The sequence below is a fragment of the Rhineura floridana genome, chromosome 2 (genome assembly GCF_030035675.1).
Source record: "Rhineura floridana isolate rRhiFlo1 chromosome 2, rRhiFlo1.hap2, whole genome shotgun sequence".
Lineage (NCBI taxonomy): Eukaryota > Metazoa > Chordata > Lepidosauria > Squamata > Rhineuridae > Rhineura > Rhineura floridana.
The window spans coordinates 43800133-43944311 of record NC_084481.1 but is presented as its reverse complement, the minus strand read 5'-3'; the positions used below and the strand labels follow the sequence as shown (position 1 = coordinate 43944311).

Genomic DNA, 144179 nt, shown 5'->3' with positions numbered 1-144179 from the left:
ATATACAGATCACATTACAATAATCAGTACAGGCGGTTCCCATAGAGCAAATGATGGTGGCCAGGTTCCTGTCCTTAAGGAGGGGGTGCAAATGGCTCATTGGTGTTTTTTTTTAGCTGGTAAAAGGCACTCTTGGTCACCATCAGAGAAACCAAGAGCACTGCTGGGTCTAGAAACACTTCCAGACAATGCACAGCTCCTGCAATGGAAATATGACCCCCATCAGCAACAGGAAGGCCTCCCACCATCAACACCTGTTTTGTCAGGATTCCGCTTGAATTTGTTCCCTCTCACGCAGACACCTCTTTTGAAGCTGTTGCTCATGGACCAGATGAAAAAGATGCATAGTGCTAGGTGTCATAGGAATTTGTCTTATTACCAGGCCAGACCATTTGTCCATCCAGCCCAGTTTTGTCAGTTCTGACTAGCAGTGGCTCTTTGGTGGAGGTTTTCCACATCACCAGCGACTTGATCCTTTTAATTGAAGAGACCAGGGATTGAACCTGGGACCTTCTGCTTGAAAGCATGCACCCTATCACCATGCTAAGGTCTTCCTCCAAGTAATCTAGACACAGAGGACCAAGCTTTACACACTAATGAAGGATCTCTTCCAGTGGCTGCATATAGATGCTTAAAACAACTGGGGATGTGATGGATCAGTATGGCACTCCCCAAGCTAATTCCCAAGGAGTGAGCAGCAGTCATCCAATAATACCCTCTCTGACATCAACCATCAAATATTACCCCATTTATTTGTTTATTTTCACATTAGCTCTATATTATCCCTATTTTACAGAAGGCTGTTCTGCATGTGTATATGTATCTATCTGCATCTATCCCTCTGTTTGTCTGCATCAGGTCAGGAGTGAGGAACCTGCGGCCCTCCAGATGTTGTAGGACTCCAACTCCCATCAGCCCTGGCCAACATGGTCAAAGATGATGGGAGGTTTTAGTCCAGCAGCATCTAGAAGGCCATAGGTTCCCCAGCCCTGATCTACATAGAAGGAGAGAGAGGGAGAGATCAGAGTTAATGAAAGCATCACAATGTCTTCTAGTTGCAGAACTTGGAATCAAAGACGAGTTTTGCCATGTCCTGCCTCAGGATCCTGAGGATTATTTCATGTAATGTTCTCTAAACAGCAGAGAACATTATAACATACAAATAAACCTATATACTTAAGAGGTATTGTTATGCAAATAGTAAAAAAACCCTTCTGATTTTAAAAAAAAATTTGCTGTGATTCAGACAAAAGAGAAGTCGGATGTTTTGTTCTTTTATAAAATTGCTTTTGAGCAAAAGAAAAGGGGGGGACTAAGGGAAAGTGACTCACTTATGTAGGTCAAATGTGCAAAGCACAGTCTAAAGAGAATATTTATGGCTGGGCTGGAAATAGAGAAAAATGGAATAGTTGGAACAACAAGCTTTTTTATACAGCACAGCGGACAGAATCTCCTCTGAGCTGAGAAAGGGTTTGGGGAAGAAAGAGAGAAAAGAGGCTGGCAATGTTTTGTTCTATAGAAGAGCCTTTGTGGGAGAAGCTGCTGTGGAAAATGTGTGTGGCTCCATCAACATCATGAGCTGAAAAGCAAACCTCTACTAGCTAGGATGGTCCCAGCTGTGCAAAAGCTGCTCTATCAGTGGAGCACTTAGAGGCCATCTACCATGGGTACCTGTTTGCCACCCAGGAGGTAAAAGTGGAGCTGTTCAATAAAAAACCACCTGCATCCCCCACATCTTGTATTCTTGTTCTCATCGACCAGACCCCCCCATCCCACATTTTAATGTAATTGGGGATGGAATTGGAGTGGTATATTAGCTCCATTATATTCCATACCTTATACGTATATCAGAAGTGAGCTGGAATTTCATATTGGCTCAAAACCCAATTATGTTCCTTCATAATAAGAGGGATACCTGAATAGTATCATTATTTGAACTAAGGCACATACTGGCAAATTTAGGTTGTGCAATTAAAGGTGATCTGGTGCCCTTGCTCAACAAACCCATTCCTTCCCCTCCAAATCTGATAAGAAAAGTGATGGGAAAATGAAATGGAAAGTGTGGGATAACACTTCCTTGGTGCCACATCATATAACCTCCCCATAAAAAAATAAGAGTGAATGGTCCATAAGTCACCAAGATCATCTAACCTCCATGCAAACTTTGTGCAAAGAAATCAGGATGATACTCAATAATCAGGCCATCTCAAAGTTACCAATGTTTCCATCAAAGTAAGCCGTCATATCCAATGCAGTAGATCACCACAATGTTTTGGGCACAACGCACGTATTTTCTATTTATCTGGTATTTGAACATCTTTAAAACGTCACGGGGTGAATTCACTTTTAAATGGCTATTGCCCTTCCTTTGCCAGATTGGACTCTTTTTCAGTGTTTCTTTATTTGTTTTAAAAAAAACACCCTGACTTGCTTGACAATTCAAGCTGCAGCTTAATTAGCTAGACAAGCCTTACATATTAATACACAAAAATTGCTAGCTCACATTTCTTGACTTGCTTACCTGACTACCTGGCAGTACTTATTTGCTAAAGGCAAGTAGCTATTTATAAATTATAATCACTGTTGAATCTAGAAAAAGGACTGAAGGCCCCTGATATAGCATCTTACTGATGGTAAGTCAGCTGCCTTGAGCTCCTGAGAGGAAGGCAGGATCTAAATACAGTACAGTAGGGCCCCGCTTTACAGCGCTTCGCTTTACAGCATTCCGCTAATACAGCGGTTGTGAATTGTAGAAAGGCCCCGCTTTACAGCGCTTGTTCCGCTTTTACGGTGGTTTTTTGCCACCGGGTGCCATTTTGGTCAATGTAAGTCAATGGGATCCGCTTTACAGCGGTTTTCGCTTTACAGCGGGGGTCCGGAACATAACCCGCTGTATGAGCGGGGCCCTACTGTAAATAAATTTATACAGCTGCATTATTCATATTAACTAGCGGCTCAATTTTATTTTATCTTTCTCTATCAGGCCCTCTGTGGTCCTTCAGATGTCCCATCAGCCCCAGTCAGCATGCTCTTCTTCCAAAAAGCTTAGGTTATACATAAAGTACATGGGATTATTTTATCCTTACAACAAGTGATCCCAGGCTATGGTCTGAAGGCACATGAGACCAGCACCCTGAAGTTACGCATGGTCAGGTCGGGTCAGTGCCTGGATGGGAGACTGCTTGGGAACCATATGTGAGCCGCCTTGGGTTTCTACCATGAAAAGAAAGGCGGGGTATAAATGTAATAAATAAAATAAGTGAGGCAAGTTAAGATGAGAGATGGTAAATTGCTAGAGGTTACCCGCTGAGTTTCATGGTTAGCAGGGTTGTGAACACAGGTCTTGTCTAAGAGTGGAATCCTATACACGTTTACCTTGGAAGTAGACCAGCTTCTGAGTAGACTTGTGTAGGACTGCTCTGCAGTACCCTAGCTACTGTGCTGGCTTTCAGCTCAGCCAAACAACATTTTAATCTCAAAAGAGACAGAAAAGCTGTTCAAAGGAATAGAGACACTGTAGTGCAATATAAGTAAGGACATAACTACATGTGTTTTTTCTGGACTTAGGCTTTGGCCCCTTAGTATTGCAAAAGATGTCACTTTTGTCCTTGATATCTCAAGTGGTGAGGCGAAAACATCAAAAGCAAAATGTGAAGGTAATCATTTCCTCTGCATAGGCCTGTTTGATGGTACACACAGTGTATTATTTATTACATTTTAATCCAGCATTTTCTCCATGGAGGTTGGGGCACCATATTCCCACAAGAATCTTGGGAGGGGAGTTAGGATGAGGGAGAGTAACTGGTCCAAAATCACACAGTAAGCTTTATGACCTAGCAGGGATTTGAACTCAGATCTCCCCAGTTTAAGTTTATCCACTACACCAGTAATAGATGGACTTCAGGCTTGTGGGCCTTGACATTCACCAGCCAGAGCAAGGTGCAAAATAGTGGCAGGGTGGAGTCAGATGAAAAATGGTGACCCAAGGGGCAGAGCTGATGGCCCACTGTAACACATGACCAATATTACTGGGATAACCTGAAAAGCAAAGTACAGTACACGTCTCCATCTCAGTTACCACAGATCATTGGGGATTCTAACTGCATGGGGTCACTTATGCATCACCAAGAAAGTGGATGAAAATGGCACAGATTTGCCTAAAATTTGAACACGCTAATTTATATGACTAGATGCAAATTTAGAAATAATTGCTATTAATTTAAATAGACATCATAGTGAGCAGGTGACCTATGTCCAGATACATCAGTGGGCAACTTTGAGGCCCCTTTGACACCCCTTTGACACTCCTAGCTCATAGAAGTGTCAACTTGGACTATACAGTCCTTCAGATGACTCCATCAAATCGTCAAACAGAGGACTGTCCTCTGTAAAGTAGGACACCTTAATTAAGTAGGACATGACCACCTTAATTCTAACAGCCTAACTTGAAAGAAGAAAGAAAAAGCCCTGATAAACAATTAGGAGTCTGATAAAGCCCTGTTAAACAATTAGGAGTCAAAAACTCTTTCTCACCTGCTGCAGGTCTATTAGTAGATCCCAATCTACCTTCTGCCGCTTCACTAGATTCAATGTAGAGCATCACTCCTCTTCTGTGTAGTGAAGTAGGGCCTAGTGCTAGAGCTATATGTTCTTTCTCAGCTACATATCAAACTGCCAGGCAGATTCCAGGCTGAATCTTTATCACTAAGCACTGTGAGCCATACGATGGCAAGATCTTTTACAAAGTACTCACATATGCCATACTCCTGTTCCTGGGTGTTTTACTTATCCTTGCATTTTACATTATTGTTTTCATTCAGTTGGTTCTCTAACAGTTGTGTCTGTAGCACACCAGTGACTGATACAGAGAAGAGTTTCTGGCACACAAGGATTTTGCAGTCATTTCCCCCCTCCTTTCACACAGCACAGCAGATATGACTATTTGCAGGCAAGCTCCCTGTTAGCAGATCTGCTACAGTGACTGCTCTGCCCTCATCCACAGTCTGTCAGACAGAACTGAGATAGCTTCAGTTTCCAATCAAGTTCAGTTCCTGATCAGATTAGCCCATTTAAACATGAGAATGGGAAACAACAAAACACACTAAAGATAGAGATAAATGGCTTGGCTGATTGAATGAAGCAGAAATCAGGGATTCAAATGAAAACCTGGTGTATGCCTCTGGAGATGTAGGAGATTCAGGAAGTGATAGCATGATTTTCTCTATCTTTGGGGGCAGGAACTACTCTATGTATTCACTGGTTTCTGGTGCTGCTGTACTCCACCTTTGCTACTTTCTCCTGTACCCTATTTAGAGATGCAGTTAGGTAATTTTAGGGCATGTCCTGTTAGGGTTGCCAGGTTCAGGGCTGGGCATGGCAACCAAGAGGTCTTCTGTATCTTTAAAAGTTGTGCAGGGGGAAGGGATAATAGAATAGGGTTGCCAGGTTCTTGGCCTGATCCTGTATCTTTAGGGGAAGAGAAAGTCAGCCAAGTGCAGGTGTTCTTGCAACTTTGTAATGAGAAAAACCACAAGGTGGAATTCTCCCTTCTCCCTGCACAACTTTTAAAGAAATAGAAGACCTCTTGGTTGCCAGGCCCAGCCTCCAAGAGGTCTTCTGTACCTTTAAAAGTTGTGCAGGGGGAAGGGATAATTCCACCTTGTGGTTTTTCCCATTATAGTGTTGCAAGAACACCTGCACTTCTCTGACTTTCCCTTCTCCTAAAGATACAGGATCAGTCTCAGGCCCTGAACCTGGCAACCCTATGTCCACTCCATAATTAAAAGCAACTGTTATACCATTTTAATAGTCATAGCTTCATCCAAAGAATCCTGGGAATGAATCCCTCTAATAACAAATATGTTTGGGAATTCAGTGCCTATGTATTTGAGGACTACATAAAGTTATTGCAGAAGAGAACTGATATATTTCTCTTCCTTCCTCAACTTCTATGTTTCTGATCTTTTGACACATTCCCTGTGACCATCAAAGCAACCTGGGTGTTCCCAGAAATAGGCATGGGGGAAAAATTCAATTTCACTTGTATTTATAGCAGAATCTATCACATTCACACTTTCTAAATCAACATGAGAACCGAAACACAGTCACCCTTTGAACTTTGCATTATCCATATTTTGCAATGCAGTTCTTCAACTAAAGAATGTTTACAAAATTGTACATATTAGGGGAAAGTGTGCATAAAAATGAATATATTTGTGAAAATAACATACAAAAAATTCAGGATAAATTGCTTGCAAAATGTGTACATTTGTCAAAGCTACATACAAAAATGTGTTGTTTAGGAGAACACACTACAATGATGAAGAATCTTCATGAGGATTTTTAAAAATAAGTAAATAAATTGCAAATTGTTGCAGAAATATAGAGAGCTAAATTTAAGATTGGAAAACTGAGAGAAGCAAAACTGGCAGATCCTTCCATCCCTACTTGGAAGTTGTATAAATGCTATACTGTAGTGTTATTGTAGAATTGTATTTGAGAGGGGACGAGCAAATTCTGAATCCAATGCATGTCTTCTTTCCAAAATAGATGCATGGCTTATCATCATCACCATCATCATCAAATTTTATTGTACTAGCCATTGGCCCTGACAACATTAAAACACACTCTGATATATGCAATAAAATAAAAGTGGATAATACATAACACTAAAATATGTCATTAATCTTAGTGTCCTGAGACTGTCCTTGCCTTGTGAAAGTACAGCGGTAAATGGTTTGGAGGCCATGTTCTTTTAAACTATGTCTATCTTTTTAATCATATTTATGTTGCTGATCAAGCTATATTGATAATGTTTTGCTGCTGTCATTAAGGGAAAATTAATTTTACTTTAAACATAATATGAATTAAATAGAGAAAAGACTCTTAAGCAGGTCTTTAGAGATTATTGTTCTATTAGTAAATCTGTATGTTCACTTTCCCATTTCCTGTTCAGCTGGATATATCTCCCATACAAATATCCTTTCTATAACTACCCTCCTCCTCAAATAACGATGGTCATAGATGGGTCTTGCATGGAGTAAATGAATGAATTCCAGCTACACTTTTAAGCGCTTATATTGTAAAGCATTCTAGATCAGAACTCTACAGAGCAGCAGTGATGTAGAAAGATGCTCCCTGTGGGGTGGTCCCATCTGGCTGTGGTACATGTGTGAATACCAGAGTCACATGGGTGAAGCCAACTGAGTACACCTTTCATACCCAATTGTCCATCTCCCTTCCAGAAAGACTCATATAGCTGGTCTGAATATAGTGTGGGTCTGGAAGCAGTCCCCATGCCTTTATGGGTATAGTATATGTGTGAATACCTGAATCATGTAGATGGAGCCAGCTGCATAGGCCTATTATATCAAGTCATCGCTTCCTTCCCCCAAAGACCCACGTAATTGGTCACAGAGGTGTAGTTCCATACTATGTAGCCATCAAGGATCATACAATGGGAAAAGGCTCTAATTTTGCTGAAGGGATCTTCATAGCATATCAAAAGCCAAACTATGCTGAGTTCTCTGAGTGTGCTACATGCAGTCCTGCATGTGTCTCAGTGCATGTCACCTGCAGTGGGAAGTCAACACACAGACTGCCTCTAAAATGGCTGCCATTTGTCAGGAAAGGTCATGAGATACAGTGAGAATAGACTGTGAGAAAATCTAACAGAAGGGAAACTCTGAGGAAAGTTTGGCCATATAAACACTCCACTGTACTGTAAATCCTTTCCCCATTCCCGCTGTCAAAATGGACTATTTTTCGTCTTGTCTAACAACAGTGTGTCTCCTTCACTCAGAGTGCAATGGTTACATCTACTGCCTCCTCTCATTTCCTAAGCATGAGGCCAAATAAGGCCTCCCTTATCTCAAGAGCATCAGATGTTGGCCACTCAGCTTATTTTGGAAGGAAAGCCCTGTAAGTTTCATGTCTCACTGGTTTAGCAGAAGTTGCAAATATCATGTTTTTCATCAGATTTCCTTATTTCCCTCATTTTAGGAGATGAAAGATCTTCTTCCTGTTCCCAGTGTTGTTTTATTCTGCCTGAATATTCTATTTTTTAACACTTAATGTTGATCGTCTGAACAAGACGGGGTATCTGATGGATGAATACAAGCATACTCATTGACTAATATATTGTTTCACATGTACGCAAGAAATCATCAGTACAGCGTTTTTCAAATCAGCACAGATCGTTTTGGAAGAACCTGAGTTCTGAATGTACAATTATATGATTGCTAATTCTGTGGAGATCTGTTTTAATTAATGTCAATGTTCTGGATATCATATGGGTTATCTATATTATTTATTTGAAAATATACAATAAAATGTGGGGGTAAAGAGTTGGTTTTAAGTCAGAAGTATCTGAAAGTATTAGGGATTGTAGCACAGTAATAGAGCATCTGTTTTGCATGCAGTAGATCCCAGCTTCAGTCCTTGGTGTCAAGCTGGGAATGTCCCCTGCTTGAAACCCTGGAGTGCCGCTGCCAAACAGTGTAGACAATACTGAGCTAGATGAACCAAATGGTCTGATTTGGTATAACGCAGCTTCCTATGTTCCTAAAGAATACAGAGCAAGGCATAGGCCAAGACCTGTCAAGTATACTACTTATGCACTATTGCAAGCACCTTCTGTGCATAGCTTAATTCATGTTCAGCATATATTGTGCAATATTCTGGATCTCTTATGATTATATGTCATATATTATGCATACCTTCCAGGTAAACGTTTGCTCTCCATGTCTTACACTGTGGTTTGGTTAGCTAGAATTTCAGCCTCCTCACCTGTCCCAAAAAAGCATCCAAACAACTTTAGATTTCTACATTCTCTTAGAAGGTTTTCTTGAGATGTCATCAGACTGTTTTCAAGTGTCTGGATTACCTTGGCACTGTCTGGCATTCCTCTGGATTTGTGATGTTGTGCTCCTCAACAATGATCATAAAATCATAAAATCATAGAATAGTAGAGTTGGAAGGGGCCTATAAGGCCATCATGTCCAACCCCCTGCTCAATGATGTGGGGTGGGGTGTAAAAACCCCCAAAATGCTAAAATTGATCTTAACTGTGATTTGTGTATTCACTTCTGTGCTTTGAATACATTAAATGAACTGAGAGGAAAGTTGTTTACCATGAAATATACAGAAATAGATGAGGCACTGGGTGGCTAAGCTAACAATTTACCATTATTTATTAACTGCAACGTCCTGATTTTCCTCAAAGGAGCTCAGTGTGATGTACATGGTTCATCCATTTCACCCTCACAACAACACTGCGAGGTAGGTTAGGCTAAGAGAAAATGCTGACCCCAAGGTCATCTAGTGATCTTTATGGCTACATGGACATTTTAACTTGGGTCTCACCAGGTCCACTCCAGCACTCTAACCACCATACCACACTGGCTCCACACCATGTGTTCAGCACTGGAAGACATACCACAGTGTGCAGCCATGTGAGGGAGGGCTGAGTATCTGTGATGTCTGTACACATGGCAAGGTGAGATTGACCACATCTGTACTTTTCTGATTGGTAGTACAGATGTGGTAAAACTGGTTGCTACATATTATTACCACCCCCCCAATGAAATAACGAGTATAGTATTGTACATTTGCAAACAGCCACTATGTGCTAAGTAGTTATAGACTTCTTCTGCATTGTGGCCTTGTTCACTTGCATAGGACGTGTGGCAATACTGTTCTTAAAGCAGTGATGTGACCCTCCAGTTGTTGTGGGACTCCAACTCCCCTCAGTCCCAGGCAGCATGGTAAATGATCAGAGATGATAGGAGATGGAGTCCAACAACATCTGGAGGGCTAGGTTCCCCATCACAGTGGGGAGGAGAGCCTGGCTAGGAGTCCAGAGTCTGTGAGTTCAAATCTCCACTCGTGTCTCCTGGGTGTCAAGGGCCAGCTAAAGATCACCCCACAGTGAGTGGCTCAGGGGTTACGTGCCCTGTCACCTGTGCAGTGGTGGGCAAGCTGCGTAGTCCCAAGGAGCCCAGTTGCCCCTCAGCTGGCAAGTTTCAGACAAAGGAAGGGGCTGGCCTGTGCAGCTGTGGCAATCTGAGCAGGCCCTAGCCAGCTGAGGAGGACTAGCCTCAGAGGGAGGCAATGGTAAACCCCCTCTGAATACCGCTTTCCATGAACGGGTCACCATAAGTCGGGATCGACTTGAAGGCAGTCCATTTCCATTTCCACCTTGTGATTACATAAGGTACAAGGTAGCCATAAGTCGGGATCAACTTGAAGGCAGTGCATTTCCATTTCCATCCAACTAAGTCATACTCAGGGTAGGCCCACCAAAATCAATGGACTTATGTTAATCAGCTGTATTGATTTTAATAAGTTTAGACTGAGTACGATACAACCTTAAGTACTTCTGCAAGACACCTGATTTCTGTTTATGGTGTGGGCTGTCTAGGGCTGGGCTACTGTGTAGAATTTGGAAGGACTTTAGACCAGTTGGCCTGTGGTTCCTTCCTCTCTGTTTTGTTTTGTTTATATTTTAACAGTCTTCATATTGTTTGGGAAAAAATGCTCTTGTATCTCTCTAGTTCTGTCATTATTATTCATATGCAATGATTCCTAAGCAAGTTGCTTTTCTAGATTAGTAAGATTCTCTTAATTTTCCGTCCTTCAATGAACATTAAGTGCTGTCTAACCTTTCCCCGTAACAACTGGGATAGATCGGAGATGGGGTGATGGTGCTTCTCCTTACTGGCCAACCCCATATTGCATAAGGGTTCTCCCGACAATAATTACAGTAGGCTTGTGTCTACATAACGACCCTCCTGCTGCCACACACTAGTCTATCTAGCTGTAAGAGGGAGTTTCTGAGCCCTGAGGTCTATTCCCCAAGACCCCCTTTCCGTGTCTTACACTGTGCTTTGGTTAGCTAGAATTTCTAGCTAGAAGCTCTAAGAAAACGAAGCAAAGAGAGAAGCATTGTATTTACTCTGCCAAAGCTCGAAAGTCTTACAGAATGGTGTGAACTAGCATCAGGACACAAAAATGTAGCTTTCTATGCAGTCCTTGCACACGGGGAAACATCTTAGTGAGAAATTGCTCAGGATTGCCTTTAAAAACTAGGGATGGGGGAGAAAATCAATTCATATTTCAAACTGAATCAGTCAAATTTGCACTTTCCGGAACAATATGAGATCCGAAACACAGCTATCCTTCGAAATTCACACTTATATGAATGTTGCAATGTAGTTCGCCAATCAAAGTTTGCAAAAATGCCTACATTAGGGGAAAGTATTCATAAAAATAAATATATGAGTGAAAGTAACATACAAAAATGCATTATATGATCAGATAATTACTTGCAACAAGATGTACATTAGTCAAAACTGCCTACAAAAATGTAGGAGAAATTTGCGCTAAAATGCTGGAGAATTTTCATGAAGTTTTTTTTTTAATCTGAAATTGCTACAGAAATGTGGAGAACTGAATTTAAGATTGGAAAATGAGAAACTAAGAAAATGGAAATTGACAGATATTTTCTTTCCAATTAAAAACCAATGAAGCCAAATGTCAAAATATAAAGCATTTTGAGGGGTACGGGGAGGGGAGGAGAAAAAAAGAAGGGAAACAAAAGACAACAATCATATCCACACAGACTTGTAAGTAAAATCAGTAAAACTAATCTAACTTAGTTTGTTACATATTGCCTGCTTGATTAGTGTTGAGTTTTGCCATGCAGGCATGTGCAGAGTTCCTTGCAGAAGAGAGGCTCTGAGAGGAAGCATCTTTGGACTGCTGTTCAGTTATCCCCAGGAAGACAAAGACTCAGAGTAAAGCTCACATATCTGTGGTAATCTGAGATCTGTAAAACGGCCTCCTTTGTAAGATGAATTGATGTTTGGCACAATGGCAAGACAAGTTTAATATCTGAAGTCAGTGATCTCTGAGACCAATCAGAAAATTACTCAGACACTACTTCCACCTCCCTAATGATTCTGAACTTGCATTACAAAAAGCCTGGGGGCTTCAGACCACTTGAGCCATTCTTTAGATGGGCTTAGCTGGAGGATGCATATTCAGTGGCAATACAGTGGGTAGCTGTCCATTCAAGGTTTAACTGCAGAGGGCAAGAATCCCAGATGCTGTAACTGGCACTGTGGAGCTACATCAGAGTTTGTCACCCTAACAATTTAATATGGCAGAGAACCACACAATAGTGGGTGTCCTTCCACAAACAAATACTTCATGGTTCCTTTCCTTGTTGTGTTTCTATTTTCCCTATAGACCACGAGTTAGCACAAATATAACAGGGCTGACTCCAGCTTTCAGGGGGATTTAGAGGGTGGCCTCTCTCCCCTATTGGTGGGCCGTGGTGGGTTTCCTTGACAGCAGTGCCAGGCAGCAGTGCTCCCATCAGTCCTGGGTGCAGTGGCGGCCGGTGGCTCCATGTCAGTGGGTCAGTGGAATCCGCTCTGGGTTTTATTTATTTATTTATTTATTTATTTATTTCATATATTTGCATCAGAGCTTTGAAGGAGCTGTCCAAGGTGCATCAGGAAATGCTCCTTGAATGTTTGGACTGAAACCTGGAGCGGATTCCGCTGACCTACTGACATGGAGCCGCCAGCTACCACTCTCTCGGTGGCTGGGCATGTGTCACTATTTTAATTCCCAACAATGCTTTGGCGTGGGACTACATTGGGAAATTAAAATGAGAGCTAGAAGTGCTGCTTGGAGCACTGGGCTTGGGGGAAAAGAATTAAGGGGGACTCCAGGGCAGGTATCAGCAGTTGACCCTCCCAGGATGATGGGGCCTCATAAGGGCTGACGCTGGCCCTTCACCATCACTTCCAATGGTTACAGGCCCAAGAACAAAGGCCGTCTATCTCTTTTCCAACCTCACTTCTCAGCAACTCTCTCCACATCTCTTCTTGTCAATTGGTCCACCTAACTCCATATCTTTCCTTGCAATCCATGGCTATGGACTCCTTTGTCTCTTTCTCACTGGGCTCCTTCACTTGTAGCCTGTGGCTGTAAGACAGAAAGGCAGCACACAGCCCTGGAACAGGAGGGGTGGTACCACAGAGCCACCCTCCTGACCCTGGTGTTGCTGCTGCTGCTTACTTGGGTGGTGCAGGAGCGGTGCAGGGTGGTGGCAAGGTTGGGATTTGTGCGGGTACACCAGATTGGGTACATGGTGCACCTGCACAGTCCCTTCCTTGCCGAGTCCTTGCACCATCCAGCATTGACGCCAGGATCAGGAGGGAAGCACCAAGGCACCACCCCATCACACGTGCCACTCCTGACACACACACAAACAGCACCTTGTGTTTATGCTCAGTTTCAGTTCACTTTCTTGAACAGGCTGGGAGGCCCCTGAGGCTTAAAGGGACAGTTTTATTTATTTATGTACTTAACATATTTATTTATTGCATTTATATCCCACCTTTCCCCCAAGGAGCTCAAGGTGCTGTACATGCTTCTCCCCTACTCCATTTTATCCTCACAACAACCCTGTGAGGTAGGTAAGGTTGAGAGACAGTGACTGGCCCAAAGACACCCAGTGAGCTTCATGGCTGAATGGGGATTTGAACCCTGATCTTCCAGGTCCCAGTCTAACCCTCTAACTACTACACCACACTGGCTCTTTCTCTGCTACCACTTTCTATGATGGGTGCCTTGTTGTCTCAGAATTGCAATAAATATCACAGCATCCTCTTTAATCCAATCAGTTGGAAAAAGGGGACATTTGCCTGCAATCAGATTTATCACCTACATGTCAGTAGAGTTCTTCTTTTTTTGCTTTGTGAATGTCCTAGACAGACATTTAATCAGAAATTTCAGTTTTCTGTGTCCAAGATTATGTTGTAGTTCAGTGCAATTAAAGCAAATCTAATCTTCAAATAGGTCTTAATCCGAGATAAACCCAGCATTAGAACATGAAGAGGTAATTCTTTGCTTTTCAGAGAGCAATAATAAATGCATAAATATTAAAGGCAAACTATATGGAGTCAAATACATCAGACCTCTAAACTGCTTAGCAGGATCATGTTGTATGGTCTACATGGAATTAGAAGAAATACAGCTAGTTTTTCATTCTGTGGGAGGAATGGGATGCTATTTAAAATGCTATGGTGGTGATTCTTAATAGTTCTTGTCTAGTGAAGCAAAATTATTCTAAAGAGCTCTCATCACTCATATATGTTATTATCTTGTGGCTGTATTAAAGCAGAATCATTTGTTATTTGTAGTTTTGAGGAAGCAATAGGGGGGAGAAGTAATGTCATTTGGCTACTTGCTACTGTTTATTGAAGCAAACCAGGATCAAACCGTTGTTCCTGATCATGGCTTATTCACAGATCATAATTTAAACTAACCACAGTTGTCCTTGCCAGATGTAATGCCAAACCAAGGTTAGTTTAAACATGGAAGTTGCTGCTTCCAATCTCCTCCTCCCAGTCCCACATGAGGAGCAGAAGGGAGTGGGGAACTCAAGAACCTGAAGCTCACCTAGGCCTGCTCCCGTCTGAATCAGGCATTTGTGTTCATTAACACAGGAACAAAGAGAAATCACTACTGGCTTCCGTCACAATTGGTTGTCTAAGTGTTAGCACACCAATTACTAGTGGCAACAAACTCTACATGTTCTTGAATTCAAATGCTACAGGCATAATGCATGAAGAGATAGGAAGCATAGGAAGCTGCCTTATACTGGGTCAGGCCCTTGGTCTATTAGCTGAGTACTGTCTGCACTGACTGACAGCGGCCCTCCAGGGATCAGACAGGAGGTTCTCCCGGCCCTATCTGGAGACGCCAGGGATTGAACCTGGGACCTTCTGCACACAAAGCAGATGCTCTGCCACTGAGTTACAGCCCCCTCCCAAAGCTAGCCTGAAAACACTCCCACACCTTAACTGCCACATATGCAAACGTACAGGAGTTTAGAGGGGCTGGTCAACTCTCTGCAGGGCTCGCGTAAGTGGAACTGCACATGGTGTCCTTCCTCTCCCACTCCCCCAGTCAATGTGCATGGTGCTCAAGGATGGCCAAGATGTTTTGGCATCTGAGACAGAAAATCACACAAGAGCCTCTCCCTGGGAGTAGAAATATTCTGATAATAAATAAACAGTAACAATTTGCTGCCCTTTCATGCAATTTTGCCAACATTCAAGATCAGCTGTCTCTAGGAAAGATGCATACCTGACCCAAAGGAGCTGTGGGGGATAAATTTCATTTCTAACCCCAGTTGCTTTGATCTTGTGCACTTGCAAACTGCATTGTGAAAATGCCTAAGAACAATTAGCATTCCAGATTTGGCTTGGTAAGGCCTCTCTTTAAAACTGTTCCCTTTATTTTGTATATTGGTCATCTCAGTGGAGTAGCTAAGGTCAATACTGTTGCTTTGCAGCAAAGCTAGAATGATTATGTCCATCCCCAATACAGTATGTTGGCAGACTCTAGACTGATGAGATAAAAATGCATGCGCATCCCCGCAAAATTATATTGTTCCACTGACTTATTGTAACCTTCCTGAAAATAAAAAAAGGATCAAATCTGTTCCTAGCATCTTTCGTATATCTTTGTCTCTATTTAGTCTGCTATTGAAAAACTGGTTTGTTTCCTTGGAAAAGCAGTATCCCACTCCAGAAGAGATTCTGGAAAATGTATCTCCACCTAACATTTGCACATGACTTGATAGCTGCATCATCAGCCACGAGCTCTAACCTCCAGGCTTAGTTCTGCAAACATTGGTCTGATCCAGCAGGGCTATCCTTCTGTTCCTTTCACATGTTTCCATGTTTTCCTATAAAGGTCCTTCTACATAGCTACTATTGGTTGGATTAAGATCTGGTGTAAATTAACAAAGCTGGTGAAACAAATGAGGATTTCGGTGTTAGTTCTGACTAATGTTTGTCTTAAAACCCTTCTTTATAGTGTAATCTCTACTCCATTGTGCCACTGATTTCAATGGAACTTTCTCCCACTATAGGATACAGGACCACAGGCTTAACCTGTCCTCATGGAAACTGTGGCCTTGCTTTGGAAATTCTGCAGCTTCCTTTCACATCCCGTTGGTTCCCAGTCGAAAAGGATCTGAGACAGGGGTGTATTTTATCACCCTATTTGTTTAATCTATACACAGAACATATCATACGGAAAGCGGGATTGGACCAAGATGAAGGAGGTGTGAAAACCGGAGGGAGAAATATTAATAATTTAAGATATGCAGACAATACCAAATGACAAGTAATTGGGTGTTAGAATAACAACTATCACTAGAAGCTAAAATGATGAAACTGAGGTTATCATACTTTGGACACATAATGAGAAGACATGATTCACTAGAAAAGACAATAATGCTGGGAAAACAGAAGGGAGTAGAAAAAGAGGAAGGTCAAACAAGAGATGGATTGATTCCATAAAGGAAGCCACAGACCTGAACTTACAACATCTGAACAGGGTGGTTCATGACAGATGCTACTGAAGGTCACTGATTCATAGGGTCGCCATAAGTCGTAATCGACGTGAAGGCACATAACAACAACAACAATAACCCAGTAACATGCTTTACAGCAAAATTCTGTGTATAGCTACTTCGAAATATGTGCTACTGAGCTCACTAGGATTTATTTCCAGGTAAGTATGTTTAGGATTGCAGCCTTATGCCACACATTGCTTTCCACAAACAAGGTGGTTAAAGCGCAGGAAAAACACGTTGTTTTCTTTTCATCTGGTATATTCTTAAGAGAGAAACTTCCCATATGCCTGTATTAATTAGTACTTTATTTGGGATGATTTGATCTGAAGTGTCCTCCCAATTGTTTACACTGGTTAAAACTGCCAGACTTTTTGATTTTATTCAGACAAAAAAGATAACATCTACACAGACATGTTGTACAAATATCTAATTCATCGAAAAAGTAAACTAGAGGGCTGATAAATAAAAATAAATAAAAACAATAACAGAGAGTAAAGGATAAATGACTAAATATGTATTTGCTATTCCAAAACATGATAAATAAAATCCATTTTCCAAAAACCTACTTATTTTCAAACACCTATTTGTCTGGTGTTAATAGTCTCTTATACAACACCAAAAATTTTTTTATACATGCTTTAGGAGAGTGAGGTGTGTGTTATCTTGTTTGTTTGTTTGTTTATTTATTTATTTATTTATTTATTTATTGCGCTTGTATACCGCCCCATAGCCAAAGCTCTCTGGGCGGTTTACAGCAATCAAAAACATTAAAACAAATATACAATTTAAAACACATATTTTAAAAACAATTTAAAACACAATTTTAAAATCAATTTAAAACACAATTTTAAAATTTAAAACAATATAAAAACAATTTAATTTTGTTTTGTTTTCATGTATATTAATGTCTGTGTTTGTGATGCTTTAAAGTGTTTTTAGTGCTTTTGTTTGCCACCCTGGGCTCCTGCTGGGAGGAAGGGCGGGATATAAATCAAATAATAAATAAATAAATAAATAAAATGAGTGTTTCTCCTGTGTGAAGGGAAAACTAATCTATAAGCAATGTTAAGGGGTAACCAATCTGTTTTTGAGTAATCTCATCAACTCCCCTAAAGGGCTAATACTCTTAAAGTGAAAGACTCACTCGTGTTTATGAGTAGAACTGGAATTTCGAAATATACAGAATGGAGGTAATAAGCACAACCTGAGCACACTGTACCATGGACACAACAAACAGCTGAAAGTTTCTGAGGCCAGATCAGCAGGGAAGTCTCACCCATTTTAAGAACATAAGAAGACCCTGCGGGATCAGACCAGAGGCTCATCTAGTCCAGCATCCTGTTCTCACGGTGGCCAACCACATTCCTATGGGAAGCCTGCAAGCAGGACCTGAATGAAACAGCATCCTCGTCACTTGTGATTCCCAACAACTGGTATTCATTTTCTTAGAAACCCAGCCTACTTGTGTGGCAGCACAGACACATCACAGAGGTCCTGTGCTTTAGTCCTGGCTGTATTATTGTGCCTCCATAACTGCCTTCCCTTCCTCCAAGTCACTTATGAAAAAAGTTCCAGCTGCATCACATGCCTTATTTTTCAGCAACAAAAGACAACTGGAGGGGTAAGTGGTGGTTGTTTTTCCTAAAGAGATATTTGATATGCATTTTACTCTCCGCTCCCCGTCCCACTCTGGATCTTGCATGTGCAGAAGTGACTTCTGATTTTTTGCATATCTGGAAAAACAAAGTGATGTGAACTACTAACGCGCAAATCTCACCCACAATTAGAAATGTACACTAAACACAAATCTGACCATGAAAGAGATCTGTGCATCACCAGAAGCATGTATTGCAATTTCTTCAGTTACATAGAGGAAAATAATGATTCCTGACTATTAAAAGAAAGAAAGCAAATTAATCCAAATAATGGCCCTATGTTGTTCTGGTGGCCACACAGTTGTTAGGAGGACTCAGACCTAGCAAGCTTTTTCAATAGGAAACAGAGTGTAGGCCCATCTCATTCAGCATACGCACAGTTGCGATGTAGAGGAATTCTGCAAGGCAGGGTATAGTAAGTAATCCATTTGCAAACAGTTCATTTGCTTTATAAATCTGTTGAAGTTCCTATACGTCAACTAGGGCTTTACACACATAGCACTGAAAGTGCTGTACCCCAAACATTGCTTAGCATACACACATAAACACACACACTTTCTTAGCATTCCCCACTCCAAACTTTCTGTGGAACTTACATGGGATTTGCAAACAAGTCACACCTAAACAAATGGAACTGACAGAGGAATTGAATTAGATGGATTGCACCTTAAACTTGTGTTTACATGCAATACTTTTTGTTTAGACTTAACAAACATTTCCATTCCTTTCAGCAAGGGCCTTACAAGAGATAGATAGGCCAAACAGGAGATGGATTGATTCCATAAAGGAAGCCACAGACCTGAACTTACAAGATCTGAACAGGGTGCTTTATAAGAGATGCTATTGGAGGCTGCTGATTCATGGGGTCACCATAAGTCGTAATTGACTTGCAGGCATGTAACAATAACAACTAGTAAGGAGTTCCTAATCCCATCGCCACTACCCTGAATTAGGATGGCCATTTACATATTGCCAAAAAAAGAGGGAGAGCCCGTGTGGCGTATTGGTTAGAGTGTTGGACTACAAGACCTGGGAGACCAGAGTTCGAATCTCCACACAGCCATGAAGCTCACTGGGTGACCTTGGGTCAGTCACTGCCTCTCAGCCTCAGAGGAAGGCAATGGTAAAACCACCTCTGTATACTGCTTACCATGAAAACCCTATTCATAGGGTTGGGATAAGTCACAATCAGCTTGAAGGCAGTCCATTTCCATTTTCAAAAAAAGAGGAAATGCATCATCAAAACAAAGGAAAACAAAAGAGGTCAGAGATTTGCATAAAATTTGTGCATGTTAATTTGTGTATTTTGATGCAATTTTGAAAGAATTACTATAATTTAAATAGAAATGCTATACATCTCACTATAGGGGGGAAGGGATTGTGACCAGCTGACCTGTGTGCTCAGTCTGCAATTCATTCAGGTGCTAACTGTTGATAGCCCCCTCCTCCTGCTCTCCTTTCTTAGGGGTACTTTTAACCCAGGCTTGGACAAGAGATCCCTTCAAATAGAGGACCATCCTGTGTAAAGTAGGGCACGTGGCCAACCTAAATGGTCATGAGACTGAAACATAGTTTCCCCCCAATTTTCACTATAGTGTCATTTGGCATGAGCCCAAGTCCTTCTTGAATTGAAAGGAGTGTATGTAAATTTTCAAGGGTGTGTGTGAAAGGATGAGCCCTCTCATCCTTCACCATCTCTGAACCCCTGACATCATCCCATTTCAATTCCTAGTGGAAACATTGGCTACAAAGACTTATAAAGTTGGTCATTTAATGGAGGGAAGCAATGTCTGAACCTTCTGAGAACAACCAGCCTGTAGCATCACGTTTCATCAATCTATCCGCCCTCTGGCATAGATGAGAGAAAGGATCCTCTTCCAAGAAGAACTAGCAAGGGAACTCAGTCTCTAGTTCTGCCAACTATGAAATGGAAAATAGATTCAAAATGTGAGCTGCAACTTACCCTTCCATATACAGTTCCCTCCAAATATAGTGTGTTGACACAGAAGTTTGTTTCTTTCCACTCAAAAATTCCATATTTTTGAAGCATTAGCCATGTCCAAAAATTAAATTAGTCAAGGCTTCTTGCTGCAAAACCCTACTCCACCTACTTCTCTGGCAAGGGAGAGTTTAACAGCAAATCGAGAGGTCTGAAAACTGGAAAAGATTATTATCAAACTAAAAAGGAAAAAAAATCTGATATGTACCTTAATTTAAAAACATGCTGGAGCACAGAGAACACGTTTGCAAAGTGAGTGCTGCCTTTAAAGTATCTACCAGGGCTGGCCTTTGCACTGAGCAACAAGAAGCAGTTGCTTTTGGGAGAAGATTCCAGAGAGGGCAACATATTCCTGTCCCTAATCTCCTCTGTGTGTGTGTCAGTGAAGAAACAAATGAGCAAAAGAAGGATATAATCTTTGATCAAGTCAAGTGACCTGTAGTTTAATTCAGGGATAGGGGACCAGTGGCTCTCCTGATGTTGTTGGACTACAACTCCCATCATCCCTAACCACTGGCCATGGTGGTTGGGGCTGATGAGAGCTGGAGTCCAAATATGTCTGGAAGGCCACATTTTTGTCATCTTTGGTTTAACTACTGACCCATTCAATATTTATTTTGTTAGTATGTTCGTTTATAATGCAATGCCTCTATTGAGCATCAAGCAAGCAGACTGACACTTTGTACATGTGTTCAGGACACAATTCTACATTTCCTATTCAAATGCCAGCTCCATCCCGTTACAAAGGAGAGAGAGAAATGCAAAACAATTTTCAGTTCCATATATCCAGGAGTGTAGTCTTCCAGAGTTTCAGGGGGTCTTACACCCCTTACTTTTTTGGCAGCCAGGTCCCAGCATTCAAGCAATATCTCTAACAATGAGAAACGACAATGAAATGGTGACAGTGATAGAGCAGCAGAAAGCAGTATTCAGCCTGGCCAGATTATTCTACAATTTTAGAAGGTTGTATAATCTTAGAAGGGGTAGTGGCTGTGAGGGGGAGTGGCTGTGACTATTACGAAGGGACCCTGCACGTCTGAATGTGACACTACGCTACTGTGGATGTCCCTTGAAGACTGACAGCATAATCCCATGCATGTCTACTAGAAGTTATTCTTTGAGTTCAGTGGGATTTACAGGTTAGTGGGTATAGGATGGTAGCGTGAGATAGCAGCATAAAAGCTGGTGTGCATGTTCAGGATGCCATTATGTGTTTTAAGTTCAAACCCCAGCTTAACCTCTGCTGATTTTCAAGGGAACCAGGAAAAATATAAAACTCATCAGATCCTGGGTTGTATTTGATGTAGTGCTAAGCAGATTGCTCTGTCAGTAAATTCTCTGTTTGAAATTTAGACCCAAGCCTGACTCCTGCATCTGTTTTCTAAAATGATGGGAAAGATGCAAAATAGATTGCAGATTTCCCCATACCTTGACATAACACTACCTCGAACTGGAACTTTTTTGGAAAGTGTAATACAGGTCATATACAAAATATGATATATTCCAATTCTAGCACACACTCCAGTGCACGTGCAGGACCACAGTTCTCAATGTGATTTAATTTCTGGGATTCTCTTCCCAGGGAGCTCTGAGAATTGTAGCTCTGAGGGCCATAGGGGGACTCCTAGCAACTCTCAGCACCCTTAACATACTACAGTCCCCAGGATTCTTTGGGGGAAGCTGTGACTGTTTAAAGTGGTATGATACTGCTTTAAATGTATAGTCAGATGGGGTTAAAGAGCACCTTAAGCCTCTAAGAACAGGGCATAGCCACATACAAAAAGTTTACCCTTCTCCCACAGTCACCACAGATAGCTGTTTAAAACTGAAGGCAGAGCCAGCCTGTGGCATTTTGCTGCCTGAGGCAAAGGACAAGATGGTGTTCCCTCTCATTCCATGCACCAAGATGTTGACCAGTCTGGCAGCTGAATCTTATTTCAACACTGAAGATGGGACAGCAGTCTCCACTGCATCTAAGGCCACATCCACACCAGACATATATTCCCCTTTAAACAGTCATGGCTTCCCCACAGGAATCCTGGGAAGTGTAGCTTGTGAAGGGTGCTGAGAGTTGTTAGGAGACTGTTATTCCCCTCACAGTACTCTAATTCCCAGAATTCTCTGGGACGAGGGGTTCAGTATTAAACCACTCTGGCCACTGGAGCTCTATCAGAGGAACAGGAGTCTCCTAATAACACTCGGCACCCTTCACAAACTATATGTCCTATGATTCTTTGTGGGAAGCATGACTGTTTAAAGTGGAATAAATGTCTGGTGTGGATGTGGCCTAAGAGCAGTGGGCTTGCTTAGATAGCACACACATAGATCTGTGCTCCAGCACTTCACTGCCACTTCCTGTCCCCCACCACATCTTCCACTCAGGTGACTGCCTCACTCTGCCTAATGGTAAGGCCACCCCTCACTGAAGGTACCGGGGTGTGTGTGTTACCTCTTTATGCCATGATGATGTCTCTTTTGTAGACTTCTTATGACATGGCGATCTCTCTTGTGTGGACCCATGTAGCTGTAACATGTTTCCTCTCATTCCAAGAATAAAATGTCTCAAAAGAAACCCAGTTGACCCCTATAAGGCCTTCAAGACACTTTCCCATTGTTAAGCTGTGGAAACACCCACTTTTTTGTCTTTAGTCTTTCATTATCATTGCCCAACAAGAGCAACAACAACACCGTACCGTCACAGCTTCCTTCCGTTTGAACAGTGTAAAGAAAAACTGGGTGCAGGATGGTTTCGGAAGGGGAAAAATCACAAATAGAAACCTTTCATTTACCTGTGTGAGTATAGCCCAGGCTAATGCCTGTGGAATCATCAAAAGCAGAATCAAAACTAGAGGGAAAGTTTTTCTCAAAAGCATCAAAAGAATTTTGTTTAAGCACTTCCCCGCCCCTTAGGGAAGCCAAATAAAGGTTCCCAAACGTTTAATAAAATTGTCAGGCAAATGACAAAGCAAATGTTACATGCAGGAAACAACTGCTTCCCTTCTCTCCTTTTTTGGGTACTTATATAAACAGCAGTGACTGTCACATAAGGCAAAGGGTTCTCCCCTTTATAGCGTTTTGAGTGTTTATCTTATGCCAGCCAGAATAAACACTACCACCACTTCCCTTTCATTTTCTTCTGAAACAGTTTATCTACTAGGAGCAGTGTAAATAGGGAAGAGAATAATTTATAAACTATATGAGACATGTATGTAAAATAGCTCTCAAGAACAAACTAAATAACAGTTAGGATGTTTACAAGAACAATTTGTTCCCTGGTTTACAGTGCAGAAACTGAGGACGCCATATTAACTTTACAGTGGCTTGTTCCATTCTCACAGATGCAATAGTATTCCAGAATCCAGGACAACTTCCTCCTGGTTTTCAGCACTTGTCATCTGGATAGCTGGAAGACAAGTAGGCTTGTGATCATGGCCATTAGATTGGCTCATCTAGACGCCAAGTGAATGGAAGTGAAGACAGGGATCCCTTGGTTCCCCCATATAGGACAGGTCACATACCTGTGCATCACATGAGGAAAATTGGTGTGGAAGGGATTCTGAATGCACTGTCTTGATACTGAGCAATTACCAAAGAAGGAAATTTGCATGAGGTTTAGATGATGAAGATAATATATTTCATTTATGAATCACTTCCTATTATGTATCTTAAAGCAATTTCGCAATGCAATATAAACACATACTGTATAAAACAATTGCCTATATAAAGGCAGTTTAAACAACTACATATATATAAAAAATTGAAATCCAATGCAGATGCCAACTGGATGTCTGAGACTCTTTATTGGAGAGATCGTTAATGTACTGGGCCATATGTAGTAGAATTGTGATGTTGTTAAAAAACACCTTTTGGATTAAAGGTTTTATGGTGAAACTCCAACTGTCAGTAAGCAAAGACACGTAGCTTGTGATGGTCCATAAGAAAAAGTTGGTCATTCAGAAAAAGTCAAAAAATCACAGTTGGCCAATACTTTTATTAGGGTCAACCAAAATGTCACAAAATTGTGGCAAGCTTTCACATTCTCTCCACCTCTTTGTTAGGCAAGATGTTACACAAATCTCATCCCGATCTTTTGTAATATCTTGGCTGATGAAGAGTTCAAATTGACTGAACAAATATATCATTTTTGTATGCTTGTTTATTCTGTGGAGATCCATCTAAACTGATTTGGTTAGAAAACATATATTGCATTTTTCTTCATTGGTTTTACGTGTTTATTTTGTTTGGTTTACTTATTTTAATTCTTGAGCGGGTGGGGAAATAACAAAAATATTTTTTAAAGAAAAAAACTAAGCTTTGTTGTTCTGCACAGTGTTGAAATTGGTTCTCTATTTTTGTAACTCAAGTCAGACAAGAACATTCAAGCTTTTAATGAGTAAACGTCTAGTTCTCTTTTTTAAAAAAGAGAAAGTGAAGGCTGCTCTAGAATTATAAATAAAGGGACATGGTGAGATTCTAAATGGTCTGTGGGCAGATCCTTTCCCTGGCCTTTTCCACTCCTGCAGCTTTAACAGCAGCCTAAGACAATGGGTTGTGTCCAATTAAGGCTGTATACACACCATACGTTTAAAACACATTTCCCCAAGAAAAGAATTGTGGGAGTTGTTGTTAACCCCACACAGAGCTACAATTCTCAGCACACTGCAGTTCCCAGAGTTCTTTGGGTAGGAAAGCGTGCTTTAGTGCTTTAAATGTATGGTATGTAAATGCAGCCCAAAAGTCATATTCATACTAATACTGAAATACCAATGTATTTAAGTACTTTACACCCATTGATCTCAATGAGTTTACTTTCAGTATGATTTAGTCAGATACAACCCAAAGGAATTATGCAGGAGAAGCTCTTGCTGGCATAGAGATAAGTGGAGATGAGAAAATGTCTGTTTTTTAAGAACACACAAAAAACCAGACCAAAGGCTGTTGCAGTCCATCATCCTGTTTCTCACAGCATCCAACCAGATGCCTCCGGGAACCCCACAGGCAGGACATGAGGACAATAGCCCTCTCATGCTGTTGTTCCCCAGCAACTAGTATTCAGAAGTATACCTGGAGGTAGTATGTACTCACCATGACTACTAGCCACTCAAAGCATCCTCCATGAATTTGTCTAAGCCTTTTTAAAAAGCCATCTAAGCTAGTAACTATCTTTACATCTTAAAGCAGTGAGATTCCGCCTGTCTTGCATCTCCCACTATTAAAAGCAGAGCTTGGAAAAGTTACTTTTTTGAACTACGACTCCCATCAGCCCCAGCCAGCATGGCCACTGGATTGGGCTGATGGGAGTTGTAGTTCAAAAAAGTAACTTTTCCAAGCTCTGTAATTACAGAAAAACCAATAAAACAGTATGATAAGAACAGAGATGCTACATAAAAACCATTAGGACAGCATTGTAAAAACAGGGTCCAATCTTATGGGTCGGAGACAGCCTGGGCAAAAAGGGATGGCTTTGCAAGATGTCTGAAGCAGCTGGTAGACGGTGGTTCACGTATAGCAGAGGGAAGGGCGTTCCACCTTCACAAAACTTCCATTCCCAGAGTTCTTTGGGAAGCCATGGTAGTTAAGTAAATATAATAAATGGGTTTATTTGTGGTATTGAGAGCCAGTGTGGTGTAGTGTAGTAGTTAAGGTGCTAGACTACAACCTGGGAGACCAGGGTTTGAATCCCCACACAGCCATGAAGCTCACTGGATGACCTTGGGCCAGTCACTGCCTCACAGCCTCAGAGGGAGGCAAAGGTAAAAACCCCTCTGAATACCGCTTACCATGAAAACCCTATTCATAGGGTCGCTATAAGTTGGGATCGACTTGAAGGCAGTCCATTTCCGTTTGTGGTATCAGGGCTAGGGATTAAGAATGCCCGGAGCCCACCATTACTAGGCTTCCCTGGGACAATCCAAGACAGTTAACCTGGTGGTGTCTGTCAAATCATTTAAATTTTTAGACAGTAAATGAAGAACTGTCTCTTGAAGAACAACTCTGCCTCATTTATTCTGCCTGCAGGGTGTGGAGCTTTAAATGAAAAACAAACAAGCAAACAATCCTGTCCAAATATACAGGATGACCTCCAGGAGTGCTAGACTGTGTAAGAGTTGCAGAGTAGGTTTGTATCTCGCCATAAGGAAGACAGATGTGCCTCTAAGCTTAAACTGGATCCTTTCCTTAAGAACATTGACCATTACTTGGCTACAGCAAGAAGTAAGGTAGACGGGAGGGGGGAACTCAACTCACAACACAGGAAGACCACTTAACTTTGTACATTAATCCTTTAGTGGCTTTCTCTCTCCCAGTACAGTGGGTATTAAGTAAATACTGTTGCTTTTCCCAACAGTAATGAGAAACCGCCACTACCCAAACAAGAACCTTGAGCCCTGGTCCGCTCTTCCCACCACTGCCTCTCTTACACTTGCAAAGATGTAACCTCGGAAGAGGATTTATATACCTGATGTTTCCAATGCATCCTACCTTGAGTTTTCCATGGTGTAATTCCCACCCCTCTTCTCACTTTGTATGTAACCTTGTGCTTTGGGAACTGTGATATGTACCATTCTTGCACAGCCAACACCAACAATGCTAACAGAAAAATCAGACATTCCAGTGACCACTGCAAAGAATAATAGCATTACAGTCTTAGAAGGCATCTTAGAGGTCACCTAGTCCAACCCCCTGATCAGTACATGATCTGCAATGCAAGATACAACTATTCCCATACTGCACCGCTTAAATGTGTTCACCAAAGGAGAAACAGCTCTTAAGGATCCTCTAGATGTCCTTTTTATTGCACATTTATGATTGTTTGTGTTCATGATGGTACAGGGCAGTGATATTCTGCTTACAATACTCTTTGCACCTGCAAAATTTTGGGGAAGACATACTGCTTCTTTTCCAATCAGTGTATGTCTTGTAATTTCCCGTTGAAACCCTATATATATCACAAATGTCTGGGTTTATTTTTTGTCCTGCTTTTTTGTGCTATAGTGCAAGAATGCCCCTCTGGGTGGCCATAATGTGGTAACATCACAGAACAACTAATAAAGCGGAATGATGTGTGAACTGTCCAGTAATGCACTATTATTGCATCAATGACATGTTGCAGAATACACCTGCAAAAAAACCCAAAATGCAGTCTGGAGGGACCCTTAGCGTTAGGAAGAATCCCCTTATAGGCCCCTCTGGACTTAGAGAAGTACGCCTGGTGTCAAGACCCACAATCAGAGGCTGTAATCAGTGGAGGAAGAATCACCTAGCTCTGCCACTCTGTTCTTTGTTTTTGAGCACTGTCCTGACCTAGGCTGTAAACACATGAGTCGCCAAAACACAGCGTTTCCATTAGCCACACCTGGAAGGGGAATGGGTGGATCTGCCGATCAGTTGTGAAATCTCTGTAAAGCTGGATTTAAAAAAACCAAACGCACTCAAGCTGCTCCCATTAGGTTTTACAGTAAAAAGGGACGGGATTTGACTTGTGTTGTGTGCCTCAGTTTTCAGAAGAGAGAGATAGAGATGCACTGGAACCAGCAGAACAGTGAGTATGTTTCTACACCTAGATCCCTAGTTCTGTCTCTCCTCCACCCCAGAAAGAACTTGCATGTCATACTGTTGTAACTAGCTGTTACTGCTGTCCACCAAAATCGCTCACACATGCAACCACATTTCTCAGAACAAAGTTGTTAGTAATTTAAGAAATCAAACATTAAAAAACACCATGCTCAAACTTGAAACAACTATAACAAAGCTGTCAACAAAGTGTTGTCAAAAATAGATTCCACTTCATTAGAACCAGAAAATCAGGCAGGAAATAAGTTTAAATCCAAATGGAAAACCACTTCCAGTGCTGTGCTTACTCAGGAAGTTTGGGATTAGATCTTTATGAAAGGCCCAGAAGCTTCTTCCTTTGTTAAAGTTAGGGTCAATAAACTATGTAAAACAAAAAACAAAAAAACTCAATATACTTGCTGGCAATGTGGTAACTCAGGAGCTGATTTTTACTTATTTAATCAAATTGATAACTAGTTATGATATTCCTTAATGATCTGAAATGAATGCTGATGAAAGTTAAAGAGGAAAGTACAAAAGCAGGACTATAGTTGAACGTCAGAAAAGACTACAATAATGACAACAGAAGATTTATGTAACTTTAAAGTTGACAATGAGGACATTGAACTTGTCAAGGATTATCAATACCTTGGTGCAGTCCTTAACCAAAATGGAGACAATAGTCAAGAAATCAGAAGAAGGCTAGGAGTGGGGAGGGCAATTATGAGAGAACTAGAAAAGGTCCTCAAATGCAAAGATGTATCACTGGACACTAAAATCAGGATCATTCAGACCATGGTATTTCCAATCTCTATGTATGGATGTGAAAGCTGGAGAGTGAAAAAGGAGGATAAGAGAAAAATCAACTCATTTGAAATGCGGTGTTCGAGGAGAGCTTTGCACATACCATGGACTGCAAAAAAGACAAATAATTGGGTGTTAGAACAAATTAAAGCAGAACTGTCACTAGAAGCTAAAATGATGAAACTGAGGTTGTCATACTTTGGACACATCATGAGAAGACATGATTCACTAGAAAAGACAATAATGCTGGGAAAAACAGAAGGGAGTAGAAAAAGAGGAAGACCAAACAAGAGATGAATTGATTCCACAAAGGAAGCCACAGACCTGAACTTACAAGATCTGAACAGGGTGGTTCACAACAGATGCTGCTGGAGGTCGCTGATTCGTAGGGTCGCCATAAGTCGTAGTCGACTTGAAGGCACATAACAACAACAAGATATGTGGATAACACAATTTAAAAGGAGCAGCAGGCTTGAATGTGGAAGCTCTTAACTGGAAAATGTGGATGGCCTCAAAATGGCATATGAGACTGGAAAATGGGTATAAAAAATTGGAAATGTGCAATTGACAGAAATTGTTCAAATAATGGGAAAGTGAAGGAAAACACAAATGTTTAATGTTGGTTGCTATTTATTAATTCTGCAATTAACAATATTATTTAGGTATAAATAAAAAGTGTATCATATTGTAATCTGTTTTCCATTTTCCTCAATTTTAAGTTCATGATTCTTTAAAGTTGTCTGTGTATATCATACTATTTTGTTTGTTTGTTTGACAGATGTATAAATGTTTGAAATTCACTGTTCTGCAGTATGTCATAATGATGCACATATTATTTGAAATATCCTACATTTAAAAGATTGAAAATGTAATTGGTAGAAGACTTATATGTACAATGATTTTTATTTGATTATTTCTTAATTAGATCTTTGTCAAAGGATAAACTTTCAGGTAATTAACATCCCTATGTCTACTCAGTGAACACACAAGAGGAGCAGTCAGTGTCTGAAAGGGGTTTTGATGACCTGAAGTTGAATGTGTGAATTACTTAAGTGTTAAGTGTTACCTTTGAGGCAAGGCAAATTGACAACAAAGTTTCCTCTGTGGGGTTTTAGTCCGTGGAACACCGAATGATGTAGCCATCCAGTGATAAACATGTATGTGATTGTGAACCAGTCATGCTATCTCTCCACTAAGCCATGGTTTTGCCCTCTGTATTCTATGCATCTTTCTACTCTCAAAGTCTTTGGGCCTGAGCCTAGTACAATTGTGAAAGTGGGTTACATATTTTGCCAGAACTTCCATAATGTTTTGCCAGTGCTTACATCGAAGGTAAGTAATCAATGTGGGCAAAATCCATTGTTTGATATCTAGAATGTTCTGATGGTTCTCTGTATTCATGCCTACTTTCAGTGTTCCTCTGTTGTAATGTAATTAACCACTGAACTAATAATTTGTCTTCTAGCATCAGTTCATTTGCATGTTTTAAATCTCAGTGGGGCTTTTATTTTTCAGGAGATATTTCATGTGCAACACTACATTAGACCATTATGCTATGAAGATGGGCTTTTGAAATTATTATTATTATCACCTTACATCAAAGCCTCAAGGTGACTTACAATATCAACAACCAATACACTTCAATAACTACCAAATAAATATAAGAAATGTAAAAACGCAACAATGTGCAGAGTGACTGTGAGTTTCATCATTGGTTAGGTTTTCAGCACTGTGGTTTACAAATGTGTTGATTACAACGAATTAAAGCAGAAATTGGGTGTTGTCAGAACTTCTTTATAAGAATATCTGTTTTATTGTTTCAGAAAATGCTTTGCATTTGCTATTTACATATAAGCGTCGCCTGGTAACAGCCAAGGGAAAAGTTAAAAAGAAAATGACAGACTACTATTGCCTGCTGTTTATAACAGAGTTCTGTGGTGTGGCGTTTCAGTACTGATTTCTAAATTAAAGATAACACTTTTAAAAGTTTTCTTAACTCATGTAGATGAAATATTACATTGTTGTTCTTATGTGCCTTGAAGTCGATTACGACTTATGGTGACCCTATGAATCAGCAACCACCAATAGCATCTATTATAAACCACCCTGTTCAGATCTTGCAAGTTCAGGTCTGTGGCTTCCTTTATGGAATCAATCCATCTTTTGTTTGGTCTTCCTCTTTTTCTACGCCTTTCTGTTTTTCCCAGCATTATTGTCTTTTCTAATGAATCGTATCTTCTCATGATGTGTCCAAGGTATGATAACCTCAGTTTCATCATTTTAGCTTCCAGTGATAGTTCTGGTTTAATTTGTTCTAACACTCTATTATTTGTCTTTTTCACAGTCCATGGTATCTGCAAAGTTCTCCTCCAACACAAATGAGTTGATTTTTCTCTTATCTGCTTTTTTCACTTTCACGTCCATACATAGAGACTGGGAACACCATGATCTGAATGATCTTGACTTTAGTGTGCAGTGATACATCTTTGCATTTGAGGGCCTTTTCTAGTTCTCTCATAGCTGCCCTCCCCAGTCCTAGCCTTCTTCTGATTTCTTGACTATTGTCGCCATTTTGATTAATGACTGTGCCAAGGTATTGATAATCCTTGACAAGTTCAGTGTCCTCATTGTCAACTTTCAAGTTACATAAATCTTCTGTTGTCATTATGTTAGTCTTCTTGACGTTCAGCTGTAGTCCTGCTTTTGTGCTTTCTTCTTTAACTTTCATCAGCATTCATTTCAAATCATTACTGGTTTCTGCTAGTAGTATGGTATTGTCTGCATATCTTAAATTGATCTCTCTCTCTCTCCAATTTTCACACAGATCTATAAGATTTTAGGATTTCCACCCATCCCACAACCCCCTCTCCCCACTGATGAGGTCAAATAAATGAATGACACCATAAAAATGCCCAGGCGTCTATTTATTTATTTTTATTTATTATTAAATTTCTATACCGCCCCATAGCCGAAACTCTCTGTAAGAGCTACCATGTAAGCCCAAAATACAGGAGAAACAAAAAAGGAGGACACAGTATAATGATCAGTGACTTAAATCTGGTATAACAGAGAAGCATTAACTCCAGACAAAGCTGCTCTCCAGTAAGCTGAATGACGTACAGCATTAGGCTAGTATTCAGTGTGGAACTAACAATGGAATAATAAGGTTTTCATATCAGTAAACCAACTCGAACACTCTGAGCTTAATCTTTGCTATATCTTTAACCCATTCCTGCTAGAACTGCAGCTCTAATTGGGAGGACCCTACAAGAAGTGGGAGACTATCTACACAGTGCCCCTGCTGCCCCCATGGACTTCTGTTCCTTATAATGAAGCTTACACAAGCTCTGCTGAAGCTAATGAAGGGTACAAAACACCATTGTGCCTGATGAATTGCTCCCATAGGGTTTCAGGTTACCTGGTTGGATATCAGCCAAAGTGTATTTCCATTTTAAGCAGGTGGTCTATAAATAAGACATTCTGTTTTTGTTTAAAATTGTATTAGTATGCTTATTAGTAACAACAACAATTTTTGCCTTTCCTGTTTGGGGAGGATAAAAGATTTTATAGCTTTTACAGAAACTACAAGAACAAGACAACAAGAAATACAAGCCCAAATAGTCCTCTCTCCACTGAGGGACCACTTATCATTACCTCCAGGCAGCTTAAGATGCAAATCTCCATTTCTTAAAAAGGAAAGGAGTCCTTTATTCCATTCTCAGTCTTTTGTCAGGAGCATCTCTCATGATGTCCATGAGTCACTGGTTGCCTTCTTCCACAGCCCTGTCTCCTCATAAGTGTGATAAAACAACACTAGATTTCTTGAAAATCATCCTGATGATTTTGATTTGTGTTTCCTGTGCAGGTAACTTATCTAATAGAGCTATTTGCAAGACTTATCCAAGGAGAAGTTACCTTTTTCTTGCAACTGACTTACAATTGATTTTCTTGTCGCTACCACACACACAAAAATAAAAGAATTAAATTCTTATGTAACAAGTTCCTAGTTTCATTGTGAAATAATGAAAGTAAAGCTATGCTAGGGTCACATGGGACCACTTACGTGATTAGATACTGCCAACCGAAATCCCTTTACTATTTAACATCTTCGCCACATAGAGAGTAGGAGCTTGGTTCTTGGCATCCTGTCCAGCATTGCGGACTGACATCTCCAAAAGCCCAGCTCATAATTTGGGGGTTAAATACTACATAATTATCCATTTTAAGATATTCTCCCTGATCTTAGTCAAAATAGACCTTAGAAGCTTAAACTTTCACATAGTGAGTTTCATATCTTTCATCACTCCTTTTATATCAATAGAATTCCCTAGAAGATCTCTATGAGTTTTTTTTTTTTACTTGGAAATCAAATTCTTGATTTATTTAGAGGGATACTCAGCATCTGGGACCTTTGATTCCAGAAGGATGATTATCCTACTGGAAACCCATTCACCAGTAGGATTATTACCCTCTAGAGCAGCCTTTCCCAACCAGTGTGCCTCCAGATGTTGTTGGACCACAATTCCCATCTTTCCTGACCATTGGCAATGCTGGCTGAGGCTGATGGGAGTTGTGGTCCAACAACATCTGGAGGCACACTGGTTGGGAAAGGCTGCCCTAGAGCAGGGTTTATTCTAAGCTTTCTTTTCTCCTGCACAAGCAGTCAGCACACTGCCCACCCTCAGACTAGTTAAGCAATAACACACTATTAGCAGGGTTTTTTTTAGTGACAGTATTCACCAGTATGGAGTACCTGCACCTCTTTTTTTGCTGCCTATGCCAGCCACTTTATCCTAGCACCACAGTACTTGTATCAATATAGGAGTACTGGCACCTCAATTTTTTTTACCAAAAAAGCACTGACTAATAGTATAAGGTGATGAAGATTTGAAAGGAACCAGTATTCATCCTCATTTTTTATTTCTTTTTATCTTTTTTCTTGTCTATTTCTTTTATAGAAATTACCTAGCTCCTTATTAATTTTCATATGCTCAATGGCACAAAAACATATTTCACACTGCACAGTTTTTGACACTGCACAAAATTTGTCTAACTGCACATTAGAATAAACCTTGCTCCGGATGTAAAGGTCCTGGCTGCTATTCCTTGGAATAGTCTGAACATTTGAATTTGATTTCCTACCCCCTTTCTGTTTCTCATGTGGTCATTGTACTCAAATGATGTCTGGGCAGCCCATTTAAAATGCGTGGTCAACCCCGCTATCTCAGCTTGCAGTAGCTGAAACACCTCTTCCCACTCCAGGGAAGCTCTTGCCTAAGCAACTTTGGTTGGTTGACTACTCTGTCATCAAGTCTCCACCTTCCTTGAACACTGTCATTTCTTTTGTTGGGATTGTTGCAGGGCCATTGGCCCCCACTAGACTTAGTACCAATGAGGTTTCTTGCACTTTGAAGTTAGAATTCCAGGCTTCTTTCTTTAAGCCCCTAGGATCACTGTTATCACCCCTGTCTGAGCCTTAATAATTTTTCATTCTATCTTTTTGTGTTAACACTGTTCATTTTTTATATTTTGTCACATAGACCAGAGAACAGGTTCAGGCCACTATCTTCAATGATGATGTCGACACCTCTTTAATAAATTATAGAAACAGCGGTTGCTGATGATAACCAGGCATATTCCTTTCAAAGCATATAGAAGTGCTGTAGACTAAGTCTAACCCTTGGTCTGTTATGTTATGCCCATAAATGACATAACCAGCAGTTTGAAGCAGATGGTGGAAAGAAAGGCACAGTATAAACTTATATTCAAACCTATGAAGCACATGGTTTATTTCCTATATGGAAAACAGAAAAATCATTTGAATACGTAAAGAAAGTTTGTGTTTCAGGAGACAGCCTATCATTCTGCCATGTAAAAAAGAAATGTAACAGCTTAGCTGAAGTCCTATACACAGTTGTCTGAGAGTAAGGCTGACTCCACATGTGCTACTTAAAACACTTTTGAGCCTCTCTTCAGCTGTCGGTGTACATGCATGAAAGACACAAATGCACTTTTAAATGTGCTTGAATCCATTTTACAAATCAATTGATGGTCATGCAGGAAGGTGGATTTACAAAAGTATCCAACCTTCATGCATTTCTTGTGTTACCTGTGAAAAGTTGTGTGTTTCTATCTAAAGTGCATTTTTAGTCATTCACCTACAATTTTCCCCATTGAGTTGTACACATTTGAGAATGGAATTTTCACATTTTAAAAAGTTGCTTATTTTTGTTGTTGCAATTTTTCAGTTAAGAAAATGGTGCAAGCATAATATAGAAATACTGTAAACTGGACATTGCTGTTCTGATTTACAGGTTATGTCGTCTCGTTGTGCAGCATAAAAGTGTTATAGCATAAATGTGCAGCAGGCCATGTAGTTTCCTTGTGCAGCATAAATGAAGACACCAAGTAGATTCAACACATTTCCTCCCTGTACCTCAGTTTCTCTTTGATCACTGTTAACAAATGCCCAACACTCTCACTCAATTCATCCTAATTTTCCATGACTAGGGTCTCTGGTGAAACTGTACTGTCAGGGGGCAGAATTTGTTGCCAACTGTTTTCATTTTTCTTCAAAAAAAAAAAGTACGTATACCAGTATTTGAGAACATAGGATCGAATCCAGTTGGTGCTGTTGCACTCACAGGAGGCCTTTTGACCCATACAACTTTCCACCTGGTTCTGAAGAGTCTCTCTGGAGCTAGTTTTCATGGTGTGCTGGGGCTGCAGGAGGAATGGGGTGAGGATTGGCAAATTTTGCCTTCCCCCTTCTTCCATTAGTGAAGATTGTAGCACAGGGCTGCCCTATGGCCACTTCTCCCTTCAAGATTGCCCATTCCCTTCCCCCCCATCCTTGCTTCATCCTTTAGCCCCTGGGCTATGTGACTGCCTTGTGAGTGGCTGGTTAACTGACACCTGTCAATCAGGACCCACCTGGATCATAACCTTTAAAGTTGGATTGTGGTTCACAGCCCTTTGCTCCTTAACTGTCCTTCTGTTCTTCCATCTAACCATCAACACTGCTGTGTTATGCATGAGGAAACCAGAAGCCTGTTTGTAAGTAGCTGCTTTAGGCCAGATAGATGTGAAAGAGAACATTCTATTTTGATTTTCTTACGGTACTGTTCTGCTTGTTCCCTTTGTCCTCCTGTCTTTTTATCCTAAATACACTTCATAACATTGACTGTGAGGTTTGTGTATATATTTCTCCGACACACAAAAGGGAATTTTCCCATTCCATGCCTAGGTTGACTTGGCTCATGCTATGTATATAAGTGTATGCATATAAGTACAAAGAAGTACAAAGAAAAGCAAGCTTGTTTGGGCTCTGGGAAAGGCTGCATAGATTGGATGTGCTCTCTGTCTCCCCTCATAAGTATTTGCCTTAGATCCCCAGAAACTGCTCCTTCCTAGGGGCAGAGGGAACCTAACGGAGAGTGGTGGCAGCTTACCTGAGAGCCACTGGCATGACTGTTCAACTCAGACTGGTAGTTATGGAAAGAAGAAGGGGGAAAAGTCATTTCCTCCTTCCACTGGATTAAAAACCCTTCCACGAGCACAAAGGCACCAACTGGGTTGCAACCCTACTACTATTTTAATTTAAAAAACAAAAAAAGCCTCTAGGACCATTTATCATTTTCATCTAAGTTCAGAGAGAGGTTTCTCTGAAATTGACAAGAATTCCACACTGCCCCCCCCTCAAGTCAATTTCATGGAGACCAAAGCCGGAAGAGAGCAAAGGCAATGGTGGTGGAGCATGGCAGGTAATGAAGATCTGTGGAGGGTTAGTTTGTTTTAGCAACCACATCAAATTCAAGTCTAGCCACGCATAAGGCAGTGTGGGCCAGCAAGTGGGTGAGTATCTTCTCCTGCACAAGTTGGAGGGGTATGGTGACTGTAAAGCAGGAAGCGCATAAGGTTGCAAACAAAAGGAATGCACATTAACTGACGCAAGCAGGGGAGGATTCCTGAGTGATAATTAAAGCATTTGAATGTGTGCTTTTGGCCTTCACCTGCATAAGCCCAAATGTGCTGACTGCATGCGGTTTGCAGATCTGGCTGGCTGTGACTCAGTGAAAGTTAATCCATTTGATATTAAAAGACTGCTGGTTCATGACACTAGGGGTAGTGTTTGTTTCATTAGGAATTATTGCTTAACTCTCATTATGTTATCTTCCGCCCACACAGGACTACATAATATATACCCAGGAGGAGCGGTGAAAATGCCTCACCTAAAAGCCACCTGAGGGTATGTATCTTCTTCAGCTCTGCATGTGGAGGCAGAGCACACCAAAATATTTAGGTGTTGGTTCACTGTAGTCATGATGAAGAAATGTCTTTAAGCAGGAAGGAAACTTCTGGCTGCCATTTCACTAAAATTCATGGATTCAATAAATTATAGCAACTGGCTTGTTTTGCCTCTGCCTATAGCTAAAAATGACTATCACAAAGATTTCTACAGTCTCCATGAGTTCTGTTAGGGATAAATTGAAACCCCCAGTGCCTGTAAAACTATAATTCACTTGTCTTACCTAAACCAGCTTGGGCTTCATGGGAAATAGAACCAAAGTGGCCTTTATATGACTCTTGATATAAAATGTCGGTTTATTTCCTGGTGACCTGACCCTTACCTACATTCCAGTGGCTCGCATAATAAAAGCCGGTTTAAGCTGGAAACTTCCCTACTATGCATTTCTGTATCACATTTATGCTTATGGCCTTGCTTATTGTTACAAACGCGCCTTGCATAGAAATGTCAAACGCTATTCCAATGCCCCTCATATCCTTGACTTGTAATACTCCTTTGATATGTAAGCAGAGTAATATCATGTCTGTCTCCAGTTTAGGGGGCGCCCGGTTGCAGCTGGGCCTCCCCTCCATAGTTGCCTTTGTCTGTTCCTGCATAGTGCTTATCTCAAGGACATGCGAAATATGCAGACATAGAGTCTAAGAGATAGTCTTGATGTTTCTACTTTGTCCTTCCCCCTGTACCCCTTTACCTCCTTACATATGCCCCAAAGCTATGACAGTTGGCAATTGCTTCTTTTGTATCTTATGACGTGAACCCGATATTGTAAACTTCGGGGTAAGCCTATATAAACCATTGAACACCAATAAACGAGGTTCCCATGCTGGCCTGCTTCGGCTTGTAAGTATTGGGTCCCCTTTGCAAAGGTTTTTGTCTCGTGTTACTTGATCTCTGATAGTGGGTTCATTTGCACTCAACTCCGCACTCTTCCCGGGTGTAATAAGCGAGTTGGGGTTGACAGGGCGACTTGCGTGTTGGGTTTGGACCTAACAGTTCTATGTTACACCTGTTGGAGGAACAAATGAATGCACAGGTCTTATATTTCTTGATCCATTTCACAGACACATGGATGTAAATGGTTGCATACACACCATCCATTTAAAGCACATGACTTCTTCCAAAGAATCCTGGGAACTGTAATTCGTTAAGGGTGATGGGAATTGTAGCTCTGTGAGGGGTAAACTACAATTACCAGGATTCTTTGAGGAAGCCAGTGTATGGTGCATGAGCAGGATAGTTCTGGAATTGCTTTCATTATTTGCCAGGTATCTCCAACTCTCATTAGTGCCATCTAGCATGGGAAGATGGGAACCCTAGTTCAACAGCATCTAGAGGGTCACAGGTTCCCTCATCATTTTTATGAAAGAAAGCTGCAATATATATTAACTGTGGGCTGTTAGTCTAACTGAAAAAAAACTCCATGATGTGTTCAAGATTCTGAGAACACTGAACAGAAAAGAAGGCTAATATGTGCTATGTGCACATCATACATTTAAAGCAATCTTTCCCAACCTTTGGGTCTCCAGATATTGCTGAACTACAATCCCCATAATTCCTGACCATTGGCCATGTTGGCTGGAGCTGATAGAAGTTGTAATCCAACAACATCTGGGGACCCAAAGGTTGGAGAAGGCTGATTTAAAGCACATGACTTCTCCCAAGTTTGTCAAGGGTACTAGGAACTGTAGCTCTATGAGGTGTAATCTACAATTCCCATGATTCTTTTGGGGAAATAATGTGCTTTAAATGTCCAAATTTTGACAAACATTTGTCAAGAAATATGGAAAACTAAACAATGGCCCACAGACTGGAAGCGTTCAATATACATCCCAATTCCAAAGAAAGGGGATCCCAGGGAATGCAGTAATTATCGAACTATTGCCTTAATATCCCATGCAAGTAAAGTAATGCTCAAGATTCTACAACAAAGGCTCTTGCCATATATGGAGTTAGAAATGCCAGATGTCCAAGCTGGACTTAGAAAGGGAAGAGGCACCAGAGATCATATCGCAAACATACGTTGGATAATGGAATGGACCAACGAATTTCAGAAGAAAATCACCCTGTGCTTTATAGATTACAGCAAAGCCTTTGACTGTGTAGATCATGAAAAACTATGGAATGTTTTAAAAGAAATGGGGGTGCCACAGCATCTGATTGTCCTGATGCGCAACCTATACTCTGGACAAGAGGCTACTGTAAGGCCAGAATATGAAGAAACCAATTGGTTCCCAATTAGAAAGGGTGTGACAGTGGTGTATTTTATCACCCTATTTGTTGAATCTATGCACAGAACATATCATACAGAAAGCAGGATTAGACCAAGATGAAGGAGATGTAAAAACTGGAGGGAGAAATATCAATAATTTAAAATACGCAGATGATACCATTCTACCAGCAGAAACCAGTAACGATTTGAAATGAATGCTCATGAAAATTAAAGAGGAAAGCACAAAAGAAGGACTACAGCTGAACGTCAAAAGGACTAAAGTAATGACAACAGAAGATTTATGTAACTTTGCAGTTGACAATGAGGACATTGATATTGTCAAGGATTATCAATACTTTGGCACAGTCCTTAACCAAAATGGAGACAATAGTCAAGAAATCAGAAGAAGGCTAGGGCTGGGGAGGGCAGCTATGAGAGAACTAGAAAAGGTCCTCAAATGTATCACTGAACACCAAAGTCAGGATCATTCAGACCATGGTATTCCCAATCTCTACGTATGGATGTGAAAGTTGGACAGTGAAAAAAGCAGAGAAGAGAAAAATCAACTCATTTGAAATGTGGTGTTGGAGGAGAGCTTTGCGGATACCACGGACTGCGAAAAAGACAAATAATTAGGTGTTAGAACAAATTAAACCAGAACTATCATTAGAAGCTAAAATGATGAAACTGAGGTTATCATACTTTGGACACATCATGAGAAGACATGATTCACTAGAAAAGACAATAATGCTGGGAAAAACAGAAGGAAGTAGAAAAGAGGAAGGCCAAACAAGAGATGGATTGATTTCATAAAGGAAGCCACAGACCTGAACTTACAAAATCTGAACAGGGTGGTTTACAACAGATGCTATTGGATGTCACTGATTTATAGGGTCACCATGAGTCGTAATCGACTTGAAGGCCCACAACAACAACAAAAATGTATGGTATGTATGCAGCCATAGAGTCTGTTCAAACAAGTTGTTACTTGTAACAAAAATATTATTTTTAACATTCAGATTTAGAGATGGGGAGATAGAACCTATGAAAAGAAGTTCATCTGGGAACATTACAACTGATGATAAGAACTTACTTTGATAAGATTTGTTCCAAAACTATTAGGATTATCTTTCTGTTCCATATAGAGCTTTCTAGGTTTTGTCAAAAAGGCCAATGGGGCAATAGCTTGGTGAGCAGAAATATGGAGGAACAGTAAAAGAATCAAATCACTGCAAACAATCATGTATTAATTGCTTCTTGTAAAACAATGGCTTTCCTGGATGGGTCACTCCCCCCCCCCCAATCTTTTGTGAGACCTGTGCATCAATAATTAATGGTTGCTTTGTTGTTTCTTTGGCTCTGATGGTTAAACTAGTGAATCACGTGAAGTCAGTGAAGCTAGCTCAACTATTCCTATTGTCTGCCCAGATCCCATGAAACCTCTTGTGCCAAACTGATTAGATTTACTGTTCACTTGCTAAGCTTGTCTGTTCGTGGCAGCATAATGCAATCAGGCTTTTTAAAGAGTGAAACGGGATCTCCGCAGAGAAACGGGGGAGCTCCCTTACAAAGTATGTGTCTGTGTGTTCCTCTCTAGCCCTTTCCCCTTTCATTCAGGAATGGTTAGAGGCTAACATTAAAAAAACAAACCCTCATACACTTCCCGTCTGCCATGTCTCTTTATTTGGCAAAGTCCTGTGCCCTGAAAGAAAAAGCTTCTAGCATAAAATAGTGAATGAGCATTGCTTGGCAGGGGGCAAGAGTGGAAATAAGCCCGTTATAAGGGAGAAAAGAAATGAAAAAGCCAGCATTCCTACACAATAGTTTTTTTTTTGTAAAACCCTACCCCTAGGCCCCAATCCTGAAAGATTTAGGGAAGTGAATCTTTTTAAGTAGCTCCATGGGCTAGAGTAAAGCCACTTTTAGTGAAGAAATTTACGCATAAATGGAAGCCCTTTTGATCTTAAAAGTTGGGTACACAATAGCTCCAGCAACGTTTAAGATATAATGGTGGAAAACTTAAACCCATAGAGAAAAGTATGTTTTCTCAAAGCAAGTGTCCCTATAAAGGTCCTGATTCTTTGTGTATTTATGTAAGTTGTCACTGATACACGCAATATTTTGGTAAGATACAAGAGAATGAGTGACCTAGTTCCTTCATTTGGGGGAATTGGGCACTTTTTTCTGTTTGCACTTGAAAGCCATTTCCCACGTTAGAAGACTTAAAGTGTACACCTAAAAATGTAAACTGTTAATGACATAAATTAATAATAGGCAAGCGCCTTTGTTGTGCTGTTTTTGGCACCCACTAAACACTTTTTCACGTAGGCAAGCCAACTCAGACATGTAATTTTATTCTGTGTATTTGTTTTGTTATGGAGTGAGAAATGCCAGATGTCCAAGCTGGATTTAGAAAGGGAAGAGGCACCACAGAGGCAAACATACGTTGGATAATGGAATGGACCAATGAATTTCAGAAGAAAATCATCCTGTGCTTTATAGATTACAGCAAAGCCTTTGACTGTGTAGATCATGGAAAACTATGGAATGCTTTAAAAGAAATGGGGGTGCCACAGCATGATTGTCCTGATGCACAACCTATACTCTGGACAAGAGGCTACTGTAAGGACAGAATATGGAGAAACTGATTGGTTCCCAATTGGAAAGGGTGTGAGACAGGGGTGTATTTTATCACCCTATATATTTAATCTATACGCAGAACATATCATACAGAAAGTGGGATTGGACCAAGATGAAGGAGGTGTGAAAATTGGAGGGAGAAATATCAATAATTTAAGATATGCAGACAATACCATACTACTAGCAGAAACCAGTAATGATTTGAAAAGAATGCTGATGAAGTTAAAGAAGAAAGCACAAAAGCAGGACTACAGTTGAACATCAAGGCTAAAGTAATGACAACAGAAGATTTATGTAACTTTAAAGTTGACAATGAGGACATTGAACTTGTCAAGGATTATCAATACCCTGGCACAAGTAATTAACCAAAATGGTCAATAGTGAAGAAATCAGAAGAAGGCTAGGACTGTGGAGGGCAGCTATGAGAGAACTAGAAAAGGTCCTCAAATGCAAAGATGTATCACTGGACACCAAAGTCAGGATCATTCAGACCATGGTATTCCGGATTTCTATGTATGGATGTGAAAGTTGGACAGTGAAAAAAGCAGATAAGAGAAAAATCAACTCATTTGAAATGTGGTGTTGGAGGAGAGCTTTCCAGACACGATGGACTGCAAAAAAGACAAATAATTAGGTGTTAGAACAATTTTTTTGTGTAGGCAAGCCAATCCAGACGTGTAATTTTATTCTGTATATTTGTTTTAAACCTGTTAATTTTCTGCATATTTTGATAATTTTATTATGTCTATTTGTTATTAAAGTCTGTTGACTTTTGTTGGTAGTTTCTTATGAATATTTTATATTATTTTATATTATGGGATCCTTTTAGTGGAATGGCGGGATATAAATTTAACTAATTAATTAACACCACCAATAATGTATGTAAACCACTTTATCATCATCATCATCATCATTATTAATAATAGTTTTGTTTGTTATTGTTGCTGTTATTAACAACAACAATTTATATCCCACCCTTCCTCCCAGGAGCCCAAGACAGCAAAGAAAAACACGAAAAAAAATCTTAAAAACAGACTTTAAAATATATTAAAAATCTTTAAAAACATAATAAAACAAAATATCTTTAAAAACATCTTTTTTAAAAAAAGTTAAAACCATCTTAAAAAACAGTTCCAACACAGATGCAGACTGGGATAAGGTCTCTACTTAAAAGACTTGTTGAAAGAGGAAGGTCTTCAATAGGCGCCAAAAAGATAACAGAGATGGCGCCTGTCTAATATTTAAGGGGAGGGAATTCCAAAGGGTAGGTGCCACTACACTAAAGGTCACTTCCTATGTTGTGCGGAATGGACCTCCTGATAAGATGGTATCTGCAGGAGGCCCTCATCTGCAGAGCGCAGTGATCAACTGGGTATATAAGGGGTAAGGCGATCCTGGTCCCAAGCTGTATAGGACTTTGTACACCAAAACCAGAACCTTGAATTTGCCCCGGTAGCTAATGGGCAGCCAGTGCAATTCTTTCAGCAGTGGGGTGACATGTTGGCAATACCCTGCCCCAGTGAGCAGACATGCCGCTGCATTTTGCATCACTTGCAGCTTCTGGGCCAACCTCAAGGACAGCCCCAAATAGAACACATTATAGTAATCCAGCCTGGAGGTCACCAGGGCGTGGTCAACAGTGGTCAGGTTATCCCGGTCCAGAAATGGCTGCAACTGTCTTACCAGCCGAAGCTGGTGAAAGGCACTCCTACCCACTGTGGTCACTTGGGCCTCAAGTGACTTAAGAGGGTTTTTTTAAATTAAGTGATACAGAAATAAAAATACATATTCGGACACATGTATGTCATACAGATACACTCATCAGGGAGCCATGAATGGTTGCAGCAGCTCCCCAATTAGGTATACATACATACATACACACGCACGCACACACACAAAATCTAGTTGGCCGACAAGGGGGAGAGCAACCATGGCTTCCTTGTTAATATTGACATACGAATATTGAAACATTGTTGATATATTCATTCCGGCTGAATGTTATCAGATCCCTTTGCGGTCTTCCTGTCTCCAGCACAAACTCCCTGTCTGTACTTTAAAATGTCCTTGCTTCAAGTCTTGCCCCTCCTTTCTCATGATATCCCAGCCTGCAGCCTTTGCTCCTTCACCTCTACTCTCTTTAGCCAGCTGAAGGTTTCCTGTTCCCTTAAATCAAGACTGAGGAATTTTGGGCCCGGGGGCCAAATGCAGCCTTCCAGGCCTCTGTCTCTGGCCCTTGGAACTGTTTTCAGGCCGCGCTCCTTACTGGCCCTGCTACACACCCTGATTGTTTCTGCCTGGCTGGAATCCATCCTTGAACTCTGATAGTGCGTCTTGCTTGCCTGGACGTAGGAGTGTGTGAGTATGTGCAGAAAGTAGCCTATGGCATGAAGGTAAGAGTCATACCTGTTGTTCCACCCATTTTTGCTTCTGCACCCCCACTGCCATATGGCCCCCGGAAGGTTGCCCAGAAATGAATGTGGCCCTCAGGATGAAAAAGATTCCCCATCCTCACTTTCAACGGTCCCACCCATTCTCCCTTACCGCCCCCTGTGCGCATAGTGCCACACCATCTTTCTCACTTCCTTCCAATCCCTCCTCATAGCCCACCTTTTCCATAATCCCGATTGTAACCAAGTTTAAAGTATGCATAACGGCTACTCTCCTTCCTTCTGTCACCAGCCCTGCTCCACACTCTCCAGGTGCTTTTGTTGGGCTGGAAGGTGGCCTTGAACACTGATGGTGCCTCTCACTTGCCTGGATGGAGGACGGAGAGGCAAGCGCATAGAAACCTCGGACTTTTGCATGGCAAGAAGGCAGCCGACTTGACAAGGAGTCACATCTGCCGCTCTGCCTCCTTTTAGTCTCTGCGCCCGCAGAGGGTTGCCCATGAGGTAATGTGGCCCTTGACTTGACAGAGGCCCCCTACTGCACCGCACCCCACCCAAAAGTGAACGTGTTTGAGGCACAGTCACCTGTGTCACATTGTTGGACGTTTCTGGGCTCTGAGTATCATCTGTGCTTCCATGGAAATTCCAATCCGAAGTCACAGCATCTTGCCTCTATATTTAGCTTTCATTTTATTTCTGTTATTTCCTTAGTTAGTACGTTAAGAATAAGGAGAGGAAGAGAGGGAGGGCAACTCTTTGGCCTTTCTGGAAACTATGGTCTATGACAATAATCCTCAAGCTAAATCAGCAATTCGAGAGCCCATTCATTTCAATGGGCTAATGCAGGGAGCAAGCCTTTGAAAGTTTATCCATGTGTATCCAATGCAATCCATCTTCTGGGCACTCAAATTCTACCCATCTCTGTTAAGATAAATACAGACCATTTAAATAAATAAGATATTGGGGGGAGGGAGAATAAGAAAACTGAATATGTGTGCTTCCAAAGTTTATATTGTTGTGAGTTGAACTGTCTTGATTTACTTTGACTGGATCTATCACTATGGTTTCAGTGTTGCTTGATGGGGGCTGGTGTTTTGACTAAAAAATCTTCATATTCCTTAATGGCTTGGTTCTCCAAGATTCTAGACAGCCATCTTTCCCAGTGCAATTTCCATCTGGGAATTGAACCTTCTGAATGCAAACTCCCACTAAGCTACAGACCCTGCCCTCAAGTCACCATTTCTATTTCTGTAGCCCTAAATCCACATCTTAGATGCTAGTCCTTCCTAGAGATAATTAACAGTATATATAGCACCATGAAATAGTCCTAAACTTTAAAAAGCGTAGAAACATCCTAGATATAATTATTGTGCAGTACAATACCACAGTATTTTCTACAGATCCTCTCAAACAGATCTCAAAAATGGATCACCAACGATCTTGGATATAATGGAAACATTGAGAGGTTCACATAGGATGCGTCTGAATTCTTAAATCCACATATGTATAAGTGGATGTATTGGTATTGTCAGTGAAGTTGTTCCTTACAATCCTGTGCTGAAATATACATTTTGAGCTATGCTTCATAGTGGCGATTTCAAAAGATTATTATCTTCCAAACATTCTTCACATATAACTCCACTGCACCAGCTGACAGAGCTCTTTGCATTCTGGTAACTAATGGCAACTATGCAGAGGTTTTGCTTACACAGGGAAATGAAGCAGTTGTCTGGTACAAACAGCTTGGGCCTTCATTTACCAAAATGCTCTGAATACATGCTTGAAGTGCTGACTCAGTCCTTTAGCGGCTCTACTTCAGGAGTTGATGCGTCCTAGTACTCTGTTGCTCCTTCTGCCATTCGCATACAAGGATGAGAAAGAAATGAATGGAGCTCAGCACACTTTAAATAAAAAAAAATTTTGGTTTTTTTAAACCGAGAATGAATTGTAACTTGAATTGTCCACGGCCTGGAGAAACAAGCAATGAAGAACGAATACCTAACATGTATACTTCATTTCAGATATTTTATATTAAGAAATGCCCATCATTATGATGTGAGGAACTGAGAGGAGACTGGAGGATATGTGATGCTGCCTTATACCAAGCTACGTCATTGGTCCATTGAGATCAGTATTATCTACACTAGCCTCCCCCAAGCTGGTGTCCTGTTGATGTTGTTGGACTCCAACTCTCCTCATCCCTAACCAGAATGAACAGAAAGACTCCACTGCTTACAGATTTCAAAAATATGAAGCAGTATAGAAATGCTTTTAAATACAATAAATAAATTGTTTAAGTCACTACAATCCAGTGGAAGCTCCTACTGGAGCCAGGGATGGGGAAGCAATTTTCCCAATTCCCTCCCCCCCCACACACAAAAAAATCCTTGGCTATTCCAGAGGGTCCCCCAACACTTTGGAGCAGATTTTCAGTGGGCAGAAGGGGCTGCAGAGAAAAGGACGAATTGCCCCCAATCACCTCTCCATTCCACCTGTAGCAGCATCCAATTATAGCACAGTTCTGCGACAGTCAAGTCTGAATTCAACCCATAGAGAACAAAAGCAAATTGGATTTTAACAGCGCTTTAGAAAGCTGGATTGCCAAGTTGTAACTATCAACACTGAGGACAAATCTACCAAAACCTTTGCTAAATCATAAACAATGGTGAAAGATTTGGCCACTGCAGGTAGGCTTAAAGAAACAGAAGGGTCTCATAGCTAGACTTGCACCATTGCCTGGTTCAGCAAGTTCTGACTAAGAGCTGGGTTGGGGAAAATTAGGTAGAAATAGACAGTACAATTATGTGTCCATGTGCAAACAGTAAATGAAGGGTTTCCAGTCAATTAGGAGGAAAGAGTACAGGAGTGCATCAGCAGAGAACAGAATGAATAAAGAGTAGTGATGGAAAATTATATTGGTAGAACCTGCCCCAGTGTAGAAACATTCCTAGCTGCTGCTAGGTGCACAGAAACATAGGGAACTGCTTTATACTGAGTCAGACCAATGGTTCATCTAGCTCAGTATTGTCTATGCTAACTGGCAGTGGCTCTCCAGATTTTTAGGAAAGAGTTTCTCCCAGCCTTACCTGGAGATGCCAGGATTGAACTTGGGACCTTCTGCATTGCAATGTAGTTTCTCTATCACTAAGCCATGGCCCATCCTCAAAGTTCTATTGACTGCTGTCGTTGTTCAAAGATATCCTTTCCAGGCCAACCTAGAAGGCTAGAGAAGTAACCACCAGAATTGTTTGTGTACAAAGTCCTAAATGGCCTTGGGCCAGGTTACTTGGATTGCCTTGTCCCTTATACAACAGCCATAGTTTCCACTAAAAAGAAAAAAAAAAGGCTTTCAGCATAGTGGCACCAGCATTTTAGAATACATTCCCCACCAATTGAAATCGGACAAGCATACGATTTTGATGTTCTTTTGTTTGCTGAAAATGCTTTTGTTCCATCAAGCATTTTTAGAGAATTAATTCTATTTATTGTTGGTCACTTGATTCTGTATTTTATGTTTTTATAATGTTTTAATTATTTTTGGGTTCAATTTGGTGTACACCCCATAATATTTTATTATGAACAGGCAATGTATAAATACCCTTACAAAGAGAGAAAATAATTAAAGAATGGAATCTGTATTAAAATATATGATTTCAAGTATAAATATGATGAAATTAATCAGTGTTGTGGTTGTACGTCGCCTAGAGTGGCTGTTAACTCGGCCAGATAGGCGACTCAGAAATAAAATTTTATTATTATTATTATTGTACTTCGACAACTGCCACTAACTTTGAAGCTCATTGCAACAGGCTTGTAAATAGTCATAAGCTAGTGGTTTCTGAGAAGCAAGGATATCCTCCCGGTCAACAAGCATCATTTTTTTTGTAAATTGGGAAAGATTCTATTTTCCCCTCCCAGTTCCATAGGCCATTGATGTGGTACAGATGGCTAATAGGTTGTATTATAGTATGTGGGCTAGTCATTTTCTTGTTGGCAACTGTTATACAGGTATATGGTTAGATTTTTTTTTAAAAAAACTTGTGAATTAACTTTTAGAGGATAATTGACTGGATTGTGTTACATTATTTAAAAGTTGCATGTTTTACATCACATTGGCTCAGAACCTGCTTCTCTGGTTACTTACAGAGGGGCAATATTCACCAACTACCCCTCCTTCACAGCCACACCAATCCCAAGGGTTCTCCCCACCCCCAAAGAGCAGATTTTCAGGAGGCACAGGGGTGCTCGTGGGAAGGGGGAGGCTCAAAAGCTCCATTCTGCGGATTTGAACTCTAGTCCATTCAAAGAACAAAAGTTAGGATCCAAGCCAGCATTTATGAGGCTTCATGGGTAAATATACATCAGGAGCAATCTGTCGAGCATTGTTACTGTGGAGCATCCATTCCTGTCAAAGACACTTATATGCAAATATGATGCTTATACACAATTTGGAAGATGTACAGTGTAAAGGGAACCAACTTCATGGCACTGGGCAGATCTCATAGAATGCCATGATGGCTACAGGACTCCCGTCCATAATTTGAATGGCACTTAAAAAGATGGACTGCCAATTTGCAATTACCAACATTCAGAACAAACCTGTCAATTTTACAGGTTCTTGTGGTAAAATACATTTATTGTAATTTAGGTTAGATTTTTTTTTTTTTTGGTTTATGAACTTGTTTCACCTGCTGCCTAAAAGATACACAGCTGTGTGTTCACATACACTAGCAAATTATACACTGCACTTCAGGCCAAATAAATGTGCAGATTTGTTTTTTTTTTTGTCCCTGTGACAGATGAAGACTTTAGTAATGAAAGAGACCATTCTTAAAGTGTCTCCAGAAGGCAGATTGGAGTGCCTCATTTGGCTCCAGCTCCCCATCCACCTTTCCCCCCTTTTTTAAAAGGAACATTTCAGCTTCAACCCTATCATTAGGCAAAGAATTGTTACATCGATGAGGAGAGTGTTGCTGGCACTGTTGCAGCTCAATATGTAGGCCCAGCAGGTCCACATGTTGTAGGGAGTTTGGCAGAGAACCAGTATGCTGTTAATAAACAGGCAGCTGAAAATTCAGCAGTGGCAGAGCACATGTGAGCTGAAAAGACTCACAGCTTACATCTTGCTGAGGGACCAGCCTTGGCAGCAATGCCTTCTTCAGAAACATATTAATTACTTTACATCCTGCCATTTCTACCTCAAAGCAGCTCATGATAAAAATAACAAAATGACATAAAGTACAATAAACCATTGCAACCAGGTAACTGCAACTATCTAACCTTGGCCCTAATCAATTTTTAAGTCTCTGTTCCCTATTGATCATTACCCGAATTCTACCGCAAAGGCCAAGTTAGATCTGGCATTCAGGTCTTGCAATTACAGCAGATTGGGAGGTCTTAACAGAAGAAACTTGCTTCCCCAAAAGGTCAGACTTTTTACAGTAAGGAAAGTGATGGAGAAATGCACTGGAAAGTGTGCTTTGATGCATCATCATCTAAGTTCTCTGCAAACAAATTGGAATGAATGCTCACTAAATAGCCGATGTCATCTAATATCCCTGCAAATAAATCAGGATGAATGGTCAATAAATAAGTTGTCTGGAAGCATCCCTTGTTGCCACTCATCAAATGCTGAGAAATGTTGAGAAATCAAATGATGTACATGGATGTGTAAACCAACTCTTTGTGTGCATGTGCATTGGGTGTGTGTGACACAAATTACCTTTCTAGTATAGACTGGGAAAAATAAAGCTGGCTATTGCTTATTTATTTTTTGCAAAAAAAATTATTTAACCACTAACAAATAGAATTACAATCAAGAAAAAAACAGCAATCCACTCAAACAGAATAACTTCTTATAATAAATAGATTATATGGATGCACATCGTCTTGAAATTTGTAGTCCCAATAGATCAAAAAGACGATCCAGCATTCCATAAACCAATTTGTCTGTCCATATTGCTGTTCCCTGTAATACGTCAACTATAATGTAACAATATTCCAAATCTTCTCAAACCACTTATAGATAGGGCGTGGTGTTTTTTGCTTCCAGACTTGCAGTATTTATTCTAGCAGCAACCAAAAGATTTAGAATAATCTCTAAGTCATCTTCAGGAACAATGTATTTTAGATAACTTAGTAACAATATTTTAGAATTATTTGGTAGAGAATAACCAGTTATATTTTGCATTATCTCACGGATCTGGTTTCAATATATGTGAATCTTTGGACAACTCCAAAATATGTGCAAAAGGTCAGCATTACACCCATTACATCTCCAGCATCTATCCTGAACATCTCTGTAGATTTTGCTGAGTCTGTAAGGTGTTAGATACCTTTAGTACATGATTTTATAATAATTTTCTTTTAGGTCAACTGATGTTCATTTAATTGAACATTGCTCCAAATCCGCTTCCAATCTTCCAGAGATATACCCTGTTGAAGATCTCTATTCCACGTTCTGATATAATTCACAGGAATTTCCTCTGAGTTCAGTATTATCACACAGAGTTTAGCGATTAACCTTTTTTCATTTTCTGATAACTTTTCTTTTAGATTCTGATCTTATTTCTCTAAATTTTCTAATTAGGCTTATAATAGCTTCTCTAGTCTGAAAGATTGAAAAAGCCACTAATTTAGAAATCTCAACATAGGATTTCACCACATTACCATTCATTACTTTCGATATTTCATCCATTTCCCATTGATACCATAATGTCAAGGTCTCCTAACATCCCCTGTGTATATGACAAACATTCATTATAAAAGGGACATGTATGGGATGATAAGCCTGGAGAAAATGTTCCTCTTAAACCAAATATATAACCCAGTAATTACTGATGGGATCAGTTCTGTTATTTCTTCCTTATTACTTATATATTAAATTTACTAAATTTATATGGCCACCTGTAACACAAGTTCTCTGGGGGGCCTCACAGAACAAAAGCAACAATTAAGGGTATCTGTTGTGCGCAGTGCACACCAGTGTTATACTGATTTGTCCTATGGCAAACACATCAATTGCAAATGAGTCATCCTTAAATGCACACATTTAAATACACACATACATACAATCAGAGAGCTGCAGTTATGTGTATACAACAGGAGTACTTAAGAAACCACCATTTACGGTGGTTGTTTCAGAAGACACTAGTGCGACCCTCACACAGCCAAAGCAAGCACAATTGCAATGTAAAGTAGTCCCAAGTGGCCAGATATTGAAGGGGTCGGATACATATTGTCCTGGCTCCCACCAACAGAATCAGATGTGGGACTCTCGGCTTGGTTATTGCCAAAGGCTTTAATCCACAGGTTAGCACACAACTTGAACATAGGTCAGTGTAAAGCATACAATATCTAACATCACTACAAGGTACAAAGTGGCATGGATACTCAAGTGAAGGCATTGTTGCAATACTTGACATGTCCCCTGAATCCTCTTAAATAAAGGGCGGGGCAGGCACAGCTACTTTTGCGGAGTTTTTCTCTTGGCTTGGGACTGGGCAAGCAGGCCAGCACTCCTATGAGTAGGCTGGCTAACAGGCTCAGTCTGTTTGCACATGCGCACCTGATGGCATGTCTGTGGTGATGGGAGTGGGGATGCCTTTGCTAGCTCCTCCTCCAGCCCTGCCTTTGACATTTCTTTCTGGTTTTAAGGTGGGCCTGCCACAGGAGACAGGTTCAACAGCTAGTTGGCTGCTGAGGGCAGTAGTTGTGGAGACCCCCATGTCCACGTCAGCAGACACTTCGGCGGAGGGGTTGTCAAAACGTAGAGCACTGGGCTCTTCCCCAACACCCATCCACAGCGCGCAGACCACTGGATCCCTCCCCTGGATCCCAAACCTCCTCCTCACACCAGCCCTGCCAAGAGTTGTCCACAGGACTCATGATGAATAAAGTGTAAAGACAATGGTCCTTAAAACATCCATGCGTATCTGGATGTCAGGGAGACACTGCTGAATCAAGGCTCCTAGGTGCATGTACATGGATGTATAAGGTCATATGCCTATCATTCACACACCTTAGGTGTTTGCTGCAGGAAATGTCAGCATAACACTGGCGTGCCTATTGCAAAGAAGAAAAATGGAGCTACACAGAATTTTATGTTGGTTTAGGGTTTTTGGTTTGGCACAGAAGAATGGAATGTGTGGAAGGCCAGAAGAAAAGGAGCTCTCTCATGGGGACATATTATGGCCTAGCTCTCACAGACAACCAATGTGCTGGAGGCGTTAGAATGTCAGTCAAGGTATGGGAAAATGCACGTTCAAATATCCACTTACTCATGAAGTTCTCCCAGTTGTCTTGGGCTAGATGGTATCGCTCAAATGACCATACAGGTTTTTTGTGAGATTAAAAGGGTGTGGCTGGGGGAGGTAAAAGATACATGGTGCCCCAAGCTCCTTGGAAGAGTGGGACAAATAAATAAAAATATTATTATATAATACTATATAAATAGGCACTACATATCCTCCCATACAGGCTAGCCCAGGAGTTGCCAATCTTTTTGGACCAGTGGGCACATTGGGAATTTTGAGAAAGTGGCATAGGCTCCAGTCACAAAATGGCTGCCAATGGAGGTGTGGCATAAGGGCTGCCACAGCTGAACGAGTAGAAAAAGAGACAGAACTACAAAATGATGCAGGCATGCCCCCTCATCAGTGTGTGTGTGTGGAAGACACAATAATGTTTATTTGGCAATGGCACCATTTATCTCCCAACCCTCCTTGATGGCCACCAACCTGGATAGCTTTAAAAGGGGTTTAGAGGAAGATAAGGCTAGGTATTACCTCCACTGATGGAGGCAGTATACTACTCTATACCAGTTGATGGAAAGCACAAATGGAGAAAATGCTGTTGCTCTTCTAATGTTAAGGAGCTCAGTAAGGAAAACATGGTCCCTTCCCTCATTTTACCCTCGCAACAACCATGTGAGGCAGGTTAGTCAGAGATAGTGACAGACAACCTGTTTATTGAACATTTATGCTGATTTGTTTGTACAAAGTTTACAGGGAAGGTAGAAAAAACCAACTACTTCTTGAGCATTCACCCTGATTTGTTTATGGGGATGTTATCATTGGTGATCACTCATGGTCGAGTAAGATTGTCTTCCAAGATAAAGTCTTTAACAGTGGGTCCGTAAGCGACTGTGGAGGCCAATCCTAGATCCACACAGCCTCCCACAGTGAGGACATAGTTTTCCAGATGAGAGACGGTTGCAATGAGGATTTGTATGAATGCCTTCCGCTTGGCTCGTTTGTCCCTTTCACTCTGTATTCGTGCTTCGTCAAAGTCCATAGCACCTTTGATAATAGCCGACCTCCATTTGCGATGCTCATGGGCCAAGACTTCCCAGTTCTCGATGTTTTTTTTAGATTATTTTAAAGAACATCTTTAGACCTCTTTTGCTGCCCACCAATATTCCATTTTCCATCCTTAAGTTGGGAGTAAAGTAGCTGCTTTGGAAGACGGTGATCAGGCATTTGAACACATGGCCGGTCCAGCGAAGTTGATGTTGGAGGATCATTGTTTCAACACTGGTGGTCTTTGCTTCTTCCAATACACTAACATTAGTTCGTCTACCTTCCCAAGTAATTTGCAGAATTTTCTGGAGGCGGTGTTGGTGGAATCTTTCAAGTTGGGAGTGGCGTTTATAGATGATCCATGTTTCACAGGCATACAGTAAGGTCGGCAGTGCAATGGCTTTGTACATTGTATCAAGCAATCATTACCCCACACTTTCCAGTTACTTTCCTTATAGCAATAAAATAAAATAAAAATAAATCCTGCTTAGTGGGGGAAATGGGTTTGTTGCTCAAGACCACCAGGTCAACTTTAATTGCACAACCTGTTTTTTCTTGTATGCGATTGAATCCCACCAGAAAATAGCAAGTTTGGAAGTGCCCTCATTCTCTGTTGCCTTAGGCTACAGACCACCTATTGGGACTAAGTTACAAGTAGAATGAACGTTAGGAGAAACTTCTTGATGGTAAAAGTGGTTTGACAATGGAATAAATTACTTAGGGAGGGAGGCTCTCTCTTGCTGGAGGTTGTCAAGCAGAGCCACCTGTTGCTGTTGGGGATTGTTTAGCTCTGGCTTTGCTACCTCCAGCAGACGATGCTGAAGTTGGTTCCTAGTTCCCAGTTCCTTATTTGCGTGAAAGTTCAATCACTAACAAAGAAGAAAAGTTGACAGCTACAGCAACGTCAAGCCAAATTTAACATGCCCCTGAATCCCAAAATATATAATGGGGTACCCTCTATGATATATCACTGTAATCAGGAGACTCTCCCCGTCAAGACTGACAATACATTTATACAATCAAAATCATCAGGATCCTGATATTATCATAAATACATAATGATGTCATAAAATCATAAAAAATAAGTAACTGGGGGTACACGCCCCAAAATCTGCTCTGGGCCAGGACAAATCATATACGAGATGCCACTGCGTCCCATCCGGCCCAGAGCTTCTGCTGGGCGCAGGGCGCATGCGGGGGCATCTATGAAAAATCAAAATGGACAAAAACACACAGAAAAAAATAAGTAACTGGGGGTACACACCCCAAAATCTGCTCTGGGCCAGGACAAATCATATACCCCAGGAAAGGGGAGGGTATCCCCTACGAGATGCCACTGTGTCCCGCCTGGCCCAGAGCTTCTGCTGGGCGCAGGGCACATGGGAGGGCATCTATGCAAAATCAAACTGGACAAAAACACACAGGAAAAAATAGTTTGTTCACATGCTGCAAGAATGGATTTCTTCAGTTTAGAACATAAGAACATAAGAAGAGCCTGCTGGATCAGGCCAGTGGCCCATCTAGTCCAGCATCCTGTTCTCACAGTGGCCAACCAGGTGCCTGGGGGAAGCCCACATGCAGGACCCGAGTGCAAGAACACTCTCCCCTCCTGAGGCTTCCGGCAACTGGTTTTCAGAAGCATGCTGCCTCTGACTAGGGTGGCAGAACACAGCCATCATGGCTAGTAGCCATTGATAGCCCTGTCCTCCATGAATTTGTCTAATCTTCTTTTAAAGCCGTCCAAGCTGGTGGCCATTACTGCATCTTGTGGGAGCAAATTCCATAGTTTAACTATGCGCTGAGTAAAGAAGTACTTCCTTTTGTCTGTCCTGAATCTTCCAGTTTAATCCAGTGTTCCTCAACATTTTCAGGGAGTTCCGTAGGTAGATGTTTCTTGAGAGTTGTTTGAAAGGAAGCTCACTTAATAGGATCTTGAAGGGCGTGGATGTTCATTTTACACCTTGGTTTTCTTCCTTGGACCTACGTTGAGGAACAATATTAATGGCCATAGTGGATCGAATTAGTCAGTGATCTGTCCAGCAGTCATCAGCACTCGTCATGGCCCTGGTGAGGAGTACATCACAATGATCTCTGGCAAGGACAATTACGTAATCCAGGAGATGCCAGTGCTTCAACCGAGGGTGCTTCCATGATGTTTTAAATTTATCTTTCTGGCAAAAGAGTGTGTTTGTGATAACAACCACATTTAGTCAGAAGTAGAATTTTATTCAGGCTGCTATTGCCAACTCCTTCTTTCCCAATAGTTTCTGGCCATAAATCAAAATCACGCCCAACTCTTGCATTGAAATCGCCCATGAGAATAATTTTGTCCTCCTTAGGTATCTCTGATAAGATAGTGTCCAGCTGGGTATAAAAATTTTCCTTGATGTCTTCATCAGCATCTAATGTTGGTGCATAAGCACTTAAAATAGTTGCCTGCTGGCTTTTGGCAAGTTTTAATCGGAGAGTTGAGAGTCGTTCATTAATGCCAGTGGGAACTTCTGACAAGAGCTTCACAAGATCATTTTTAATAGCAAAGCCTACTCCATGTATTTGTCGTTCTTGTTCAGGCAGTCCTTTCCAGAAGAAGGTATAACCTCCTTTTTCTTCCTTCAATTGTCCCTCTCCTGCTCTTCGAGTTTCTTGGAGTGCTGCTATGCCAATATCAAAACGTCTCAACTCCCTTGCAATGATGGCAGTCCTGCATTCATCTGTATTGTCCAGCAATGTCCGTATATTCCACGTTCCAAAGTTCATTTGTCTTTTGCAACCACTAAGTGGTGACCCCATGGGACTCAGTGATCCAGTCAGGGAGAGATATGAGGCAGACTATATTTAGGGCACCTTTTCTAGCACCTTCCCCATAAGGGGTGAGCAGAGTGGATCCTGAATAGGAATGCTCAGTCGTGGATACAGCTGCCGAACAACTCAACTGCCTCGGTCCTTGAGCCAGGACGACTGAGTCTGTATCCACTGCCCATGTGCCGGTCCATGACTAGTAGCTTCCGGATTTCACAGTCCTGCCCCCGTTGCCATTCGCCGATCGCCATGGGACTTTTGGTTTGGTTTGGTTGGAAGACGCCTGTGCGTGAATTTGTTTTATGTGGGGAGATTGGTGCATGATGATCAACACACAATCTTGACAGAAAAAGGCTTTGATCCAGTGGCATGGATACCACGACGATTGAAAGTCTTTTATCTGCTGCAGCCTTCACCCACCTGCACAGCCATTGTAAATACACATTGTTATTCTCCGCCTGTTCTGCCGTTGAGGACTTTCTTGGATCGTTCTTTGTCTGGTTCCTCTCCCTTGACCTTACCGCTATGGGTGACCCTGCTGGGAGTACATGACTCCCGACGGCATAGCTCACAGGGTTCATTGGAACACACAAGCCCACTCACCACTGCAAGGTGACGATCCATACACATATTCATGCAGGACAGGGTCTTCTGCAAGATGGCATTGGTTCCAACCCAGGTCAGAGCTTTTTGTTCAGTTATGGCTCAGACAAGGTCATTTATCATTTCTGATTTTAGAGTGTTTTTAACTCTATTTAATTATGCATTTTATAACTTTTGTGATCCGCCCGAAACGTTTTAGTTAACTGCAGGGAATAAATCTAAACACACCAACAACATTAATTTATGTATCAGAAGAATAGCCAAAATCTATCGGAAACATTATAAGGAACTTGGATGCCCATTCCAAAATATGATTTGGGGCACCACAAATCATAGTTCCACACATCAGGGATACTGTCTTCTATTAGATGCCGTCCATGCATAGTTTAGAGTCTCATCTATGAAATTACATCTTTATGCTTCTTGAGTGAATCGTTGTCTCGTGATCCGGCCAAGTTTCCATCTGTCATGGCACCAGATAACATAGAGTCATACTTTGAGAAGAATTGTTGTGCATTTGATTTATTATATCTCTAAATAAATTACTACACATATATATTATATTTCTCCAACAGGTAACAACCAAGTATACAAATGAACATATAAACAAGTGCAGACTTAATTTTTTAAAAAAGAAAGAAATAAGGAAGTCATATTTATCAGAACTGGTAAAACAGAAAAAAACATTTTTCTTAGAAATATATTAGAACATTTTTGCAGTTTACAAAATCAACACCATTTCACATGGGCTGGAATTAAACAATTTCACCCATTCGAAATAATCTCCTGGTTTTCAAACATCTCTGAAATAGTAGTAGATTTAGAAGAGCACCTTCTAAACTGCACATTGCACATCATCATTATTGTTTGGTCCTTTATAGCCTCATTGCTACAATATGACTTGGAGTACTATTTATTTATTATTTATTATTTATTTAATTGCATTTCTAAACCGCCCTATAGCTAACAGCTCCCAGGGCAGTGTACAACACGATAAAACCACAATATTTAAAATACAAGCAAGTGTGTATTAAATATAAAACATATTTAAAAACAGAGTAAAAGAAAATAAACATAAGATTAAATTAAAATAAAAAGCTTAAAATGCCTGGGTGAAGAGGTGGGTTTTACCTGGCGCCGAAAAGATGACAGAGAAGGCGCCAGGCGTATCTCATCTGGGAGGGCATTCCATAATTCAGGGGCCACCACTGAAAAGGCCCTAGATCTTGTTACTGTTCTCCGGGCCTCTGTATGAGTTGGGACCCGGAGAAGGGCCTTAGACGTCGAGCGGAGTGAACGGGTAGGAACATAGCGAGAGAGGCGTTCCATCAGATATTGCGGTCCAGTGCCGTTAAGGGCTTTATAGGTAAGGACCAACACTTTGAATCTGGCCCGGAAACGTATTGGAAGCCAGTGCAGTTGGGCCAGAATAGGTGTTATGTGGTCGAATTTCTTCGTCCCAGTAAGAACTCTGGCCGCGGCATTCTGCACTAGCTGAAGTTTCCGAATCGTTTTCAAAGGTAACCCTACGTAGAGAGCATTACAGTAATCCAGTCTAGAGGTTACCAGAGCGTGGATAACTGAGGCTAGGTTCTCCCTGTCCAGATAGGGTCGTAGTTGGGCTACCAGCCGAAGCTGGTAGAACGCATTTCGTGCCACTGAGGCTACTTGGGCCTCGAGTGACAGAAGCGGATCTAATAAGATCCCCAAACTACGGACCTGTTCCTTTAGGGGGAGTGTAACCCCATCTAGGGCAGGTCTGACATCAACCATCTGAGCAGAGGGCCCCCCGACCAACAGCATCTCAGTCTTGTCAGGATTGAGTTTCAGTTTGTTAGCTCTCATCCAGTCCATTATCGTGGCCAGGCAGCGGTTCAGTACAGCAACAGCCTCACCTGAAGAAGATGAGAAGGAGAAATAGAGCTGCGTATCATCAGCATATTGCTGGAAGCGCACTCCAAAACACCTGATGACGTCGCCCAGCGGCTTCATATAGATATTAAAAAGCATGGGGGACAGAACGGAGCCCTGTGGGACCCTATATTGTAGCACCCAGGGACTCGAGTAATGTTCCCCAAGCATCACCCTCTGGAGACGATTCCCAAGATAGGAGCACAGCCACTGCCAAGCAGTGCCTCCAACTCCTAAATCCGCAAGTCGCCCCAGAAGGATACCATGGTCGATGGTATCAAAAGCCGCCGAGAGATCAAGGAGGACCAACAGAGTTACACTCCCTCTGTCTTTCTCCTGACAGAGGTCATCATACAGGGCGACCAAGGCTGTTTCTGTACCAAACCCCGGCCGAAAGCCGGATTGAAATGGATCCACATAATCAGTTTCATCCAAAAGGGCCTGGAGTTGGCGAGCGACCACGTGCTCTAGGACCTTGCCCAGAAATGGAACATTTGCTATTTTTCTTTGTGAAGTCTTGGAACAACTCATCCGTTGCACAAATATCACCACATTTGCCCAGGGTGGCAAAAAAGTGATACCCCCCCAAGTCTTTTAAAAACATCTTAAAAACAAAAGATCTTTACAAGATCAAATACATAACATTGAAAAACACCTTTTGAAAATTACAAAACATTGTTGAAAACATCTTAAATATAATTCCAATACAGACGCACACTGGGACAAGGTCTCTCCTTAAAAGGGTTGTTGAAAGATGGGATTTTCTTATGTTTAATTTTTGTATCGGTCTTCCCTCTTACTCACCTTGTTACAGCTCAAATATTATTATTTTACAAAGCCATTGGTATTGGCGAGAGAAGGAAACGGGGCAGGTTAAACAACAATTTCTTGAAGATGTAATTTCATAGCTGACACTCAAAAGCATTCATGGATGGCATGTCAGAGAAGACACTCTCCCAGCTGCAATGAAGTATGTTTTATGGTGCCCCAAACCATCTTTTGTGATGGGCACCTCATTTCCTTATTCTTTTCCTGTACATATTAGCTATATTTTCTAATACATATATGCCCTTGTCTGTGCCATACAGATACAAGAAATTCTGAATTGGGTGGGAACCCTCTCCAGAATGCATGGGTGTATGACCTGCAGTGCCCAAAGCATGTTTGATGGTGGAAACCCAGTTCCTCATGTATTTTCTACATAGCTTGATTATTGTTGTTGTGCATAGATGTCAATACCTGTTCCGTATGACCACAAACCATGCCAGGCAGGATGCAGTAGCATCTCGCGGAGGACACTATTCACTTTGCTCAAGTGAATGATTTTTCATAGCCCACAGAAGATTTTGTAGTGGTCACCCCAAATTATATCTTTTTCCCTATTTACTCTTCATTATTTTAGCTGGGAAAGACATGCATCTCATAGAGTACACCATCTTTTTTCCTGGGGTATATGATTTGTCTTGGCCCAGAGCAGAGTTTGGCATGGGCACCCCCAGTTACTTATTTTTTCCTGCACATTTTTCTCTGGTTTGGTTTTGCATAGATGCCCTCATCTGTGCCCTCTGCCTAGCAAAAGCTCTGGGCCAGGCAGGACGCAGTGGCATTCCGTAGGGGTCACTCTCCCCTTTCCTGGGGTATATGATTTGTCCTGGCCCAGAGCAGATTTTGGGGTGTGTACCCCCAGTTACTTATTTTTTTCTGTATGTTTTTGTCTGCTTTGGTTTTGGATAGATGCCCTGTCATGTGCCCTGTGCCCAGCAGAAGCTCTGGGCCAGGCGGGATGCAGTGGCATCTCACAGAGAACACCCTCCCCTTTCCTGGGGTATATGATTTGTCCTGGCCCAGAGTAGTTTTTGGGGTGTGTACCCCCAGTTACTTATTTTTTCCTGTATGTTTTTGTCTGCTTTGGTTTTGGATAGATGCACTCCTCCGTGCCCTGCGCTCAGCAGAAGCTCTGGGCCAGGCAGGACGCAGTGGCATCCCATAGGGGACCCCCTCCCCTTTCCTGGGGTATATGATTTGTCCTGGCCCAGAGCAGACTTTGGGGTAGGCACCCCCAGTTACCTATTTTTTCTGCGTGTTTTAGTCCAGTTTGATTTTGCATGGATGTCCTCATGTGTGCCTGGTGCCCAGCAGAATCTTTGGGCCAGACGGGATGCACTGGCATCCTGAAGTGGACACCCTCTCCTTTCCTGGGGTATATGATTTGCCCTGGCCCAGAGCAGATTTTGGGGTGTGTACCCCAGTTACTTATTTTTTAATGATTTTATGACATCATTATGTATTTATGATATCAGAATCCTGATGATTTTGATTGCATAAATGTATTTTCAGTCTTGACCGGGAGAGTCTCCTGATTACAGCAATATATCATACAGGGTACCCCATCATATATTTTGGGGTTCAGGGGCATGTTAAATTTGGTTTGACGTTGCTGTAGCTATCAACTTTTCTTCTTTGTTAGTGATTGAACTTTCACGCAAATAAGGAACTGGGAATTGGAAACTAGGAACCAACTTCAGCATTGTCTCCAGCAGGGGGTTGGACCAGGTGGCCTACCGCAAGGCCCCCTGTAACTCTGTGGATCTATGGTTCACTCGTGGCCCTTGTCGCGACTGCATCCCCTCTCAGATTTTGACCGAAGGACATACAGGGGATCCACCAGGAGTCCCAGAAGTTTCTTCCACGGTTTGGGGAATCTCACAAAAGGGTCATCGAGGGTGAGGCTCAAGCGCGTTCTAACATCAGAGAACACGCTAAAATCTGTTCCTGGAGACCGGTCAAAATGAAGAATGTCTGAGCGGTTTACAGCCGGCTTGACTCAGATTTTCTGGGCAACAGGCGGCTGGAGTCAAAGACCTCCGGCAGGCTAGGCTGGGCAGGGCAGGGCAGGGCAGGGCAGGGTAGGGTACGGCAAGGCAGTTCTGCGTGCTTGGGGAGAGACGGGGCGGGGCTCCGGGCTTGTTGTTCGTCACTTGGTGCGAAGCCCGAGAAAGTCTCAGGAGAGAACAACGGGTTCTTTCAGAGTGGCGGCAGCGAGAGGGAGAGCCGAGCCGATTAGTGGCCAGCAGGGCGAGGAGCGCCCGCAAGCCTGCATTTCCTCCTCTACCACCGCCTCCTTGCCTGGGATTCCGGTCCGAGCAGCAGACTCGCATGGCTCACGCTCTGGGGCCGATGCCGCCGCTTTTCTACCTGTCCCTCTTGCCCGGGCTGGTCCTCGCCTTCAATCTAGACACGGGCAACGTGGTCATGTGGAGCGGCGAATCCGGCAGCCTCTTCGGTTTCTCCCTGGCAATGCACCGGCAGCTGGAGCCAGAGGACAGGAGATTGTAAGTGAGTCCGGGGCGCGGCGGTGGGGAACCTGGCTACAGCGGCTTGTCTGGAGCTTGATCCCGGCTAGCGGGTAAGGGGTGGGAGTCGAATTAGATTAGCTCGGCCTGCCCAGTCCTAGATGCGCCCTGGCCCGGACAGTAATCGCCGCTGGCTCTGGAGAAGCGGCTTGGCCAGCAGCCCTTCCACCTTGTGCTGATCCTCTGCTTGGGCGGGTTGGCGCGGATCTCCTGGGTTTAAGCGCTGACTGACAGATTTCAAACTTAGGTTGAGCTATTTGTTTTGGGGGGGCGGGGGAAGGAGGATACTGTTTGAATGCTAAAGGTTTTGAGCCGTTGGTGTGGAAGCCCTACAGGTGGAATCAGGCAGAAGTAAACCTTATCCATGCGCACAGTCTGCCTTTTGAAGCGCCCCTCTCACTTATTAAAGGATTGCTTGTTCGGTGCGGTCGTACGGTTCGGATTTGGGCCCTCTCGCAGGAGCTCGGGCGTTGGGGAATTGTGGATCCGCTCCGTTTTAAGGAAGCGGAGACGGAGGTGCTGCTTTTGAAGTTTGCTCCTGACTGTGCCCGTGTTGCGGTTTCTCCACCAGGAGACGGAGGTGTGGAGCCAGGAGAGTGAGGCTCCAAACGGCACCAACTTCCGCCGGTGTGTGGCGCAAATATCTCCCCCCCCCCCGAAAACGTATTTATGTAGAGCTGTGAGGATATTTATTTATTTATAGTGAACCAAAATGGGGAGCTGGGGTGGAAGACCAACCACCTGTTATGGAGGGTTGTGTTATGATAGGAAAACTAGAGAAACTCCAGAAAACACGGCAAAAAGATGGGAAGTATCAAAATGTCGGAAGGGAACTTGATGTTTCGAAAAACTGGTTCTGGCTGATATGCAGGTGTTCTTTAAAAAACTTTTCTGGAAGTCCTACCTGATTTAAAATTAGAGTGGCTCGCGTGAAGCGGAATCCTTAAAAAAAGATTTTGAACTCTTGGTTTAAAGCAAAACAAATCCCGCTCCTCTGTGTTTTTGCATTCCTGATCCCTGGTAACAAAGAATGCCGATGGGGGTGTGTGGCAACAAAAGGACCTTCCTTCTCAGGGAATGTAAACCTTTCAGGTCAGTTGAGCAGCAACTCCAAAAGGGGGTGCTATAATAAGCAAGTGTATTCTCCCCTTCAGGAAAGCGCATTTAAAAGACAGGATGCCTAGTTTGAACTATATTTGAAGGCTGGCTTCTTTGAAGAAAAAAACAATTCTGTCCCTTTTGGGGGGAAGCTTTGTCTTCTAATGCTACCACACACAGCTAAGAAGCAATCTGGCCCCATCTCCTTCTTATCCTTTTGCTGATGGATGGACTGATCATGCTGCTTAAAGGAGGGAGAAAGTTTTAAATTGGACAGTCAGCTAGTTCAGAAAACAACAACCACAGCCTGGCCTGCTACTGTGCCACTAACAGTGGTCTGACCTGCAGAAATCAGCTGAGGAGGGTTTTCAGGGTATGAGACTAAACATGACTGTCTGCAAATTGTAGTTTAAATTGTATTGTTGCTTGAATGTTTGGCAGAAGAGAAAACAGGTTACAGGAGCCAGTGGGTATCCTTGAATGATGCATGTACTTTTGGTCATGCTTAAATGCCAATTTTGCATTGGAGCAGAAAGGTGATAAAAGAGCAAGGTAAAAAAGTGAAGTGAGGCCACCCTTAAGATGAAAACAACCCTTGTTTTGTGTCTTGTTCATTTATAGGTAATTGGTGAGGGCATATGTCAACCCAAACATATTAAAAGTGATGGGGATCCTCTGGCCTGCACACCAAGTAGGCCCACCAGGTCTCCCTATTTGGGCCATGAGTCTGTTTTAGCTAAGCCATAACCACTTGCCCTACACCTGATGTCAAATGTGACATATATGATGTCAGGTATAGGGCAGGTAAAGATGCGGATGGTCAAAAATAGGTTTGCAAAGCTCTGTGCATAGTGCGCTGCACAGCTCTTTGCTGTACCAAAAAATCAACTGATTGTCAATGCTTGCAGAGAGCTATGCATGGCATTTTGCAGCCCTGTTGGATCAGCTGATTATTAGGGCTTCAGAGCACTTTGCAAGTCCCAATGATCAGCTGGTAAGATAATTAACATAGTCTAGGGCATTCAAATTGAGAGCCAGTGTGGTGTAGTGGTTAAGGTGTTGGACTACGGTTCGAATCCCTGCATAGCCATGAAGCTCACTGGGTGACCTTGGGCCAGTCGCTGCCTCTCAGCCTCATGAAAACCCTATTTGTAGGGTCGCCACAAGTCGGAATCGACTTGAAGACAGTACATTTACATTTAGGGCATTCAAAAATGCACCATTTTAATACATAGCATTTATATAGTACTTTAGAGTGTTTAGTGTGCTTTTACTTAAATTATCTTGTAGCCCTTACTATGAGCTTGTAAAATAGGCCAGTATTATTCTCACTGCAGATGTGGGGTTAAGGCTGAAAGAGTGGTTTGCTTAAGGCCACTTCATGAGTTCATGGCAGAGGTAAATTTCAAATCACAAATTTTCTATTCTGAAACTCACAGTGCAAGTCTCTACATGTCTACTCAGAAGTAATTCCCATTGAATTCAAAGGGATTTCCTCCAGGTAAGTGAGTATAGGATTGTAACCTCAGTCTTTTAGACTGCAAACTTATACTCACTTACTTGGGAACATGTCCAACTGAACTCAATGGGGCTTATGTATAAGTAGACATGTACAGGATCGCAGGATGCTACACCAGGTCAAGACAACTTCATTTCAAGAAAAAAATTGTTTTGCCCCAAGAACTGAGATGTCAACTCTTGAATGTTTTATATGAAATAAAATAATACATATTGGAAGGGAGAGTCTAAAGTGAAAAACATTGCATTTAGGACTTGCTTGACTGTATTTGAACTACAATTCCATGGTGCCGTACTCACTTTCACAAATACTTTCCAACTGTTGTTTTCATTCTGGAGCAAAAACGAAGAGTATAACTCTCCCTTTTTTTTGCCCTGGAGGCTTTGGGTGAGCGGCCAGAAGTGTGAACATGTGCTTCCTTTGGGCATGTCTGACTCATGCCACTGTTGGCTTCAACCCAACATTTGCCTTTGGACTGTGCATTATTGTTGAGTAGGTCTCCCAACTTTCTTGCTTTGGTGGATATGTGCATACAGTCAAAAGCTTTCTTGCCACAAGCTTGGCTCAGCTACAGGTATGCAAACACATTTATTTTGATGTTGCAATCCTAAGCACATGTGTTTAGAAGTAAAACTGAATTACACAAATGGGATTAACCCCCCCCCCATATGTTTGGGACTGGGATATAAAGTGGTGTCTTTTTTTAAAAAAAGAAAGAGGCAAGAATGCCTAGACAGCATGCAGTAAAGTATAGTGTGTACATCAGATAAATTTACAAGGGCTGTTAAGACTTTAAGAACATAAGAGCCCTGTTGGATCAAGCCAAAGGCCCATGTAGGCTAGCATCCTGTTCTCACAGTAGCTAACCAAATGCCATACGGGAAACCCACAAGCAGGCCATGAGTGCAACACTACTCTTTCTACTTGTGATTCCCAGCTGCTGATACTCAGAAGACTACCACCTCTGACAGTGGAGGTAGAACATAGCCATTGTGGCTAGTAGCCGCTGATAGCTTTATCCACCATGGATTTGCCTAATCCAAGTTGGCGGCCAACTTTTCAAGATTCATGTAGTTCTGAACAATTGCAAACAATCCACAACCCCTTAAACAAAATTTATTATAGCATAAACTTTCACTCCCTCAGATACATGAAGTGTTATCTTAAGTTGGCAAGAATATATATACACATGGTTGTGGAAGGCTAAACATTGTTAGGAGTGAGGTCAGAGAGAAATCAAATGCAAAAATAGAGACTGTGATACATATGTTAAGGCTTCAGTGTAGGTAAAATTATTATCATAACCATGCACAGCCTAACATACCCAACCCTTTGAACAACTGCAACTCACTCGAGAATTTAGTTTCCATATTAAAACCAAATTCACACGAGCAAGTTGCTGTGGAATAGTGAGTTCATCCCAGGATATTTGTCATGCAAGATGAGGTGCATCCGCACTGATAGTGAAATAAATGCTATGCCAATCAGCTATGAGCAGGGAGACCATATTTTCTTTCCTTATTGTTACATCTTTCTCTCATGGTTCTTCCAAGGAGCTTAGGGCAGTATATATATGATTCTTCCCAACCAACCACCTCCATTTTATGACTGCAACAATCCTGTGAGGTATGTTAGATTTAGAGAGAGACTGATTTGCCCAGTGTCATCTGGTGAGCTTTCAGCTGTGGAGATTTGAACCTACGTTTCTCTAGTCCTCATGTGACCCTCTAACCACTACACCACACTGGGAATGAAAACTAGGCCTTTCCTTGCTAAATGTGGTGAAGTTCCTTTGCTGCCATGCCAGACTGAGGTAGGTTGTGGTTACATTGTGACAACCCCTTTATGTGAATAGACCTTTGTTGGCATCCCATAGTATCATTGCTGCTTTCCAGAGCTGCCTATAACAGATTCTGGAGATGTTGGATGAAGGCACACTGGGCTCTCATTCACTGCAATAATCTGTCTTTTCTATTTCACTGGTCGTCTTGTTCTCCTATGCCTAATTCTTAATTGTTCTCTTAATTCTTAATTAATTAATTAATTAATTCTTCATGGTTCTCTTACTCCTCCACACCCCAAATGGGCAACAGGAGCCGTATGGCTGAGGAAGAATTAAATCCTTATTGTGGTTTGAAATAACCAGCCAATTCTTTGGCTGCTGCCAGCATCTATTTTTATCATGTTATGTCGCCACAAAAATCTCAACTATAGCCATTCACAAGTCATAGTAATCACTAGCAGGGTAGTCTCAGGTCTGTTATTTTGATGTTGTTGTTTTTTGTTTAAAGCTGATTGAAACCTCTTCAGACCAGCAAAATGATTGTATTTAACTGCATCCAAATTGTCTTTCTAATAAATAATTTGCCAAAATGTATGTCTGAAGAACACTCATATGACATTTCTGAATTATTTAAACTAGCCTGGCTGGACTTTTATGTATGTCTTAAAACAAGGGTGGGAAACTTGTTGCCCTCCAGATGTTAGGGACATAGGAAGCAGCCTTATACTGAGTAAGATCATTGGTCCATCTAGCTGAGTATTGTCTACAGTAACTGGCAGTGGCTTTCCAGGAATTCAGACAAGAGTTCTCTCCTAGCCATATCTGGAGATGCCAGGGATTGAACCTGGGACCTTCTGCGTGCAAAGCAGATGTGCTATCACTGAGCTACAGTCCTTCCCTAATTGTTGGATTCCAACTTCCATCAGTTCCATCCAGTATGGCCAATGTTCAGGGATTATGGGAGCTGTAGTCCAGCAATATCTGGCAGGCCCCAGATCCTTCATTCCTACCTTAAATGATAAGCAGTAGAGTAGGCCAGTTCAAATATGTGACTTAAATACATTCGCATCTGCAGACTGTGGCCATTTTTATCCCCCATTTGCCATGTATGAACACACTAGATTGGTAGATTCTGTTCATCTTCCTTTTTTTAAAGTTAAATACCCTTATGACAAGAAAGCACTATCTCCTTTGCCATGAACACACTAGTAAACCACTCTCTCTCAACTTCAGTCCTATCCCTCATCTACAATATGAAGGACAAAAATAGTGATTTACTTTTCAGTAGGAATGAGGAGCTGTAGTCCACCAACATCAGAAGGGCCACAGGTTCCCCATTCTGGCCTTACTAGGTTGTTGTAAGGATTTCAACTACATAATGTGCATGAAATGCTTTGAAAAATTGAAAGTGCATACAAATGTTAAGTATTAATGTTATTATTATTTTAAAACAAAATATCAGAAACTGTGTTTGCTCATTGATAGGAATTTTGGATAATCTTGGTGCATCATTTTTAAACTTTTTCTTATAATCTTATTGGTGAGAATTTTATCTATTTGCTGCCAGAGACCACAGGATCCCTTAGTACATTATAATACAAATCAGGGGCCTGAAGAGGAAAATTTGGCTGATTATTTTAAATCAAAATCAAAATTCAACATTTTTATTGCTGCCAAGGGCCTTGAGGCAGGTTGGAATATACAGTGCCTTACAAAAGTAATCAGACCCCTGACCAATGCTCTCATATTACTGAATTACAAATGGTACATTGTAATTTTGTTCTTTATGGTATTTTATTTTGAAACACTGAAACTCAAAATCAATTATTGTAAGGTGACATTGCTTTTTAAGTTGGGAAATGTTTGCAAGAAACATAACAAACTGAAACATGTTGCTTGCGTAAGTATTCAACCCCTGTGCTGTGGAAGCTCCCAGTTTACACAGATGAAAGAAATTGCCCTATCGAGGACACAGTTACCTTACCATTGGCCTCCACCTGTGAACCATTAAAGTTGCTGTCATGTTGTCAGGATAAAAACCCCACTGTTGAAGGATCATTGGTCAGGCTGTGGATCTGAAGGAAAATGAAGACCAAAATGCATTCTGTAGAATTGAGAGACAATGTAATACAAATGCATAGATTAGGAAAAGGGTACCAACTAATATCCAAGTGTTTGGATATCCCAGTGAGCACAACTGGATCAATAATCAGAAAGTGGAAGCTGCATCACACCACCCAGGCACTGCCAAGAAAAGGCCATCCCTCCAAACTCAGCGCTCAGACAAGAAGTAGCCTTGTGAGAGAAGGCACAGAGAGGCCAACAATAACTTTGAAGGAGCTACAGAGTTCAATAGCTGGGAGTGAAATAATGGTGCACTAGTCAACCATATCAAGAGGTGTGCATAACACTGGCCTGTATGGGAGGATAACAAGAAAGAAGCCATTACTCAAAAAGTACCATCTGAAAGCATGTCTGGAGTTTGCCAGGAAGCATGAGAGTGCCCCAGCTGCTATGTGGGAAAAGGTTTTGTGGTCAGATGAGACCAAGATAGAGCTTTTTGGCCAAAACTCAAAGCCCTATGTGTGGCGCAAACCTAACACTGCTCATGCCTCAAGACACACCATCTCTACAGTGAAGTGTGGTGGTGGTAGCATCATGCTCTGGAGATGCTTCTGATCAGCAGGGACTGGGCATCTTGTTAAAATTGAAGGAAGAATGGATGAAGTGAAATATTGCAAGAGAACCTGCTTCAGTCCACTAAAAACTGAAGTGTGGGACGAAATCCACTTTCCAGCAGGACAGTGATCCCAAGCACAAGGCCAACGCAACATCAGAGTGGCTCAAGTACAAAAAGGTGAATGTCCTACAGTAGCCCAGTCAAAGTCCTGATCTCAATAAGCATTGAGCATCTGTGGCGCTCTTTGAAAATTGTGGTCCACAAGCAACATCCAACCAACCTGAACCACCTGGAGTGAATCTGCCAAGAAGAATGGGCCAAAATCCCTCCGACACTATGTGCAAAGCTGGTACGTACCTACCCCAAAAAACTTAAAGCTGTTATTGCAGCAAAAGGTTGCTTTACCAAATATTAATGTATGGGGGTTGAATACTTATGCAAGCAACATGTTCAGTTTTTTTATGTTTCTTACAAACATTTCCCAACATAAAACCAATGTCAATAATTACAATAATTGATTTTGAGTTTCAGTGTTTCAAAATAAAATGTACAGAACGAAATTACAATGTACCATTTGTAATTGAGTAATGGGAGCATTGGTCAGGGGTCTGATTATTTTTGCAAGGCACTGTATCTTCATGACCACCCTGTGAGGTATATAAGGCAAGGAGATAGTGATTTACCCAAGGCCAAAAGAACTTGATGACATGGATTCACACAGTGTGTCCCACCATCCATATCTAACACCCATTTGCTTCTCCCGATAGCCATAGCAAAGGCTACACTGTCCTCCTTTTCTTATAAAATTCAAGTGAGTCAGGATTAACTATGTTGATCAAATGTTGTGTTCTCTGTAAGGCCCTTGCTGAAAGGAATGGAAATGTTTGTTAAGTCTAAACAAAAAGTATCGCATGTAAACACAAGTTTAAGGTGCAATCCATCTAATTCAATTCCTCTGTCAGTTCCATTTGTTTAGGTGTGACTTGTTTGCAAATCCCATGTAAGTTCCACAGAAAGTTTGGAGTGGGGAATGCTAAGAAAGTGTGTGCGTTTATGTGTGTATGCTAAGCAATGTTTGGGGTACAGCACTTTCAGTGCTATGTGTGTAAAGCCCTAGTTGACGTATAGGAACTTCAACAGATTTATAAAGCAAATGAACTGTTTGCAAATGGATTACTTCCTATACCCTGCCTTGCAGAATTCCTCTACATCGCAACTGTGCGTATGCTGAATGAGATGGGCCTACACTCTGTTTCCTATTGAAAAAACTTGCTAGGTCTGAGTCCTCCTAACAACTGTGTGGCCACCAGAACAACATAGGGCCGTTATTTGGATTAATTTGCTTTCTTTCTTTTAATAGTCAGGAATCATTATTTTCACGAGTGAGTCTTTCACTTTAAGAGTATTGGCCCTTTAGGGGAGTTGATGAGACTACTCAAAAACAGATTGGTTACCCCTTAACATTGCTTATAGATTAGTTTTCCCTTCACACAGGAGAAACACTCATTTTATTTATTTATTTATTATTTGATTTATATCCCGTCCTTCCTCCCAGCAGGAGCCCAAGGTGGCAAACAAAAGCACTAAAAACACTTTAAATCATCACAGAAACAGACATTAAAATACATGAAAACAAAAAATTAAATTGTTTTTATATTGTTTTAAATTTAAAATTGTGTTTTAAATTGTTTTTAAAATAGGTGTTTTAAATTGTATATTTGTTTTAATGTTTTTGATTGCTGTAAACCGCCCAGAGAGCTTCGGCTATGGGGCGGTATACAAGTGCAATAAATAAACAAACAAGATAACACACACCTCACTCTCCTAAAGCATGTATAAAAAATATTTTGGTGTTGTATAAGAGACTTAACACCAGACAAATAGGTTTATTGAAAATAAGTAGGTTTTTGAAAAATGGACTTTATTTATCGTGTTTTGGAATAGCAAATACATATTTAGTCATTTATCCTTTACTCTCTGTTATTGTTTTTATTTCTTTTTATTTATCAGCCCTCTAGTTTACTTTTTCGATGAATTAGATATTTGTACAACATGTCTGTGTAGATGTTATCTTTTTTGTCTGAATAAAATCAAAAAGTCTGGCAGTTTTAACCAATGTAAACAATTGGGAGGACACTTCTGATCAAATCATCCCAAATAAAGTACTAATTAATACAGGCATATGGGAAGTTTCTCTCTTAAGAATATACCAGATGAAAAGAAAATGTGTTTTTCCTGCGCTTTAACCATCTTGTTTGTGGAAAGCAATGTGTGGCATAAGGCTGCAATCCTAAACATACTTACCTGGAAATAAATCCCAGTGAGCTCAGTAGCACATATTTCGAAGTAGCTATACACAGAATTTTGCTGTAAAGCATGTTACTGGGTTGTTGTTGTTGTTGTTATGTGCCTTCATGTCGATTACAACTTATGGCGATATGAATCAGTGACCTTCAGTAGCATCTGTCATGAACCACCCTGTTCAGATCTTGTACGTTCAGGTCTGTGGCTTCCTTTATGGAATCAATCCATCTCTTGTTTGACCTTCCTCTTTTTCTACTCCCTTCTGTTTTTCCCAGCATTATTGTCTTTTCTAGTGAATCATGTCTTCTCATTATGTGTCCAAAGTATGATAACCTCAGTTTCATCATTTTAGCTTCTAGTGATAGTTCTGGTTTAATTTGTTCTGACACCCAATTACTTGTCTTTTTCGCAGTCCATGGTATCCACAAAACTCCTCTAACATCATATTTCAAATGAGTGGATTTTTCTCTTATCCACTTTTTTCACTGTCCAACTTTTATTTATTGATTTATTTAATTTGCATCCTGCCCTTCCTCCCAGCAGGAGCCCAGGGCAGCAAACAAAGCACTAAAACACTTTAAAACATCATAAAAAAAAATCTTAAAATACATTAAAACAAAACAGCATTAAAAACATTTTAAAAAACATATTAAACAATTCTGACACAACTTTCACATCCATACATAGAGATCAGGAATATTATGGGCTGAATGATCCTGACTTTAGTTTTCAGTGATACATCTTTGAATTTGAGGACCTTTTCTAGTTCTCTCATAGCTGCCTTCCCCAGTCCTAGCCTTCTTCTGATTTCTTGACTATTGTCTCCATTTTGGTTAATGACTGTGCTGAGGAATTTATAATCCTTGACAAGTTCAATGTCCTCATTGTCAACTGTAAAGTTACATAAATCTTCTGTTGTCATTACTTTAGTCTTCTTGATGTTCAACTGTAGTCCTGCTTTTGTGCTTTCCTCTTTAACTTTCATCAGCATTCGTTTCAAATCATTCCTGGTTTCTGCTAGTAGTATGCTATCGTCTGCATATCTTAAATTATTGATATTTCTCCCTCCAATTTTCACACCTCCTTCATCTTGGTCCAATCCTGCTTTCCGTATATGTTCTGCATATAGAGTAAATAAATAGAGTAAAATACACCCCTGTCTCACACCCTTTCAGATGGGGAACCAATTGGTTTCTCCATATTCTGTCCTTACAGTAGCCTCTTGCCCAGAGTATAGGTTGCGCATCAGGACAATCAGATGCTGTGGCACCCCCATTTCTTTTAAAGCATTCCATAGTTTTCCATGATCTACACAGTCAAAGGCTTTGCTGTAATCTACAAAGCACAAGGTGATTTTCTTCTGAAATTCCTTGGTTCATTCCATTATCCAATGTATGCTTGCAATATGATCACTGGTGCCTCTTCCCTTTCTAAATCCAGCTTGGACATCTGGCATTTCTCGCTCCATATATGGTAAGAGCCTTTGTTGTAGAATCTTGAGTATTATTTTACTTGCATGGGATATTAAGGCAATAGTTCGTTAAGTACTGCATTCCCTGGGATCCCCTTTCTTTGGAATTGGGATGTATATTGAATGCTTCCAGTCTGTGGACCATAGTTTAGTTTTCCATACTTCTTGACAAATTTTAGTCAATATTTGGACAGATTCAGCCTCAGTAGCTTGTAGCAACTCTTTAGGTATGCTATCTGTTCCTGGTGATTTGTTTCTTCCAAGTATTTTAAGAGCAGCTTTCACCTTGCATTCTAAAATTTCTGGTTCTTCATCATACGGTTCCTATGTGAATGAATCTGTCATCCTTGCATCTCTTTTATAGAGTTCTTCAGTGTATTGCTTCCATCTTCCTTTTATTTCATCTCGGTCAGTTAGTGTGTTCCCCTGTTGATTATTCAACATCCCTACTCTTGGTTTAAATTTCCCTTTCATTTCTCTAATCTTTTGGAATAAGGCTCTTGTTCTTTCCTTTTTGTTGTCCTCTTCTATTTCTATACAGTAACTATTGTAATAGTTTGTCCCTACGTACTAGTCGCTGTATGTTGCATTTAGGGTTCTGACTGTGCTTCTATCTCCTGTTGCTTTTGCTTTCCTTCTCTTTTTAACCATTTTAAGAGTTTCTTCAGTCATCCATTGAGGTCTTTCTCTCTTTTTCACTAGACATATTGTCTTTTTGCATTCTTCCCTGATAATGTCTCTGACTTCACTCCATAGTTCTTCTGGTTCTCCATCAACTACATTTAAAGCCTCAAACCTGTTCCTTATTTGATCTTTATATTCTCCTGGGATGTTATTTAAATGGTATTTTGGCATTATGATTGCTTTGCTGTTCTTCTTTAGCTTTACTCTGATTTTCGATACGACCAGTTCATGATCTGTACCGCAGTCTGCTCCTGGTCTTGTTTTCGCCAAAAGTATGGAACTTCTCCATCTTCTTCTACCAGTTATATAATCAATTTGATTCCTATATTGACCATTTGGTGATCTCCACGTGTACAGTTGTCTTTTCGGTTGCTCAAAAAATGTGTTCACAAGAAACAAATTATTGGCTTCACAGAATTCAATAAGTCTTTCTCCTGCTTCATTTCTGTCTCCTAAGCCCCATTTCCCCAGAATTCCTAGTTCTTCTCTGTTCCCTACTTTTGCATTCCAGTCCCCCATGATTATCAGCACATCTTGTTTTGGTGTGTGATCAGTTTCTTCCTGTACTTCTGCATAAAATCTCTCCAATTCCTCTTCTTCTGCATTTGCCGTTGGAGCATAGACTTGGATGATGGTTATGTTAATAGGTTTCCTGTTTAATCTCATTGATATAACTCGCTCAGACCTTGTGTTGTAGCTCCTAATTACTTTTGCTACATCACTTCTCACTATTAAAGCATTTTCTCATTTTCTGCATAAAATATTTTGTAGTTGCCTGATTGGAAATGTCCATTGCCATCCATTTTAATTCACTCACGCCGAGTATTGTAATGTTGATACGTTCCATTTCTTGCTTGACAATTTCTAACTTTCCCTGTTCATGCTTCTCACGTTCCATGTTCCTATTGTGTGCGTTGTACAACTCTGGACTCTCCTTTCGCATCTGTGTGCCTCAGCCTCTGGGCTTCCTTTTGGCTTTGACCCATCTGCGTCATTAGTCACAGTGCTACTCGTACTTGTCTTGTGTTCTTCCCCAGTAGCTCATTGAGTGCCTTCTGACCTGGGGTCTCCAGCACTATCTCGTGTTGCATTTTGGATAGTCTGTTCATAAGGTTTTCGTGGTAAGAGGTATTCAGAGGTGGTTTACCATTGCCTTCCTCTGAGTCTGGATGCATCTTAGTCTGGTGTTTCAGCTTTGACCATTCCGCCTTGGGTGCCCCTGCTAGGAGTCTAACCTCTTAGTCTAGACTCTTGACGGCATTGCTCTCAGCTTCTTCAACACTCTCAAACCCCCTCACCACGTTAAGGTGTGCATCCTAGAGGGGATTGTAAGTAATATAAATTCAAGTGATCTTGAACATATCTTAATTAAATGTGTAGGGACTCTAATCCACTTTACTTATTTAAAGGATTTAAACCCCACTTTTCCATTTTATACATCCAAGGTGGCTTACAAAGAAAATTAGTACAATGCAAGCTATCTGTAGTCTCTCCAGCAGTCTCAGGCAGAATCCGAGAATCTTTTGGCAATGATAAGAGCAGGATAGGATTGATGGTGTATTTTCTGGAATAATTTGACTTTGTGATCTTGAGACTCTTAAACTAGAGGGAACTAGAAATATCTAGCTGTGCTTGACTTGTACAATCTTCCACTCCCACCCTGGCTTTTTTTTTTTTTAAAAGGATCACATTTCCTGTTTTCATCTCTATATACTGCACCCTCATTGAGTGAACAATAGCAACAAAGTACAGTAGAGGTATTTATTTCACTGTTCAGGATGAATGGGTGAAGCAAACTTCAAAGTTCAGTTGTGGCTTTTCAATGTGATGTGTGTTTTTTTTTAAGTTGTTGTTGTTGTTGTTATTATTATTATTATTAAAAAAGATTTCCCCAAAATGTTCTACCATGGGGGCTTAATTCCCATTTCTACCATGGGGGCTTAATTCAAGTGAGAGCTGGCTTCTATACTGGTGTCTGTGAATCAAAAAAACCCAAACCCATCTGTTTTCTGCTAGGCAATTGGGTCTTAACAACAAATAAACCACAGAGAGAAAAAATGAGACATTAACCCTTCTTAATTACAACTAATGCAAGAGTAGAGGAGTTTGAGGCAAGTCTGTACAGATTAGCCAGGCTTTACTGGTCATGATTCAGAATCTAGCACCTTGTTTCTTCATGCTGGTTTTATAATATCAACATGTGTCAGCCTATGAATAAGGCACAGAGGTGTGATCACTCGGTGGATGAGTGCGTGCCTTTTATACAGAAGGTTCCAGGTCCTGTCCCTGGCATCTCCAGTTAAAAATGCAGCAGGCAGCAGGTGGTGGCAAAGAAACTCTGCCTAAGAGTCATGGCCAGTCATAAGAGTAGACAATACTTGCGTAGCTGGACAAATAATTTGACACGTTGTAAGGCAACTTCCCATGTACATCTGATTAAAACAAAAACTTCATTTATCTTAGTGATTGCCTGGTTGCCTGCATTGTTTAAAAATGTGCCCCAGATAACCAGGTGGTTCTTCTGCCACGAGAGTGAGGGCAGGCACCCCAGAGAGCAAACGGTTCATTGCGCCTGATGAATCGGCTCACTCTCCCTCTTGTCTGCCAAAGATACAGAGAGAGAGCCCAGACTGGGGCAGTCGCTGCATCTTGTAGTGATTTCTCAGTGGGACATTGTGGCTACTGTCTTTCATTACACACACTCACAAGACCCAGACTGGCTGCAGTTCTGCCTGCCTTGAGCCTCTTCTTACCTTCTGGTAGTTGTAAGGCTGCTTAATAGACTTGGGAAGGTGAAGCTGGCATGCTGCAAAGATGTTATTTCCCAAAGGATAAAAGAGCTTGAGAGCAAGAATTCGGGCTGAGGCTGCAATACTAAGCAAACCTACCTGGGGATTAGTCCCATTGAAACCAGAGGGGCTTCCTTCTAAAGAAACATGTGTAGGATTGCACTGTTAGTGTCCAAATACTTTGCCAACTAAAGCATTTTTTAAGGACATAGAATTTGGCCTGACTTATACCAAGCCATTGGTGAAGCCCTTTCATCTGTCAGCCTTCCACTTGTATCTGGTCACATTTAAATGCATCTGTAGGGTGTATTGTGCTATTTGCATGTAATATTAGCATGCCAGCCATCAATGCCCAGACAGGTGTGGTGATTGGATGCTAATGCTGCATGTGAATGGACGGTGTGTGTTAAGTATATTTGAATATTACCAGATGCACTTGAAATGCTTTACCCATTAGGTAAATACCCATCAAGGCATTATCCATGGCCCACATCCTGTATAAATTAAACCGGATTTTTATTGGGTGAGGTGCACTCAGCATAATTTTCTTCACTAAAGCCCAGAACTCTGGAAGTGGAATACTGACAGGAGAACCTGAAGGTGGGATCGCTAATGGAGATTTCTGAGTCCTTCCCCCCTCCCATCAAACTGAAATTCCCAGTATTCTTTGGTGGAGGCACAGCAGTTCAATCAGTTTCGCATTTGAAAGGGAACTTATAAACAATATATCTGCAGAGCTTAAAATGCAGGCAGATGCTGTGCTTTGTGAAAGGACTGAGGGAGCAAGTGAGCAGAAAGGCCTCTGCTGGGGAGTTGCTGCCAATCAGACAAGTCCAGTCTTACCCAACCTGGCGTCCGGCAGGTGTTTTGGTCTACCACCTACAAATATCAATATTATAAATATTTGGACTTACAAATATTTGCAAGAATGCCGTCTTCCATATCAGTCTACTTGTGCTTTAAGATCAGCAGATGAGGCCCTTTTGGCAATCATTACTCAGGATGAAGTATATGGTGTGGGGGTCCCAGGAAGGGCCATTTCAGTGGCAGCTCCTCACATCTGGAATTCACTCCTACTGAGGTATGTCTGGCCCTGTCTTGTGTACCTTCTTTGCCAGGTGTTTGGAGGAGGAGAGACCTGGTCAGATAAATGGATTGCTTGCTGCGGCTGTTAGGAAATTGCTATTTAGTGAGTTGTGTTGTCTATTTTAAGGACTGTGCTGTTTTATGGCATGTGTTATTTTTATCTTATTTGATTTTGTTGTACAACCGCCCTGTGGCTTGTGCAAAGGGCTATATATAAATAATCTAAACAAACAAATCAAGAATAAATTTGATTTATTATCAAATCAATTCCCAACCACGGGAACAACATTTGAAGGGCACCAGTTTAGGGAAGGCTGCAGTAGGCAATATTTGATTAGATGGACAAACAGTCTGATCTGATACAAAGCAGCTTCCTATGGGACTTAGATATGTGGTTGCAAGTTCCTGTGAGGCCAGAAAGGTGTCCAAAGTTGAGAAGCTGAAAATCTAGCTGTATATTTCCAATGGGATGTGCGTTCCTATTTCCTTTCTGCCCAGTCGTGTGTAAGGTTTACACACATCCTGATTACATCCAGACTAGATTACTGTAATGCTCTTTATGTGAGAGAGCCTTTAAAGAGATCTTGGGAATTTCAGCTGGTACAGAATGCAGCTTCTTACTGGGACCAGACATTCAGGCCATATTAACCCACTTCTGTACATTTGCATGGGTTGCCTGTTCATTTCTGGGTTCCATTTTAAAGTGCTGGTCTTTAACCTTTAGAGCCTTGAATTGTTTCAGACAAGATTACCTGAAGGATCATCTGCACCCATATGAACCTCCCTAGGCCCTGAAATTGCTCAGAGGCCCCCTGCATTCTGACCCCTGCCCACAAGAATTATCAAATTGATGGATGCCACTGATGGTAGTAGAGGCCCCACATCTTTGGAAGTCTCTCCCCATTGTGTGTATGGCCCCCTCATTAATCACCTTTACATGGATTTTAAAACCTTTTTGATTTGCTTAGTTTTTCATTTATGGTTTTGTGCTGACTTCATGTCCTAGCAGCTGCTGTTTTAGCTGTTAATTTACAGTGGAACCCAAAGTTCTTGATCTTTGCTGCTAGAGGGGTTTAGAATATACTGGAGCTGACCCCCTGCTGGCTGGGATGGGGGGGGATTCCACCACTGCAAGAGCTCCTGCTGGGCCTAGTCCACTGGAAAGTTACCACCAGCAGTTCTCCCACTAGCTGTAGCCTGAACAGAGTCCCAAAATGGGGTATTTTGGGGTGAGGTGCCAGTACCTTTGACTCCACCGCAGCCCAAACCGTACAGATCCCACGAGAGACTCGATCTTCCGGTCTGTCAGCTATGCTACCCTGCAGCTGGCGCAGCAAAAAACCAACAACAGACTCGCCCTCACTTTCCACCTTCAGCAGCTGGGGATTTTGATTATTCTCCCCCTGGTTTGTTTGAATTGTTAGGAGGATAGGACGCTGCCTTATAGCGAGTCCATCTTGCTCCTCATTGTTGTCTACCCTGAGTGGCAGAGGCAGTCCAGGGTTTCAGGTACAAGACATTCCCAGCCCTACCTAGAGATGCTGGAGATTGAATCTGGAAGCTTCTGTATGCAAATCATGTGCTCTCCCACTGAGCTGCAGCCCCTTCCCTTTTGGATATGTTAATTGTTGTGAGTTACTTTGTGAGGCTGAGGGTTCTACTCTTGATAGGCGAAATAGAAATGTAATAAATACATGTGCCAACTCAGCACTGGATTGAAGCCAAAGTCTTGCCACCCATTGGTGGTATGCCATGAAACTGCCCATGCTTCTGTTGCCAAAGGATCATGCATGCTACCTTTCTCTTCCCCCTCCACCCACCCCCAAGCACCACTGGCAGAATGGCTGCAATGAAATGGGTGCTCTTGTGGGGAACACTCAACCTCAAAGATAATTCAGAGCAGCACCAGTCTGCTTTAGGCTTCCATAGATTGTGACAGAAATGATGCACTAGCGATGTCACTGAAGCTGTTTTCGCTGACCGCTTCTTGGAATCTTTGCAAGACAATGCTCCCATTCACCCCGCACTCTGAACAAGAGGGATCAGCGATTTTTATTTATTTATTATTTTTGCTTAATAATCTCCAGTTCTCTTGAAACTAAATGGGTGATACCCAGGCCTTTCAGTTAATCTTTACTGTAAAGCTCAGAGCTTGGAAAAGTTACTCTTTTGAACTACAACTCCCATCAGCCCAATCCAGTGGCCATGCTGGCTGGGGCTGATGGGAGTTGTAGTTTAGAAAAGTAACTTTTCCAAGCTCTGGCTTTACATGCTTAAGATTCTTCAGTGATGCTGGGATAGCTGAGTAGCGTTTACTTAAAATGCAGAGTGTAATACTGGGACCAAATAAAGGAACAGTCCACCCTGTTTTCCTCTTTATTTCATTTGGTCTGAGAAAACAGCAAACTACATAGTAAAAAGCTATTTGGGGAAGTTGTGATTTTGAGCATCCCAGCTCTGATTTCCCATGCATAATTCCTACTAAGCTATTTTCCCGCCCATGGGATTCCATATGCATGTTTTACATAAGACTATATGACTGCAGGATCAGACCAAAGTCCCCTCATGCAGCCTGTTTCTCCTGCAGTGGCCAATCAGGACACGAGGACAATAACGGTTTCCTTGTAGAACTGGCAGCTGCAGTTAAATGCAGAGTTGCAGGCTAGATCAAACTATATAGAATAGCTAATTGATTTGATTAAGGCTATTCTTAAGAATCCTGTCTTGGAAATATGTTCGTTTGAAAGCAGAGCAATTTCACGACTGCCAAAGTTTGCATCATTAAGAGCTTAAGGAACAATGAATGTGAAATTAATAGCATTGTGCATTCCAATTCTCCTATATGATGTCTACTCAGAAGTAAATCCCATTAATGTAAATGGTACTTACTTTCAGGTAAGGGTCTACAGGATTGCATTTCTTTCTTTCTTTCTTTCTTTCTTTCTTTCTTTCTTTCTTTCTTTCTTTCTTTCTTTCTTTCTTTCTTTCGAGTTGATAACCGTTCTGATTTTCTATTCGGGTCAAAGATTGAATGTAGTATTGGAGTAATTGGTTGAAGGGCTACTGACTTTAATACTGTAAGTCATGATTGTGTGCATAAAAAGAGTATTATTCTTGAAATGGCTAAAGGATCTAAAGTATCAAGAGCTTCCACTATTGTTAGAAATTTTTAAAACCCCAGGAAGATCTGAAATAATTCATTGGATTGTCTAATTAAATTCTTGTTGGACATCATTCTGGTTCAGATGCTATTTATGTATTTAAGGCATTGATACCCTGTCTTTTAGCTAAAAAGTTTCTCAGAGCGGCTTACGAAAATGGCTGCTAAGATGGTCTCTGCCCTCAGTTTCACAGTCAAATAAGACATGACACACAAGGAAAAAGGAATGGGAGGGAGGAAAGGTTATGGCCAAGGCATGCTGTGAATGTTGGAGGCCAGGGGATTATGGTTCCCTCCTCCTCTTGTGCATTCCAATTCTCTCCTGCCCACAATAGCTCTAGCTTATTGTGATGTCCAAATCAAGCAAATGATTGTTACCACAAACCATAGTTTGCCTCGAAACTGGAAGTAGAAAACATGGCTTGGTCTGGGTTTCCAGTTCTGGTTTGGGGGCAAACTGTGGTGTGTGGTAGCAATAGTTTGCTTGATTTGGCGATTGTGGAAAACTGGGTTACCATGGAATTGTGGGAGGGAATGTGAGCACATGAGGGGAGGAAGAAAGGTAAGGACGGAGCATGTAAGGCTGAGACATGACTCTTGATGGTTTGGCCATGACATCTAGACAAGGTTATTGTGTTTGACGCTGTGACAGTTTTAATGTTGCCTGGAGTTTTCTATAAGCCTGGGTATTTCACTGTGGTGACAAAATGGAAGTGCATAATCCTTACCGGAATGGATTTCAATTATAATGGCTTAAAAAAAAAAGTTAAGTAGCTTTCGGTTCTTAGACATCGCTTCTGTGATCTTCACTTGGGTGAGGAGTTGGCACAGGCAGTACTGAGATCAGTGTACAGAATATCAATGCATTTCTTATTTTATTAACATATAAATTGATCTAGTGCAGTCAAATAAACCTTAGAGTGATGTTCTCATAGTATGAACAGTGGCTCCGAGGGGGGAAAGTGCGTCTAAAAATTATACTTGGACGTGCCTAGACGGATGTCTGACTCATACACCTTGAGCAGCCAGTATGTTGGCCACATGTACTGTGGAGTTTGCTGCAATTTCAAGTGCAGACAAGCATTTCCATTCCCTCGGGGGACATATGTTAGGGACCTGTGATAGGCTGTTGCACATCCATTGCATGCTTACAGATGGACATCTTTTTATGCTGTATGTCAGAGACAGACCCGCTTTTAGCCCAGACGTGTTTGGAGAACACTTCTTAATTTATTTATTGTATGGTGATGGTGCTGTTTTTGCAATGTGCCTTCGATCAGGTTGTGACCCAGTTGTGGGACATGTGCCATCAGTTGAAGCCCAATGCTATATGGCAGGGATGTAAAAAACCTTAGGCCAGGGGGGCAGCTGCAGCCCTCAGGCCTCTCTGTCTGGTCCCTGGGACTCTCATCAGGCCACAGCCCCTTCCCAGCCACACAGTCTTTCCCCAGGCCACACGCCTGACTAGTGTTGCTTCAGACTCTCCTTGAGTGTCTTTTGCCTGACTCCTTGGGTGACTCTTGCTTGCCCGAATGGAGGACAGAGGGGGGTATGTGTAGAAATTAGCCTACTGTACAAAGGTAAAATTTACATTCATTGCTGTGCCCACTTTTGCCTCTGGCTCTGCCCACCACTGCCATGTGGCCCTTAGAAGGTTGCCCAGAAGGGAATGCGGCCCTTGGGCTGAAAAAGCTTCCCTATCTGCTGTATGATGTTTTTATCTCAGCAGGTATATTGCGGCAAGCACATCCGTGATGTGGAGTTGGACAGCACATCTAGTATAATGCTTGGAATATAGCAAGTGGAAGCCAAGACTAGATTCAGAGCAATAAAAACAGAGGGTTGGGCCAAGGTCAAATTTGTGTGCCTGAGAATCTAGATTTCTAAATCAATACTTCCAAATGTTAGACTACATTCTGTAATTGGAATGTGTAAAGAAAAGTTTTAGTCCAGTGATAAAATTTGAACATCTCAGATTTTTGACAGGACTAGAGAGAACATTGACAAAGCAAAGGATAAACGGAGTATTGGTTTGTGGGACTGTGTATAAGTAAGGCTGCAATCCTGTGCCTATGCACCTGGAAGTAAGATCCACTGAATACAGTGAGTCTTACTTCTAAGTAAAGGATTGCACTGTAAAGCCCCAGAGGGTGAATGGGGAAAAAGGGCAGAGGGTAGGCTGTGCACAAAAAGACTGGCTTTTGAAATGACACAGAATGATCTTGATATTTAGCACATTTGATGGGTTTCAAATGCTTCTCCCATTAAAATGTGCTCTTTTTTTGCCTGGGACCTGAACAAGAACACATTTCTTTTCACCTGGGTTGAGTACCAAAGGGGGCATTTGTCCCTAATTCAGTAGTCTCTCTTGCAACAATTAAAAATAGTTAAATCCAAGAATGGGTGCATACAAGAGATAGTAAAGAGAGAGGCCAGAAAAAGCAAAAAAACAAACCAGCTGTTCTGTTCTTCCTTTTCAGACCAGACTTGTAGAGACAGATGGACAATGTAGCCAGAGACGGGCAACACAGTCCTGTCTCTTTCTTAAATATAAACCTTTTGTCTTCTGTGAAGTTGTTAATGAATCATTCCGTTGTCTAAAAGGGTCACTGGGTTTTTTTAAAGCTGTCCTAATAAGGAAAGCATCCAAACTGAAAATTTGAAAGTTAATGGGATATGGTAAAATTTAATGAGATATGATAAAACTCTTCTGAAAAGGCTAGTTAATCATCCACACCAGGTCTGTTGAAAGAGGAAAGTTAATGGTGTTTCTGGACTCTTTTGCTATCCTGTCTGGCCATCCTTGTTTCTTTTTTCTCTGTGTGTGTCTTTCCCCCCCTGAAAATTAGAAGTGTTGTGTTAACTGGGGCACTTTTGTCTTTTTCAGCTCCAGAGAAACTACTACTACTTCTAGTACTACATAATAATAATAATAATAATAATAATAATAATAATAATAATAATAATAATAATAATAATAATATTATTATTATTATTTGCTGCTTTTCTGCTCCACAAAAGAGTTGCTCAAAGTGGCATATAAATATAAAGAGCAAACTTAAAAGCAAGAATAATCCAACCAAAATCAAACACAGCAACGAAAAGAAAATCACAGGGAAGGGGCTAAACCTGTATTTTTAAAAAATTCTTCACCACCTTCTAACCAAGATTCTCCAGCTGGCTTACAGCATAATTAAATCCAATAAACAACACTAAAATATAATATAGCAATTCAGTTAGCTTATAATTTAAGCAGGACGTATAATTTAAACAGCATGAAGGGGCTACGCAATGACCATGGGTTTTATTTTGTTTTGTTTGCCTTGCACTTAAACACTTTCATGGCAAATGCTGAACAAATGGACCTAGGGAGGCCCCACCACCAAGAAGTCCCTGTCTCTGTTAGGCTTCGGAAAGTGTGTGTGTGTGTGTGTGTGTGTGAGGAGTACCCAAAGCAGGACCCCCCAATGGGGATTTTAACAACTGGCAGGTTCACATGGGAGAAGGTGGTCCAGATACTTTGACCCCAGACCATTTATTTAGGGCTTTTGGGATCAAAACCAACACTTTGAATTGTGCCAAAAACCAAGCTGATAGCCAGCAATGCTGTTTTAGTACTCTACATTGTTGCATCCCTGTTATTGTCTCTTTGGCCATCTCATTTCAATATGGCATTGGTGACTTACCGCAGTCCCTCTGTCACTTAAACCTTGAGTAGACTCCAAAGGCTCTCTTAAACCAGTACAGAAAAACCCGGGTTCTGCTCCTTGCACCTGACACCTTGCAATTCCAAGTAGAGGCAGACTCCTTGTGGACTATTACTAGGCCTTGCTTTGGGACCTTTTACACAACTGAGCAGCTCTAATTTTCCCTCCATATTTGTATACACAGGGAGACACATAGGAAGGTGGCTTTATAAATGTTAATATAATAAACATTTATTATTTCTTTTAAGTCTAATAACAGAGCAGAGCACTTTCTATATCTAATTCCATTCTGTCAGGGTTTTTCCCCTTCTCTAACAGAAATAAAATGGATCATCGCCCTCATCACGTTGTAAAGCTACAAAGTGTGGCAGATTCCACCCCCCCCTTTTCTTTCTTGTTAAAAATCTAGCCAGAGGCTTTACCAAGCATGACTATTGTTCAAGACAGTTCTCACAGAAATTGCCAAACCCTAGCTAGAAATAAATGAAAATGAGTTCTCTGTCTGAAGCATCTTGACGTCAGATTGAAGAAAGAGGCATTGCTCCAGAACTAGTAAATCCGAAGTGAGATGGAAGCAGAATAAAAATGAAGTAAAACAAAAGAGGTCTTCTCACGAGGAGAGAGGACTTTTTAAAAGGCAGTCACACCAAAAGCAAGAAGCGCTGTAAACTGCCCCTCCCCCACTTCATTTTAATAGTCCAGGCTATCAAATGAATTGTTTAACATGGAATATTTCACTCTGAAAGATAATTATAGCTCAGTTCCTGCTGTTGATTTCAGTGGGAATTTAGTTCCAAGTAAATATGCTAACTGTACTGTGCAGCCTGATTCTGTGCATGTTACCTTGGAAGGAAGGGATCCCTCCCTGCAAGCAAGTAGGTTCATAGTAAGGATGGACAAATCTTTCTATTTTGGTTTCTCTCAGTCAGGGCCGGTGCCAGAGGGCAGCCAGGTTGGGCCCTGGTCAAGGGCCCCTGCGGCCCAGAGGGGTTCGTGAAGGGCCTCTCCTTAGGGTGTGGGGGCAGCACTCCCCTTCCGCGATCCTCAGCAGGGTCAACTCCTGACAGATTGCAGAGATGGACCTACCAGATCCCCCTACAGACCATGTTGGCCTGTGGTGTCTGCCCGCTCCACCTACCTCTCCTCCCTTTCTGTGAATGCCCTGCGTGCTGTGTGCGCAGCTGGCATTAACCAAGATGGCAGCAGAGACTTCTCTAAGGGACTGATGCCCCTACCGCCATCTTGATTGATGACAGGCATGTGCGTGCACGCAGCGTAGTACACATGTGTGCCATCAACAAAGATGGTGCAAGGGTATCAGCCCCTTAGAGATGCCTTCACCATCATCTTGGTTGATGGCGGTGACCTGTGCGCCCACCTTGCAGGTCATTTACAGGAAGAAAGAAGCGGTAGGTGGAGCGGTCCCATATGGTCTTTGGGAGGGCTGGGAGCAGGGCCCCCGGGGCAGGCTGGCACCCAAGGGGCCCAGTCACACTTGGCACTGGCCCTGCTCTCAGTTTCTCATTTTTCCAGTCTTCACTTTGGTTCATTTCTGCATTGGTTTGCAATTTTTTTTAAGTCAGCACAAAAGTATACACATTTTTGTACATAATTGTGCCTTAGTTCTATTCTAGGTCTCTTTAGCCGCAGCTTTTGGGTAGATCAGTGGTAGCTAATGTGGTGCCTTTCAAATGTTGTTGGAATACAACTCCCATCAGCCCCAGCCAGCCTGGTAAATGGCCAGGAGTGATTTGGAGTCGAACAGCATGTTCACAGCGCCATGTTTGCTACTCCTGGGATAGACAATATGACCGCCAAAATTCATATCAATCACCAGATAAGCAACTAGTCAGTACCCTACTGTAGAGGTGTTTCATTTTCTGCCCTGCATAGAGAGCAGGGCTGTGGAGTCGGTATGTCAAACCTTCTACTCCGACTCCTCTATTTTTCTACTGTCCGACTCCGACTCCTTCATAAATGGCAAATGTATATTAATTTTTCTACTGTCTGACTCCAACTCCGACTCCTTCATAAATGGCAAATGTATATTAATGTATTAATATTAATACATTAATATTAATATTAAAATTAAAATATTATTTTTATTTTGAAGTCGGAGTCAGTACATTTCTACCGACTCTGACTCCAAGCAAAATTGCTTCCGACTCCGACTCCACCCAAAATTGCTTCCGATTCCACAGCCCTGGTAGAGAGTATAGTATCCTTAACAATGAAGTATGTCCAAAGTTCGCATATGCTCCCAGGGGGTTAAGGCTATGGTGGGGAATGGGCATGAGAAATGTATGCTCCCAACTAGATGAATGAATCAGGTGTGAAGTGGGCATTCCTGTGTATAGATTTTCCCCAGTTTGGATAATATCTGTAATCCTAATGCTCCTGGTGCAAGAGGGAGAGGGAAGGATCATGGATATCAGGTGAATCACATTCAGTCATGTTTATATGCTCAAATGCGAGGTTTGCCTTCTCTGCGCATCACTTTTAAACTTGCTGTGACAGGTGACCATGTTCCCAAGAAACCCTGAGGCAGTTTTAATCACCAGAGGCTGGTGACAAACTGCAGGGGAATGCCCTTTTAATGTTTTTTCCAGGAACATCTAGCAGGACACTCCTGGATATAGAAAGCACTAGATAAGGTGGATATGATCCAGCCAAGCAGGTCTTATGTTCCGATTAATCTATGTAAACAATTTCTACATTTTGTGAGGGATGATGTAGGATTGTGATGCACAGGAAGGTATATCCAGAGTCCAAAAATAAATTGAATGTTTTCATAATATGTGAATCTATTATGTTCTTCTACAATGGGCCAATGCAAATTTAAGTGCAGGAAAATGCTTAACTCCCACCTTCTGAGCTGCACTGCTGGCCTCAAATGCAGTTAAGTGTTGATGCTGGCCACACACGATCTGTGCTTCTGAAGATAACTCTGATTCTGGCTTGTCTTCAGAGTTTCCAATCAGCTGGACAAGGCTTCATACTTCACAAGGAAGGCAGTGAGAAGAGACGTAGTGTGTGATCCCATGGTTTGCTCCTTTTCAAGCAATTAAATGTACATCTATACCAGCTCAATGAGAAGTTTGTTAACATTAGCCTTGGGTCATTATTTGGATCTGATCAGTTCTGTTTAAATATTAGCCAATGAACAATTGTTATACCTCATCTGTTGTTTATGGTTTTAGATTATAAAACAGAATTATAGGTATTAGATTTAATTTGACACTGTACCTTCATTTGCCAATGCATACATTCCCTGTGTTAGCCTGGGAAAACCTGTAAGAATTCAATTGTCTACCAAATGATTTGTGGAAGGTACACCCTTGGGGAATTTGAGGAAAGAATTCTCAGAGTTTTTGTGCAAAACTCCATTGGCATTCTAATTTCATTATTTGACTTTGGAGCCAAAGCCTGTCAATACACAGTGGTATCATGGGTGTATTTGGGGACATTGCTAGGGGCACACAACAATCAAGATTTTCTGTGACCACAAGGTTTGCAAAAATAAAAGCTGTATGATTTCTGGATTCTGTTTGCATTTTGCCATCCAAACAGGCGTTTTGTTCACTGGCATTGGTCAGGTGTTTTTAAACACATTTGTGTTAAATCAGCAACAAGATGGAGCTGAAATGAATTCTTGAATTGTCCCGAGGATTTTCCGTAAGACAAACACAAGGCAGTTGGACATATGCTGTGTGGGTGGGTTGAAGTTCAAAAGGAAATACATATTTGTTTAAGGAACACCCAGTTCTGGCAGCCAACACTGGCATGCTTATCAGTGACGTGTGATAAATTTCACCTTGATTCCTCATTTATTGCCCTTTAAATTTGTTATAAAAGAAACTTTTATTTATGTATTCTTAGAAGTAAATCCCATTGAGTTCAATGTAACTTACAGTAGAGATGGTAGAGAAGTGAAGCTCTACAGGGAAGTTCTTGGGAAAGAGGTTGGTTTCTTTTTTCTTCTTTCCAAGGAAATGAAGAGGGCAGTGTGATAGTGATTTATAACCTGTGGAATATTCAGTGAAACTGATTGACAATAGTTTCAGGACAAACAAAAGGAAGTGATTCAGACAGCATTCAATTAACTTATTAAATTTACCGCCATAAGATGTGGTGATGGCCTCTGGCTTTAATGACTTTTTAAAAGGATTAGACATTTTCATGGAGGATAGGTCTATCAGAGGCAGCAAGCAAGCAAGGGCAGCTGAATGGAACCTGTCTGTTCAGAGGCAGCATACAAACATCCAGTGATGAGATTTCCATGGGCAGTTGGATGGCCACCTCAGAGATACACTAGATGTGAATGTTAAAATGTCCTGAGTCTGTACATATTTATCCTCCCATTTCCCCTTTATAGCAGTAGCAGTGAGTCCTCTTTGAAGATGGACTGTTTCTAGCCATTAAAGCTGCCATATTCTGGATTGGACTATTAGACCACTTAGCACAGCACTGTCTAATCCAAGGATGGGGAACCTCAGTACTGGGGGCCAAAAGAGGCCCTCCAAGCCTCTCTTTCTGGCCTTCGAGACTCTCCTCAGGTCTCAGCCCTGCTCCAATCAAAACATCATTCCATGTACACTAATGTACACTAATCCCCTAGAAATAGAAAATCAGCTCATCAGGAAGAAAAGATTTGTCCTAGTCCTTTGCCTGCTCTGCTGGCTTTCTGTTTGAAGGGAGATTTGTAAAGTAGAGGAGCATTAAAAATGTAATTGTCTACCTGCTGTCTATAGTGGTACAATCCACGCTACCGGCAGAGCATTATTCTACCATTTTATTCTGTAGATCAGACCCAAGTCCAGTTGCAGGACAGTACAGATGAGCATCTGGAGTAGACAGAGGTGGGAATGGAGGAGGGATGGAGTGACATTTAGATAACCAATGAATTGTGGAAAAGCGCATTGACAAAGCAGATGTTTCCTGAACAACAAAGTACATAAAATGAATACATAATTCATATAGTAGCAATGTGACATTTCTTGTGTAATTAAATGATCATATAGGAAGATAACAGTGAAAGAAGTAACAGATTAGCCTCATTCCCATAATGCTCACATGAAAGGGTGTCACACAATGATTAGAGAACGTTGATCCCACCCCCAGCATTGCCGTCCCGGTCTAGCTCCGCCCTTACTGTATTTTGTAAAAAAAAAAAAAAAGGACAATCTGGCGTCTATTTAGATCTGTCTTTTGTTTATATAGAGCTGTGTGTGAGAGAGGGATTCCCATATTGCTGGCTGCCCTCTAATGCTGCGAACACATGTGCAGAAACAGTGCATGTGTGTGGGCAGAGCTACACGCATGCAGTGTCACCTGAAGGGAAGAAAACTATTCACTTCATATGTTTTTGTGATGGAGACTGGAAGCTTACATAGGTCACTGTATAGTTTTCAGAATATGTAAAATACTGATTTTATTTATTTTTAAGTGCATTCTGTTCCTGTTCCATATATAATCATGAAATGCCTTTCTTATTTAATTATAAATAATTTGTATTAATTTGTAATTTAACAGTCAGACCATATAAAAACCATTTCATTAATTATAGTAGCTTCCTCCCTAAACTGAAAACTCTGTTAATTTATAAGGAACAAACAAGTTAAAAGAAATTAGCAACAATAGTAACAATGTTTTGACAAAGAAGCAATTAATTTATTTACAGAGTTTCAGATTCTCAAAAAATGATCAATGCTTAAGAGCAGAGCTTGGAAAAGTTACTTTTTTAAACTACAACTCCCATCAGCCCCAGCCACCATGGCCACTGGATTGGGCTGATAGGAGTTGTAGTTCAAAAAAGTAACTTTTCCAAGCTCTGCTTAATAGTACCTAAATCATATGAAGAGATGAGGAAAGCTGCCCATTAAAGGCAACAAAACAATCTTTAATTGATTTACCTTTAAAGCACAGCACTTTTCAACTCTACACATAATGGAAAACCGCGTGGTTTTAAAGCACAGATCTGAGATTCCACAGCAATGTACTGGTGACAGATTTATCAAGTTATCTATGAGAGTAGGATGAAATGATACCCAAAAGCTGATGCAGATGTAATGCTGCTCCCCCGTTAGCTGTGGTTAAGAAATCCAGAGTGGGCTATAGTCAGTGGTGTGCTGGTAAATATTTAACAACTGGCTCTCTGGAAAAAAAAATCCAAGCTGGATTTAGAAAGGGAAGAGGCACCAGAGATCATATTGCAAGCATACGCTGGATAATGGAATGGACCAAGGTATTTCAGAAGAAAATCACCCTGTGCTTTACAGATTACAGCAAAGTCTTTGATTGTGTAGATAACAAAAAACTATGGAACAGTTTTAAAAGAAATGGGGGTACCACAGTATCTGACTGTTCTGATGCACAACCTATACTCTGGACAAGAGGCTAGTGTAAGGACAGAATATGGAGAAACCAATTGGTTCCCCATCGGAAAGGGTGTGAGACAGGGGTGTATTTTATCATCCTATTTGTTTAATCTATATGCAGAACACATCATATGGAAAACGAGATTGGCCCAAGATGAGGAGGTGTGAAAATTGGAGGGAGAAATATCAGTAATTTAAGATGTGTAGATGATACCATACTCTTAGCAGAAACCAGTAATGATCTGAAACGAATGCTGATGAAAGTTAAAGAGGAAAGCACAAAAGCAGAACTACAGCTGAATGTCAAGAAGACTATAGTAATGATAACAGAAGATTTATGTAACGTCAAAGTTGATAATGAGGACATTGAACTTGTCAAGGATTATCAATACCTTGGCACAGTCATTAACCAAAATGGAGACAATAGTCTAGGAATTAGAAGAAGGCTAGGACTGAGGAGGGCAGTTATGCGAGAACTAGAATGCAAAGATGTATCACTGAACACTAAAGTCAGGATCATTCAGATCATGGTATTCCCGATCTCTATGTGTGGATGTGAAAGTTGGACAGTGAAAAAAGCGGATAAGAGGAAAATCAACTCCTTTGACAATAATGCTGGGAAAGACAGAAGAGAGTAGAAAAAGAGGAAGACCAAACAAGAGATGGATTGATTCCATAAAGGAAGACACAGACCTGAACTTACAAGATCTGAACAGGGTGGTACATGACAGATGCTCTTGGAGGTTGCTGATTCATAAGGTCTCCATAAGTCATAGCCGACTTGGAGGCACATAACAACAACAACCTCTTCAAAGTACTGATAAGCCTCTTGTTTTAATTAAAATAATAATTATAAATTCTTGCTCTTGTCACTAATGGGAGTTAATTATCTTGCATACGCCCATAGTAAATGTTCAGATACTTTCAGACCCTCAGCAATCTTCAAGTGGTCTATGTAGAATAAAAGTTTGGGAACGCCTGGTATAAGACATCTGCTTATGTCCCTATGCTGCTCTCACCCCTCATTTAGGTGCCTGGGATGCATGCGTGTGGACATACCTCCTTACAATTATGGAAAGTGATTCTTAATAAGAAGTCTCCAGACACAAAGTTACATAGATATTTATCAGTTGTTTAGTAGAAAATTCAGAAGTGCAGAGTCCCTTCATGATAGTTGCAGCCACGTACACCTTTTTTTGCTCCTGTATTAAGAATGAGATCTTTGTTAATGCATTCTCTCACAACAACAAACATCTCTAGGAGCCAATCAGCATGTAAGTGGAGAGCGTTAGCAACTGAGAAGAGTCTTCTCAGTGGCTGACTCACCTCCTTTCCCTCTGATTGGCTCCAATCAGCAGGAAAGGCAAGGAAGCATATTAGAAGACTCTTCTCAGTGACTAACACACTCCCTTTTCATGCTGATTGTAGGATGCTTGGAGACATAGGGACCCTGCTCCCAAAAAAGCAGAGGGATTAAGACCCCCTGGGCAACTACCCTCCTGGTGCTTATAGACATGACCGTAAAATATTTTGTGACGTGCAAGTTCGATATGACATTATTTATTAAGTGTGCTTAGGATTACACTGATGGCATTCCCAAATATGTACTTTCACACAGACGTTGGTTTTCCATAACACAATGTTCATCCAAGCCTCCACACTTGGGGGGGGAGCACTACTTACACACCCCTTCCATAAGCACATCAAAGTTGGATACACACCTGAACCAAGACCCAGACAAAAGGGCACTCAAAACAGAAAGGTAATTACAGTGGCTGAGTAGATCTTGTACAGTGGTTATTCTGACTGGGCAGCCACTGTCCTTCATATTTTACAAAATACTTTTTCCTATACAAAGATTAAATTTCTGTGTATGAAAAAGTAATATATGAAGTGGTCTCAATAGTGAGAAAAGTAAACAAGTGAATGGTGATCCAAATGTTTTTCATTCTCACGTTATGAAGCTAGCTGCCAGATGATGTATCACCTTCCCTACGCATGCAGCGTAGACTGAAAAAACAGCACCCAAGCCACCATTCAATACGTGCACGTGTTCCTTCCAACATGAATCTACAGGTCTCAAGAAGTCATGTGTGACAAAGTCCTCAAACACCTTATAACATGCCTCAAACATGGTCTCTTGTTCTACCAGCATGCCTTCACACCATCACTTTGCCAAAACATAAGGATAGGTAAATTGCTTTTAGGGAGGTTCACAATTATGATTTCCTATTTATTTAATCTAAAAATATTTAAAATACATAAAAACAGCCAGGGGAAGATATTGGAGAAATATAAAATAAATACAAATAAAAAAGGGGGGGGAGGTGAAGAGACCTTAAATGTGCTACTCACCATCTCTCAGCCTATCCTCCCCTCAGGATGAAAACAACGGAGAACCATGACCACCCCCAGGAGGAAGGGCACACTTAAAATGAAGAGGGAAAAAATCATCTACAACCATAGCGTGAAATCAAATACTTATTGGGACACAGTATGAAGAAATATTTATATAAACATGACTATCAAATATGTTTATGAATTACACAATCTGTAAATATATTTATAGTGCAATCCGATGTTTGTTTACTCAGAAGCAAGTCCCAATGTATTCAATGGGGCTTACTCAAACTGAGAAGTGTGCAGAGAACTACAGCTTCAAGTGATAAGGAACTTGTTCTTTCAACTTGTTCTTTTAAGTTGAGACCTTATCCCAGTCTGAGTCTGTGTTGGAATTGCTTTTTAATATGTTTTTAAGCCTTTTCTTTTTTTTTAAAAAAAGATGTTTTTTAAAGCTTTTAAAAAATATTTTCAAAGATGTTTTAATATATTTTAAAGTCTGTTTTTATGATGTTTTAAAGTGCTTTTAGTGCTTTTGTTTGCCGCCCTGGGCTCCTACTGGGAGGAAGGGCGGGATATAAATCAAATAATAAATAAATAAACTTCATTCACCCAACCCAAAATTCAGAATCATGCCTCTTTAGGCTGTTTTCCAACTGTTTATTCTTGCTTTATGGTTATTGGATTTTAAAGGGATTTATTTCTTATTGTGATTTGCCTTGGTTTCCCAATCCTACCTCACAGGGTTGTTGGAAAAACTCCACACACACACACACACACACACACACACACACACACACACACACACACACACACACACACACACACACACACACTGCAGATGTATAAATACATACAGCCCATATAATAGTTTATCGTCAAACCAGTTGGTCATTGCAGAAAAATCAGTATTAGTTTAAAAAAAAATCAGTATTAGTTTCCTACAGAGTAAGAACTGTAATACCTGCCTACTTGCTTTAAAATGGGACTGGAGAGGGACAGAAAGAGTTAGAACACAAACACAATTCTTTTTTACATTCACTCAAAAGTCCCATTAATTTACAGCATATTCATAGCCACGTCTACTCAAAAGTAAGTCCTACTGAATTCAATGGGATTTACTCTGGGCATATGGGATTACCATGCTTTTTTGACCCCCACAAAAGCAAGTATTGGAAAGGTTTTGAAAACACTGCCCAGGATCTGACTCCTGCACACAAGAGGGAAAAAACCTGAAATGTATATACTTACCCAATTTATGAGATTTTCAGATAAACGGGGGGGGGAGGTGACCACCATTTTCTGGCATTGCAATGAGGTTTTCTAGACACTGCCCAGGTCAACCAAACTGGCTTCACACTGATTGGCTGCAATCCTGAACGGACGGGGTTAGACTGAGCTACGAAGTGCTATACAGGACACATTTGTTTAAAAAAAAGATTTAACAGTCAGGGGGTGGCTGATGTTTTTATGTATATCTCAAGAACCAGACCACCTAGAAACTTAATTTTTTTTTAAATTAAAGCTAAGAATCCGGGCCACCTAAGGAGCTAAATGGGCACCATGCAAAGAATCCAGGTAAAACCAGGCAATATGCCAACCCTAACTACAACTCCCATCAGCCCCAGCCAGCATGGCCAAACAAGTAACTTTTCTAAGCTCTGCCCAGAAGCCCATGCTTCCGGCACATGTCTTTCATCCACCAATCAGAGGAGCAGAAGACCCCCTGCTCCCTCTGTTAACAAACGGCTCGCAAAATTCTCGAAACTTTAACAATCAGCTCTCGTGAGCCCGTACGAGCCAGCTCCAGCACACCACTGGCTGTAGTACAATGTGCGCTCTCCCCAGCCTTTCTCCTGTTATGTGGATTTACCCCACTGCCCTTAACCATGATCTCCTAGTCATGATGGCTATATGCAACCTCAGTATGTGCAACAGCGTTTGTGCTAAAGAAGCTATCTTGTATGGTAGCTGATACATTGGAAATAAATCCTAGTTTGTGATAAACATGGTTAACACCAGTGTGCATTCAACCCCAAACCATGGTTAAGGGCAGCTGGGTTATTTATTTATTTATAAAAATAATTATATACATGACTTGTGTAGAAAACATCTAAGCAATGTACCACAAATATACATCCCAGTAAACATAAGAAAAATATGAAAACAGAAACCTCATAAGGAACTGGTCAGTCACATAGAATTCATTGAACTGAAAAGGGCTGTCAACACAAGAAAGTTTTCAAAAGATGTTTAAAGAAGCGATGATGCTTAGTGGATTTCCATCAGCAGGGTGTTCTACATTGCTGGAGCGGACAGGCTAAATGCTTGATTGCACATTCCCATGGTGGATGCTTGAGAGAAGGGGCTGGAATGGGTAGTGAAATGGCATGTTCCCATCACCTGATTCTGATCTGTTAACCTTGGTTAAGGCAGCTTGAGTGGAGTCTGCAGTAGCCGTAAAAAGTGGAGTTAGAACTTTCACAGCCTCACCTGTGGGTACTAGGTCATACTATTTTAACAGACTTCCCCATTTCCCCACAGCTATTGATCAACCTTTTTAGAAGAAGTTGCAAACAAACATTTCATACAATGCAGATAGAAATTTTGACAATTTTTTTTCAAGTGCTATAATATGAGTGATCTGGATATGTCATAATAAAGCTTTGTTTCTAACTTGGTCTCAAGCAAGATAAACGGGCTTGGTGCTAGTATTGCCTGACAATAATTCCCCCAACCAAAACTGGCTGGTGATGCTTTTTCTCTCTGTGTTGTCTATGTTTTATATATTTGTGAATATATTAGCAAGAGCCCCATCAGGAGTTCAGAAAGCTTAATAATAAGCAAAGGTAGCACTGGCAATAGCTGTTTACTACTACTACTACTACTACTACTACTCACCATCCATCATCCTTGTTCCTCATTGCCCCTGATTTTAGATGTTCATAAAGACCACAGGTGATCATAAAGTTGTCCTGTTGTTCAAAACAAAATTTGACTCAATATTTCTTCTTTTAAAAAAAGATGCCTACAATCATATTTTGAAAGCAAAAAACCCGCATTGTTATAAAACAGTGCAGATCAGTATGTAAAACTAACATTTTGGCATGATGGTCATATTGTAGTTGGAAACCAAGCCAGTCTTAAATCAAGACTAGAGTCTATTGATACAGTCGCTGTTTGCAGCTGCTTACTCCTCAAGTAAGTGCTGCCTGAGGATTGCTGCCTTGTGGACCTTCCCCTGGTACTCAGAAGAAATAAGTGTATGTGTGTCCTCTTGCACACATTGACATCCCAGGCACACATTGCTGCTCCAATGGAGTTTTGGATTGGGTTATCCATTGTATCTTCCAGTGCCAATTTTAGAGAATAAGGCCCTTGCTCCTTATATATGCTCCTTAATCAATGGGTTAGGCTTATATTCTCCAGAGTGGATCAAAGAACTGGGAGTTGATCCCAGAGATAGACAGACATTGGGCTTGTGGGCTCTGCCAAGATCTACCAACCACAGACAGGCATAGACTTGTGGAACAACGTGTCCCTGAGCTTATGTTCCATCCAGAAAATTCGTTTTCGGTCCCAGAAATGGAGGTCACACACAAATCAACTCTTGTTTTCCTCCAAGCTTTGTTGATTTCAGCCACCTAATTTAGGAGGAACAAAAAAGCTTTCAAATTGTTGCTATAGTTAAAACTATTGGAAGACAGAAAATCTTTGCTGATCTACTGCAAATCATCTAGAGAGCTATCGGTAGATGCCAATCTACCTTCTGCCAACCCCTGGTCTATAGGGCCTTCACCGCTGTATAATTAATATATGTATCTGCCACAGTACGACCATATCAGGCTACAAATCAGGCAGCAAGAAACCTGAGCTGAAGAACACCAAACAATCTTCCAATGTTTCTAATCAGATACAGGCCCCATCTGCACTATACATTTAAAGCAGTATTATACCACTTTAAACAGTCATGGCCTACCACAAAGTATCCTCGGAACTGTAGTTTGTTAAGGATGCTAAAAGTCCCCTGTTCCCCTCCCAGAGCTACAGTTTCCAGAATAGTGTAATAATCAATTCCTCTTCGAAGGAAACTTTGGAAATTGTAGTTCTGTGAGGGGAATGGGGGTTTCCTAACAACTTGCAGCACCCTTAACAAACTATAGTCCCCAGAATTCTTTGGGGAAAGCCATGAGTGTATAAAGTGGTATGTGTGTGCGTTATGTGCCTTCAAGTTGATTACGACTTATGGCGACCTTATGAATCAATGACCTCCAATAGCATCTGTTGTGAACAACCCTGTCCAGATCTTGTAAGTTCAGGTCTGTGGCTTCCTTTATGGAATCAATCCATCTCTTGTTTGGCCTTCCTCTTTTTCTACTCCCTGCTGTTTTCCCCAGCATTATTGTCTTTCCTAATGAATCATGTCTTCTCATGATGTGTCCAAAGTATGATAACCTCAGTTTCATCATTTTAGCTTCTAGTGACAGTTCTGGTTTAGTTTGTACTAACACCCAATTTGTCTTTTTCACGGTCCATTGTTGTCAAACAGACAAGGAATTAGGCAGGGAGCAGAAGCAGCTCACTCGGTGGAGCAGAGCCACAATGCTAGTTTCCCAGCGGCAGGGTCACTGCTCCTTACCAGGAAATGGAGGGACAAGGCAATGGTGAGGTCAGGACTGAGCATGCACACCTGTGGGATTGGCTCCACCAGTGTGCCTCCACAGCCCCGACCTCGCTGCCATCTCACCCCTCTCCCTCCCGGTAAGCAGGAGTGACACTGCAGCAAGGAAATCCGTGTTGCAGCTTGGCTCCACTGGGTGAGCGGCTACTGGCAGGTCCTATTACACATTTGTATCAGCCTCAGAGATTCTGCGTTAGAGGGAGGGGGCCATGCCCACCATGCAAAGAGGAGCTTGGATAGGAAGCAGGTGCTGCACACCAACATCTTCTGGTTCTGCAAAATGTTACCCTGATTTCATAGTTGTGTAAAACATGAATGTCCTCCAATATAGACAGCAGTGAAACTGTACAATAAAAATAAATAAAAGGCACTTTATTTTCTACCTCATTTTTGAAAATTCACCTTTTTTTCCTTCGGCAGTTCTTTGTGAAGTACCAGCTGTCCGCTTCTCAGATGCAGTTCTGCTGTTTGTCTCTCAACAGGTTGTTGGTTGGTGCACCCCGACAAAAAGCTTTCCCATCGCAGCTAGCCAATAGAACTGGAGGGTTGTATAGCTGTGACATTACATCTCCAAACACACAATGCACGCGGATAAAATTTGATGAGAAAGGTGAGCTCAGCCATAGCTAGACTTTGTCCTGTTCTAGACAGGATTCAAATATTATTTTTTTAAAAAAGCAATGTGGAGGCGGGGGTAACAAAGATATTATTTGTTAGTTGCTTTAATGCATGTTCTGGGAATTTCTTGACCGGTATTTTTCATTTGAGAACAGTTCTGTGAAGCCCCTTAATGACACATGGGCACAGTCCCCATGTTCTCCTAAATAAGCATGGTATGCTCTTGTGCAACTCCCATTCATTTCTCTGTAGGGCCCCATCTGCACTATGCATTTAAAGCAGCATTATACCACTTTAAACAGTCATGGCTTCCCCAAAGACTTCTGGGAACTGTAGTTTGCTAAGGGTGTTGAGAGTTGTTACGAAACCACTTATCCCCCACACAGAGCGACAGTTCCCAGAGTGGTTTAACAGTCAATCACTCTTCCCAGGTAACTCCAGGAATTGTAGCTCTGTGAGAGAAGTAGGGATTTCCTAAGAACTCTCAACTCCCTTAACAAACTACAGTTCCCAGGATTCTTTTTTTAAAGTAGTATGATACTGCTTTTAATATATAATGCAAATGGGGTCTAAGTTGCACAGAAGAACTTCCTGACGATTGCATCCTTTCAAAAACCCTGTTCAGATAATTAAGGCATTAGAGGAGTCACAGCTTCATTATGTTACTTCTAAAAGTACACAATCCTCTCAAAATTATGCTGGTACTGAACATAATATTGATATTCTCAGAGTGAGTACCTTAGTGATGCTCAGTTGAAATGTTGTCCTGTACTAATACTGTAGGCAAATGGTGCCATCTAAAGATGGTTTCAGGTACTGCATGAATGTACTGTGCAATCTTATACATGTCTACTCAGAAGGAAGCCCCAGTGAATTAAATGGGACTTTCTCGCAGGTAAGCATGCATAGAATTGTAGCCATAGCTCTCCGTGGATTCATAGATAAAATAATATGTTTGCAAGAAACTACAGAAATGTTATGAAAAAAAATACTTTTTAAAAAGCATACAAAATCACTGTTCTGATTTTTCAGCTGATCTGAGTAAAGAAAGCAAGGAAGACCAATGGATGGGCGTCACTGTCCAAAGTCAAGGGCCTGGGGGGAAAGTAGTGGTAAGTTTTTCAGGGATCACCAGTTTGTAAACATTTTGTTAATAGTATTTCTCACTACATTTTTATTGTTTTTCCATTTAAAAAAAGTCATGAGGGAAAGTATAACACCCACCGTGGGCCTTGAGAAATCATTCCCTCTGCTTTCATTGTTCAGCCTGAAATTGTCATCCCACAGAAGATGGAGGAATCATCAGGCTTGAGGGAATTCAGAGATTTGTAGAAGTAGAAAAACATCTTTGGAAAGGAGGAAAAAAGCCTTGTGCAGAGGACTGGGCAAATGGGCGGATTCGATCTCTGCTTGCCTGTTGCAGGCTAGACTGACTGCTCCCCCTTGTGCTTTTGGGAAGGAGAATCATGACTGATTATGTGGCTTTTGAGAAAAGTATCTGCAATATTCAGGGTTTCTTATTGCTACAATTATATACATGCCTGCTCAGAGGAAAGCCCCACTGAGTTCAGTGGGACTTACTTCCAAGTAAGTGAGTGAGGGATTGCAGACTAAGAGCCCTCCATAGGATTTCTCTGCTAAAATATCAGTGCCCATTTTTCATTTGTCTTGCAGACTAGGCAACTCAGCCTTGTTTATTATCTGTGGCATTTTAATATCTTGCAGACCTGTGCACATCGGTATGAGAAAAGGCAGTATGTAAACACAGTTCAGGAAACCCGAGATATCATTGGAAGGTGCTATGTGCTGAGTCAGGATCTCTCCATCAGTGACGATATGGATGGCGGGGAATGGAGTTTTTGTGATGGCCGGTTGCGAGGCCACGAGAAGTTTGGCTCATGCCAGCAAGGCGTAGCTGCCACTTTTACCAGAGATTATCATTATATCGTGTTTGGGGCACCAGGTTCTTATAACTGGAAAGGTATGGCTTGGATTTTTTTAACAGCACTCCTGTTTTATATTTACAGTTCGAGTGTTCTGTTTCCTATGAAACAATCGAACCAATATCAGTAACTGTTCTATTATTTGCAAACTCTTGAGCTGTACAGTTGTTGTTTTTTGGTCCTTTTGTCCAAAACGTTAAACGCTTAGGCATATCTGCTTCTCATGCTCCTGAACTGGTGCTCTCACTAAATTGCATGAAGCTGCCTTATACCAAGTGCTGCCATTGGTTCGTCTAGCTCAGTATTGTCAACTGTGAATGGCAGCGGCTCTCCAGGATTTCAGACTCCCTGAAGTCTTTCCCAACCCTATCTGGAGATGGCAGGGATTGAAACTGGAACCTTCTGCCTACGAAGCATGTACTCTACCACTGAGTTATGGGTGCTCCCTGAGAATAAAGATTGCTTTGCTGGGTCTGTTCATATAATCCTGCCAGGTGGATGCACCTGGCCTGGGGAAACTCAGAAGCAGAGCATTGTTTGTTTCCAACACATGAAAATCCCAGGTACACTGTCCCTGATGAGGAGACTGGTAAGAAACAGTACTTGGAAGAAGGTGCAAGGCTGATGCCAGGCTTTCTGTATCCTTCCCATGTGTGGACTGTGACACCTTTGCTACACTCCAGTTCTAGTTGCCCCAGGAAGGATGCGCACGCATGCACACACACACACACAAGAAATCAGAAAGAGTCCATGAATTGCTGTACTAATGCCCAGTAAGATTAAGTTGAAATGGTTTAGACCAGAGATGGCTAACCCCTATCCAAAAATTTCACTCCCAAATCTGCAGTGGCAGATTTTTTTTTTTTATTAAGTAAACTCAGTGCCAGGATGGGTAGAGAGGTTTAAACCTCTCTGCCAGCCCAGTGCCCTAGTGGACATGCAAATCACTTCTTCCCTGGTTATCAGATTGATTATTTGATGAGCAGGTAGGGGACAATAACCCTCTCGTAAGTTGATCTGCATAGATCAGCTGCAAAGGAGGGACTGTGGGCGTGGTGTATGTGCCGTCCCCCCCCATGTGTGTGTGTGCATGTGCATATGAGAGTCACTTTTGGCCACACTCGCTGTTGGCATGCAGCCCTTGAAGGGTTGGTCAAGGGTGAATGTGACTGTTAGGCCAAGGAAAGGTTAGATTATTGCTAGGGTTTTTTTGTAGCCAGGTAAAAATGCATTGACTTCAGTGAAAAAAAATGGACTGAAAAAAACTTAATAATAATAAAAAGAATCCTGCTGAATTTGGTGGGCATTGCAAATTAAATAAAAAAGCCAATGGATTAGTCTCTGCTTACTTAGGCTGAAAAGCTGTGAAATATGCCCCCTGCTTTTCTTTTCTTTTTTTAAAAAACGTTTTGTTTTTCTTTCTGCACTCAGCTATGTCAACAGCTGTGACATTCTATTGTCCTCTGACCTTTCTCCTTTGCGAAAATTGTTGCTGGGTGCACCTGTGCCTGATACATGAACCATATGAAATCTTTGAGCCTTGGCGCAAGGAGTGCTTGAGCTTACCGTTCCACATACTGAAAATTGGATCACCCTGATTTGGTACATCAAATTAAGAGCCATGCTTTACTTTCATTGCAAGCACTTACTTCGTAACGCTTGGTTTTAAGAGTGCTCTTTCATGGCCTGGAGAAAACATGTTTGTTTAGTGAGATCATATTGTATACCTGTCAGAATAAAAGTGTTTGCTTTTTAAAGTGAACGGAAGTGTGTTGTCATAGTAGACAGCCCTTCATCTATTAGCAGCAGTGATTTAAATTATGGACATTTTCAGATGTTATGTTGTTAGTGCTTGAAAACATTTATGGACAGATATCCACATTGAAGAGCAGTAGAATGCTCTTGTTAGTATGAAATGCCATATTTTATTTGCCATGCTAGGGACAAGTCAATTTCTGTTGTGTTACTGCAGCTGTACCCAACTTGGTGTCCTCCAGAGATTGTTGGATTACAACTCCCATGATCCATGACCATTGACCATACTGGAGGAGGCGGATGGCAGTTGTAGTACACAACATCTGGAGGGCACCAGACTGGGAAAGGTGTGTTTCTTTTTAACTCCCCTTGACCCCGTGTTCCACAGCACTTGCCTTTCTGTCTAGCTGGGAGGATTTATGATATTAATTTTATAACTGGTGCATGATGTGCAGTTCATTACAGTTTGATTCGCAGGTATGCACTTATTGAACGGAGCACAGAAAATAATCTTGAAACGGTCGCATCAAGATTCCTTTTTTGTATGGTGATTTAATTGATGCACATGGGCACTGATACGAGTTGTTATCCTGTATGGAAAGAAAAAGATGCAAACTGAAAACTGGCATATTGCGTGCGTGCAGCAGCATCTAAACAAAATCTGGAAGAGCCAACAGAAGGGATGGCAGATTGCTTACACATTTGTGCCACTCTGGAAACAAGATCCAGTAATTCAGAATCCTTCAAACCAGGGAGAAATTTGGATAGGGAGAATTTCTTAAGTGTCCCTAATGTACACACACTCTTTCAAACTCTCATAGCATACCATGGAGAATTCAGATCAAGGATGGAATTTAGGTGTCCATTGACTTGTGACTCTGTACACATAGCGTAATACTCCTACTCATCTTCCCTTTCCCTACATTTATATAGTTTTTCCTTTTAACAACACCACAAAATACAATAAATTTTATTCAAAAAGGTGTTATACCTTCTACAGTTTTCCAGACAATTCTTAAGAAACCACCTTAAAAGGAGTCATCTGATTGTTTCGTGTAGCCCAGCCGTGGGGAATCTCTAGGCCCTTGAGATGTTGCTGGGCTGCAACTCCCATCAGCCCTGACCATTGGCCATTCTGGCAGGGACCAATGGGAGTTGAAGCCCAACAACAACTGGAGGGCCACAAGTTTCCCACCGCTGACCCAGTCCATTGCCACCAACCCTGACAGGGAGCACATCTCCATTCTAACTTTACTTCGTCTCAGGCAAAGAACATAAAGGACCATATCAAACTAGCAACTGTGCGTGAGGAGGGTGGTGGGTGGAGGGACAGGGCCACCCTCGCAGTGTTCTGTGGCAGTGTTCCATAGGTGTGAGCCAACCCAAAGGTCTCCTGACCTGGCCACCCTGCCATTCCATCCTACTCCCACCCCAGCTGGTGTATGAAACTGCTTTGTACCAAGACTATTGGTCTGTCTAGCCCAGTGCAACTTGCTCTGCCTGGCAGTGACTCTCTAGGTCTCAAGCTGAGGTCTTTTCCCATCACTGGCTGCTGGAGCTAGGGATAGAGCTTGGGACCTTCTGTAGGCAAACCTTTGCTCTACCACTGAGCTGAACTGTGGTCTCTCCCTGAGGTTCCAATTGATGCTGTGTGAAATCCCATAAGTGTAGTGGCTTGGGCCTCACAAAATGTTTTACTGCTGAATTTCTGGCCCATTCGGTTTTACTAGTCTGTTCGTAAACAGGACTTCAGGGTAGCTGTCTTGTGCTTCTGACAGAGTCAGAACATTCAACCATCACTTTGTGTATTACAGGAAAATGTTTTCTGAGCTGTCCAGAGAAGAGATTGTATACAGAATGAATAACACAGGGCTGAGTGTAATTTTAAAAGACTGTCTGTGCACTTTGTTGGACTCTGGCGCAGAATGTGTCTTCTTAAGTATCTTTGGTTTTCATATAAAAGAAGTTTATAACCTTGTGGAATAATGGTTACAAGGCTTCTGGAAGAAAATGCTTGTGCAGAGGAAGGGAGCAATCCTATGCTCCTTGGGAGGGAACAGACGGTATCATGGACCTCGCTGTCCGCTGTCAGGGGCTTCTCTGGGGCAGCGGAGGAAGGCTTCTCTGCCATTGCTGTGCTGTTGCCAGTGCTCCATCAGCAGTGAAGCTGAAAGTAGGCCAATTTGGGGGGGAGAAGGAACTGAAGGAGGATCCGCAACACCTTAAACTCCCTTGTTCTCCTGACAAAGCCCAAAAATGGCCTAGAGTTACAGCAGGCTTAGAGTTGCCATTCTAAATTCCATCCCAGTGGAATCAAGAGGGTCGGGGTGGAGGGTGGGGGAGATTAAAGAAAGGGGAAAATAAAGTTCCCCTCCCCCCTTTTCCTTGGCCAGAGGAAGGAAGCGGCGGTACTTCTGCCTCACAGTCTCCCCCAGCACTGGGTTAGGATTGCTCAGTTCCTGTGAAACCTGCTCCTCAGTAAAGCCTGAGAACAAACATCTCTCCCGTCCAGGAATGAGTTTTTCATCCGTGGCTCCCATTCATTCCTCTACTGACACATGTACCTGCTTCGGCTCCACCAGGCAGGGTTGCCCCCACCAGGCTTCACACAGGCTTTGGGGGGGTCTTTCTTTGCTTTTGGTTTGTAACGTTTTTTATGCAGGCTCCTAGCATCTATCGGAACATTTATTTGGCACCTCTTTTCTTTCTCCCAGAGATAATGGCTTGGATTGTATAGCAAGTTAAAATAATTCATGGAAGGAAGTTTCTCACTCCCCCCTGTCTCTTGCTGCCACCTAGACCCCCTGAAGAAGCCCTCTCCCAGAGGGTTGAGAGGCCCTTGTGAACAATGTGTTTGGGTGCAGAGAGCTGCTAGGAGATGGAGAATTGCCCTCAAATCGGGCAATTCTCCTCTCCCAGCAGTCATCCATGCCTCTTTGCACATTGTTCAGTAGGGCACCCTGACCTTCAGGAGAGGCTTTTTTGGTGGTGGTGGACACAGGTGACTGTGTGGAGGAAGAAGAGTCAGGTGTTCTATGAACTTCCTAAATTTATCTGAGGATCTAAACCAATGCTTCTCCCCTTCTCTTTAAGTCTGAGTAAGGGGGAAAATGGCTTTGTGATTGACAGAACAATGAGCCAGTCATCATTCTGCATAGCCAGCTTTTGCTTGAAACAGGAGGAACAAATTGTTCCTGAGCCCTTTGAATCTTTCCCCAAAAAGGGTGACTGAGGATTTATCTGTCAAGGTTTGTGTGCCTTCCTCAGGCCCAAGAACGTATAGGATTGCAACCTGCATATGCACTTTGAACATCTTCAGCCAGGCCTTCAAGTTCTCAAGGCTACTGTGCCATCATCACCTCTGTGTTCCCTCTTCATCTCTAGCCTCTACCTTCCGACCTTACTGCTGCCCTACTGCTTCCTTCATTCCTTTGCCATCCCTGATCCTGACAAATTAATCCAGATTCCACAAATCCCAAATACCCGTCGTTAGAACAAATGATGGAAGTGTAAGCTGCATGCTTTAGTCCAGTGGTTCCCAACCTGGGGGCTCGGACCCCCAGGGGGGCCGTGAAGTAATCCAGAGGGGGCCGTGACCAGTAAAGAAATGATTTATTATTATTTTTTAAAGTCTTCACTCCTTCTACACTGTCTGCTTTCCGCTGCTGCTGCAGATGACATCTCCCCCTTGCTCCAAACGAGAGGGGAGGCCTTTTGCTGAAGCGCCAGAGTGTCTTTCAGGCGCACTAAGGGCAGGCATCTGCCTATAAAATACATGGCAGATGCCAAAGGAGGCTGAGGGTGGAGCTACCAGGAAGAAGAGGGGATTACTTGCACTGCTGCTACTGACAACACCCTTACTTAGAATGAGAGGAGAGGGGGTTTTGTGAAGCAAAAAGAAGCAAGGCTGCTTTCCCCTTTCCTTCCTGGCAGCCAGCCTGCCTCCCTGGGGGGAGGGGGTCACGAACAAATTTCAGCTTATAAAGGGGGCCCCGTACTCATAAAGGTTGGGAACCACTGCTTTAGTCTGTACACGCAGTATGTGGATTGTTTTGTTCATAGAGCAGGGCAGGGGAACCTTTGGCCCTCCCATCATCCCTGACCATTGGCCATGCTGACTGGGAACATAGGAAACTGCCTTATAAGAGTTGGACAGTATGCCCATCTAGCTCTATGCTGACTGGCAGTGACTCTCCCGGGCTTCAAACCGGGAGTTTTTCCCAGCCCTACTTGGAGATGCTGGGGATTGAACTTCTGAATGAAAAGCAGATGCACTATCACTGAGCTATGGCCCTTCCCTCGGAGTTGTAGCCTAACAACATCTTGAGGGACACAGGTTCCCCAGCCCTGTCATACAGTATATATTGCCCTGATCAGAAACTTTTCTTGGTACCATTTATCTGTTGCACCCTGAAACTCCAACCCAAATCTAGAATTGGGCTCATTACACAGTGTTGCACCATGATTACCCCTCCCTTCTTCCCAAAATTGTGACCATTGTTGTTGTTGTTTTTAAAGTTTGCTCTTTGATTTTATTTCTCCTTCACACATGCCCTTTCTTTGTCATTCATTCCACTTTTGTTTTTTGCCATTTCATTTTTTCCCCCCCAGGAGTGGTGCGTGCAGAGCAAAAGAATCAGACATTTTATGAAATGGGTATCTTTGATGATGGGCCTTATGAAGTTGGCGGCGAGAGCCACCGTGATGAGAGCCTAGTTCCTGTTCCAGCTAACAGTTATTTAGGTAGGATTTAAGCTCTTCAGAGATCTCGAGAAAATCACTACACAAATGGGGAGCGATAGCATGAAATGCTGTTGGAAAATAATTCAGTTATGGGCCCACCTTGCATTTAAACTAAGAGCTGATCATTCATGCCCTCCTCCTACATTTCCATGCACTGCTTTGAAATGTAAAATGGTACTCTTGGTTGAGGTACCTCTAAGAGCTGCTAATGTAATGAGACATTTAAGAGTACCAATGAGGACTTGCAGATTCTTACACTGTGATTATAATCTCTCTCTCTCTCTCACACACAGTAAGTATTGTACATGGATCAACAGCCCCACATCATGTGACCTCAAAATGTGTAGCATTGGGAAGTCTTATGAAATTCTTTGTTGTTGAATAGGACCGTGAAGGCTGAGAAATGGCTTTCATGGTATATCTGAAGCGCAAAGGCATCAAAATAGCATTCCGGAATTTGTCAGCTAACTCCCGAGGCCTCTTTGCAACGCTTTCATGGCTACCCCCAAAAAACGTGTGCGTCAGATGGCAATTGCTGAGACTGCTTTTAAGTTGCCCCATTTTCTGAGTGTGGACTGACACAGATGGCAGTTGTTTTGAAATGAATGGTAAAAATGGTTCTTTCTTGATACAAACCATGAAGAGGGCAAACATTATCCTGTGACTTGGGGAGGTGGGGGAATCTCCTCCAACAGGGGTTAGGGACCTTGAAGAACTGAATAGTGACAAGTCTGTAAGCACATTTTGGCTTGAGGTTTCACACAGAACATTTGAAACCAAGGGCAATCCTTTGCCATTTAAAGACTGGTCAAGACGAGGGAAGGAAAAGGTTTGCTCCCGTGTCAACACAGCATTATTTCTTGAGTTCTGAGAAGGGGTCTTTCTAAATTTACTTTATGATTGGGGACCACTTCAATTCCCACACCATCTGTCTCCTCAGTGGGGACAGTGAGGAGGCTTTCATGAGGAGTGGCATGAATCCCACCTGCCACGTGTGAAAATCTGCAGATGTTAATGGATAGTAAAGGCTAGGAGAGCTTAATACCTTTCCTTCATCCCCATCACTCCTACTGTCTTGCTGGCAAGACACTGATGAAAGGTACAGGAATTGAGGAACATTATCATCTAAGTGCTCACACTGAGTCTTGAAGAGAAATCAGCTTCACCTTCACCATGCTACTCCCCCCCCGTCACATTGGATTAAGGTCACAGTTCCCAACACTGGTGACCTTCCTGCAGGCTTCTTGAGACCTGCATCCCCAGAATGGGGTCCTGCTCCACATTTTGACAATGCATAATTGCAGTTACTATTTTGCTACTTATTGACCCCCCCAAAACCTGATGGTAAGATTAATGTAAACTTGGAAATGCATGAGGGGGAAATGTCTAAAAATTAGATTGCTGGGATTGTACAGGTAACTGATTAGGATTTGGTTGCAAGGGACACACAAATGTCATATAAGAATGTATTCTTAGGATGAATTGATGAAATCAAGGAACCACATAAGTTGGTTTCCTTGAGCTGAGATGAGTTTTTATATTCAAATCCTCCAAGGAAATATGTCTCCAAGCACATTTTGGAATAGTCACTTCCACCCCTTCCCAAGGTTCTCATGTAGGTATTTTGTTAAGCTTCTCATGGGGCTAGCGATTGGCATAGTTATGCATCAACTGAAGTTTGTACTACCATTGGGGAAAGTTTAGACCCACACTTCAGTTTCTGTCCTTCTCTGTCTCTCTTACTTTTTCTTTCTCTCTCTCTCTCTTTGTACAATCCTACATGTTGAGAATTGCCCGAAGAGTGGTGTTGGATGTTCATTTGAAGTGGCAACAGAAGAAGTGCAAGTTACTCACACATGTACCAAATTTGCATCTTAATGCAGGGTATGTAGATCCCACCCATCCCTGAAAAAAGATTGCAGAGCAGCTATGAAGAAGCAGAAGTAACTCACATTCTGTTGCTGCTTTGGGAGAATGTAACACCCATATACTCAACACACATATTTTGTCCATCTAGCTCAGTATTGTCTACTGTGACTGACAGTGGCTGTCCAGGCTCTTGGGAAGAGGTCTTCCACCTCACCGACTAGCTCAGCCTTTTAACTGGAGATGCTCTGGATTGAATCGGGGATTCTCATGCAAAGCACCTGCTCTCTTTGGTCCCATCCCATAAAGGCGCTTCCTCCTTTGCCACTTCAGCTGAACGTCTGAGTCAGCTTTCCACAACCTGCTGCCTTCCAGATATTTTGGACTGCAACTCTTGTTACCCCTGACCATTGGCTGGGGCTGATGGGAATTGTAGTCCAAAACATCTGGAGGGCAAAAGGTTGGGGAAGGCTGGTCTAAAGCTACTCTTGTTTGTCCGTAGTTTGTTACTATGGGCCAGGGCTGTGGAAATTAGGAAGAAGGCACCGCAAAGCAGTTTCCAATTTTGCTGGGAACAAGATTGAAAAAATATGGCAGTGGCACTTTGTGAGCGTTGCTAATAATTAAGGTGTCATTCTAAATCTCCTATTTTTACATTCCTGAATGTGTTGCTGCTAGACTTTTCATGCTCCTCATTTTGCTTGATTAGTAGCATGTAGTGTGGCAATGCATTTAACCGGTCTATTTTTATATTGGTAAACTTCTGCTATGCTTCCAAGTTGCCCCTTAAGTCTCTGTATTGTTCTGCTCTCTGCTTAACTTGTCCTTCTCTCTTTTCTGCATCTTCTTTTCCACCCACATTTGCAGGTCTCCTTTTTCTGACAAGTGTGTCTTACGCTAACCCTGATCAGTTTGTGTACAAAACGCTGCCTCCCAATGTCAGGGTAGGCAAGCCCATCGATTTGATGATGAATAGCTATCTAGGTTTGTGACCTCTCAAGTGATAGTCCATGTTTCCTTCCTGTATTTCATTCCAGATTTTGACACCATTAGTTGATATTTTATTTTATGTTAACACATGCCATGAAGGAAGTTCAAATGCCAGTGTGGTATAGTGGTTAGAGTGTTGGATTGGGACCTAGGAGACCAGGGTTCAAATCCCCACTCAGCCATGAATCTCACTGGGTGACCTTGGGCCAGTCACAGGCTCTCAGCCTAACCTACCTCACAGGGTTGTTGTGAGGATAAAATAGGGACGAGAGAACCATGTTTGTATGCCACCTTGAGCTCCTTGGAGGAAAGGTGGGATGAAGATGTAATAATACAAACCTTTTTAAAAATGAGATGAGAAAACTTCTGAAAGATGGTGGTTTGGTGAAGAAGCATTGGAACTTGAGTCTTCCAGGTTCTTGCTTGGCTAGGAGTCTGCCAGTGCAGGGAAGGAGAATCTGTGGCTCTCCAGATTGGACTAGCAGCATCCATAATTTCTGACCATGTTATCTGTGGCTAAGAGCTAGAGGGCCACAGGTTTCCTCATCCCTGCTATAGGTGAGACCAGAAGGTCCAGTGCTCTTGTATCCTGTAGAGCAGCCTTTCTCAACCTTTGGGTCCCCAGATGTTGTTGGACTACAACTCCCATCAGCCCCAGCCAGCATGGCCAATGGTCAGGAATGATGGGAACTGTAGTCCAGCAACATCTGGGGACCCAAAGATTGGGCAGGCTGCTGTCACCCTTTCCTTTGCTGCTCCACCATAAGTCTAGACTCTAGACAATACCACCATCTTACCTGAATCTCTCTCCTCCCAATGGATTTATCTCATCAACAATTGGAATGGCAGTGGTGAAACAGTAAAAGGGCAAAAGGGCATAATAGGTTGTATTCAACTAAGTCCTACTCAGTGTAGACCCATTGAAATTTATGAACGTAAGTTAGTTAGGACAGGATAGGATTAAACAAAGGAAAGGCAACACAGATACATAGCTGTTAGGACTGACTGCGTTAGAAGCTTCCCAAATGTTGAGGCACTGTAAAATGGCAGAGGATAATCACATATGTGTAACCAGTAGCGGACAGTGAGGAGGACCAGGGTGGAGCAGCATTGCTCAACTGGCTTTCCAGAGTGGAGGTCATTGCCAGTAATTGGGGCTGGGGGGCGAGGCAGCAGGGAGGTTGGTGCTGTGCGGGCACAGCAGTGGAGGCAATCTGGCATGCCCACCTGCACTGTGCTGACCTCCCCACTACCTCTTGCCTCTCGGGTACCAGCAGCAACCTCCATGCTGGGAAGCCAGGTAAGCAATGCCGCCCCACTGACTGCTACTGGGTGTAACATGTAGTCCTGCCCAGCAAGCCATGTATTGCTGATGAAGGGTTTTATTGTTTTTAAAGGACATTGTGGGCTGTTATTTTATTTTGTGCGTTCTTTATGGACCTTTCCAGAGTAATGCTGAAATTTCATCACTGCTTCTTTCATAAGGATTCAGTTCAATATTTGCTGTGCCTGTGCAAATTCTATAGAAACGAATGAACAAGTACAGTATCAGTATGTGGGGGAATCATGCCATAACTAGTGGAATATCACTTGACATGCCTGGCAAAACTTCTTTTTTATGAAATGTGAAGAGCATGATTCATGTTTCGTGAGGTGTTAACATTCATTTAACATCATGGGTATACTCTGCTAAAGTGGTGCAAATCAAGAAGTGCATAGATTTTATACAACTTTTGAAGCAGGTATAATATGTAACTGATTAATCAATTAATCTGACTGTTTGTGTGAAATTGTCTTTGGGTCTTCAGTGTCTGCTGGAAGAGCAGAGATTTGCCCTTCAGTGTGTGTAGGCCATATAGGTAGGTTTTTATTTACCATGTGCCTACTATATAAAATTGTCTAATGTGGTTTAACGTATAGGAGTACTTCCAACCACCACTTTAACACAGTAATAATTACAAAGGCTTTATCGATCTTTATAGGTATAGGGATAACACCTTCAACTGTATGTACATGTTGTGTTGTAGGTTTCTCTTTGGACTCTGGAAAAGGTATCGTTTCTCAGGACAAGATCACTTTTGTCTCTGGAGCCCCGAGAGCAAACCATAGCGGAGCTGTTGTCCTTTTAAAAAAAGACAATGACATTCAGCGGGCATTGTCCCTTGAGCATGTGTTTGAAGGCGAGGGGCTGGCCTCTTCATTTGGCTACGATGTGGCAGTCGCGGACCTCAACAGTGATGGGTAGGCCTCTCCTTGGGATCCTCCTTTTTCTAATACCTCTATGGTGTAGTGTGGTTGCATCTCTTTTGCAAAGTGGGAGAAATGAGGTAGTTCCTCATTGGTTTTGAGATCTCAGAAAACATCAAAACAAAAGCATAGCACACTATTGTTTTTAAGAAAAGCAGGCTGCCCATTTTCATAATACTTAACTGAAGGAAGATATTTTCATGCTTCCCTCTTCCCTGGTGCTCCATTTTAAGCGATTTGAGCAAGTAAGCTTAAGAATAAATTAAACTGTGCAAAATTCAGCAAAACTGATATTTTTCTAAAACTTCTAAAGAACCTACTCGAATACTTTTCAAAAAATTTTTTTTGAAGAACATAGACCAGGGATGGGCAACCTGTGGCCCTGCAGATGTTGATGGATTTCAGGTCCCATCACCCGGCCAGCAGGACCCGTGATCAGGGATGATAGTTGTAGTCTAGCAACATTCAGAGAGCCACAGATTCCTCATCCATGGCCTAAACCGGCCACAATCTCTTCTTATTTTACCTCATTGAGAGCCGCTTTGGTCCAGTGGATAAAACGATTTCCACCTTGGTCATGAACTTTGATTGATTCATATTTATGAGCGGTGCAACCTTGTGCATATTTACTGAGAAGTAAATCCCACTGTGTTCAGTGGGGCTTACTCCCAGGTAAGTGCTTATAGGAATACAGCCTAAGTTTCTTACATGGAAAACTGAAATAGCAGCGAACAACTTTGCTGGATTGTTGTAAGTACTGTAGAAATGATTAGATAAAAGATCTGACCATTTATCACAGAAGCTCTTAAAACTGCATTAAAAAGATCCTTCACACCACCTGTTTTATGCAGAACCTTATGTTGAATTATGCATTCTGTTGAACATGATGTCATTCAGGAGTCAGTTTTTCACCTGCTTCTAACAATGGCCTAACAATAATGTACTACTTGTTTTCTCAGTTGGCAAGATATTGTTGTTGGAGCACCACAGTATTTTGACAGGGATGGAGAAATTGGTGGTGCTGTATACATTTACGTTAATCAACAAGGCAAATGGGAAGGGGTCAAGCCAATTCGGCTCACTGGACCTGCAGAATCCATGTTTGGAATTGCCGTTGAAAATATTGGCGATATTAACCAAGATGGCTTTCCAGGTAAGTAGAAAAGAGAGATCAGCCTGCACTGTCCTCATTAGCACTGAAATGGAAATGCGATGGGTTTATGTGGATTTTTCCACATTCACAACTGCTGAATTCATCCACATGCTAATTTCCTTAGATCAGAGGTGGGGAACCTTTGGCCCTCTAGGTACAGTTGTTTATTCTGGATGGGATTGATTGGAGATGTAGTTTGACAACATCTGGAGGGCCAAAGTTTCTCCACTCCTGACTTCGACAAAGCGTCCTGAAAGGGGTTGTGTGTGGGGTGTCATGTCTTTAGTTCCAATCCTGAAGTCACATGACTTCTCCTGGCCCCTCTCCACTGTCCCCACAGGTCCAGCTAATGCAGAAAGTCTACATATGTTTGGTAGGCATTCCCGATCTTCCTCTTACATGTGGAAGACATTAGGGAGGTGTAGCATGATGCGACAGTGGACGTGTGTGAATGCACATGGCTCTGCTCTCCCTCTATGTTGTTAAACACTTTGGGACAGAATACTTGAGCAGGAGTCTTGAACCCAACATAACTGTGTGTTTATGTATTATTTGTGTCTTGATTATTGTAAATATTTGTGCGCTACTTTAATATCTAGATCTCCGTGAGGTTTAAAACTTGGGTTTATTCTTACAAAAAATTTCACCTGGCAAAGCCAGCATTTGCTTCCATTTTTGCGAACTGTCCAGTGGCAGCGCATGTGGTAAGGCAGCTCCACAGCTCCTCCCCTACACTCTTTCTCTCTCCCCCCCCCCCCCTGCTTTTCAGGCTTGGACAAACTCCATTCCCTGTGACTTATTTGAACACTTTATGCAGCTTCGAAAGATCCTCCGTGGCGCAGAGTGGTAAGCGGCGGTAACGCAGCCGAAGCTCTGCTCACGGCCGGAGTTTGATTCCAACGGAAGGAGGAAGTCGAATCTCCAGTAAAAGGGGTCGAGGTCCACTCAGCCTTCCATCCATTCGTGGTCGTTAAAATGAGTACCTGGCATACGCTGGGGGGTAAAGAAAGGCCGGGGATGGAACTGGCAATCCCACCCCATATATACGGTCTGCCTAGTAAACGTCGCAAGACGTCACCCTAAGCGTCGGAAACGACTCGCACTACAAGTGTGGGGACACCTTTACCTTTACCTTTTATGCAGCTTTTAGAAATTGTGAGATTGGTTTGACTGTTCCCTGATCTCTTTTTTCTTTTCTTTTCAAACAGATATCGCTGTAGGGGCTCCGTATGATGACTTTGGCAAGGTGTATGTTTATCACGGCTCCAGGAATGGGATAAATACAAAACCAGCACAGGTACTAACTAGTAGTGTCTGTGTCTACTTAAAAAATGGAATGAAAATATTACTTTTATTTTGGGTCCTGAGCTTCTTCTAAGGAGCTGCCCACTTACTTCTTTCTGCCACCAGCTTCTGTCTCTTGTATACACCTCCCTCCTCTGCCTAATATTACATCCTTTGCATGTCTCCATACCTGCTTCCTTCCTTCCAGCAGGTCTTGTAGGCCTCTTCTCTGTCCTTTATATTTAGCCCTAGGCAGATGACTCCCCTCTATGTATTCAGTGAACACATGAGGGGAAAGCAGTATCAGACCAGCTAGCTGTGTTTCCTGAACGTGGTAGCCTACATGTGCACATTTTCTCCGTGTGAGTGGGAATCCCTGATTGCCCAAGATCCTCCCTTGCACAGAGGAGCCCTACATATATTGGTCCCCTTTCACTCTACCTTGGATGCAGGGCCACTGGGAGGGGGAGGCCAGCGAGTGCACTGGGAGGCATGGCTAGTAGGCATCATCTGTGATCCAAGCCTTCTATAGTTTTCTCTTTCACAGGCAGGGCTGAGAGAACCCCTCCCCCTTCTCAATGTATTCAGTAATGGGCAGGATTTAAACATTCCAGTGGCAATCAAGGAAAATGTAGCCCCTTGTTTCTTCAAGCTGTCCCTTTTACAGAAGTGGCTCCTGTTTCTCCTATTTCGACTTCATAAACCTTTTGACTTCAATAGAAAATAATTAAATACTTTTTTGCTCTTGCAAGATTCATCCTGTTCATATATCCTGAAGAGTTGTATTATTTTCTCTTTAGAATCACATTGTTACTGATATTTTTGGTGAGCTGGAGCGTGATCTGTCTCTAATAAATGAAGATGTGATATTCTGTTGTTGTTTAATTATCATTGATACTTCCATGTTTATTTATAAGCTTTATGCAGATAGGAAATCTTGAAAAAACCGACTGCCTGTCCTGAGGGTTCATCAATAAACTCTTCTCTGTTAACCAGTAATTCTTATAACAGCTTACAGTTTCAGAGTCTCTGAGATGCTTGTCTAATTCCTTTTGGTGGTGGTGGGGCGCTAATCTAATCTCCAAACACAGCCTAATAATTCTGTGACATTTGGCAGCATACACTTCCATAGTGTCTATCCCACTGTGGCTCCTTTCTGGCTTTCTTTGACTACGCTTGCCTCTTTCTGCTCCCATCTTCTCTTACTTATTCCTATGCCTGATTTCCGCCTCACGTTGTTCTTGTTAAGAGGCCTTCCCCAATGGATAAAACGGCCAAAGGTATAAATTTATTGATTAAATATTTTTAAACCACCCTTCATCTATATAGACATGAGGACTATATACAAAGGCATGTATGTATGTAACAGGACATACCAAAAATACAGTACATTAAAAACATTATTTTTGTGTGGTAGACAGATGGAAGGCAGGGAGTACTATATGGCAGGGATTCCCAAACTGTGATCCGTGGACCACCCATGGTCCATGAGCTTCATCCAGGTGGCCTGTAGCATGTCGGCATTAAACATTCATATTAATTTTAATTCTATTTTTGTGGCTGCTTTACTTGTATTACAACTTAAATTCTATGGAATGCACATTGCAATACAACAAAAACACAATATAAGAAATAAAAGTAGCAATAAAAATACAATTAAAAATCATACAGCATCTGGCACAGTGTATTGCGATTGCTACAACTGGCAGAAAAAATCATTAAGTGGCCCGCCAAGACCATCAGCAATTTTCAAGTGGTCCGTGGGGGGGGGGGAAGTTTGGGAACCGCTGCTCCATGGCATAACTCTTCCTGCTTTTGGTTCTGTTTTAGATTCTAGATGGCAAGACAAATGGAGTCTCATTCTTTGGCTACTCTATCACCGGAAGCATGGATCTTGATAGAAATTCCTACCCTGATATGGCTGTTGGGTCTCTTTCAGATTCTGTCGCTGTTTACAGGTGTGTAGCTCCCTCTTTGCCACAGGGATCCCCAGTGTGGCACCTGTGGGCACCCTGGTTGTCCTCAAGACACCTCCTGTGGCACTTACCAAGGTCCCCCTGCCCCTCTCATTTTTTAAAAATACAAACCCTGAACTTCTTTGGCTTTTTTGATTGGGAGGTTGCCTGCTTTTTTTTGGTCTGTTTTTTATTTCTTATGGGCTGTGTGTTGGTGTTTTGTATATTTTTTGGGGGGGAATCTGAGCATCACCAGTTTGAAGTGGGTATTTTGTGGTGCCCTAACAGTTTCTGAAATTTTCAACCTGAGCATCGTCACTAGAGTGTAGTTTCTTCAGACAGGAATTATGAGGTGGTAAACCTGTTTTGGACTGTTCTGTTTCAGCTAGACTCTTCTCCCAAAATCTAGCTATGTTCGGGGAATTATTTTCCATGTGGAGGGCCAGTCAGTCATGTGAGCCCCCATCTGCTTGAAGTATAACAGTCCAGATACAGTTGTTATCATATTATCCTTTGTTTGGGAGAACCAGGCCTAAGTTGCCACTGCTGTGGGAATAATTACTATGATCCCACTGTCCCCTGGTCTTTTGTGTATTAAAAGAGAGAGTCTATAGGACTGGGGAGAAGTCACAATTTCATTCTAAATACAGAACAGTCACTCAGCCTTTATTTATCAGGCATGTTACATGTGTTGTTGAAATATTTTACTTTAAAACAACCACCACCACCCTGGGGTGCTTTTGGTGTTAATGCATTGCAAAGAACAAAGCATGCTATCTTAGCCTCTTCTCTCAGCCTGCCTCCCTCCAATATGAAGATGGAAGGCCCAATGTGGCTTTTATTGTTTAACAGCTTAATACTTTTCCTTTTTGTTGAGTGCCATTAATAGTAAACCTCCTCTTTCCCTCAAACCTACAAGATCAAGGCCTGTGGTGAACATTAAGAAAACTATTGAGATATCTCCAGACAAAATTGACCTAAACAAAAAAAACTGTCCAGGACCCAGTCAAATTTGGTAAGTCATTCAACTCCTCATCTTTGTTTCATCATTCTAACAAACTCATGTGTTTCATTTGCATGAGAATTTCCACTGCATGGTGTATTGCACTACAGGTTACTATGTCACTCTGCTGATACAGTTATCTTTCCTGATGGGTTCTGAGTGGGTTCAGCAAATCCTTGCCCATTCTTCATCCTTCTGTCTTCAACTATCATCCAATCTGCACAACTGCCCAGAGGGAGAAGCCTAGGTTCCATTTCCTTATTCTTGTCACTGCTCACTTCCTTAAAGGGGACAGGGGTAAGAACATAACTAGAGCCTGCTGGATCAGGCCAATGGCCCATCTAGTCCAGTATCCTGTGCTCACAGTGGCCAGCCAGATGCCTGTGGGAAGCCTGCAAGCAGGACCTGAATGCAAACAGCATTCTCCCCTCCTGTGGCTTCCGGCAACTGGTATTCAGAAGCATATTGCCTTCAACTATGAAGGCAGAGCATAGCCATCAGGGCTAGTAGCCATTGGTAGCCTTGTCGTCCATGGATTAGTCTAATCCTCTTTTAAAGCCATCCAAGTTGGTGGCCATTACTGCCTCTCGTAGGAGCAAATTCCATAGTTTAACTATGCTCTGTGTGAAGAAGCACTTTCCTTTGTCTGTCCTGAATATTCCAACATTCAGCTTCATTAGATGTCCATCAGTTCTAGTGTTATGAGAGAGGGAGAAAAGCTTTTCTCTATCCACTTTCTCCGTGCCATGCATTATTTTATACACTTCTATGACATCACCTCTTACTTGCCGTTTCTCTAATCTAAAAAGCCCCAAATGCTACAACCTTTCCTCATAGGGGAGTCACTCCATCCTCTTGATCATTTTGGTTGCCCTTTTCTGAACTTTTCCAGCTCTACAATATCCCTTTTGAGGTGAGGCAACCAGATCAATACACAGTATCCCAAATGTAGCTGCAGCATAGATTTGTATAACAGTAGTATGATATTAGCAACTTTATTTTCAGTACTTTGCATAAAGATCCCTGGCATAGAATTTGCCTTTTTTACAGCTGCTGCACACTGAGCCAACATCTTCATCAAGCTATCCACTACGACCCCAAGGTCTTGCTCCTGGTCAGTCACCACCAGTTCAGACCCCATGAGCCTATATGTGAAGTCAAGATTTTTTGCTCCAACATGCATACTTTTTTCACTCATTTACATTGAATTGTGTTTTCCTTTTAACCACCCATTATTCACTCAATTTCAAGAGATCCTTTGGGAGCTCTTTGCAATCCATTTTTCTTTAAATGACCCTGAACAATTTAGTATCATCAGCAGACTTGGTCACCTCATTGCTCACTCCTAACTTTAGATTGTTTATTTATTTATTTATTAAATTTATTAGTCGCCCATCTGACTGGCTGTCCAGCCACTCTGGTACAAAATAAAAACATACAAATACATTAAAACATTAAAAATCTCGACAATAATAATAAAAGCTAACCCACCCCAAAAGCCTGCCTGAAGAGCCAGGTCTTCAAGGCCGCATGGCGGAGATCATTTGGGAGGGAATTCCACAAAGTGGGGGTCACAGTTGAAAAAGCCCTCTCCCTAGTTCTCACCAGTCTACTGTTTTAACTGGTGGGATAGAGAGAAGGCCTTTTGAGGCTGATCTTGTTGAGCGGCATCCCTGATAACGCTGGAGGTGCTCCTTCAGATAGAACAAGTTTATGAACAAGTTAAAAAGCACAGGTCCCAATACTGATCCTTTGAGGGATGCTTTGAGGGCTGTACTTTCTACATCCCTCAATTGGGAGAACTGTCAATTTATTTCTACTCTGTGCTGTTTCCTAGCCAGTTCTTGATCCACAAAGGACTTCTCTTATTCCATGACTGTTAAGCGTACTCAGCAGTCTTTGGTAGTGACAGTGAGAAAAATGAGAAGGGGCAGCAGGGGGTTCAAGGGGTTGGCCATGGTCCTCCTCTGGGTATAGGCAGGTGTCCAGTGATGCCTTATCCCTGACACAGCCCTGCAGCTCCTTTCCATGCCAGTGTTAACCACATTTCCTTAAGGTTGATGCTAGCATACATAAGAACCATTTTTCAGTTGGACTCCAGATCTTATCAGCCCCAGCGAGCATGGCCAATAAGGAGGCATGATGGGAGTTGTAGTGCAGCAACATTTGCAGGGTCATAGGTTACCCATCCCTTCTCAAGGGCTTCTCATGTTACCTCAGAGGTGTTAGAAGGAGCAATGCTGAGGTAATGCAACTGGGGGGAAAAGAAGCAGAAAAGTACCACTCATAGGATGAAAAAGGGAGGAGACTTTGAGGTGCATTAGATTTGAACACATTCCAGTAGAGTAGGTGCGGGGAACCTTTGTCCTTCCAGACGTTGTTGAACTACAACTCCCATCCCTGGCCATTGGCCATGCTTGCTGGGGTTGATGAGAGTTGCAGTTCAGGAACATCTGGAGGGCCAAAGGTTCCCCAACCCTAAAATAGAGTCTTAGAAAGAGGTGGGACTGGTGGTTCCCTTTGGTTGCCCTATTCTGTTGTTATTGATATTATGAGAGTGTGTAAAGTTTTACCATTAAGTTTCTGTTCGTATATGTATGTCAAAAGTTTACATTACTTACGTCTACACTGCCCCTGAAGGAGGATGTATTCCAAAATATGTTAGGCCTAATAAACCTTTGCCCATGCATCTGGAAGTTTCTTTCTTTCTTTCTTTCTTTCTTTCTTCCTTTCTTTCTTTCTTTCTTTCTTTCTTTCTTTCTTTCTTTCTTTCTTTCTTTCTTTCTTTCTTTCTTTCTTTCTTTCTTTCTTTCTTTCTTTCTTTCTTTCTGGGAGAATGAAAGTAGCAGGCCTTAGATACATAGAGGATGTATTTATGGCACCAAATATTTGGCTATTGAGGGAGGTCACTGAAGTATTCCATCTCCTCTTGAGATTCCAGCAACTTTTAGTGACATGTCTACCATGCTGAATTTTCTTTGCTGAACTCTCTTTTAAAAGTTTAATTCTGTGCTCTTGAATTCTTTGCAGCATAAACGTTAAAGCATGCTTTGAATACACAGCTAGTTCCAGTGATTTCAACCCCAAAATAAGTGAGTTGCTATTACAATACTTGAATATCACTAAGGTTTTTTGTGTGTGGACAATTTCAGACAATCAATTTTCTCATCCTGCGTTGTTTTTTCCTGTGTGGGTGTATCTATTTCATAACTTATCACATGGATACCACTGGTGGGTCTCCATATAAAACTTGATGTTCTGAAAAGGGTTTAATTTAAAGTGGGTTTCGCAGCTATTATGTTGTTCACAGTCTAATTGCCTAGGTCATTGCACTTCCTATGGAGATCTATTGAAACACATAGTTGCTATCGAGTTAGTTGTAGCTGCACATGTGAAATTTATAGTACCTCTTTTCACTTGAGGCCCACAAGATTTAAATGTAACCAAGTAAAAAGTATCACTAGTTTATCACTTCATTTCTGCAAAATAAAATATTAAGAATAGACTCTTTTCCACATTATGTGCTTAATAGACAAGTTTTAAGGCTTGGGCTAACAAACAAGTACATAGGAGAGTGAGTGTGTGTGTATGCGTTGTTGACCACTATGCTGATATTGCTCCATTAACTATGACATTACAACATGCTAGACAGATGAATCCACACCTTTTTTTTGTTTTTTACTTACTCCATTTTATATCCTTTTAAAAAGCATTTTATATGCATTTAAAACATCTCAAGGCAGTTAAAAATAATTAACAGCAGCAATAAAATGTCATCAGTTCAATAAAATTAGTTAAAATAAGCAAAATAAATTACAATTATCTAGCAGCCATTAGTAATAAAACAGCTGGGGTATGCCTTGGATCAAATCTCCACAAATGCCTAATCTTCCAAAAGCCAGGACTGAGCGGGCCTGGTGAACCTCTATAGGGATGGAGTTTTCTAATGATGGGTACCACTACTGAGAGTGCCCTGCCTTTTGTACCTTTGCTAGCCTAACAGCTGACAATGCTGGTGCTCAGAGCAGGGCCCACTCCAAGCAACAAAGTACTTTGGGAGGCTTTCAGTGGAGGAGACTGGACCAAAGCCATTTAGGGCTTTATTGATTAAAAAAAACCCAGCACTTTGAATCATGCCAGAAAATTTATTAGAGCCATCGCACTTCCTACGGAGATCTATTGATCTATAGACCTTCCAGCACAGGTGTTACATGGTCCTTTAACCTGATTCCACTGAACCACTGGACATTCTTCAAAGATTTGACCCATGTAACGTTCATTAAACCAATCAGGGTTCTCAATTGTGTGGAGGCTTTTATGTGCATTCAACAGTGTGTACAGAGAATCACACTTCAGACCTTCACACTAAACATGTCAAGATCTGAGAGGGACCCTGCCTCTTTACCAGGGATCACCAGTGTGGTAACTGTGGACATACCTGTGCCCAAAGAGGCCTTCAAAGAAGCATTCTGTTATTGGTTGCTCTGTGTGTGTATGTGTGTGTGTTGCCTACAACTGTCTCTTCGGTTTGCAAATGTGCCTAGGATCCCAACAACATTGGTGACCTCATCTCTATACAGTTTTAACCTCACATGTTCAGGCAAAATCCTGAAGAGGGCTACTATGTCCCTGCAAAGCCAGCTTAATGACACATCTTCCAATGTGTTCAGGTAGAGGGGTTGGTGTATGTCTTAAAACTTGTTGCTTTACAGGGCAAGGCTGCAGGGAATGTAGGGAAATGATTGGTTCGTGTACAACATCTGTAAGATGCTATATCAGCCTTTTCAACCTGGTGCCTTGCAGATGTTTTGGACTACAAATAAAAACAGAAAAAAGTTCCACTCTCCTTAAGAAAATAAACATTCAGAAAAACCTGAGTTAAGGTAAAACACACAGCTGTAGAAAAAGATATGCGACAGGCAAATATTAAGAATGTTCTCTTATTTTCTGCTTATTGGCCTTTCAACAGAATATAGGAATGCATTCTTAATATTTGTACTGTATATATTATCTTACGGAATATTAAAAGTTTATTTTTATGTTTTGGACTACAAATCCCACCAACCCCAGCCAGCATGGCCTGATGGGACCTGTAGTCCAATGACCTCTGGAGGGCACCAGGTTGCGGAAGGCTGAACTATATTATTTCCAGTTACATATGAACAAAGAAAAATGAATGAAATGGTGCAAAATGTCTTACACTACAATTTCTGGGGCATTTGCTTTTTCTTTCCACCCTACCCCCCCTTCCCAGTTCTGAACTACACATTTGAAGCAGAAAATGAGAGGAGGCGATTAGGTTTACCATCTAGAGTGCAGTTTTCTAAGCAACTCTCTGATCAGTTCAATGGAAGTGTGACTCTCTCAGGACAGAAGAGGGAAGAGTGTGTGACCACGCGACTTGAATTGCAGGTATGACAAGGGCAAAGACACACTTTGTCCTGTTTTAATGCTGTCCCATTCAGATCTTGTTTCACAACAATATGCTTTTGGCTGAACTTGAAATTGGTTGATTGACTGCCTATTTGAGGCTCGTGGATCACAAGTGACAGCCAACATGATGCAGCGATTAGAAAGTTAGGACGACCATCTGTAGTGTGGCAGCAAATTCAGAAGTGCAGGGTCCCTTCATGTTAGTCACAGCCTGTCCTCCCCTCCCCCTTTTTTGATGTGGGGTTGAGAATAAGATCCTTGTTAATGCTTTCTCTCACAGCAACAGACATCCCTAGGAGCCAATAAGCATGAAAGGGGAGAATGTTAGCTTCTGAAAAGAGTTTTCTCAGGCTGACTCACCTACTTTCACTCTGATTGTCTCCAATCAGCAGGGAGGGAGAAGGAAGAATGTTAGAAGACTCTTCTCAGTGGCCAACACACTACCCTTTCATGCTGATTGGCTTGGAGGATGCTGAAACATAGGGACCCTGCTCCCAAAAAAGACCCCCTGAGACCCTGGAGGACTACAGCTCTGACAACCAGAAGACTTGTGGCCAAGTTCCCACTCAGCCACGAGGCTTCCTTGGTGACCTTTGACCAGTCATTCTTGGTCAGCAGGGCTGGCACCAAGCATGACAGTGCTGTACTCTCGAAAAACCCCTCCTGGTGGGGTTTAAATGGGGCATAGCATGAGGCTTAAATAAGCCCACCCGTTTCACCTACCTCCCATGTCAGTGTGCCAGTGTGCACATCCAGTGCACATGCCAGTCATCACCCAAGATGGTGGCAGGGGCATCAACCCCTTAGGGATGCCCTTGTCACCATCTTGCATGATGGCAGGCATGTGTGTGGTGTGTGTGCACTGACACGATAGGAAGGTGGGGCAGGTGAGCTTATTTAGGCCACGCTGCCTGTATCGGGGGTGGTGGTGCCTGGGAGCTTCTGCTGTGATCCGCAGCAGCGTCAGGTTGCTGGGTCCACAGCCAGACACTGGCACAGGGCAGGAGCTCCATCTTCTCACCCTAATGAGGGGACTGTCAGTGAGTCTAGCCTTCCTCACTGGGTTGTTGTGGGGGTACAGGGAGAAAACCAGCTACCCTGTGTGCCAGCTACCTTGAGGTCTTTAATTTTGCATGTTGCAATCATTGCATATTATAACCATTTTACCTTATTTATTTGTTTCCTTCAGGCAAATATCTCCAAGCAGTTTGCACAAAAATATTAAAAACAATAAGCATATTAATGCATTTATACAGGCTGCTCCACATTTTACTTTTTCCATTTAATCATTGCATTATGCCTCCCATGGCTGTAAAGTTCCCTTACATTTTCCTTTACTTAAAATTCATTTACGTATAGTGTATCTTTATTTTTTCTTTTGATTTCTTTCTTATTTATGATGCCTTCATCTCTCTTAAGCTTAGCACACACTCTTTTGTGAATGTTAAGTAACTCTTTCACATTGATAGCAACTGTAAACAGAATGTCAGTTTCAGGCCTTTTTATGGGTCTGCTTTCTGAGATATATACCTGCATTATGTAACACATTATGTTTCATGTGACACATACAGATACCTTCAAATATTGGCTTTACCTTAATTGAGCTGACCTATTTCTGTAAAGCAAGGGTAGCCAACATCGTGGCCTGCCATCATTCCTGACCATTTGCCATGCTGGCTGAGGCTGATGGGAGTTGTAGTCTGTCAACATCTGGACTTTGCTTGTTACCAAACCAGCATGGGGTTATTCTGTGTACTAATTTAAATATATGTATATTTTTTAGGACAAGATCAAAGACAAACTGCGTCCAATTCCTATAACAGTTGGCGTTGCAATAAATGGCTCAGAGTCCAGCTCTCAATCAAGGAGGAGGCAAGAAAGGTCACTTCCAGAACTTCTTCCCATTCTAAACTCCAATGAGCCAAAGACAGTTAATTCAGAAGTAAGTTATTTGTTGCCCTTTTAATCTGGAGATCTGTTCCAATCTGATTATAGTTTATTCTGCTCCATGTTTTGGAAACGTATAGAAAGTAGAAAGGGTTTATCTAGCTCAGTCTGCTCAGTTAGTTACCATTCAGATATCTACATCTGTACTGTGTGCTGTTTGTTGCACCTTTGTTGAGCCTGTGTGTTGTCTGATTCAAAATAGAAAAGGGGTTGCATTTCACAAGTCCCTTTACCTATGCAAAAGTCTCAACTTTGCAGCAATTTTTTACAGATCTTTGTGAAAGGGTGCAGAAGTGACTGCAAAGGAAGTGTTGAGGGTGTTGCGCTGTGTGTAGTTGTGTTGCTTAATTTCATTTAAAAGCAGCACTACAGCAGCAGAGAGTAACAGCAGATGTTGAAATGTGAGTGTGCCAGCGTGTGCGTGCGTTTGCCTAAGAAAGCAGGCTTTTACCCTGCATCAGCATCACTGAGACTTGAGACATAGTAAAATAAGAAAAGCTACTTTATTTATAGAAATACATTGTAGATAGAAAAGGCATACCTAGTTCTAACTAACTAGCTAAGTTGGAGGCATAACGCCCAGGTGCGGGAGTCAGCCCCATGCTTGGAGAGAGCAGAGACAAAGGGATGTCTCCTCTCTCCTGGACTGCCGGAGGACAAAGGAGTGGAAAGGGCAGAAGGAGGAGGGGCAGGTAAGCTTCCCTAAAGGCGTCACAGTCTAGCGACAGAAGGAAGTGAGTCAGAGCATCACAGGTAAAAGGTAAACAAGCCTATCCATCTGGAGGACCCTAGCCCTATCTTCCCTCTGGAGCTTAAACAAAAGAACAAAACAGGAGTTCCTCTTGCCCCACTTCCAACAGAGGGGGTGAAAAAACAAATACCGCTATCGCTGAGCCAACTGGGCCAGTGCTCTCTTGCCCCATTCCCTTCACAGATAGCTGACTCATTGGGGCAGAATGAGGATGGTGATATGAATCCAAATGCAGGGCCCATTGAAAGTAACGCACTGCCAAAGGACAACATTCATATTTGAATGCATATCCATATGTAGATGTTGTTCATCCACCCTGCATTCCTTTCAGTGGAATGCGCATCGCGTAGTTGCATGTAACTCTGCACAATTTATTTATTTGTAAGATACCTTTCCTTCCCCGTAAGGTCTCAGGGCAGGTTGTATCAGTATGGATCCAACTATTTCTGGCTCCAAATATTACTGGAACAAAGTGAGAAAGGGCCCTAGGAAAGCATTTCCAACTCCATATAAAGTTTGTGAAAGGGAAAAAAGCAGGGTCACAGACGTAGCTTCCCATGGACTGAAAGCTGCATTGCATAAAATGTTTTTTAAATCATTATGTTAATCAGATGTTCTATTTAATGTTATAAATTGAGATCATACTGCAGTATGATTTCTGGCCTGTGTGTGGCATCTGTTAATAGAATGGAGTCAGATTTGTCCTCCTTATACTATTACTGGATGTGCACTTATAAAGAAATTTTGTGTTTTACTGCATTTTCTTCATGAATTTGTTTTTAAATGTTTATTTGTGTATTTTATGAATCTGTATATTGCTTTGAGACCTTTTTTGAACTAAATAATATTTTAAATCAAACTACTAAACTTGGGCTCTTGTAGGTGCAGTTCCTGAAAGAAGGTTGTGGATCAGACAACGTATGCCATAGCAATCTGAAGCTTCATTACAGATTTTGCACCAAAGAGGGAAATGAAGACAGATTTGCCTATTTACCAATGTAAGTCTTATGGAGTGCGGTACCAGTTTTGAAAAGAAAGTGGCTTGTGTTCCTTTCTGAGGTGTTTTCTCCCCTCAGTCTCTAAAACCAAACTCATTCTGCTTCCCTAGTGAGAACAATGTTCCAGTGCTTGTCCTCAAAGATCAAAAAGACATTGCCCTTGAAATCACGGTGACAAACAGTCCATCTGATCCAAGAGATCTCCAGAAAGATGGCGAAGATGCCCATGAAGCTAAACTCATAGCTACCTTTCCAGATAGCTTGACTTACTCTGCTTTTAGAGAGCTGAAAGCCTTTCCGGTAAGTATTGGTTCCAAGAGATTAGGATGTTCAAGACTTTGTTATTACGATGCAAAAAATCAGATGAAATATCTATCCTTTTTAATTTAGGAAAAACAATTAACCTGCGGGGCTAATCCAAATGGTTCTCAAGTAGAGTGTGAACTTGGAAATCCTTTTAAAAGAAATTCTACAGTAAGTGGTGTTTTCCTATCTAGCCAATGCTGCAGTGTTTTAAAATGGTGTTTCCTAAATGTCTGATAGCTGAGGCATGCTCTTTGGCTTACAATTTAAAATTAGAGGCACACTGTCACTCTTACACTCTCCAAAAGCTATTCATTAACATCCGGTCTGGATGGAAAGTAAAGATGTGAAAAAAGTTGATGTGAAAAAAGTAAATGTCAAACAGCGGAGCACAATAATTAACAGAGTGATTCAAACCCCAACCATCTGCAGCCCTGTCACTCATGCTGGCCAAGCAAGAAAGTGGGGAGCAGGCCTCTGGACTATGCCAGCCTAAAGCTGGTGGAGTGATTGGATCCAATGCCATCAAGTGATAGAAGTGGGGCTGGCTCAGCCTGCCCCTGTCCCAGAATGCCTCGAAGGTGGGACAGGGAGCTCTGTCTCAGTGATGGCAGAGCTGTTCTAGGCTGGGCAGAGGGAGACCTCTCATGCATCCCTCTCCTCCACGACGAATTGGCAGTTTGGATTGCACCCCCTACAATGGCTTGTTGAATGTTTCAGAGTCAATTCAAATGTGTAACCAGTGGCTGCCAGCCCTTTAAAACAGGGATGAGGAACCTTTGACCCTCCAAGATATTGTTGGACTCTGATTCCTATTAGTCCCAGCCAGTACGGCCAATGGTTAAGGATTATGGGAGTTGTAGTACAACAACATTCTGAGGGGCACAGGTTCCCCAGCCTTGCTTTGAAGCATCTCTATATGATTTTAATCTGTCTTCAGTATGTAAGGCAAATTTTGTCATGGAAAGATATTTGCAATATATATTAACACCTCTGAACTTAACTCTCTTTTTCAGGTTACATTTTATGTGATTTTAAGTACAACTAAAGTTAATGTTGATACAAGGAACTTGGACATTAATCTGAAATTGGAAACGTAAGATTTATTTTTTAAAAAATGTATTCATCACTTTCCTAATGCTTGTAAATATTTTGAAAAGGCTGCGATTTGGTTGTGAATGCAGTGTAATTATAACATGAAAATGGTTAATGTTTTTTTAAAAACAAGTGTCCTTTTGTTTCCTTTTTGTTGCAGAACAAGCAATCAAGTTAATTTGGATCCAATTACTGCTAGTGCTAAAGTAGTTATTGAACTGCTTTTGTCACTCACAGGGTAAGTGTCCTATAGTTAGCATAACAAATCAGTGCTGGAGACAATCCTTTATCATGGTCATTAAAATGTGATGTTTCTTTTAACAAAAGGGTGGCTAAGCCTTCTCAGGTGTACTTTGGAGGCAATGTCATCGGCGAAAGTGCTATGAAATCTGAAGAGGATATTGGCAGCTTAATTGAATATGAGTTTAGAGTAAGTACATTAAGATACAGTTCTCTTTTTCCTTTCTTCATATTCAGATAATCTTGCAATTTCACATATGACTATATCATAGGTTGGTCTTGTCTTTGCATTGTAACCGTGTGTTTTAAAACTGGCAACTTTCTATCTGGAAAAGTTGGCCATTGCTTTTTCAAAAAGTGGCTTCTTCAATTTTGAGTAGGATTTTATGCATACAGGGTTATATGTGAACACACATTCATCGATGCATGAAGATGAACAAATGCTGGAAACCAGATAGTGGCATTCTTAAACACTGGAGCAAAATGTATATACACAGCGCTCAGAGCCAGTTACGGGCAAATAAAATCTTTTAAATTCATGGCCGAGCTACAACACACACCTTAGATATAGTCTTGTGTGGAGCCATAACATTTTAAAGAATCTTGACAGAAGAGAGAAAAAATAGGAAACTCTTTGTAGTCAAGTAGCTATTGTTCAGTGTTTAACTGCTAGCTTGAAAGGACCCATTACAAGATGGTACTGAAACTAATGATGACCTCTTGTGGGGTTTGGGTTACACTCTCAGGACTTGTGAACTCATTGCTTATAGCAGTCTTTGCCAACCTGGTGCCCTCCAGATGTTCTGTACGATAACTCCCATCAGCCCCAGCCAACACTGGCTGGGGCTAATGGGAGTCGTGTTTCAGAACATCTGGTGAGAAACAGATTAGCAAAAGCTGGCTTATACCCATGAAGTGATTGCTGTGGACCTCAAAGTAGCTGCAAGCCTACATCTAAACAGTGATTAGAATCTGAATGACAGTGGACTTTACCCCAAGACAGATGGTGCACAAACATAATGGCCTGGATCCTAAGTGACCATGAGTGGAACTATGCTCAGGAGACAGTTCTGCTGGTGGAAGGAGGTGATTTTCACCAATTTCCTCTTCACCGTGTAACTTTCTGTGATCCCCTAAAAAACTGCTCCAGAAGGTCGGGGAATCTTCCAGAACAGTGTGCAAGGTGGCACTAGGCTGCAGGGCAAAAGGGGGAACTGGTGAAAGTTGTCTGTAACTCTAATGCCTTATTGCATGAGAAAATGCATTATTTTGTTAAAAAAATTGTTCTTGACAGATAACTAACTTGGGTAAGCCACTGAAAACATTTGGTACAGCTTCTTTGGACATCCTTTGGCCAAAAGAAATTAAGGGAGGCAAGTGGCTGCTGTATTTGGTGTCGATCAGCTCCAAAGAATTAGGAGAAGTCCAGTGCGAACCTCGGAATGAAATAAACCCCTTGGGAATTAAGGTAAATTAGCATTGTCTGTCTGCATATTTTGAGTTAAATTGCTGACCATCAGCTCAGCAGCATTTATTTTAAAAGGCAGTAAAGTGCTTGGGGCCCTTGGTTGGCTTTTTAAATGCAGAATGAAACACTGTAGGTTTTCATCTGTCCTCTTGGCACAGGATTGAGGTGGGTCCTGTGATTTGGGTAGCACTTCTCAGGCATCTGCTATTGCAGGGATTTATTGTAGTTCTATGTAAACTGGAAATAAGACCTTACGTCTCTGTCTCTGCAATCGTAGACACAAAAGAGCCCTAGAACACATGCATGTATGAAATTTGGTGGTGGTGATGCTGCAGGTTGTATAACAGCTGGGCTCCAGAATTAATTGCAAATACTTGTGAGTAGGCTACAGAATTTGGCACTACTGCAAAAATCCTGCTCCAACAACTCAGTAGCACTTTTAAAAATTGACTGGCTTTCTACCCGTTCATTTTTACAGATGTCTCGAAGTTCAAGGACAAAACGTGAAGTTGCAGAGAAGCAGATAGACGGTGGCAAAAGCTTTTCTTTGTTTTCAGAAAGAAAATATAAGACTTTGGTAAGCGCTGGCCTTGACTTGTTACTAATTGCTTTATGGCCTTCTTTTAGTTTGTGAATTAGTCATGAAATGTGGATGCCAAAATAACATGAGTTTTGTTTATGCAGTGATGTTATGCAAAACAATTTACAATTCCAAACTATAGTAAATGTACAGTTGAATAGGCTTTTGAGGTATATTTAGCATGTTGTTTAAAATAAGTTTATTGGGCTATATTTAGCATGTTGTTTAAAACTATTGCAGAGTCTTTTATCACCTTAGAAATTAAAATTTAACACTTTTATTTGGGCATAAATGTTTGCGGATGAGAGCCCATTTTATCAAATTACAAAGTGGGCATTAGTTGTGACAGCTTATGCCATAATAAAATTATTAGCATTAGATCCAAACTGAGTTAATTAGCTCCCACTGAAATCAATGGCACAAGTTGGTCCTGACTTGTTAGTTCCCATCAATTTTAATGGGACTCAGCTGCAGCTAGCTTAGGCTGCAATCCAAACCCCCAATTTGCTACATGGAGTGCATGTAGACAGGGTGAATGTCTCCCTCCTCTCAGGCCAAAATAGCTCTGCTGGTCTCTGCCTGTGGAATGACACAGGCATCACTGCTGTGGTGTGGAGCTTCCCATTCCATCCATTGAAAGTGGGTAAAATGAGGCATTCTGGGGGAGAGGTTTTCTGGGATCCACAAAGTCTTTAAAAGGTACCACAGGATTTTTTAAAATGGTTTTAGCCACAACAGTACATGGCTGGGCTTTTGTAAGACTTCCGAAGAGGGACAGATTGTCATAAGCCTGAGGACAGAGACAGAATGGATTTTTTGTACACCCCTCGGACAGCCTTTTTGGCTCAAGGGCAGAGTATAAATACTGTAAATGAAATCACAATAAATGAAATAATGAAAGGAAATCTTGTTTTGTTTGTTATTATGTCTTGATTTTATTGAAAAAATTGTCTTATCCTGAAAGTAGGACTTTATCCCTTCATGTGAATAGTGGCTCAGCAATGGAATAAGCTTAATACAATTTAAATAGTTTCCTGCTATATCTTTTAAAAAAAATGCATTGGTTTTTCTTTCAGCTGCAAAATGGCATGCTTGACAAAAACACTGAGTATCTGCTTTCATGTATGCACTTTACAAATGCTCTGTGTATTTAATGCAGGAATGTAATGAGGAGGCAAACTGTGTCATCCTAAGATGTCCCCTTCAAGGCCTGGACAGCAAAGCATCTGTTGTGTTGCGTTCCAGGTTATGGAACAGCACTTTCCTAGAGGTATGTTCTGTTAACTTATTTTATATAGCTTTAGCCTCGCTCCTTTTATTTGATCTTATGCCAAGTAATCTTTTTGTTTTGTTTTCTACCCCACTTACCAGGAATACTCTAAAATGAGCTATCTAGACATTGTCCTTAGAGCTACAATCAGCATCACTGCTGCAGATAATATTAAGCTGGCAAATGAAGCTACTCATGTGAGTCTGTAATATTTCTTTAACAATGGAGGTTGCACCGTTTCTTTGATTTTGAGGAACGGAGCAGGTTCAAACAAGGAATGCTTCCAGTATTTCTGTGGGTTTGGGGGTGGGGGTGGGTAAGCACAGTGGGGTGTGCTGTAGCTCAGTGGTAGAGCACCTTCTTTGCTTGCACAAGGTCCCAGATTCAATCCCTGGCACCGCCGGATAGGATTAGGAAACATCTGCCTCAAACCCTGGAGAGCCGCTGCCAGTCAGTATAGCCCAAGGGTGGGGAACCGTTTTTAGCCCCAGGGCTGCAGTCCCTTCTGGGGGCCACATACAAGCAGCGGGTGTGGCAAAGGCAAAAGTGGACAGACCAACAAATCTTGCCTTTTTACAATAGGCTAGTTTCGATACACACTCACACACCCCTCTCTATCCTCCATCCAGGCAAGCAGGAGGTATTTATCGGGATTCAAGGATACCATTCCAGTCTGGGGGGGGGAAAACATCCAAGGAGGGTGCAAAGCAGGGCTGGTGAGGGGCGTGGCCTGGAGAGAGGGTGCGGACAGTACTGAGCTAGATAGCCCAATGGGTCTATGTTCCTACTTTTAGTCGCTATTAAGAAATCATCAGGAAAAAAATCCTAACCTTGTCCACTATGGATTCATAGCTCAGAAGTTTCAACGTGGGTGTAAATTTTGAAATTGCAGCACATTGTTTGTACGCAATTCTCTTCTCTCCTCTCGACTGACATCTGTGTCCTGTCCTGTTCTTTTGTAGGTGCGGGTTACTGTCTTCCCTGCAAAGACAGTGGCATTGTATAAAGGGGTGCCTTGGTGGATCATCTTAGTAGCCATTCTTGCAGGATTGTTAATGCTTGCTCTGCTGGTATTCTTGCTATGGAAGGTGAGTTGTTTTAATAGTACACTATTGAATATGTGCTCACATATTCCCCTTCAGGAAAGGGCCGTAGCTCAGTGGTGCAGCATCTGCTTTGCCTGCAGAAGGTTCAAAGTTCAGGTAGGGCTGGGAGTGACTCCTGCCTGAGACCCTGGAGAGCTGCTGCCAGTTGGTGTAGACAGTACTGAGCTAGATAGACCAGTGGTCTGACTTGGTATAAGGCAGCTTCCGATGTTCCACGTAGTAGCTTTTGGATATTTTTTTCACAGACGGAAAGAGGCCATTATCCATTTGGAATAGGGAAATGTCTTTCCTTTGGTTGAGATGTTTAGTAAAACAACTTACCTACACAAGCAAATAGTAGGGGTAAAATCTTATTAAAAATTTCATTATTTGTGCTGAAAAATACCAGATTACTTTTCTTTTCTTTTTAGGATAGTATTTATCTTCAAATGATGGCAAAATAGTACTTGGAAAATTCTTATATAAAATGAAATCACTTTTGAAACTATTAGGAAATGGGGAATCAATTCCTATTTTTTTAAAAAAATTATACATATATATGAATCAATAGTTAGCCCCAATGCTGACATTCAGTCCTATTTTTACATGTCTACAAAGGACAAAATTCTGAAATTAACCAAGATTATGAAAGAGACTGACCCAGTCCACATGTAACACTAAGTCAAATGATGGTTTACCACAAACAAGCAAATGTGCCTATTCTTGGAGAGACCTTCTCTTCTGGTCCTGCTGTTGCTGCACTGCTATAAGCTAAACTATAGTTTGGCTTAGTATTGCACCTGAACCAAGCTCATGGTTTATCTTCCCCAAATCATGGCTTAGCTCACAGCAGAGTAGCAGAAGCAGAACTTGAGGAGGGGCAAAGTGGCTGCAATCTTCTCTCCAAGAACCCACACGTTTGCTTAATCATGCTAAGCCACGGTTTGCCTCAGCGTTACATGTGAACTGGGCCAGTCTAATTCATGATGGTTAGCTTCAGAATGTTCTTCTTTGTAGGCATGCAAAAAAGCCTCAGTAGCCTAGTGTTATGTTGAACCAGGTCACTGTCTTGAGATATTTTTTGCTAAGACCTATCCATATATCTGTATCTATAAACACTGTGTGTCTGTGTATGTGTATACATGAATACATGGGCTCCTGTTGGGAGGAAGGGCGGGATATAAATTAAATAATAAATAAATAAATAAAATAATATTCTGCCCCTTGTATCAAAAGATGGTTTTGACAAGTTACCTGAAAAATATAATGGGCACTATCATTCTCCACATGAAGACTCAGTGCCCAGGTGTGGGGGAGATTCCTATAGGATTCAATATGTCACCCCTCCTATTTCAGTGTGCCAAGACATTGCAGGGAATGGGAGGTTGGTTTATATCTCCCATATTTCCATGCAGTTCTCCCTCTTAGTGCATTTTTGAATTAAAGAGCAAGGTGCTAAGTTGCCCCCCCCCCCCAAAATAAGACACACAGTCCTCTAGGAAACCTTTATGCACAGGCACTTTCTAAAACCTTTCCCCTCATTAAGCTGCTTTGAATACTGAATCAAAACCAAATTCTGTTCAGACTTCACAATGATGCTTTATCACTCTTTAAAATACCCATTTGATTCCTTAGAAAAGTGAATTTGGGTATTCTTTTCTGCTACAGAAAGCAGCCATTACGTGATTTTAACTTGTGCCAGCCCAACACATTTGCATCAGTCTCCACAAAATATTTTTTTAAAGAAATATTTGGCAGCCTACTGATAGTTAATGTATAATGTACATAACTGAAGGATGGAAACAGTAAACAAGGTAGCTAACAGTGGAAAAATCTTACTGCAACTTGAAAGGTTTTTGAAGAGCTGTGACATAATTGAATTGAGTTTTTTAATATGTGCATACAAAGAAATCTGGTTCACCCTTTTCTTTTTGGTTTTCACATTAGTCCATAACATTGACTAAATGCCTTGCTTCCTTATAGTGTGGTTTCTTCAAGAGAAATAAGAAAGATCATTATGATGCCACATATCACAAGGCTGAGATCCATGCTCAGCCATCTGATAAAGAGAGGCTCACTTCTGATGCATAGTATTGATCTACTTCTGTAATTGGTAATTGATCGATTTTTTTGAATTTGTTAGCTGCGGGACATGCTTTTGGTTGTGGTGGCTAATGACTGAAAGCTTGCTGCATCTGTTCCATTAATTGCCTCATATTCAAAATATCAGTTTGTGCTTGCTTACATTGTTTATAATAATCTCTCTCTCAATGCACGAGGATGCAAATTCTTTTGTCAATTATTTTTAACAGCTGTTTTCTTGTGCATTCTTCCTTGAAATTCTGAAGGCTTTCTACTTAAGGTACCTTGACATTCTGAAGGTTTTCTACCCCAACGCATAGGCTCATGATCCAGGAGACAGAATGTGCCCCTGGATCCTTTTTATTTTGCTCTGGAAAAAGGAAATAATCCTACGCTAAGCTATGTTAGTGGCTTTTCAAATTGTGTTCTAAGGAACCCTGAACTCCTTTCTTCAGTGAGAAGATCAGTAATATCAGGACCAAACTAGACATGTCATTAAATGCATCTGTGCCTTTAATATACAGGTTCTTAAAAATGTAAACAGCCTCCCCCCCCCCGAAATTATCAGGATCCCAACAGGTATAAGAATGCAAAAAGAGCCTGCTGGATCAAGCCAATGCCCCACCTAGTCCAGCACCCTGTTCTCACAGTGGTCAGCCAGATGCCTATGGAGAGTCTGCAAAAAGAACCTGAGAACCATAGCACTCTCCCCACCTGTAATTTATAATAACAAATTTATTTTTGCTGTCCGCCTCTCACCCTGAATGTGGTTCCTGAGGCAGATTACATAGATTTAAAAAATACAAAACATACCTAAAACCAAATCTAAACAAATCCATAAAATCCTTAAAAACAACAGTACAATGGCTTAAGAGATAGAAATGGAACCAAATCCAGCAACTGGCATGTAGAAGCATACTGCCTCCGACTGTGGCTAGTAGTCATTGATAGTTTTAACCTCCATGTAGGTTAGGGCCTGCTGCAGTCCTGAGGAAAAAGCTTTCTCTAAAATTGTTGTTTGTGCTGGGAGGAAATCCCTCACAGGCATCAAAGCGTGATTCTTACCCCTTCCCCAGCCAAAGCAAATACCAGCTTCAGAAGTGGGATTTTCCTCAGGACTCTAGCGAAGGAGGAAAGGATTAAATTCCCTCTCCCCACCTGCTGCAATCCCAGTAATAATGTCCTCTCCCTCCCGCTGATGCTAGTCACATTTTTTAGAAAACTGCTCATTAAATTAAATGCAAAGGTACTTCATGTCCTTCTAAGTTTAGCCTTGAGACAAGCTTTTCTGAAATACAGCTTGCCAACCACTACTTATCTTTCTGCAATGTGCAGGAGACGATTAGGTATGCCCTAGAGTTTTTGGTCCTCCTGGACCTATGAGGAGTTGACCTTGTGTCTCATGTGCAATGTATGTGGAACCTAGGACATGTCTGAGAATCCTCTGCAAGGTGCAGGGACCCTGAACAGACTCAGAAGTAAACTGATGTGGGAAGTCTTCCCCCAAGAGAAGTCATGGAGCTAAGCTGACATTCCCTAGCAAACAATGAGGAGCTGAGTAACTTCAGCTCTGTCACCTAGATATAACAGCATTCAGTTGTGAGGCCTTTGTGCTGTTTGAATAATAGTTTATCATGTAAAAGAGAAAGCAGAAAATAGGTTATCTGAATATGAACGAGCATCCCCACCTCCTTAGCTTTTACTATTGCAGTGAACCCTGAAGCAAGAACCTCTTTAAGCTTGTTTGTGGAAAAAAGAGTTTTCTGGCATTGATTTCAGTAGAAAATAAATTTCTGGTACGTATACTTAGGATTTCAGCCTTAAAACACCATACCAAGTTTTCATACAAGTAATGAAACTATTAGAGGCGATGAATTTAACCTTGTCTGTGGATTCTTTCAACATCTTTTATGGACCACGATTACATTATGATTTTAAGTTTTTACTTTCACAGTGGCCACAATCTAGCAGAGTTAAGGCTGCAATCCTGTACCCATTTGGAATATGCTCCACTGAACTCAATGCGACTTTCTTCTGAGTAGACATATACAGTAGGGCCCCACTTTACGGCGCTTCGCTAATGCAGCGGTCTTAATTAGATGCAATTAGACTAAAATGCCTCATATGGTGCTTGTTCTGCTTTTATGGCGGTTTTCGGGCGTTGCACGCCATTCTATTCAATGAGTTCTGCTTTTCAGCAGTTTTCGCTTTTCAGCAGGGGTCCGGAACGTAACCCGCTGTATGTGTGGGGCCCTACTGTATAGTATTGCACTCCAGGTGTGCTTAAGTCCATTTGGATTGTGGCCTATGTATGCAGTCCACAATTATTAAACCAGTGTGAGATTTGTCATATGCTTCAATACAGCATGAACCATGCCCTATGCAAATTTTAAGATTTCCGATATATTTTGATATTATACTAGCATTTCTTATGCTCAGAAGTGAAATAGCTTTATTAACTGCTAATGCATGTCAAAAGTCTTTTATCACGGTTATTGCCTTTTCTTGTAAAAGGCTGTTTTTGATTGTCAATCTCTGTGGGAAGTTTATGATAATTTTCTGACATTTCCTGTACTTCAATATGCGGTTCTCCTCTGAAACTTACCTACTGCATGATGCTGTATGCTCTCGCAAAACTTATAGTCACATATAAGTAAATAATGTATTGTGCTTGCTAGATTGCCAAAACAACCACTTTCATCTTTAATACATCCAAGCATTACATCTAAAAGAAGCTGAAATGGTAGATAGGAGAATGAGCCATTCCTCAGACAAATCTAGTGTTTATCTGAGGGTACAAACCTGTTGACTTATCTCAAGGCCAGGCATGGCAGGTGGAGGGGGGGGGAGAGAGACACTTATCCTGGGTCTACAGGCTCCTAATCTAGCCCCTAATACTGTGAGAAGAAAAAACTGAGGCTAGGTCATGCCTGAGGATGTTTATGCAAATTCCTTGTATCTATATGGAGTATTCAGAACTTGTGAGATTTGCTGGAGCCAATGAGAAGCAGCATTAAACAGCATAAGCAGCATTCTGAACAGTGAGCTTCGAGCTCCAAGCCCTGCTTGAGAGACAGAGAAAAATGCCCTTCCTGTGTGACATGTACTCTCAAGATCTACAAGTCCCCAAGTTCCTGCAGACATTTCTCATACATAGGCGGGAGGTGCCAAAACATTAGAAAAGGGACATGCACCACAATGATCAAGCACATTGAGATCCTAGGGACCGTGGAAGCCAGAGATGCTGCTAAGATTTACAGGTTTCATAACAAATGTGAATAGATGAGCTAGGCCTCTGGTCTACACAGTGTGTAGAAGAACCAACGCTATACCTCCCCAGGGTCAGGGAACAGTGTCTGCATCAGGCCTGGTGGGAAGTGAGAGGTGTGATCCCTTTTCCTCCTCAAGTTTATTTATTTATTGAATTTCTTAGTCGCCCATCTGGGCGATGTACAAAATAAACATGCAGATACAATAAACATTAAAAATCTTGACACAAAGATAATAAAATCTAGCCCACCCCAAAAGCCTGCCTGAAGAGCCAGGTCTTCACGGCCCGGCGGAAACTCATTATAGAGACGTTCTTTAGAAAAGTGGGGCAGCTCTACCAGGGCTGTGGAGTCGGTACGCCAGACCTTCGACTCCGACTCCTCTATTTTTCTACTGTCCAACTCTGACTCCTTCATAAATGGTAAATGTATATTAACTAGTAATAACAAATTTACTGTGGTAAAATGGTAGCACAAGGCATTTCATCACCACCACGTGAATCCAGAGCTTGGAAAAGTTACTTTTTTGAACTACAACTCCCATGAGCCCAATCCCTGGGGCTGATTGGAGTTGTAGTTTAAAAAAGTAACTTTTCCAAGCTCTGGATTCACGTGGTGGTGATGAAATGCCTTGTGCTACCATTTTACCACAGTAAATTTGTTATTACTAGTTAATATACATTTACCATTTACGAAGGAGTCGGAGTTGGTACATTTCTACCGACTCCGACTCCACCCAAAATTGCTCCCAACTCTACGACTCCGACTCCACAGCCCTGAGCTCTACACAAGAGAAGTTCTCACTGCTGAGTGCCTCTCTGCTTGCTGCATTGTGCTTACATTGTCCCTCACTTCAACCCGTGAATCTTCGGTGCATGCTAGAGGATGGGGGGGGGAAGGCAGAGGTTCTGCCCCTCTTACCAATCTGGCACAAAGTGGATGCCAGTCCCCATTCCACCCCCACCCCTCTACAATAAGGAGAACGTGAGAGAGATCTTTTGCTTTGTGCTCCTAAATAAATGCAGACTGCCAGCAAGAGATTTCTCATTGCCACTGGTGACAATATTTATGGGGCCTTGCCTACAGGGACTGTCTGCTTGATTAAGAAGGTTGCTAATAAAGGGTTACTAATCCAAAACCCACAAACTCACCTTGATCTTGACAACATAGGAAATAGTACCCTGTTGGTGCATATAGGTGCATATTGTAAAATAGAGATTTGAAATTAATGGAAGTGTTTTCTATTTACCTGCTTGGATTGCACTGTTTGCTGTCTCCTGTGCTGTATCTGGGGGACTGCATGTTGCTTCTCTCTTTAAAGGAAGACTGCCTGTTCTACTAGTGCAAGGACATAATCACACATTTAACTCTAGTCTTGAATTCCCCCCTCCCCGCTTCAGTGTGGGTTCTTCCAGCGTTCCAGGTACGATGACAGCGTCCCCCGCTACCATGCTGTAAGAATTCGGAAAGAGGAGAGGCAGATCAAAGATGGAAAAACTAAAGAGAATTATGCAAAAAAACAGTGGATCACAAAATGGAATGAAAATGAAAGTTATTCCTAGGGATCACCCCTGAACTGAAGGCTCAAATGTTTTTTAAGGTGTCCCTGATTCATGATGGAAAGATGAAGACCTATCTACAGAACTCACCTTTTAAAAAAAGATGTTACTTTTATATTAAAGCTTTTTTGTTTTACCGGCCTAACTCTTAAGACCACCTAAACCAATCTATATGCATTATCTAAAATGTCCAATCTTTAAAAAATATTTCAGTTCTAATCCAAACCATCAGTCAGGAAAGGAAGACGGGAGTCTGTAGAGGAAATTATGTGATAACTCAGGCTGTCCTGTCTCTCTATGGAATAGTGCCATACAACTCCTAGGTCTGTTTTCTCTCAGCTTAATTTTTGCAGCTAGAATTCTGGATGCCTGTTTGCTCCTCCTCCACCACCTTTGCCACCCTCTAGTTTCCTCTTGGGCTGACAGTCGTGGCTTATTAGAACTCTCTGGCCAGAATCCGAGGTGTGTATTAGGTCTTGCCTACAGTTTGAACTGCATTTTAGGTCTTGCACCTCAATCTATCTTGAGTTCTTGGGCTTAGCTTTCTTGCCGTTTTGCATACCTGAGCAGCTACCTAGATCCCCACTAAGATCCTGAGATAATTTACTTAACTATGGGTGCTCCTGCATTTCAGTTCATTAGTCTTAATTTAAAACCAGTGTCTTGATAGAAAGGGATATCACCTTCTGTTGAGTGTCACATTTTTGTGGGGAGAGTAGTCTTGCCACCGGTTATGTATTTTTTTTTTTTAGTAAAATGGTATGAGACTCTGAGTGTAACAGAGTGGTATTACCTACCTACCTACCTCTCCCACTTGCAGACAAGGGGGTTGGACTCGATGGCCTTATAGGCCCCTTCCAACTCTACTATTCTATGATTCTATGACAACAGCCTGGTTGTGGCTTCCCAGTGGTGGTAGCAAACAAAGCATTCACTTTGGGTTTTAGGGATTGTTGTTTCAGGGAATTTCTAAGTGAAAAGGGTGGGGTTTCAAACGGATCTGGTCATCATGCATCCTAACCTATCGCCCCAAACCTGGAAGATGCTCTCCCTAATCTCAAGACATACGGAGGCTGGTTGTAATTATTCAGTTGTGAGAGGTAACTCTTCAAATGGTCAAAGGTTATTACTTCACATTTCTAGGATTAAGCCATCACACTGAAAAGGTTCAGTGGTTCAGTTTAGGTTCTGAACTCTGGTAGACCCCTGCTAAAATTAAACCTTTAACTTTATATAAGTGACCTGATGGATTTTTTTCAGTTTTGGGGGAACAAGTGGTTTGGATTTTGAGAGGCTTGAGAGATGCTTGTTTTGTTTTGCATTGCTGAAAAAACTACATGCAACAGAAACAAATGTTTCCTGACATTTGGATAGCTTTTGTGTATTGGGGTTGTTGTTGGGTTTTTTTATTTTTGCCAATACATGTGTATGTATTTTCTGTAAGAATGTATGGATTCAAGAACTAATGTAAATTGGTATGGCTAAATTTCTAAATGAGAGATGAAGCTCAACTTTGTCTGGAAGTCATATTCACATGGAAGCCATTCCTTCTGTCTATGGGTATGTAGAGGATAGGTGATGTTTCTCAGTAGTGAGACCATGGCACTTTGCACATGTTTAAAGGCATTCTTTCCTTTAAGTATTGTACCAGTCCTAGTGTGTCAAACGGAAGGGAGTTTAAAAATTACAGTCCTGCCAGTCATGAAACTACCAGCCACCAATGTATACAGTGGCCCTGAGATGTGTTCTTCAGGTAAATATGATATATCTAACAGTGCAATCTTTTATCCATCTATCCAGAAGCAAGTCCTGTTGAGTTCCTTAGATCTTATTCCTTGGTAAATGTCTATGAGATTGCAGCCTAAACCTGCTAATTCCTTCTCCTAAAACTTGTGTATAGCCATGGTAGTTAGTGTAATCTTAAATGTGCAATAGGTTATGTTTCAATGTTTTAACAGTCAGTTTGTGTGTATCTGTCGCTCACACCAAATATACACAGGTTTGTTCATTTTTTAAAGCTTGAATATTGGTTGTACTTTTTTGTATATACTGTAAGTCTTTTCTATATATTTATTTTTACCATAAATCTTTGTCTTGGACTAACTGTTAAGCCAAAGATTTTTAACTGAACACTATCAAGCAATAGCATATAAAAGTTCAGATTAAAACTGAATCATTTCCATTAAATGTGCCAATTCTTAATCCTTTGAATTTCAGTGACTAAAACATTCTTGGAAAGCTGTTCTTTACCTATTTCTCATTATGTAGTAGGGAAATATTGTATCTTCTAAATAATTGGTGCACTAATGCATACCTACAGATGTTTTATCTATAGAAATTTTATATCACTAACTTAATATGGCGAGTGCTCCTTGGAGTGAGCGAGGGAGGTTTTCTAGTTCTGAATTTGGAACAAGATTAACTACTGCAGACGTTATAGCACTTGACACAAAACAGAAGCTCCGAAATTTAACTATGGATCTATACTGGTCCAATTTAAGACTACTGAGTAAATGTCATACAATACCTACATTTTAATTGTAAGAATAGTTCCATACACTTGTGCTGCTTGATACCTGTGATGATAACAAAGGTATCTGCAGTTTTTTAAAAGCTACATCTTAAAAAAATATTGGTACTGATTAAATAAGTATTGTAAGTGTGCTCTAACATTTACTATATACGAAATATCAACAAAACCTTTAGTATGTGCAGAGTGTGTGAGATTGGATAAAAACTATGCAAACTTTAAATATTTATCTTCAGGAACCAGATCCTATATGCCTTATTCTCTACAGTCACACTACAAAAAAAAATCAGCTCAAGATGATTATTGTCCTTTTTAAGGTTTGGTTTCTGGTTGTTAATTTCCACTTCTTTCACTGCTTTATTGTTATTCAAATCTCTTTGCCCACATATTTTATAAAAATTCCTTAATTTTTCAAAAAGGCTTCTTTTTAAAAAAAGTTAAATGTGTAAACTTAGTCTCATCAAACGTGTTACAATTCTATGGCAATGTAGTCCACCAAACTCTGCTGATGCCTCTTTCCACCCCAGTTAAATGGGGCCCCACACAAGACCCCCACAGCAGCATGTCTGGTGGAGAGAATCTTAAATTATTATCATTTAAAATCCAAATACTATGGGCTTCGTCACTTGAAAAGCTAGAATTTTAAAACACTACTGTCTCTTTTCATAAAAACACAACTGTGATTTTGGTGCTTTGCCAAGAAGAGCAAATCATAGGCAGTGTTAAATTAGGACTGGTCTAAAATGTCATCTCAAGTCACATCACTGGTATATATTCATTTTTACACTGACTGTTACTAACATCAAATGTTAAATCATTGCTAAAAATCACCTGTGGATATTTGTATGAAAGTGTGAAATAAATTTTGTATGAAAAGCTCTTTCTGTGATGGTAATAAATTGTTTACTTAAAAGTGTGTTAATTTCTGCAAACATGCAACAAATAGTTGTTTGGTTAGGGCCACTTCACACATTATATGGCAGAAAAAAATTGAATTATAAATGATATTCAAATTATAAAATAGTTGGTATAGCAAAAACAGTATTGTTCTAACAAGCATATTTCTGAGTATAGAGACAATCAAGAAAATCTATTAGCTTCAGACTTTGATTTAAAACTATTCCAGCACTAAAACAAGCTAACAGTAATTCCTCTTGAGAATTCAGGAATTCTTAGTATACTATAGAAAACTATATATGTCAACTAACCTTCCTGTATGAGATATAATTCATTTTGTAGATTTTACATTTTAGGCTATAGTCCTGTTTACATTTACATGGGAGTAAGTCCCATTGAACATAGTGATATTTCCTGGCCTAGACAGTTAACACAAATTTTATTTATTTATTATTTGATTTATATCCCACCTTCCCAGCAGGAGCCCAGGGCGACAAATGAGTTTACTGAAGGGTTTAAAGTACAGCGAATCCCTACATTAACGTAATTATTTTCATATTGTATATAAACAAACACATGTGGGATATGTGGATGCAAACATCACAAATAACACTAAAATCTAAAAAGTTATCAGAAGGGCAGTCATACCATGCTGAATGTGAAGCACAAAATTAAACTCTCAATATTAGCAGAATTAAATACAATCATAGGTTTTTAATATACACAAAGACCAAACAGTTTTTTAAATGACCATTAGCTGAGAGAAAACCAAGAAAATTACTGTCATTTATTTGGCTCACTGACAATATATTGATTCAGAAAAAGTTTTTGATATAGGATACAGGCATTTTTATGAGGGAAGCTTTGAGGGATCATTGTATGGGGCCACTTATGAGAGCCTGAATAGATTTATTCTATAGTACCCCATTGCCTAGGATTGTGACAGACAATTGTTACAAATTTCACAGCTTTGGGGGGCAGGGGGAAGGTAAGGCAAGATTGCCCGTTATCTCAAGTTACTATTCAATGGCATGAGGTCGTAGCCAATATTGGTTAGACTAAATCTAAATATGTAAGGGATTAATATTGTTAACCAGGCATTCAATGATGATGATGCCCTTACCCCCCTCGAGTTTCTTTGCCTAACTCAAATAAATCAGCAGTGCAATGCTATACAGTAAGGCCCCACTCATACGGTGGGTTATGTTCTGGACCACCGCTGTAAAGCAGAACCCATTGAATAGAATGGCGTGCGATGCCCGAAAACCGCCATAAAAGCAGAACAAGCGCCATATGAGTGGAGCTTTAGTCTAATTGTGTCTAATTGAGACCGCTGTATTAGCAAATCGCTCTAAAGCGAAGCACTGTAAAGCAGGCCCTACTGTACATGCTAAAGCTGCAATAATATACCAGCTTACCTGGGATTTTAATGGAATTGAATAAATGTAATGGGACTTTTAAGGAAACATGTATA

The 144179-nt window shown here is 41.5% G+C and overlaps 1 protein-coding gene and 1 non-coding gene across 4 annotated transcripts; one reads left to right on the top strand and one right to left on the bottom strand.

The window, feature by feature from the left end:
- Window positions 1–14770: 14770 nt before the first annotated feature.
- Window positions 14771–14843, bottom strand: TRNAT-UGU (transfer RNA threonine (anticodon UGU)). The gene has a single exon. It is a non-coding gene; the product is annotated as a tRNA-Thr (tRNA).
- Window positions 14844–61547: 46704 nt separating this feature from the next.
- Window positions 61548–142695, top strand: ITGA6 (integrin subunit alpha 6). 3 transcript variants are annotated; one of them, XM_061608489.1, is made up of 26 exons: window positions 61549–61941; window positions 98124–98251; window positions 99292–99371; window positions 99985–100240; window positions 106569–106700; window positions 111584–111797; window positions 112763–112956; window positions 114165–114253; window positions 116071–116198; window positions 117115–117210; window positions 120229–120290; window positions 122453–122610; window positions 124415–124573; window positions 126212–126327; window positions 126438–126627; window positions 126718–126801; window positions 127647–127726; window positions 127886–127963; window positions 128053–128155; window positions 129260–129433; window positions 129912–130010; window positions 131173–131283; window positions 131385–131480; window positions 132246–132371; window positions 134352–134481; window positions 139120–139208. In XM_061608489.1, the coding sequence occupies exons 1-25, from the start codon at window positions 61766–61768 to the stop codon at window positions 134457–134459; spliced, it is 3237 nt and encodes a 1078-aa protein (XP_061464473.1). In that variant the 5' UTR covers window positions 61549–61765; the 3' UTR covers window positions 134460–134481; window positions 139120–139208. The 3 variants fall into 3 exon arrangements, with proteins under 3 accessions (XP_061464472.1, XP_061464473.1, XP_061464474.1); XM_061608488.1 differs by lacking the exon at window positions 134352–134481 and having other exon boundaries at window positions 61548–61941; window positions 139120–142695; XM_061608490.1 differs by lacking the exon at window positions 134352–134481 and having other exon boundaries at window positions 61849–61945; window positions 139120–142695.
- The last annotated feature ends 1484 nt before the right edge of the window (window positions 142696–144179 follow it).

Coding starts and splice junctions, on each gene's coding strand:
- ITGA6 (XM_061608488.1), top strand. CDS start 61,766: ATGGCTCACGCTCTGGGGCCGATGCCGCCGCTTTTCTACCTGTCCCTC. Junction 61,942..98,123: donor GAGCCAGAGGACAGGAGATT/GTAAGTGAGTCC, acceptor GTCTCTCAACAG/GTTGTTGGTTGGTGCACCCC. Junction 124,574..126,211: donor CAAAGACAGTTAATTCAGAA/GTAAGTTATTTG, acceptor GGGCTCTTGTAG/GTGCAGTTCCTGAAAGAAGG.